At 36.8% G+C, this 143,365-nt stretch overlaps 10 protein-coding genes and 2 non-coding genes across 22 annotated transcripts; 7 read left to right on the forward strand and 5 right to left on the reverse strand.

Moving 5' to 3' along the window:
* Nucleotides 1-228: 228 nt before the first annotated feature.
* LOC113038915 (alpha-2,8-sialyltransferase 8E-like) lies at nt 229-17,259 on the reverse strand. 4 transcript variants are annotated; one of them, XM_026196717.1, is made up of 9 exons: nt 16,818-17,259; nt 12,728-12,835; nt 10,940-11,038; nt 5,545-5,637; nt 5,209-5,295; nt 4,915-5,059; nt 3,285-3,397; nt 3,102-3,194; nt 229-2,355 (listed from the first exon to the last, which is right to left on the reverse strand). In XM_026196717.1, the coding sequence occupies exons 1-9, from the start codon at nt 16,946-16,948 to the stop codon at nt 1,893-1,895; spliced, it is 1,332 nt and encodes a 443-aa protein (XP_026052502.1). In that variant the 5' UTR covers nt 16,949-17,259; the 3' UTR covers nt 229-1,892. The 4 variants fall into 4 exon arrangements, with proteins under 4 accessions (XP_026052502.1, XP_026052503.1, XP_026052506.1 ...); XM_026196718.1 differs by lacking the exon at nt 10,940-11,038 and having other exon boundaries at nt 16,818-17,258; XM_026196721.1 differs by lacking the exons at nt 10,940-11,038; nt 12,728-12,835 and having other exon boundaries at nt 16,818-17,258.
* A 1,139-nt stretch (nt 17,260-18,398) lies between these two features.
* Nucleotides 18,399-20,969, forward strand: LOC113038937 (60S ribosomal protein L37). The gene is made up of 4 exons (XM_026196754.1): nt 18,399-18,473; nt 19,223-19,358; nt 20,126-20,210; nt 20,866-20,969. Exons 1-4 carry the CDS (start codon nt 18,471-18,473, stop codon nt 20,933-20,935), a joined length of 294 nt encoding a protein of 97 aa, XP_026052539.1. The 5' UTR covers nt 18,399-18,470; the 3' UTR covers nt 20,936-20,969.
* Nucleotides 19,977-20,054, forward strand: LOC113039263 (small nucleolar RNA SNORD72). The gene has a single exon (XR_003274936.1). It is a non-coding gene; the product is annotated as a small nucleolar RNA SNORD72 (small nucleolar RNA).
* Nucleotides 20,582-20,659, forward strand: LOC113039266 (small nucleolar RNA SNORD72). The gene has a single exon (XR_003274939.1). It is a non-coding gene; the product is annotated as a small nucleolar RNA SNORD72 (small nucleolar RNA).
* Nucleotides 20,970-21,206: 237 nt separating the features above from the next.
* Nucleotides 21,207-24,480, reverse strand: LOC113038928 (uncharacterized). 3 transcript variants are annotated; one of them, XM_026196746.1, is made up of 4 exons: nt 24,246-24,480; nt 23,599-24,126; nt 22,057-22,243; nt 21,207-21,919 (listed from the first exon to the last, which is right to left on the reverse strand). In XM_026196746.1, exons 2-4 carry the CDS (start codon nt 23,983-23,985, stop codon nt 21,753-21,755), a joined length of 741 nt encoding a protein of 246 aa, XP_026052531.1. In that variant the 5' UTR covers nt 23,986-24,126; nt 24,246-24,480; the 3' UTR covers nt 21,207-21,752. The 3 variants fall into 3 exon arrangements, with proteins under 3 accessions (XP_026052531.1, XP_026052530.1, XP_026052529.1); XM_026196745.1 differs by lacking the exon at nt 24,246-24,480 and having other exon boundaries at nt 23,599-23,869; nt 23,957-24,239; XM_026196744.1 differs by lacking the exon at nt 24,246-24,480 and having other exon boundaries at nt 23,599-24,239.
* A 3,054-nt stretch (nt 24,481-27,534) lies between these two features.
* Nucleotides 27,535-31,508, reverse strand: LOC113038922 (dnaJ homolog subfamily B member 5). Its single transcript, XM_026196734.1, has 4 exons — nt 31,196-31,508; nt 30,171-30,417; nt 29,394-29,902; nt 27,535-28,200 (listed from the first exon to the last, which is right to left on the reverse strand). The coding sequence occupies exons 1-4, from the start codon at nt 31,286-31,288 to the stop codon at nt 27,967-27,969; spliced, it is 1,083 nt and encodes a 360-aa protein (XP_026052519.1). The 5' UTR covers nt 31,289-31,508; the 3' UTR covers nt 27,535-27,966.
* Nucleotides 31,509-34,808: 3,300 nt separating this feature from the next.
* LOC113038904 (thrombospondin-4-B-like) lies at nt 34,809-43,986 on the reverse strand. Its single transcript, XM_026196699.1, has 22 exons — nt 43,699-43,986; nt 41,816-42,013; nt 40,308-40,591; nt 40,084-40,186; nt 39,706-39,788; nt 39,556-39,607; nt 39,146-39,297; nt 38,765-38,902; nt 38,447-38,524; nt 38,182-38,334; nt 37,998-38,102; nt 37,790-37,897; nt 37,499-37,658; nt 37,281-37,399; nt 37,129-37,181; nt 36,797-36,990; nt 36,307-36,485; nt 36,160-36,208; nt 35,879-36,075; nt 35,622-35,794; nt 35,372-35,511; nt 34,809-35,298 (listed from the first exon to the last, which is right to left on the reverse strand). Exons 1-22 carry the CDS (start codon nt 43,772-43,774, stop codon nt 35,240-35,242), a joined length of 2,853 nt encoding a protein of 950 aa, XP_026052484.1. The 5' UTR covers nt 43,775-43,986; the 3' UTR covers nt 34,809-35,239.
* A 7,299-nt stretch (nt 43,987-51,285) lies between these two features.
* On the reverse strand, nt 51,286-56,625 carry LOC113038909 (ATP synthase subunit alpha, mitochondrial). The gene is made up of 11 exons (XM_026196707.1): nt 56,437-56,625; nt 55,699-55,774; nt 55,381-55,550; nt 54,759-54,932; nt 54,480-54,646; nt 54,100-54,400; nt 52,241-52,465; nt 52,051-52,158; nt 51,823-51,967; nt 51,579-51,729; nt 51,286-51,503 (listed from the first exon to the last, which is right to left on the reverse strand). Exons 1-11 carry the CDS (start codon nt 56,494-56,496, stop codon nt 51,425-51,427), a joined length of 1,656 nt encoding a protein of 551 aa, XP_026052492.1. The 5' UTR covers nt 56,497-56,625; the 3' UTR covers nt 51,286-51,424.
* A 4,941-nt stretch (nt 56,626-61,566) lies between these two features.
* LOC113038923 (uncharacterized protein C18orf25-like) lies at nt 61,567-77,587 on the forward strand. 3 transcript variants are annotated; one of them, XM_026196736.1, is made up of 5 exons: nt 61,568-61,765; nt 63,792-64,547; nt 74,228-74,305; nt 75,504-75,597; nt 76,667-77,587. In XM_026196736.1, the coding sequence occupies exons 2-5, from the start codon at nt 63,863-63,865 to the stop codon at nt 76,830-76,832; spliced, it is 1,023 nt and encodes a 340-aa protein (XP_026052521.1). In that variant the 5' UTR covers nt 61,568-61,765; nt 63,792-63,862; the 3' UTR covers nt 76,833-77,587. The 3 variants fall into 3 exon arrangements, with proteins under 3 accessions (XP_026052520.1, XP_026052521.1, XP_026052522.1); XM_026196737.1 differs by lacking the exon at nt 74,228-74,305; XM_026196735.1 differs by lacking the exons at nt 74,228-74,305; nt 75,504-75,597; nt 76,667-77,587 and adding an exon at nt 69,394-70,172 and having other exon boundaries at nt 61,567-61,765.
* A 5,848-nt stretch (nt 77,588-83,435) lies between these two features.
* Nucleotides 83,436-100,819, forward strand: LOC113038927 (E3 ubiquitin-protein ligase RNF165-like). The gene is made up of 8 exons (XM_026196743.1): nt 83,436-83,614; nt 93,586-93,784; nt 93,923-94,048; nt 95,152-95,278; nt 95,451-95,555; nt 95,641-95,736; nt 95,816-95,919; nt 96,792-100,819. Exons 1-8 carry the CDS (start codon nt 83,554-83,556, stop codon nt 96,907-96,909), a joined length of 936 nt encoding a protein of 311 aa, XP_026052528.1. The 5' UTR covers nt 83,436-83,553; the 3' UTR covers nt 96,910-100,819.
* Nucleotides 100,820-106,049: 5,230 nt separating this feature from the next.
* LOC113038921 (kelch-like protein diablo) lies at nt 106,050-117,524 on the forward strand. Of its 3 annotated transcripts, none has more exons than XM_026196731.1 (8): nt 106,050-106,237; nt 112,389-112,531; nt 112,728-112,911; nt 113,097-113,240; nt 113,330-113,463; nt 113,540-113,751; nt 113,902-114,008; nt 117,384-117,524. In XM_026196731.1, the coding sequence occupies exons 1-8, from the start codon at nt 106,224-106,226 to the stop codon at nt 117,445-117,447; spliced, it is 1,002 nt and encodes a 333-aa protein (XP_026052516.1). In that variant the 5' UTR covers nt 106,050-106,223; the 3' UTR covers nt 117,448-117,524. The 3 variants fall into 3 exon arrangements, with proteins under 3 accessions (XP_026052516.1, XP_026052517.1, XP_026052515.1); XM_026196732.1 differs by having other exon boundaries at nt 112,392-112,531; XM_026196730.1 differs by lacking the exon at nt 106,050-106,237 and having other exon boundaries at nt 112,262-112,531.
* A 789-nt stretch (nt 117,525-118,313) lies between these two features.
* On the forward strand, nt 118,314-142,062 carry LOC113038899 (potassium channel subfamily T member 1-like). Of its 2 annotated transcripts, XM_026196689.1 has the most exons (31): nt 118,314-118,397; nt 118,709-118,849; nt 122,525-122,604; nt 122,715-122,817; nt 125,631-125,672; nt 125,785-125,833; nt 127,304-127,363; nt 127,512-127,586; nt 127,670-127,753; nt 127,831-127,925; nt 129,047-129,230; nt 130,035-130,199; nt 130,294-130,430; nt 130,629-130,692; nt 131,314-131,422; nt 131,582-131,690; nt 132,434-132,583; nt 132,666-132,901; nt 133,034-133,244; nt 133,701-133,806; nt 133,920-134,092; nt 134,168-134,239; nt 134,916-135,050; nt 136,002-136,113; nt 136,195-136,296; nt 136,938-137,021; nt 137,113-137,235; nt 139,086-139,377; nt 139,784-139,846; nt 140,216-140,300; nt 141,338-142,062. In XM_026196689.1, exons 1-31 carry the CDS (start codon nt 118,327-118,329, stop codon nt 141,441-141,443), a joined length of 3,618 nt encoding a protein of 1,205 aa, XP_026052474.1. In that variant the 5' UTR covers nt 118,314-118,326; the 3' UTR covers nt 141,444-142,062. The 2 variants fall into 2 exon arrangements, with proteins under 2 accessions (XP_026052474.1, XP_026052475.1); XM_026196690.1 differs by lacking the exon at nt 139,784-139,846.
* The last annotated feature ends 1,303 nt before the right edge of the window (nt 142,063-143,365 follow it).

Raw genomic sequence — 143,365 nt, forward strand, 5'->3', positions numbered from 1 at the left:
TGTTGTTTTTATTGCATCCACTGTCCTCATTTGCAAGTCGCTTTGGATAAAAGCATCTGCTAAATGACTAAATGGAATGTAATTTAAATGTTTGTGTGTCCAATAACTCCAAACTGTGTTTGTCTGAGTAACACTAATTAACCTCTGAAACTGATTAGTTATTTACTGCTGGCTCAACACCCCACACTCTGGACACCATAAAACTCACTTTAAAGAGCACCACAAAGCTTAGAAGCAGATCTGTGTGCTTTATTGGTGCTTGACAAATAACTGTACATTTGTGTTAACAATGATGGGACCAAAAAAATAAAAAATAATTGCAAAATATGAATATTAAATTAAGAAATATTAAAAAGTCAAAAATGGAATAACCGATCTACTCTGTGCCAGATATTTTTGTGCAACTTAAGAAATAAATGGTAATGATAGATAGATAGATAGATAGATAGATAGATAGATAGATAGATAGATAGATAGATAGATAGATAGATAGATAGATAGATCTTGATGAATCTTAAAAAGTCAATTTCTTGGTAAAGTGATAGTCACATTGTTATCACAATATCATAAGCAACCTGAAAACAGAGTATATAAAGTTCAGCTTTATAAACATGATCAGTCGATTTAAAAGACACTAGAACCTCAATCACAGATTGTGTGTGAGAGAAAGACATAAACAACTGTGTTCGATTCGATTACATAAAGTTATACTTCCTTGTACATTATCATACATAACTTCAGAACCAGTGTATGTTTAACGTGTATTTACCATTATACATAAACGTTTCAACTGAATTGTCAAATTCAGTCTACTTTTATGCAAAGATTGGTTGTTAATGAACAGTAAGCTTGCTCTTAAACCATGTTTGGAGTGGATTAATCTGTCTTAACCAGATGCAACGAGACACAATAACAGCCTGTGATGTAGATTTGATGTTTAATATACAACTGATAGGATTTGGACCAATGATATTCCACTGTGGGTGGGGCTACTGTGCAGAAATAGAAATTGTAGAAATAGAACATCTCATCTGTTGCATATGAGCCCGCCCACTTTTTCAATGGTGTTAGTTGCAGAATTATTTTTCGCATTCATTTTTTCTATAGGGATTTTTTTAATGTCTTCTTTAAAGCCGGTATAAGCAATGAACCAAACCAACAAGCTACAAGGTGAATCACAACATCACAAACTTTGAAGATGTTAAAGATGCTGACAGTCAGTGGTTGAAATGGGTATTGCAGTCCAAATTCAAAATACTGGAGAGAGTAGTTTCTCCCGCCCCCTCCTCTCCGAACTATATTTAATATATTTAACTTTTAATATGCCTGGTCAGAGATTTTAGATGGATGCAAAGGCTTTTTAGGTCGGGTAGATTCTGTTATCTCTGACAAAGTTTGTTTGCTGGCTTCCATGGCCATTACATTCTGACAAAGAAGCACAGTTGGCTGTAGCATTGTTTTTCAGAGAAACACGTGAATTTAGCATGTTTATTAAAAAAAAAAAAAAGCATTACAATCGATTAATAACCTCAGCGCTCACAACAGGTCTGTCTTAAGAGTTTTTATCAATTTCCCTATGGAAAAAATGAATGAGTTTTTACTTCACGAACCCAACTGTTGCGTGTTATTGCGTCGCACCTGGTTTGGCGCCTCCTCACAAAGATTAAATCGTGATATCTGCCCTGATACACAAATACGACACCGTCACAGAAAATCAGGAAACACGTACTATTTTGCAACTGTCCAGACTCGATATTGTAAAAACACGTAGAAATAAAACGCCTGGCCTTCAAGGCATCGATTGGCGTACGTAAATCTGAATTCCGTAGCGCCAGTGAGTGGGAGGAGCTCTACAAAACGGACCAATCAGATTGCAGAGACGCGTAGCGATTTCACCTGCAGGGGCCCGTGTGCACGTGCACGATGCCGCGAGCGTGCATATGCATGAAGTTGAAGATCTCATAGGGCATGGCGTGGAAACCGGGACGGGGCTTGACGTTGTCATAGTAGTGGTGTGTTATGAAAATTCCGGAGGGGTTCATGGGAAACGCCCAGAAGCCGTAGAGATGCACTTCTTCGCATAACTCCATGGCTGCGGTGACCAGCATCAGGCCGCTGCTGAGGCGTTTGGCGCGGACGCCCTGCACGGCCCAGAAGCGCTGCACGTTCAGCAGGTACTGCGGGTGGAAGAAGAACACGCCACGGGCCGACTCGAAGTCGTCCAGCATGTACTTCACACGGAACGACACGTCGGTATTCCGCGTGTTATAGAACGCCGGCAAAACCACCGAGGAGTTCACGTAATTCCGCAGAACGTCGTAAAACGGCTTTCTCCATTTCTCCAACTTTTGAAACCTGGTCCAAATAGAGAGAAAAAAATTTGTGTTACAGGAACAAAAACTGTATGCATGCAAAATTTTCTCATTAGCATTCATTGCCATTTTTGCATAAAAATGCTAATTCTGTAATAATAATATGAATAAAAAAATTTATTTAAATAATAAATTATTATTAATATATGAATATAACATTTAATATAATTATTATATTAATAATAAATTAATCTTTTTTATTTTGTTTAAATAAATGAAGCTTCTAAGAATATCATTTAATAGTTTTTATTATTATTATTATTATTATTTATTTTAACACATTTTCACAGCAAACTCTCAAGATACTTATGTATTAATTCAATCATGAAGTATTAATATTCATCATGGTTGTATTTGCTGTGTTACCTGTTAGTTATGAGCACTGTTTTGCTACCTGATTTCGTTTTAAAAAAAAAAAAATAAAATACTACAGTACGATTATTATATAAGAATAACAAGGATCATCAGGATATAATGAGAATTTGTAAAATAAATTAAAAGGGTAAATATTGTCAATAAATAAATAAATAAGAATGAAGAGTCTTTTCTATATATATATATATATATATATATATATATATATATATATATATATATAGAAAACCTGGACATGTTTTTGTGATATTCACCCAGACACTGGTATTTACAACAAGAGCAAATCCTATATTAAGTATTTGTAACATTTGTGTGTATGTGTGTGTGTGTGTGTGTGTGTGTGTGTGTGTGTACCTCTCAGTTATAATGCTGGGATTTACTGTAACAAGGTTAGTCTTTGATCCCACATCTTCACTGTATATATCTGAGATGGGAGGAATATTACATCTGAAAGAGAGATTTGACATGTCGTTTAGCAGATGCCTCTTTATATTCCCATGATGTCTAAACAAACCAACACAAACAACAGTATTTTACCGGAAGACAAAGTCGGCTGCGTCGATCTCTCGTCCACACTTGCTGTTTTTGATGATGCCGCCGTTCCCGATGACGGCACATTTCTTAAACTGGGATTTGGAATAGGGCATGTCCTGCAGTCAGAGCACAGAAATCATTCAGGAGCGACCCAAATGGGATTACAGGGATGATTGCTTGGAGATGGTTGCTTGGCAACTGTTGCAGGCATAGGGTTTCTAGGGTGTGATCACTGCAGAGGTTGCTAGGTAACGGCTGTCTTGATACTTAAGGATAAGGATGCTTGATTGGTAATGTTCGTCAGGGTGTGTCTGTGTCCGGTGAGAGTTTCAGCTGTGTGTGTGTGTGTGTGTGTGTGTGTAGAGAGAGACAGATCTCAGCATATATGCAGATGTCAATTCACCCATTTTGATTTACATTCTATTGCACTGCAGTCAAACCACTCGTGTGGAATTTACTTAGGATTCTTACTGGATTTGGAATAAATTCTAACTGAATCATTTAATAAGAATATATTGTGAATCATATGAGCTCGCTAATGTTACTCTTTGATCAAGGTTATTATGTAGTTTTTAATTATAGCTTGGTAACACTTTGCTTAAAGCCTTTGTATATTATAAACCTTTTGGCCTGGAGAATATAATACAATAGAATAGAATAGAATAGTTTGGCCTTAACCTAGAGAATAGAATGGAATAGAATAGAGGATATTTTTTATTGGAATAATTCTGAAATCTACTTCTATTATATTGGAATAATTCATTTATACAACAAAAGGATATGTAATATAATACAATTTAACATATAATATAAATAATATAATTTGGCAACAAAACTAAAAAAAAAAATAATATAATATAATATGTATTATACATTTATAATAATCATAATATTATTACAATTCTTCAGAAATCTGTTATATTGGATTAACGTATTTCTAGTAAAAAAGGAAATATAATACAATTTAATATAAAATATAAATCATATAATTGGGTGTCAAATTAATTAAATAATATTTCTACAGGTCTAGAATATTATGAATTCTGTCTAGATAAAATATTGTTGTCATTTTTAATTAGAATTCATACAGAAATCTACATCTACATTGAAATAATGTATTTCTACACAAGTTAATATATAATATAAATAATATAATTTGTCAACAAGCCTAAATATTATTAATTTCAATATAATATAATTAATTTAATGTAATTTAATATAATATAATTCAATTCAATATAATATAATATAATATAATATAATATAATTCACTTTAATATGGCATCAAACTTAAAGAATCAAATACGAATCTTATGTAAATAAAATGGATGAACTAACATTTCTAGAGGTCTAGAATATTTTTAATTCAGAAAAGAAATTCTATTACATTGGAATAATGTATTGTTACTAAAAAAAGGAAATATTTTAAAGGCGATGATGTTTAATCTTAAAGATTTTCATTTTGATCTCCTAAACTGATCTCATTTTATCCTCTCAAAATGATGTGATCCTATAACAAGGAATCTATTTAGAACATTCCAATTCGAATCGGTTCTAAATGATGATGAGATTCCAATAGTTTGGTCAGCTCATGCAGTCAAAGCCAGCGCTTTAAGTGTGATTTCACACTCACATCAGGGAACATTTTAAAGATCTCCGGGCTGATGTGCAAGATTCCACTCGTATCCACCTCATAACGCAGTTTGGTGCCCGAGGGAGTGTTTCTCTTCGTGGTAAACAGGAAGGAGGGGGCATTGCAGCAACGGGACAGAGACATTCTATTGGACAGCGGAGAGATGACATCATCGCATTGATATCACAAAAGAATCCTATTGGAGATGACATCACTCCTTTGTTTCTACGAAGAAATCCCATTAAGATTGTGCTGAAGTTGGGAGATAAGGGAGAACAGTCGTAATGTACTTACTTGAAGTTATCTGTCTCCTCCTTGTTTTGCTCCCACTTACACACCTGCAGGTTCCTCCATCGCTCAAACAGCTCTGAAGTCTTCACCCTAAAACACACGCACACATATAAAGTCAATTAAATCAGAGAAAGACAGCAGAAAGCAAGTAGCTTTCCTTATTAAACGAGGATGGAGTGGCAAGGAGAGAGTGCTCTTTCTCAGATATTGTATTTCTTTAAATAGATGCTCTTTTCACAGGGTTTGTCCGTCGAGACGAGACATTCATCAGGAAATGTGACTCCCGCTGGAACGCTCGCTCTGTACGGACACGGACGGATATCTGAGAGAGAAACTTACATGGTCAGTACTTTCACATCTGTGATTTCTTGCCGTAGCTCCTTGCAGGAAGTGGAGTTGAACTCTAAAGAGCCTTCGGAGCGTTCCAGATACCTGCCAGAACACAGAGTCAGACACGTGTCCTCTGAACACACTGCAGGAACAACCTGAGATCAGCTGAAGATCCTGAACGCTCTCGTCTCTGCAGTCTGGTCAAACAATCCTGAAGAAACGCCGGTGGATTTCTGTCACAACTTGGAACCAAACCTAACTGAATCAAACTTTACTTCTTGTCTCCACCTATCGTAATATCGGGAAAATATATTTTCTTTATTTATATTGCATGTATATTCTATATTAGAGTCCCCTCATTGTCAGTGTTTATGATATTTCTGGTACTTCTGCTGTAATGACAAAGCTGCTTAATAAAAACTTTTGTTGCTGTTGTTGTTTTGGCGATTTAAAATATTTTAAGATTTATCCAATATAAAATGTAACAATTATATTTTTATAATACTGAATGTAAATAATTAAATTTTGTAGCTCCAGACATAATTCTCAGTTTCAATAACTGAATGTTTTTTAGGGTCAAATGATTTTTGTAGTAATTTTAGTTAATTCTGATGACAGATTTTATTATATTTTATGTTTTTATTTATTTATTGTAATTGCATTTAATTATATTTATATGTATAAAATATTTTGGCGCTTAAATGATATAATCTGTAAAAATATATATACATTTTTCTATTAAAACTGATACATTTTTTTAGTTTTGTGTTTGAGATGGGTTTTTAAATATTTTATATTATAACATATAATATTATATTTTAAGAATTGTTTAAATACTAACAAATTGCTATTGCAACCTAAAAAAAACATTTTTTGATCTTAACATAACTAAAAAACAAACAAAAACATAGGCCTAGTTGTTGTTTTTAAAAAAGTATCTATTTGATTTTTAACATTTATGAATTTGTAACATCCATGACTTTTGCAGGTCTAAAAATCACACTTTTAATTCTCGCTCATATATTCAGGTTTTCCAAGATTGTGCATGGGGTTCTTGCATAAAATTTGGTTCCAAATTATAATAGGAATTCCACTTGAGGATTGTTGACAAGCCGCTCTGAAGACTCACTCCTTCTGTTACGCAAGACACAATCAGCTTAAAATTGTCTTTTCTGATGCTCTGAGGAGAAATATAAAATAAATAACAGTTTCACCACAGAGAAGAGAGGCAGCAGGTTTGGAATGGATGGAATGTGAATCCTCACCTTGGTTGTGAAACAGAAATACAGAAAATAGGCATTAAAAACATGGATTAAATGAATGAACTGTAAACTATGAGCAAGCAGACTGCATCCGGAAGAGTTTTTCTCATTACGTCTCTGTTTGCCATTTTCAGTCTAGCCTCAGGCACGGCATTTGTGAAAAGACTCACTGATTCATGTTTCCAGTTTAATGGGCTTTAAATGGACTTTAAAGGGATAGTTCACCCAAAAATGAAAATGATGTCATTAATGACTCACCCTCATGTCATTCCAAACCCGTAAGACCTCCGTTTATCTTCAGAACACAGTTTAAGATATTTTAGATTTAGTCTGAGAGCTCTCAGTCCTTCCATTGAAGCTGTGTGTACGGTATACTGTCCATTAGGGCTGGGACAACACGTCGAGGTCATCGATGACGTCGACGCAAAAAATATGTCGACGCAAAATATGCGGATGTATTCGTCGACCTGTTTTTATTTCTCTAAAAAACGTTTGCAAAACGTTTACCTTATGTGCGCTGAATATACGCGATGGCCGGATCAACAGTCTGTCCAACGTTATATAACCAATCCAGGGGTTTTTCTGCATTGATCTTTTTTTTTTTTGGCGGCTGTCAAAGCCTTATTTGATTGGTGAGTGATGTAGAATGACAGGGTGCGTACGAGAGAGAGAGCCCCGGCTGCGTGCGCACTCACAGTCTTCAAACAACACGAGTACTTCTTTGCTCTCTCTCTCTCTCCCTTGTGCATATTAATCAAAATCATTCAACACGATAGAAAAAGGGCGAAACACCAAAATTTCACGCGCGCTCGCGCACTCACAGTCTTCAAACTACACGAGCGCTGTCTTGCTCTCTCTCTCTCTCCCTCGTGCATATTAACCAAAATCATTAGACACGATAGAAAAGGGGCGGAACGCCAACGTTTCACGTGGAGCATTCTGAGATTTTTTTTCTTCTCCATGACAGGCTGCTGGCTCCCACTGTTAATTTTTTTGAAAAGCACTCTCTGTATTAGCTTAAAGCCCTCAAGTTTACATTGGTTACTGTATTCTTTCAATTGCTCTAAACAAGTATTTTGGGTGACCTTTTTTATTGAATGCTAGACATCAAGTTGTTGTTATTTTAATCTGAAAGAAGAACTTTTTTTTCAGTAAGCTAGGCCCTATGTGTTCAGTAAGCTTGTTTGAGTAAGCTATGTGTTTTCAAGGCTTCAAGGTTTTATTGAATGCTATCTCTATACAAGTGCAAAGTAATGCATTCTTAGTCAGTCTTTTATTCTGTAATTTTAAGAGCAATAAACATATATTGCAATGTTAAGGAATTCATGTTTTTTTCATTCAGATATGTAAATCAACATGTATAAATTGTTAGTAGTCAATTAATGGGGAGATTATCGAAATCGAATCGGTCCGGAAAAATTAATCATTAGATTAATCGATGCATCGAAAAAAAATCACTAGATTAATCGTTTAAAAAATAATCGTTTATCCCAGCCCTACTGTCCGTGTCCAGAAAGGTAAGAAAAACATCATCAAAGTAGTCCATGTTACATCAGAGGGTCAGAATTTGTTGAAGCATCGAAAATAAATTTTTATCCAAAAATAGCAAAAATTACGACTTTATTCAGCATTGTCTTCTCTTCCGTGTCTGTTGTGTGAGAGAGTTCAAAACAAAGCAGTTTGTGATATTGGGTTCGCGAACGAATCATTCGATGTAACCGAATCTTCTTGAACCAGTTCACCAAATCGAACTGAATCGTTTTAAACGGTTCGCGTCTCCAATATGCATTAATCCACAAATGACTTAAGCTGTTGAATTTTTTTAATGTAGCTTACACTCCCTCTGAGTTCAAACAAACCAATATCCCAGAGTAATTCATTTACTCAAACAGTACACTGACTGAACTGCTGTGAAGAGAGAACTGAAGATGAACACCGAGCCGAACCAGATAATGACTTGTTCACGAGTCGAGAACTGGTTGCATCAGTTTTCGGAAAACCAGTAGTGTAATTAAGTCGTAGTTTTTGCTATTTTTGGACCAAAATGTATTTTCGATGCTTCAAAAATTCTAACTGACCCTCTGATGTCACATGGACTACTTTTTATGATGTTTTTATTACCTTTCTGAACATGGACAGTAGACCGAACACACAGTTTCAATTGAGGGACTGAGAGCTCTCGGACTAAATCTAAAATATCTTAAACTGTGTTCCAAAGATAAAAGGAGGCCTTACTGGTTTGGAACGACATGAGGGTGAGTTATTAATGACATTTTTTTTTCTCTGTGAACTAACCCTTTAATGGTGGATGGCTTGCTACTGTAAATGAAATCAGAGCCAAAATGGCTACTAACTGCCTCCACAGAGCAAAAGACCTGCCATCTATCCATCTACTATAATGGATTATTTTATGTAAAAGGATACAAACATTACACATTTTTTAAATGTTCTTCTTTGTTATATAATAACATGATTTAAATTATGATTTTGTACAGTAACAAAATCTTTCTTAACTGTTTACTGTCTTAAGATAATGTCTTAGCTGTTGTATCTTGGCATTAGCCAAGAACAAAAAAGAAATAACTCACATTCAATACGAAAATGTATTATTATTATTATTATTATTTAAAAATATTTTAATTGTTTAAATGTATTAGTATTTTAATATATTACTATTTCAATAATACCATTGGACTGTAAAATAAAAAAAAATTATGATGTAATAATTAAAAAATATGAAATATTTAAAATCATAATATCCTCATTCTTAACAATATAACATTTGTTAGTTTTCTTGTTATTCATGATTTTTTTTGTTATTTAAATGTATTATTATTTAAATGCTTATATTATTATTTTATAATATAAATATACATTTTATGATTTTTATTATTATTAAGAATATTTTATTTTATTATGTTATTATTTATTATTATTTTACTAGCTAATATTTATTATTATTGATCATCAATATTTTTATTCAAAACATTATTATTATTATTGTATTATTATTATTATTATTATAATTAAATCTTATTATGATGTTATTAATTAATGCTATTTCATACTATTGATACTATTGCAATAATACTGCATGTACCGTAAAATAAAGGGAAAAGTATTTAATTATAATAATAATAACAACAATAATAATATAATAACAAATTAATTATAATAATATTGTTATAATAAAGTATTATTGTTGTTAAAATGTATTTGCATTATTATTTATATTTTATTGTTCTTATTATTTAGTAATATTAATAATAATCAAAATATTTGTATTTGTAGTATTAAAATTATTACAATAATTTATAAAAAAAACATAAATAAAAGAGTATTTAATAATAATAATAATGATAATAAATAAGATGCTGTTTCGTGGTTTAGGAGCAAAGCTATTCATGTCACCAAACTTATGAAAGATAAATGTAAGCTAATTAATTAAAATAATGGTTTGTAATGAAGAGCAATGACAAAAAAAAAAAAAAAAAAAAAAGTAAAGGAGCATGAAAAACTAGGCAGAAGAAACAAAGTGAAACACATTTAGCGATTCCATACATCTCTGACTGAAGTGACGTCATGACGTGACTGTGCTGTAGCCTGAAGAGGTGCACACTGGGTAATCATGAACGCTCTTTATGTGTGATCAGTCAAACACCCCCAATGACACATTACAATCTTCTGTGATCATTTAGATGAAAAGAAAACCGAAAAGACAAAAACTAAAAATCTTTCAGGTCAAAGAGAGGCAGTGCAGTGTGCAAGCGGGAAAACAGTCACATGACACACACACATATTACAGAAACTGTTTGCGTGCACACACACACACTCAAGTGTGCTCACCATGACACACACAGGTGAGGTGTGGAGGGGTTTCAGAAATGCATGATGAGACACATGACATCCAGAGAAACACAAGGGAGGCCTCCCAACCTCAGGAAGCGGGGAAGGGGGTGATGGGGTCAAAGGTCGAGGGCGGATGGAAGGTTGCAGACAACATGCACAAACGGAGCGGCGGTGCACCGAGCACTGAGCACTCGGACCCTCTCAGACCAGATGGAAAAGACGAAGAGACATCCTCAAGGGGGGACGTAAGGTTGGCAAGGAGGTGAACTGGAGATGCCATCAGTGTGGCCTACCTTTTCTTTTCTTTTTTTTTCTTCTTAATATCAGCTAGGCAGGGCGTGATAACTACGGAGATCTGAGCTTCAGAATGCTGAAAATTCTGACGGACACATCTGTCAAGATGCATACAAGTGGATTAGGTTTAGAGCTCAATGACCCTTCAGTTCCTGTCCCAGTACTGACAACCACAAAAGAGCACAAGAGCAGGGCTCCCCAATGTAAAAATCCCATTCGTTTCCTCCATAGAAAAAAACGAACGCATTTAAATAGCAATGATATAGATAATATATTATTATTTAATAGCATATTAATATATCATATATGAATGTTTAATTATTTAATAAATAAAAAGTTTAGTAAATATAACGTCTTGTGTGCATATCGTCATTACATATTATATAAACAATATTATTATTTAGCAGGAATAATTTAATAAATAATGCAATAAACTTTGAAATTCAGATGTATAGTCGTTTCTATCTTAAATCAATAGTTTATCAATTGGTTTACATTTTACTATAATCAAATTCAACTCTTGCTTCATGAGATAAACTCATTCTCATTTGTGACACTTACCCTAATCATACTATTTTGGCATACATATATTGTAAAATTTAATTGCAGATTACATCAATAATATTATATTATTATTTGCTTATTATTATTTAATGTTTAATCATTTTTTTACATTGGTATAATTTTTACATATTGAACATTTTCCACCTAAAATCAATTATTAGTAGTTAATTCCCATTTTAGTACAGTGGATTTGTTCAGTAAAGGACAGCGATGTGCATTTAAACAATGCCATTAAGATGTAAATTACATCAATATTTAATCATAATGTAGTAAATATAATGTTTATGTATTTTAATGTTGCAATAAACTTGCAACATTAACTTGCAATAAAAATATACTGTACTTAATTATACTTATATCCTTATAATGTACCAAAATATGATTTATTTGTAATGTGCGATGCTTTATGGACAAAGTAGTCCATTTCCAATTAGGTTCAGCGGCTGTGCTCAGAAAAGCATACTAATCTTATTATGCATATTACATACCATATACAATAAAGCAAACAGCAAAATGTCATCAAAAAGCTTAATAACCACAATATTTTCCTACACGACTGAATGCCGCTTTCTAAATTGAACATGCAGAAATAGCTAATTTAGTGGCAAAATGTAGAAACGAAAATATATCCGCCAGTGGGGTTAGAAAATTAAACTGAACTCAAGGGGAGAACTATATTATCATATATATTTCAATATCATTTGTTATTGTTTTAAGCATAAACTCACTTAATTGTGACAGATTTTTCAGAAAGCAAGGCTTCATATCTTAACTCATCGTACATCTCAAGTAAATTTATCTTGATTTAAGAAATTTGTATTGGAAAACAAAACAAAAATATTATATAGCATATACTGTATTGTACAGTATGCAGTAAGCTAGTATTCCATTTTTGAACAAAACCACACATTTATAGCTTTTTTTCTCGTAACATGTTTCAAAACTTTTTGTTTCAACTCGGGTGTTTTGGAGAAAACGAATGGGAAAAGTACGTCCTGAAGCGATCATTGCTGTGCTTAATTTGTCCTTTAGTGAAACTCTAATCAGTCCTGGTCCTCTGATTGGCTCTGATAAATGTTCTGCTCGTCTGATTGGCTGATGGGATTGGATGTGTCTCCAGTCCAGACATGCAAGGGCCTGATCATTGTCTATGTGGCATTCTCTCTCACTGTCTCTCTAGAGTGTTGGTGGTGTAATTGAGAGGTTTCTGTGCTGGTTTGTACCTTTTCCTCCCATTTCTGGCCGGCTTCATCCCTCCATCATCGGGGTAACTAATGAGCCCGCTCCAGTTGCCCACCTCCTCTCCTTTGAGGCGGGAAAACTGTTGCCCACTAGTGAGAAAATGAGGCAGGTCGTTTAAGCTTTCATGTATTCATATGTTCAAGGCAGCAGAAAATGTCAAACACACACAGATTTGTAAGAGTTTCTCATTGGTTTGGCTTAATCAAAGAATGTAAAACTTGGTGTATGATGTCAGGAGTGCCACTGATAATCTTCAGTGAAAAAGCGACATGATGAAGAAGCAATCCAGAACAGCAAATACCATCACATGTACAGTGAAGTGGTGCCAAAGTTTTTACATACTTCAAAATATCTCTGTATCATTGCATCAGATGACAAAACCAAGTGGAAACTGCACATCAATGCTGCACAAGCTTTTCTCAAAACATGGTTCCTGAGCCATATTTGCTGTAAATTAGTCACGTGTGCTTGCCCTTTCTTTCCTTTAAAATGAAGGTCACTTGGTTTCTTATTTTGTTATCTAATGCAAAGACATTCATACATTTGGAAGTGTAACAAACCTTTGAAAAAGCGAGAGTTGATACACATAATGGACACTTTTCTCTGTATAAATGTCCAAATAAATTATAATTTTATCTGTAGAGGTTTTAGAGAGTGATGATTTAAGATGTTCTCTCCTGCTGACCAAGAATGCATTTATTCAATCAAAAATGCATTAAAACAGTGACATCTGTGAAATATTATTATGGAATGAGACACTTTCAAAATAAAAAAGGGGGATTGCAATAATCCTGATTATTTACAGGCATTCTGGGAGATAAGACATTGACGTCTTAAAACATATTGTAAAATCATAATAAAAAGTCAATATGTTACTAGGATAAAAAAAAATGTAAAAAAAAAACTGACTGATTTTACCAGTTAGTTTCAGAACTATATTGGAAAAAAGCATGCAAAATTGTTTCTTGGACTAAACTGTGGTCCTAAACCAGTTCTAGTCGCTGTAGTACACACACAGCCATTTTCTACATGTCTTTAAAAGCATCAATTTAATGTGGACATCAGCTCTTCGACTTCCTGACCAGGACAAGAAACACAAACTCAGCTGCTAATGGTAAAAGGAGAGAGAAGGTGCATATGAAGGACAGACGCGGTCACAGCTGAAGAAACAGCTAAATGTCAATCCTTTTACTGCATGGCACAGCTATTAGCCAATCAATATCTCCAAGACAAAGAGGAAACTTCAAGCCTGGCACAAGACTGCAGAAGCGGATGCTAAATCTAGCACCAGTGTAATCAGAGCTAGGAGGAAAATGTAATAAAATAACCTTGCTGTGTTTGATTCATATGCACAAACGTCTATATGCAGCACTCACCTCTTGTCCTGGCCAGTTCGGTGCGATTTTATTTTTAGATGTAACTCTGTGCCAACCTGACAGCTTTAAGACTTATTGCAATGACATTAGAAGGCCAATTCCAGCATGAAGTGTTTTTAATAATTCTAAGTTGTAATTTCACCTGGCAGGAGCGTTTAAGAGGACGTTTTCATCAGTTCTGTGGATGCATTATTAATGCACACATTAGTCAGTGTCTCACAGCGGCAGTCAGTCTGGCGTGTACCTGAGCTGCAATAAAAATGTGTTTGTCACTGCTTTAATCTGAGGCGTGAATATCAGAATATCTTCTGACTGTCACATGCTCACACATATGCAAATTAATATAAGACTGTTTTTGCTAAATATAAACTTTATCGCGTAGATATTGCTCTTCATAGCACATAAGACTTAACTGTGTTCTCAATCAGGTTTAATGTGTTTCTCATAAAATGTTCTCAGAGGATTAAAAACAGACATCTAATAAGTGAACATAAGTTCCATAAAATTGGATAATTAGATATATAAAACTACATTTTTTATAGTTTTACAGTTTATGTGAAGATTGTTTTAAAACCGCTTAAATTAAAAAATGTTATATATTATGTTTGTTAAAAATAATGGCTTTTAATTATACTGTAATGTTGAATGGCTATAATTAATGGGTAAAATTGAGGGCAAATGCATTTAATAGATTCCAGTAACAGTATTAGTAGCAGTTCTTCATTAATGCTATAAAAGATGCCATTAAACAATTTCAAATAAACTACCTTTATGTTGTTTCTACATTAATTTAGAATTTCAGCATGAAATTATGACAATATAAATATTTGATTAATCATGATAAATGACTGTTTCATGAATTATTTTTAGAATTGATTGTCAGACAGCCCTCTGCTAACCTTTTATAGATCTTGGTGTTGGTAATATTAGTTCATTTTACTGCTGAATATGCATTTCAATTTCATTTCTAGTTTTATAGGCCCCACCTTCTTGGCCCCCTTCAGATTTTCAGTTTGATAACCCAGCCCTCAAATGAAGCTATAGCCCTATGTTGTAAATTAAGTACATTTTTGATCTGTAAAGAATGGTGGCAAGAATCACTGGATGTTGTGGTTCCCTGCTGAAGAAGTTCTAATGGTTTCCAGAAAAAATAGCATTGAAAACAGAACTAACCACTAACCTCTAACCATTAAACCATTGGCCATCCCATTAGGATTAATGGTTTTAATATGCCATCAATAGGCAATTACCAGTAGAAACCCACAGGGACCATCCTAGTTTCCATTAAAACCTATACAATTACCATTATAGACATTATAACCATTACAAATTCTATGAGGGTTGCTATTGTTTTTTGTTTTTTCTTCAGTAGGGTTATGATATAGCTTAAATATAGTTTAGAAGTTAAAAGTTAGCGGGATTTGGGAGTGTTTTTGTTATTTGCCAAGGTTTGAGATTTTGTTAAAATCCTTAACCAGAAATGTAACTCTTCTGGCCATTTAGCAATAGTAAATAGCATTTGTCTTGGCAAACAAAATATATATATATATGGCATAACCCACATAACATGGTCTTGGGAGATAAATGTTTCATAATGAGACTTTTGCTGGGTTTTGAGTTAAATTGATTGGATTTGAGTTCATTTCCATAATGGTTTCTTAGTTTTCATTCGCTGTTTTGAAACATTAAGCTGACATACATGAGATGTAGGGTTTTTTGACAGAAGAAAATCTGAGAAGCAGAAGACTCAAACGTCTCCGTTTGGTTTCCATTCACTCTCATTGCTGGGTTTGAAGCTGCAGTTAAAGCAGTTAAAGCATTCACCCACCCCTACACTTCAGCAGAATAGATACAGGGGACAGAACAGCATTCATGCAATCCACAGCCGTCAGGCTCTGATGTCATGAATCCTGAGTGTGTGTGAGACGCAAGAGTGGGGTTCAGGGGGGAGTGTGAGAATGCTCTATGCTCTAATTCAGCATATGGGCATCTGCTGGGACGCAGGAACCATAATGCACTGGGGGCGCTCCTTACGAGAGACGCCATTTTACATAGACAAACACACACACGCACACTCAAACACCCTCGCATTGCTGAGCCATCTCACTCTGCTTACCTCCGTTCCCAAAAAAAAACCTAAAATGATTCACCTTCCGGGACTTATTCTCGGTAGGTATGATGTCATTTTGATGCAAGTGGCTCCAAAAAAGGCATGGAATCTGGGTCTTACGAAACACCACCATGATTTAAATGCATAATTAATTTCTAGTGCTTGAATCTAGGCTATGTGCTCATGCAAAAAAACAGAGGCTACATCACAGTCTTCCAGTTTATCATCAAAGCCTAAAGACGCAGTTGCTTATGATAAGGTTCTGCACTACATGGCTTTTTGCTGTCACACAGGTTTATACAAGATGTATGAGCTGTTTAAAGGGCTGAAGATAAAAATAAAAATAAAAATCAAGACGAGAAAAATAAACATAGAGGAAGAAGAAAAACAGACTTAAGCATCTCGCTGCATAGACAGTCATTCAGGGGACTGTGTATGGCATGATTGAATGAAGTTTAAAAGAGATTTTGGAGCAATATGGGTGCAGTAATTACTGACGGCTAATTTCCTTTATTATTCACATACCTTCATAGAACATGGATTGTTTTTTTCATTATGCATCATTTAATAACATAATCACCTTACCTTTTAATGTAGTTCTTGCCATAGAGGATTTGCTGCAATAAGGTGACCACTCCAAAAGCACATATGAAAATAAAACACAGGGATCTGTTTCCCAACAGATCTCTATTAGATGTCGGATCTGAGTAGCCCATCCTTCAGAAGAGAAACCCACGGTCGCGTTTGTCCTACAGAAGACACGTTGAGTCACACCCGCGCGTGTTTACCGTCTCCACCGATGCGCGCTCAGTCTCCATAGCAGTTGCTTTTCGTCTCAGTATCGCGTTTGAGCAAGCTGTCAGATATAGCGAAGGTATAACTGCCCTTTGAGCCTATCTGTAGACGTGTAGTAAATCTCGCATAACCTGCATCACGCGACGCTCCTGCGGAATGTGCGTCTCAGATGCGTCGACGCGCTCCACTCCCTCTCATCAGCACCAATGATGCAGCGAGACACTGCAGACTCTGCTTGTCATCAAACCATAGAAAATGTGATGATTGCAATTACACGATGACGAATTTTAATAAAATGCAATCAAAAAACTTCACCCTTTTCAACATTCATTGTAAAGTAGGCTCACCATTCTTCAACTTCCAAACCCATAATTTTACAATGTTTTTTTCCAAATAAAAAGGCACATATAATACTTTTTCCCAATAATAATACAGTACAGAAAACCCTAGAAAGTTTCTGCTGTGCATTTTTATTATTAAACTGTAGTATTATTTTCTGTTAAAATGATTTGCATGTTATAATATTGTCTTGTCTTAGTAAACGATGTAAACATATTATGTTTTCAACCCTGTTATGCTCTAACTCAAATCAAATTTAAGAGAATGACATCATATTAATGCTATAACAAGACTTGAAATGCATGGAGAGGAAAAAATGCTTCGCCATTCAGTAATATCAGATGCTTGTGGTATCTAATGAAATTCATTTCTATTTTTATTTATTTATTTATTTATTTTGTCTCAGGGATGATTTGAGTCCAGACGTTTTTGGCAGCTGTGTAATTTATGTTTATGGTTGCCTTTGGTGGCTGTGAGCCCTTGCAAAGCCCTTTAAATCCAAATCAATTAACCTTGCTGGTTTTTATCCCACAATAAACCCACACACAGAGAGAGAAAGAGAGAGAGAGAGAGAGAGAGAGAGAGAGAGAGAGAGAGAGAGAGAGAGAGAGAGAGAGACTGTTATCAAATATTACAGGGCTTTCCATTGATTTCTGTTTTTATACAGGCTAAGGCTAATTAGCCTACTACACCAAATCCTCCTTCTAAACCTAACCTATAAAAAATCCAATGTTCAGTTGTTTAGGATAACCTAGCCCATGTAAAAACACATTTCCTTAAGAAGAAATGTATATAATGTTTTCACTGTGTAAATATAGGGTATATACGTCTTATTATCACAGAATTACAGATATTATTTCTGTAATTAATTTAAAAATTATGTGACCACAAAATTTATTTTTTAGGTTGAACATAAACTCCACGAGTAGGTTGAACATAAGTTTTAAAATAACTGGTGTATTTTCATTTGTTGCCGTTGTGAATGAAGTCCGCAGTGTAACAGTAGGGGGACGTATTTAGTTGTTGCACCGAAAGCGCACTGGTGGTTTTTTAATGGTACACTAACGTCTCTTCCGGTCTCTTTCGAATCAGCTCTGAGGAAAGATGGTGAGTTTCGCAGCACCTTGCTTCAAAATCCTCTAACATCTGATTCATGGCTTGTTGTAATCACCGTCCCATTAATAATTTCACAAGCATATATATCCAAGGCTCAATATCATCCATTATATTGGTGATTCCTCGATAGTGAGAGGTTATAAATGACTTTTATTTTTTTCGGTTAGCATGTCGCTTAGCCTTCCATACAGCTCGAGAAATAAACCGGTTAGCTTTTAACTACCTCCAGTGTTCATTTAGATTAATAATAAATACGTAGTTTTGGGTGGTAACGTTAATATGTCTGAGACCGTGTAAATGAAACCGTCAGATCAAGTGTTTCTGCAAAATTCTAGATTAAGCTTCCTTTCTAGACCGTATTTTTGTGCATTAAAATCTCCTCCAAGTTAGTTTTCCTTCCTAAACAGGTTTGTTTTGGAAGTCATCGTCATACGTTACATTTTATCCTAATTATTTCTAAACATACTTATTGACCATCATAGTATAAACTCATTTATCTACTTTCATCTAACCTAACTAGCTGCCTAGTTAGACAGCATATTGAGGGCCATCTCAGAATCTAGTGAGCTGTCAGCATAATGAGCTGTCATCATAAACATTACATGATGTTGTCCCAACCAAGCTTGCTGCACATGAAAGAATATCTAGGTGGGCAGCTTGATATGTTTTGAGATTGCTGTCATGAAAAGGAACATTTAAGATCTAAGCAGTTATGTGAATGAATTTCTTGTGTTTTTCAGACGAAGGGTACGTCATCTTTCGGTAAGCGTCATAATAAGACGCACACTCTGTGCCGCCGCTGTGGATCCAAGGCGTATCACCTGCAGAAGTCCACCTGCGGAAAGTGTGGCTACCCTGCCAAGCGCAAGAGAAAGTGTAAGTGTCTTGATTTGAATGTCAGCCATCAGTTCAATATTTGGTTATGCATTAATTTTAATTCAAAGAGCTTTATTGGCACCGCTACACGCGGAAACGTAGGTAATATGAAAGAATAAGTTCACCCAGAAATGGAAACTTTTTAAAAAAACTCAGGCAATTCAAGATGTAGAGGAGTTTTTTCATGGGAATACATTTGGAGGAATATAGCATTCCATCACTTGCTCACCAGTGGATCTTCTGGAGTGAATGGGTGCCGTCAGAATGAGAGTCCAAACAGCTGATAAAAACATCATTTAACGTCTTGTCAAGAAAAAAGCTGCATGTTTTTAAGAAACAAATTCATCATTAAGACTTCAAGTCCTCTATCAATAATATTGCTTTCTCCAGTGAAGATTCATCTCTTCTGATTCGGGAGAGAAATATGCCCAGATCAAGCTCTGCTTATTAGCGAAAACAGTTCAAAACATTTTTATTCAAAGCGTTATTGTGGGTTATGGACTTGACCAGTCAACCAATTTTTTTATTTTATTTTTTTTTTATACAAATTTTCATTTTGGGTGAACTATTCCTTAAGATAGAACGGCAAAAACGTATGTGTTCTGTCTGGCGTATCAAAGCTTACCAGTGATGTCCAAAAATAAATGTCTGAACAAATGACTGTCCAGTGATTACAGGTTTTAACTGAGGTAAGCCAGAGATGTTTATGGACTGCCGGAGGAATGCATTTTATTTTTGTTTATAAATATAATTGTTTTTGTTTGTAGACAACTGGAGCGTTAAGGCCAAGAGGCGCAGCACCACAGGAACTGGCCGCATGAGACACATGAAGGTTGTTTTCCGCAGGTTCAGGTGAGTAAAAGTGTATGCAGTGCTCAGATTTTCATGCTTTTAATTTGATCTTTTTTCATACTTTAATCTTTTGGTTTAATGTTTTCTTGAAGCATTTATGAACTTTTGTGTGTTTTGAATGGCATCTTTTTTTTCCCTCAATTATATATATATATATATATATATATCCATATGTGTGTGTGTGTGTGTGTGTGTATATATATATATATATATATATATATATATATATATATATAATGCATGCATATTATTTGATATTTATACAGTGAAATTTATACAGTTGACTGACAGTGATCGAAACTTTCATGTTGATCCTGATATTTGATGTTTGCTTTACCTGGGTGGCTTTTTAAATTTAGCATTTGTTCAATGGCTTACCAATGATGTCCAAAAATAAATGTCTGAACAAATGACTGTCCAGTGATAATGATTTTGTACTGAGGTAAGCCTGACCCATACATTTAGATGGGTGTCTTTTAGGATCCATTTTCTGTTCAGTTTTTGTACAAACCAGTTGGGTTCTTACACTGCTGGGACTTGATCAATAGATTTGAGACTCATGCAGTCATGGTCGGGGCTTGTGAATTATCTTTAGGGTCATCTCTGACATCCTGTGGTGTTATGATGACTGAACTGTTTTATGTGTGCGTTTCAGAAATGGATTCCGTGAGGGAACCGTGCCCAAACCCCGTCGGGCAGCAGTGGCTGCGTCCAGCTCCTCATAACCTCTTTCCAATAAAAAGTGGTGTTTGAAATCTGTCTGACTGCATCTTTTTTTGTCTCGCAAACACACTCCGAACCTCTCAAACAATTTGAAAACAAGTTACTGTTTAACATCGATGCAGACTGAATACTTGATTGAAAAGGGTTGTTTTATATAAAGAGTAACTACTAGTAAAACTAGTAGGTCTTTATCAGCTTCCCTGATTTTAGAGTTGAGACTTTAATCTCAAGATCAATTGTTCTGCTATGTTAACTCCTTATGCATACATAAACTATCTTATTTAGATTTTTTTTATAATTTTGTTGACTCTTAATAATTGCTTTAGATGTCCACAGCAATAAAATGAGACCCTGTAGTTTAAAACTTTATTCAATTCCGGCACAATCTAAATACTACTATATTTACAAATGCAAGAACGTGTATCGTGTCAAAAATGTGAAGTACTCAAAAACAGCCTCTTCTGAAGACTAACTCCATGCTGAGAATCATGTGCAAACATAATTTCAATGGTGAGAAACTCGACGTGTAAAACAAACTCCGTGTCAAAGTAAAAGAAATAGTGGGGTGATTGTATAAACACCAATTTTGTAAACTGAACAAACTTGTTTGGAGTTGCTGCAGAAGTAAGCAGTGATCGTGAAGATTTTTTTAAAATCGTGTGTGTGATTTGACATGTGATGTGTTGCAGTTAAAACAGCAAGTGAACATTAAGTCCATTAAACCCAGACAGAAATCTAGACTCAGCTCAATTGAACCTCTAGAATGAGAATGGCTAAATTAAGTCTTGTTCTGGATCTCTCTCTCTATGGAGTTCGGGCTCAGACCCAGTACTGTTTGGTGGTGATGGGGGGTACGTGGTGTCTGTGCTTTGGGATGTGGTTCTGAGTGACATAACTTGGGTCGTAGTAATCCCATTCCAGAACAGACGCCCAGGCAGAGCCCGGGAAACCGTCACTGTCCACTGAAAGGATGCGCAGAGATACACCTAAAAGTACAGGAGAATTCAAAGAATGGACAGACTCCAAATATACACTACCAGTAAGAAGTTTCTAATTTATAGTGTATATGTAGTTAAAGCATTTGAAGTCTACTCAATTCAATGAATGAGATCATGGAACTAACCTGCACTGGCTCCGAAGTCACTGTCCAGTCCTGAACCCCCAGCCGAGGGGCTTGGTGACGCCACATAACAGGAGTTCTCCGGCTGGATGATGCTGGCGGACTCGCATTCCACATGGAGCTTATCCAGAGGAGCGCTCTCCAGCTCCATGGTGCTGCTCCTACGCATGGAAGTCATCCGCATTGAGAACTGTAACCAGAGCAGTTAAAACGGTTAAATTACTCAAGGCTAAGTTTGACGTCATATTTCACTTGGAGCCAAAACTGAACAGAAAGCAATTGTTTTCATCATCAGAAACTAGACTACAACTAATAAACCGGGCTGTTTTACAAAAGCTTTAAAAGATACCAGTTCTGGATAGTAACTGATCACACACAATCTGGATTATGTAATCAGATTCCAAAGGGTGTGTAATTAGATTACAGCATATTACATTTCAAAATACTTGCAATCAGACTAAAGTTTATTTTTTTATTGATTACATATTATTCACAAAAGTATTTTTCTTTGGAAGGCTTTTATCTTTCAAACACATTAAAAGGCTTCATGAACCCCAGTTTAAGAAACCTGGAAATAAATGTTTCATGTTGTTAATAAATAACAAATTAAATATATTTTTATTCTCTTGGCATTTGTATATCAGTATGGTGCAATATTATCCTATTTACATCAGTGTGATAAACGAGTTGGATCACAAGCAATGTAAAAGTTACCAAAAAGTAGTCTTGATTATATTACCTAAAATGTGCACTGTAATGAATAACGTTACTGACTACAATTATTGTCATGTAATTTGGAATCAGTAATGGACTGGTGAGGAATATACTCAGCACTGACCATTGCCACCAATGTTTTACTCCATACACAATGCATGTAGTCATTTTCCATAAATCTATGTTATTTTGGATCTGGTACTACGGTAATATCATGCTTTTTGGACATCACAGTGCTATGTAAAATTCCATTATATAAAAAGGGGCAAAGTACCAGAATTTAAAATAACCATTTCAAAGAACCATGGTATTAAAACTACATTTTCCCTCAATATATAATAAAACAAATTTACGGCACTTTTGAATATGGTGCTAAAGAAAAATTTTTTTTTTTTTTTTACAGCACCTTACTAAATGAAAATGGTGGATTTTTAAATTACAATTTTACAGAACCATGGTATAGGTATTTTCCTAATATATATCAATCAAAACATTATTGGATATGGTATTAATACCATGCTTTTTAGACATTACATATAAATACCATATGAAAATGTCAATCATAGTTATGCATTTAAATTCCACAGATCCATGGTATTAAGATAAAATGTTCCCATAATATATCAATCAAAACAAATGACACTTTTACCATGTTTTTTTCTGTATAAAATGCTATGTAAGCACAATATGAAAATGGCATATTAGTCAGTTTTTAAATAAGCCTGTCATTGGAATTATATACAAGACCATTAGGTCCTGACATCTCCCATTAATATTCAAATTAGTAGAATGTTATTAAATATTTAATTGCTTTAGTGTTTTTGACCCTACCCCATTGGGAGTCAGATGCTGTGCTGGTGAGTTCGGGGGCACCGTGTTGACCCGCTCTGTGTCCGAATCACTGGACTGCAGCAGAACCGGGGCGCTCGTCCTCCAGATCGGCACGCGCGCACGCAATGACTCGGGCCCGGCGTAAGTGGACCCATCCGGGCGTACAAACCTGGCGCGCTGCCCGGTGGCCCTTCTCTCCGCTGAGGAGGTCAGGGACGAGCTGATGGGAGGCGCCAGCATCGGCTCCGAGACCGAGACGTAGTTGGTCTTTCTGTTTGGAGCGAGCAGAGGCTCATCAGAAAAACGGGTGACTCTCTGGCGGGTGGAAAACGAAGAGTGCATGAGAGAGATTTCCGACCCGAAGCGGTCTCTCTTCCTCTGGGTCATCCGGAACAGTTTGTATCCCACGAACAGGCAGTTGAGCAGCAGGAGCAGAAGCACGCAGGGAATGAGCACCAGGATCAGCAGGGCCAAACTGGACACCGGGAGGCCCTCAGGTAAGTTTGATGAGGGCACAGCCGATCCCAGCTGCGACATTTCATCACAAATAAGGACAAAACAATATGATTTTGATGTTTGCTTAATTGCACCTCTGATTATTTATGTTTTTTATGTAAAATAATATCAATAAAATGACTAAAACTGACAGCCGACAGTTGAACCGCAGGTGCGCCCCATTGACATCAATCAATTCCGCCGGAGTGCGTCAAGAGCTTCGGCTTTTCACCGACAACTTTGCAATCTTACCTCAGAGATGAGAATTTTTTTAATGTAGGCCTATTAAAATCGTCTATTTGTTCGTAAGCCCTCAAAATAGCACAGTAATGAAGTTAAATATGTATTCAGCACTTTTTATTTTGGAGAGTTTTAGCTGAGGTGAAATCAAGCGCTTGTGTGATCTGACTGGAAACGAAACACAATCATCAGGAAAGTTCAGAGAACAGGAAATAAGAAATTGGTGACTATATAAAATAAAATGTTATGTTACCAATTTATATTAATATTTATTGACTAAACGTCACTCGCATTCTTGTAAACCGGTTTATTGTGAACACGTCAAAGTTAATTTCTAATGCATCAAAATATAAACTTTTGCTCCACAAATTATTCTGAATAAAAAAGAACACTATTCCTAAAATTCATACATAATTGCCTTGATGTAGGTTCATTCTTAACTAGTTTTTCTGAGGGGAACGTTAGTTAAAATAGCCAAATCTGCTAATGTTTTTACTGTTAGTAAAATCTATTAAAATAAAATTTAAATGTAATATTAGGTAGCCTATTATTAGACGAAAACGTACATTGTAACTTTAGAAAAATTTACGTTTGTTGAATTGCCTACTAACTTAACTACATTTACGACGAGAATGGAATGAAAGCTAAATTTAACTGTTTAAAAAAAACTAATAAAATAGTCAGAAGCTATTTAATTAAATTGAAAACTGAAAATATTAAGTGAATCCAAAATATTTTAAGTAATATAATAAATAAATAACACCAAAAGTTGTTATCGCAAAATGTTTTAGTAATTATAGAAGGTACATAATAGTGTAAAAACCATGCAATTCATGACTATGGCCGAGAGAGGCCAGTATAGTCTAGTTTAACAATTGTAGTTTCATGAGTCTTAAAAAATGTTGTTCATGTAATGGCAATCACAAACCCTGCACATCTTATTACTTTAAAGCCATCAAAGACATATTTAATATGCTAACCTAACCTTGATTCCCGTAGGCTTGATGCCCTTTAGATGGTCCCTTAAGTAGCCTACTTATAATTGCGTCCATTCATTTTGTGGGAGGCTTTCTGTGAAGCAGTTTAGACGTGAGTAATGCTTCCACAGGGAATATTCCACTTATGCTGGAAGGACAAACACACTGTCGCTGTATGTGTTGTGAAATGTCATCAATGGCCTCGTTTAACATTGGAAAATGGAACAATTGCAATAATGTTTTTTGCGTATATGTAACTAATTAAAAAAATACAAATACACAACAGTGGATTTCCCACGTGAAATAGATGCAGTGGTGAGCAAACATTACACTTCTGTTATAGAATTGGCTTTTTTAGTTTTTCCAAGAAGTATCTAGGATCACACCCTGCTAAAAACAGCCACTGTGACCCTGAGTAAGTGTGAGTGTCATTTTAAACTGTGAGTATGATTCATGGCCCACAAACATGGCAAAGACTGACACAAGACAATGTTCTTCTCACTCAGAGAGTTTATATATTTGCACATTTCCTGTGAATACCAGTCTGTTGAGCTTGAGAGAATCACTGCCAAATGTGTCCTATCAAGTACCTCTAGAAAAAAAAGTACCATTAGGGGAAAATCAGCTTGAGGCAGTACCCTCATATAATTTGTCAATCTTTGTACCCTATTTACATAAAAAGGTCCACAGCTTCACAAAAAGGATACATATTACTACTTTAAGGTACTAATACACCCCTTTTAGGGGTGTTTTGCACCTCTTAAGGTATATTTTCTCTGACTGTATTTCAACTTCGGAGGTCCTTCCTGGGGAAAAGATAACTTGTACACAAACTGGAAGATATATTTGAGAAGAAAATTATACAAATCATGCCTGTTCTTTTTTCTTTTACTTTATTTTATTTGCTTTGCTTTGTAGCTTTTTTCTTCACAAGATGGTATCTGATGGACTGAAGTGGTGTGGATTACTTATGGATTATTGTGATGTTTTTATCAGCTGTTTGGACTCTCATTCTGACGGCACCCATTCACTGCAGAGCATCCATTGATGAGCAAGTGTCGTGAAAGCTACATTTCTCCAAATCTGATCCCATGAAGAAAAGCGTATTTACATCTTTGATGACCTGAGGGTGAGTATATTTTCATCAAATTTGAAATGTTTGGGTGAACTATTACTTTAATACTATTTATACTAATACTATTTCAGACACAAATATCACTGATGTCAGGTACTGATGTTTTTGTGATAGAGTCTGGCTTACTGTTTCAGTGTTGTTTGACCTGTGCACAAGTCCTTCCATTTTTCCGTAGGCAACATTTTGTGCACTGTATGGGGCATTTCCAGCAGATTTAGTCTTTTTTTGCATATTAACAACTCTTGGATGTATTCTTGATTAGTTTTTTCCCATGGAGCACTTTGTGCTATACAAGTAAAGTTACTATTTTCATCTTCAAAAAGCAGTAGGGAATATACAGCAGGCTTTGAAACTATTAAAAACATACAGATTAAATATTTAAAGGCTAAAACTTCAGCTACTGAGTTTTAATCAACCACACCATGGCCTCATATAGCTTTTGTGTTTATTAGTATTCAAATCTACAAGGCAAAAATGCCATCCTTTCTGGTGTGGAATATGAATATCACAGATGATTAATACATGAAGTTCTACTTTATTAATCTTTATTAGATGTATTAATTTATCTCTTTGAAAGTTAATTTTGAGGCAGGACATGACAGGTAACTAGAGTTAATAATGTAATGTAAAGACATTAAATGTTGTATTACATGTTTTCTGAAACTTATATTTTAAATATGCAATATGTAAATGCGTTTTATATATATATATATATATATATATATATATATATATATATATATATATATATAAATAAAGTTTATTGTTTTATAAGTTAGTTTAGTAAAGATTTTGGTCTCAGTGCATGAAATGATTTTAAGAAAATGGATTTTAAAGATATTTTTTGTGATTTAAATCTACATATGCAAAAACTTGTGCAATAAAAAAAAAAAAAAAGGATGTTTTCTTTTCACTATTCTGAAAGAAGACAAGCTATGGAAACAAAACAGCTCAAAAACTTAAAATTGACCGTAATCACTAAACAGCCTCTCTTATGTAATTTAATGCATTCATCATTCATGGTTTAAATTCATGCATTTTTCTTCATTCTTGAGTGTGCAACACATTAAAGATGGCAACAACAAATTCCAGTTATTTCATTAATAAAACTTTATTTCTGCTTACAAAACATGCGTTCATCATACATGCCAGGTCATATCTGAAATTCACATTTTCTCTATATAATCTTTACAAATAATTCATTGGAACATGACACAGGGATCTCTCATAGAGACTAAATCACTGACAGTTCTGTACATGAGTACAAGGTCGTCATGGTTAAAGAAGTATGCTAACACTTCAGAGTAGCACCATCAGTGCATGTGTGTGTTTAGTGCGTGAGCTGTTCGTGTGTTTCCTCAAACACTTCATCTCTGTACGAATCACACTTAACACAGGTATTACATACCTATGTTTTAATATGTCTGTGTGAGCATCCCATCTCACACTTGAGTGCATGTGCCTCACAGAGACAAACAGCTGACGTTAAGTCAGTCACCAAAATTAGCATGTTTTCTTTAGCTAACACTGTCCCAAGCTGTGTTTAATGATTTCTTTGCTGCTTGGGGGAATGCGATCAGGGAAAACGACTTGAAATTCGACCAGCAGGTCTCCACGCTGGGCGGGGTTCTTCGCTCGGGGAAGCCCCTCCCCTATAAGCCGCCTCAATGAGCCGGGCTTGATGACATCACTGCATGGGAGGGGCTTCATCTGTCCGTCAAGCGTAGGGACATTAACCGTACACCCACACAGAGCCTGGAAAAAACACAAAGAAAGAAAAGCGTTGAATGTTGTGTCAAAGGATCATCTTTGATTTGTATAGCTATAAAGGTCTGTATCGATCCTCGGCAGCTCTCTTTGTCTTGAGATACAATCTGTTATATCACAAGCTGCAGTGTTTTGGCAGCATAAGAGCTATAATGCTCCTCCGGCATATGTTATGAGGTCTAATCCACTTGTCTATATATGATGCTTTTATATAATGTAAGTATGAGCGCGGGCGGAATATAGGCCAGACAGATTGAACATTACCGTTACGCAACAGCAGGAAAGAGCAGCTAATCGCTCTCATTTCTCAATGATGCTCCAGTCTGCGGGGGACGGGAGGGTAAGCGTGGGAAGAGAAAGATGAAGTGGATGTGGAAAACGAGAGAGGGAGAGAGCGAACGAGGGCGGAAATGAGCTGGAAAGAATGAAGAGTTGTTTGTAAGAGCCGATGCCAAATCTGGTGTCTAAAGAACAGGATGGGCAATTTGATGATCACTTTTGTTATATTTTTGATTAAATAGTGCATAAAATAATGAATTTTAGCTTGCTGTCTTATGAATATTTCTGCAATATATTGTCCAATCAGGCAAAGTCATCAATACCAATAATCTTAAAATGGCCATATATGGACTGAATGTTTACTGATATTTCAGCCAGGCTAAATAATGGACCATGAATTGGCCGTTTTAAGATTGCTGGTATCAAATGATCAATGAACCCTTGGCTACTAAGGAGAAGTGTTGCCCAACAGTGTCACTTCCCAAAATCTGTCCAAAATGATTAACCACTTCTGTTGTTTTTGAGTAAATTTGGTGTAAAATAAGTGCTGATTTGAAATCATAGTTTACTGTCTTATGTATATATCACTATTGTATTTGTCATCCTGCTCTCTAGATATTATTATGGGTCTATTCATAGAAAATAGATGCATGAGGGCGTATAGGCAAAATAAGATCCACTGCTGGAGAGGAGTGAATGACAGAATGTATGTGAGACGATGCTGAGAGCTGAGGAGGTGGTGTGCGAGATGGGAGGAGGAATGTGTGAGAGTGTGTGTGCTGAGGTTGCGGGGGAGAGATGCTAAATTTAGATGCAGCTCTCTGCAGAGGCTTATTGAGTACCGGCAACTGCGAGGGAACATTTCGTACCGCCATGCACACATAAACACATACACATCTCACCTCTCGCAGCGTGATGGTGGTGGTGTACACAATATGCGAGCCGTCTCGTCTGAAATGGGCGTGCTTTTTCTCCTTGATAACGAAGGCCAGGTCGTTAGGGGCGTGGCCAAGCATCTGATGGCCTTCCTTGGGGAAGGTGATCCTGGTGCCCTCCTTCCACCCTTTCTTCACCTCCACGTCGAACACGCTCTCTTCCGGTCTCAACGTGTGTTTGTCCGTCTGCCGGAGGCGTGTAACTTTCACACGCTTTGTCACGCCCATCAAAATGTCCTCCAGCGATACGAGGAGCTCGTGAACTTCGGCCACACCCGATGGCTTGGGCCCGCCCCTGTTTCCATGATGCCGGCTGAGGTGGGGAAGGGGGGTTCGCAGGAAAGGGTTAAACAGGTCGTCGTCGGAGTCGAGTTCGAAGTTGAAGAACATGCGCCAGGAATGGGCGTCGGCTTTTGAGGAGCTGTGGGAGGGGTCACTTTTGTTCCCAGCTGGAACCACACCACCTTTGGTCAAACCTTGAAGATTAAAGATATTTTATTAGTGTGCATGCTTTCGGTTTTGCAAAAGCTAAAAGGGTTAATTCGCTGGTTAAAGTTTGGATAAATAATTGATCATGATTGCAGATATTTTCGCCCAGTTCAGCTCTGGTTGTGAGAACCCATTGAACTCAGTGTGCATTTGAAATTAGCATTTGTGGGATACTTGAAATGGTGATTTATCTTGCATTTTTGACCTGCAGGTGCATGCATATTAAATCTGCTTTTAGTTGCACTTTAATCTCACCTTGTTGATCATAGACGCTGCGTTTCTCTGGGTCTGTCAGAACATCGTGGGCTTGTGCAATCTGTTTAAATTTGTCCTCGGCATCTGCGTCTGGGTTCTTGTCTGGGTGGTAACGGAGTGCCAGACGCTTGTACGCCCTTCTGATCTCCTCCTCGTTAGAGTCACTTGACACACCGAGCACAGAGTAGTAATCGACACACTCTGGTGAGGACGGTGGGGTTGACACCTCAGGTTCTTCATGCACCTCCTACACACATACACAAACAGACAGCAGGAGTTTAGAATATGATCATTTCTAGATCTCCTTGGTTCACCTACATAAGGTGATCCAAAATAAAAAGATGAAGTTTCTTGGTTCAGGCAGGGAAGCAAGCACCATAAAGGGAGTCCCCATAATATTACTATTTTTAGTGACCAATTTTTTACAATAACAATTATATTGTATTTTCACTCAAAATACTTAATAAATAAATAGTTTCTATATTCTCCACTCTGTAAAGTTTGTGAGTGGGGTTTGTGTGTATATATATATATATATATATATATATATATATATATATATATACTGTACACTCAAAGTAATGTATAAAAAAGTAATGTATTAAAATCTACACATCTATATATAAGTCTATATTCTGCACTATATAACAAACTCAAAACCTTTGTGTTTATTAAATAGTGAAGCATATAGAGGTATATATAAAAATCATATTTTCTCTAATATATAAATCAATATGCATTGTATTTAGTGGGTAATAAAGAGTTGTAAACACCTTTATATTCTCCATTATATAACAGACCTCAAGTATTTGGGAAAATGTAAAAAGACATATATAACAATTTAGGAATCTATATATACCTCTTTACCTCACATTGGGGAATATAGAGGTATGTATGGATTTAATATATACCTATATATTGTCCAATTTGAATAAACACTCAAAGTATTTGAGTGAATATTATGTCGTGGAGAATATAGATGCATATATATTTTTGCATTAAATTTAAATGTGCAAGCATCTCACCTCTGAAGTCCATCCCTCCTCTCCGTGGATCACTCGCACTTTGCACTTGACATTCTTGTGTTTGACGCCGAACTGAGTCCAGATGAGAACCATGATGCTGCTGCTGCTGCCTGTGAGTGTGAGCCGAGCGCTTGAGCTGCTTGAGCTGCTGTCTGGTGCATCTCTCTCTGCTCTGCTCGAGCTTTTATACCCGCGCTCTACACACGGCGCCCACGCTGCGTGACCGAGCTTCCCCGAGCACGCCTATTCTCCGCGTACACGAGAGGGAATACCGCGTGCCCACCAATCCACGCTCGATGCCGCTGCGGAATAAGATGAGCATCACGCGGATGTGGCAGCCCACCTCTCCATGTGGAGGAACGTTTCCGGAATTCACAATGAGTCTCACTCATCCCTCCCTCCCTCCATCCATCCTAAATTGGTCTCCCGTTACAGACTGTTCTTTTGGCTTATCGGCCAGATTTTTGGATTGTAAGTTGTCAATGACAGTGACGATGGATTTTCGCAAAGAATGGTAGTAAATGAGCGCGAAAAAAAATCATGCATATAAAGGGCGAGAATGATAGCAGATGAACACAGGGACATATCCACACACACACATTACACTAGCATTGATAGAAATACTAAGAAACTCAAACAAAAATTGCCATTTGGGATAAAGCGCGTTCAACTGATTAAATAAAATCACTGCGTGACTTCGAGCTTTTTCGTCTATAACCTCAAATTAGCAGTTTCAAAATTATAATATCTAAATTGATTATTATTTGGAAAGTTATAAATGATGAATGGTGAATGGGTTGCCCTTAAATTTCTAAGACTAATACTACAACATCTGAAGTGGATCAAAAAAGTTAATCAAAGTCCTAAGACAAGAACGCAATTTGGTTTTAAGTATTAGGACAACCTTGATGAAAGGTTTTGACCTTTCAAATGTTGACTAATGTATATTGTCCATTGACCCCTGGTTGAAAATCTTGGCACATGTGGGAAGATCTATGCTTGAATGTGTTTTATTATTAAATGTCAAATCATGTTCGATGCTCTGGGCAAGCAATAAAGTCTTATTAGAATTTAGCTACACACACACACGCACTTTAGGCTAATGTCCCTTTGTGTCAAAGTGTAATTAAAACAGATGAAAAATGCAGCCAGCACTGCTTCACCCACACATGCAATTACAGGCAATTAACGTGTCAAGTCTGGTGGCTTGTGTACCAATAGTTCTTTATGCTCGTCAGGGTGATAGTTCAATGTTCCCATTTCCACGGGAATAACAAGTCTTTGCGCATTCACAGACATGTCCTAGACGTTAAGTGACCGCTAGTACATTAAAGCGAAGCCTTGGGAATGTCGCATTACGTAACGTACGTACATGCAAGTGAATTGGCGCGCATTCCTCAGTACATAAATGGCCATATTTCCTCAGACGTTCCGCTTACAGCCAATCACAGACGAAAGATGCTTCTGGATTCCCGCTGGTACCGGAAAATTGGACAAATTTGGTGTATATGTCCCTGTCAGAAACGTCAGAGAATCTCTAAGCCAGATTTCGTCCATTTTTACTAAAGAGAGGGAGCGAGGAACGAGTCGAGTGGTGTGAAAGACACATCGAAATCTGTCATTATCGACCGGCCGGACATTTCCGTTGTGTCTGGAGAGATGAACGTGAGATCAGGTGTCTCGCCGTTAAAATGTTTATGAGGAAACCGAGGGAACATTGTGCTAGCGCAGTGTCGAGGGCATTGTGGGAACATTGTGCTACTGCAGAGTGAAGCTCAGCAGGGGCTCGTAAGAAGTCGTGATCTCGTGCTTTTAATAATAACTCTCGGCTCGTGACCAACGGATGCCCAACTGTGCCGCGTAATTTTCGCGCCCTCATTGTGCCGAGGTCTGTTATTCGCGCTCATTGTGAGTGACCGTTATTAGCGTCGACTAAAGGGCTCCTAAATTAGTTCCTGTTTAAATTAGAAACCATCTATCATACAAGGTCAGAGCGAATGAAAGATGCCCAGTGAGTTAAACGTTTTCATTGTTTTAGCCGATAAAGCGGTCTTCAGCGACCCTCCGAATAAATAATAATAATTAAATAGCTTAACAAAAAGTACGTTACAAATTTCTATAGAAAATGTGTCCGTTTGTGACATGTTGCTAGGCAGTTGTTCGGTTGTCTATTGTCTCAAATCCCTGTCCTCACAGTTTTCATCATGTTTTGGTCTAATCTATGGTATTTTACATGTTTTATCATACTGTAGGTGAAAATGATAGCTACACCTGATATTAACGAAATAGCACATATCACTTTTCAAATAGACACAAAAATTTGAAGTATCATTTATGTTTGCGGGAAAAAAACGAAACATAACCCTAGTATGAACACTTGTAAAACCAAGTTAAAAATACAAAATCCATTTTATTTAAATATGGTAACTTACCATATTTCTGGACACACAGCTATGATAATACCTTTGCCTTAGAGTGACAGGTATTGCCTATACAATGGTAAATGTATATGTTAATAGCTTACAGTCAGCTTATGATACTACTACATTACCTTTTTACTAGTAAAACAGTAAAATAAATCATATTGGTTATGAAAAATATTTACCATCCTACACTGTTTCTAACCTTTCCCCCATTTTATCATATGTTTATGTGTTGTAGGATAAACTATGTGTTGCAGGGGAGTGATATTCACAGGTTTGGCTCTTCCTACACCACCTTCTCCTTCTGTGCTCACTCTTTCTCTCTCAGTAAAGGTTATGGGGGGTGATTCATAATGAGTAAAGTGGCATTTGACAGCACTTCTCGCTTCATCTCTCAAGTCAGACTCATTCGGTTGTGTAACTATTTTCATAATCGAATGCTTTGTAAAAGAATTCGACTAAGATTTGTGGTTGTCTCAAAAACATTAATATTCAGATGGTAAAACAAAGACATAAGGTAGGGTGGAGAAGGAAGAACACAAGCTAAAGAGAAAGGACTGTTCTAATAATAGCTCACAGCAATAGTCAGAGAATGTTATGGACATACTGCCATCTGCTGAGCATGTTGTGCAAATTTCCTTAACTGTCATGATGCATCTAAAAGCTTTCCCCTCTTTTAAACACTCTAATAAAACAGCTTCCACATACAGGAGGAATGTGAACAGAGGAAAGAACTGCTGAGGTTAGCATGAGCTAAGAGCAAAAACAGCAGGAGAGACTCTTTACTCTTGCTATTTTAACTAACCCTGGCAGTAATGCTGCAGAGCAAACAGCCTTTAATGTGAACAAACTAACTTAGATGCCCATCCAACATGAGCCCTGGCCCAAACCCTACTGAACTGCCTGCCAAAACAACATTTTAGGCATCTTAAGCTCATTCATTATGTTCCAAAGAGTAGCTGGCATAATTAAGAAACATTTGAACCAAATTCTAAGGTAGCATCACATGTATTTCAGATTTACAGTACCATAATATAAGAAATGCATTACTATTCTAATCAAATACGGCTAAACTAATGGGAAGTTTAGATATGTAAACTTTAAATACACCACCAACAATATGTAATTTATTTGTCTCTGGTGAATCAAGTCTCCCAATTTCAGGTATCATTTCTTTTGGTATGCACATGTCTTGAAATATATATTTTTATTAGTGTGAAACAGAAATGATAGACCAGGTTTAGGTTTTGTAATCTTTTATCATAATACTGTATGTGTCATTCTTTCTTGTAAATGTTCTCTTTACAATGACTTGATGCAAATCTACCTGCATTTTAGGCAGGTAGCTAATAACTGTAACTTCTAACTGACTGTAAACAGGAAATACTGTCCATCTATTATCTATATGTTATATGATGTAACTAAATTGCTGAAGTTTTTTTGACCAGAGTAAACGAAGAACAAAAAAAAGTCAATTTAAAAAAAATGGCATACACATTGTGTATACACGTATCCCAATTCTACACACACATTGTGTACAAATGTGTTTCACACGTTCAGAGACACACATAAGACTGTGTGAAATGGTGTGCTGGTACAAACATAGCATTATAGGAATTATTTACAGGGGATCCATGTCATTTTTTGTACTGAACTCCTGGAAGTCCTCTGGAATGGTGTCTGGAAAAGAGATTTAAGTATATGAAACAGAAATATTTTGTAACATTATAAATGTCTTTGTTTGTGTTCTCACCATTGCAGCGATACTTCAAGTTTGACCAGATGATGTTCTCTTGAGAGAAGCAGAACACTCCCAGTCTTCCTCCTCTCATTGTGGTATCAATTGTCACTCCAGAATCTGCCACCAGCTCTGATCCCTCATAGAAACGAACCCTAAATACAAACACAGACGTCTGTACTGAATCATTTTTATTTCTAACATAATCTTCTTCTCAAGTAACAGCTTCCTTGGCTTCAAGTCACCTGAATTTTGATTGGCTCACCTGATGTATCCGACTTGTGGGCGGTGCTGCAGATACCAACGGTATGATACCCGATCTTTCCAGCCAACATTTCTTGGATCCTTCCACAGGAGACGCACCTGATCATTAGTGTCCCCTGTGTGCCAGAGAGAGTTTCTCAAATGCTCTCCTGGACCAGTGTTGGACTTCACTGCCTAAGAGCGAGAGACAAATACAGATTCATTTTATATCCCTGCAAGACTTTTTCACAAGCTTTTCACAAAATTCAGCTTATCAACCTTCAGCTGAATGCCAGGTTCAGCTACAGCTCTGAAAGGTGTGGCCTGCCAGTATGTCTGCTCCGTTTGTTTCCACATCACCACATAGAAACTGGAAGAATCTTGGTAGCCAAAGATGAAGCCGGCATAGTCGTCATCAGTGACTGTATTCACATGGAAGGTTCCCTCGAAATCAACACCGCTGAATGCAGTGTAACCTGGTCATCGGAGAGGGAATTGCATCATCCATAGAAATAATTTTACATATCATTAACTGATGGACAAACATGCATCCAACTCACCAACAGCAAGGCCAGGGTCACTATTCATAGTCTGGACAATCTCCATTCCCTTTGAAGCAAGGCAAAGTATTTGTCAGCTTTGCATGCCTCAAACACAGTTTTCTGTATGATATACTAAATTCTATGCATCTCTTCCTGATCTGTCACCTGGTTAAGAACCACCCAGTTGGGGTCAATCTGAGCATCACCCTCTGGGTCCAGTACAACCGTCTGATAGGCTCTGAAGTCTGTCAGTGTGATCTCTGCATTTTCTGGGCAGTTATCGATCCTGTCGATCACCTTGTCTTGGTCAAAGTCTGATTCGCATATGTCTCCCACTCCATCATCTGTGGAGAAATGAACAGGTGAGTGAGGAATGATTGAAAAATTATTCCTATAATGAAAAATACGAGACTTTCTGAGAATAATGGGATATTTCTGTTTCTTACACCAAGGTATCGTGTGGCTTTAGAAGACTTGGAAGAGCGTGCAAAGTCATTTGTCAGCTATTTAAATGGAGTTTGACAATTACTGTTCATTTCAGTTTTCATTCTACTGCTGTTCTACTTTCTGTGTATTGTTCCAGTGAAGAAAAACATATACATAGAATAACATCCAGTGCATACTGTTTCTGTTTCCAGATTAATGGTGTACTCACTGTTGTCATCAATTTGGTCAGGGTTGGGCACCAACCGGCAGTTATCTGGCCCAGGAGGCAGTATGTCGGGAATACCGTCATTATCATCATCATCGTCACATTCATCTCCCAGTCCGTCTTTATCGGTGTCCAGCTGGGAGCTGTTTATTACCAGTGGGCAGTTGTCTTTGCTATCTTGGTGACCATCACCATCGCTGTGGGATGCAAGTAATGATATCAAAGGAGTGCTTGGAAAAATTTGACAGTATTGTCTGATAATTCATCATTTGGTGTAAAACAGAAGAAACAAGGAAGCTGTATCTCTATTGCACAAGTGATGGACCATTTCATACCTATCTTGATTTGTGTCGCAAGAATCTCCGACAAGATCATTGTCTATGTCAGACTTGGAAGAGGAGGAATGAATGTAAATATTTATTATTTATTTATTATAGTAGACAAGTACAGCATTTGAGGAATATAGGGTTGTCTGCCAATCATGTACCTGATTTGGATTTGGGATGTCAGGACAGCTATCACATGCATCTCCCACCCCATCCCCATCACGATCCAGCTGGTCACGATTTTTCACACGCTGGCAGTTATCCAGGAAGTTTTTCAACCCTGACAATCAATAAAAGCAGACACCAAAAATCAGAATGACACAGTACCAGAAAGACAAAACTTTTGTTCAAACACGACATTCAAGGCTTTTGATTTTACCATCTCCATCCATGTCGTCATCACATGCATCTCCGAGGCCATCAGAATCTGTGTCTCTCTGGTCTGGGTTATCCACTCGGATACAGTTGTCACATGCATTGCCATGGCTGTCCTTATCAGTGTTCAGTTGGTTTATATTTGGCGTCAGCCAGCAGTTATCCTAAAATCCATACACATATAGAGGAAAAATTTTAACTTCATAATCAGAGATAGGTTATTATCTCTAGAGATTTTTAAAGAAATTCGTGTGAGATTCTGCATTGCAACCATGACACAAATGGGTGCATTTACCTGCTCATTCGGTATTCCATCTCCATCTGCATCTGGGTCACATGCATCGCCTTTCCCGTCGCCATCTGCGTCCTCTTGTCCCGAGTTTGGGACTGTTACACAGTTATCCTGGTTTTGAGCAAAATAATATGAATCAGCTCTCCTGGAGACAGGCAACTGATGTCACCGGAGCCCTAAGCAAGTTCGATTGCATTGTTGCCATAGTTACCTTTCTGCAGGTTGGGTCTCTGCAGCGCAGCTTCTCATCAGGGTACCCGTCGATGTCAGTGTCTTTACCGCAGAGATAACCATTTCCTGCCCATCCAATGCCACACTGGTACACAAACACACCCTTAGAACTTGCCCTTGAGCATAATGCCTTTTTCATACATATGTGTGTCTCGAAAGGGTACCTGGCATGTGATAGTGCCATCTTTTTCCTCTATGCACTGCGCATTGGGGTCGCAAGGGTTCTGTAGGCGGTTTCCGCAGCTTTTTTCTGGCTTACAACCTCTAATCTGGTCACCTGTGAATCCGTTCTTACATCGGCCACATTGATATGATCCCTACACAAGATAACATACATTTTGAGGCACTATTCTTTTACTTTGCATTTCTGAGTGACACATAATGGCACATCACATCATAGAGACGCATTGTGAACAAGTCGGTTCTCACCACAGAATTCACACAGATGGAGTTAGGGGTGCATCCTCCATTATCTGGTCCTTTACACTCATCAATATCATCACACACCTAAAGAAAATATAAGGATTAGGAGATAAATTACTTTTCGGTCTTTCAATCATTGGCTGCGTTTCAATTTCAGTGGTCATTTTTTGGACTGCCTAAACTTTGCTTTACAACATATGACCTGCACACAGCGGTGCTGGGGATAATGCTGCAGCTTGATGCTTCGCTTTGTTAAATGTCTAATGCATTAAGGAACTCTGACACAAATCAAGCAAAAGGGTCCCCAAGTTATCAGTGATGTACCTGCTTGTGTGTCTGTGCATACGCCACTCCAACACCCTCCAGTGGTTTGCCAGTGAATCCAAGAGGACATGCCTCACAGCGGAAACCTGGAGCCATGTTCACACACCTCACGCCAGGGAAGCAGGGATTAAACTGGCACTGCAATAGAATGACATTTATTCAACCCTGAGCTTGAATTCTGGCTCGTGGTCCTTTCCTCTCCAATGATTTCCATACTGTCCTATCAAATTAAGGAACTACAGGTTTCATCTTGTTTCCTAGTAAATGTTTTATTTCAGAAGATCAGCTTGAAAAAATGCACCAAAACTCACATCGTTACAAAATTTACCAACGGTAAGAAAAAGCATTTGTCTTGATATGACCCCTTGAACAGATATGTACCTCATCAACGTCATCACAGCTGTATCCATCTCCAGTGTATCCATCAGGGCATGGACCGCACTCCACTCCCTCAGCTGTTTCTATACACATGTCATCACGGAAACACACTCCAGGAGTGCACTTTGGTTTCACCACCTCCGTTCCACCCAGCCCTAGAAATAACCAATCATATTTAGTATTTATGGGGTGGTTGGAAGCATTCATGATACGTCTGTAATTGAACACTCCATGATTGCAATCCTGCTTCAAATCTGCTTCAGCTTTGGTGACTTTGAAGTCATGACTGAAGTATTTGTTTGAGATGTTGCCGTGGATATTTGTGGAGACTAAAAAATGTCTTGTTTGGGTTTCTTAGCTGGATATCTGCCTCAACAAACATGCATGTCTTGCTCGTCATAATAATGTCTTACCACAAGCCTGGCATTCAGAGATGGTGTTTCTGAGAAAAGATGTTTCCTTCACCTGTAAACATGCATGCAAACACAAGAAAATATTTGCAAATAAGGGATGGTGGAAATTAAGAACATTATACAAAAGAGTTATTGTCAGGAAGGCTTTACCTGCTGAATAAGCACATCTTTAAGCTCATTAATGACCTTTGTCAGCTCCAGCATCTGATTTGTAAGCTGTTTCGTATTAAGCCCTTTATAAACAACAAAAACGGTGATCTTATCATTTTAGCAGATAAACAAAAAATCTCAAATTTCTCTCTTCCTTTAGAATCTGTTCCTTAAAGGTGCACTCAGTAATTAAGCAGATTTTCTGATTGTCAACGTTTGATGATGCCACTGAAAAAATGCTTTATTTGTTTACAAACCCCTAGCAACCAATCAGAACACCCTAGCAACACCCTGGCAACCATCAATAACTTTCTAGCATTGCAGTGGAAGATTTGCACACGCACCACTCAGGTTTTCTTCAGAAAATGTACAAATTACCTAAAGTCTGTACCGAGTCGCTCTGATGAGTGTGGCAGTCCTGGAGAGATGCAACATTTTCCATTGAATCACCATATGCCAGTTTGAGTTCCTCCAACCCCTCCTGCCAATCAGAACAGAAAGAGCTCAGTGGGAAGTTTATGGTAGTGTATTAGTGCATGCATTGGAAATCTCCAAATATATCTCTCAGCATGTGAGTGTATAGCTGTTAAATATGTTGTTACTTGTGCTTTCCCCTGCATAGTTTTGAGCTCCACTCCCTGTTGATTGTTTAGGCCATTAAACACAGCTGGTAAATCTCTCAGCGTCTCCACCAGCCTGCAGTCCAGGTGGAGCTCCACCCCGGGCACCGGTAACACCCCCTGGTTGTGCGGGAAGCCCCCTGGTTTGTCCACCTCCAGCCCCTTCAGATGGAAGAGCAGCCGATGCTTCTCACCATCAGCCAGTTTCAGGTTACTGAAGGTGACGGTACTCATCCTACCATCTCTGCGCTGGTATCGTAAAGTAGCTACAGAGAGAGAAAGCAATAGATAAAGTGAGTTTCCTATATTTTGTCTGATAGCACTTCTGTTTTTATCCATTACCTGAACATTTCTGTCATTTTTTAATTGTTTTTAGGTCAAAGTGGGTTGCAAATTTTATAGTAAATGACAAAATCAAGCAAAGCCCATATTAAATGTTTAATCATAGCAACTACTCACAACACTCCTGAAACTTTCAACAATAGCAGTGCCCTAGCAACCTCCCACAACACCTCAGAAACCACCTTACATTGCCCAACAACCACTTAGCAACCTCTCACAACTCACCAGCAAGACCCCATTTCAACTAACCAAAACACCCAGCAGCCCCATAGCTTCTAACCCTTACCTCCAAGCAACCACCTTGGCACCATGGCAATCTTTGCCGAAAATATAAAGGTTTCAGAACTCAAAACTTCCTTGTTAGTCTAAAAGCAGTTTATATTAAAGCCAATCTGCCTAAACAACATGTGGAATGTGCCACTTTATGACGTAATAGTGTGGTTACATGCGCCTCCGTAGAAGACCATTAACGCCTGCTTCTACATAGCTGCCTGTTTAGCCACGCCCACTGATTCATGCACAAAGTAGTTGATAGACAAGGGCAACAAAAGCAGGTCTACACAGAAACCAAACGATAAACTGTATTTGATGAACTTTATTTTTAATTAAGTGCCAGACTGCGTCAGCAAGAACTCGTCCTTTGTTAAATTTATTTTACTGCAAATTCGCTTACAAACGAGGCACAATTCGACACAGGATTTTCTGAAAGATGATGCAATGCTGACTATATTATATCCGATGTAGCACAACACAAGAGTGAGTATCTCTTTTTATTACGTGATAACTATTGCTCTGTCTGTTATCACAGATCTTTTGGAATGTACTGAGTATTTATGCGTTTTCAGCCTAATCACAGCAGAGTCCATCTGCGAATGACTATAGGCTCTCAAACGTAAACATATATTAGCCATTCATTTCAAGGGGTGTTTACTTCTGAGTCTACAATCCACCATGCCTATTCAAACAGACATTCTGATGAGGGGGGTTAAAACGGGACAGAAAATAGCCTATTACTTCTAAATTATGACGTAAAAAATCTTGATAACATTGTAAGTGGACTTAAGAAAACAGTAAAAAAAAAAAAAAAAAAAAAGGTGACTCACAATCACTTTTATGGCAAAAGTATGGTATAGTCAAAGTTTACCCACCTTTATTGAGTTTCCCAAGCACAGAAAACTCAAAGTACTTTCTGTTGTCTTGCGGATTGAACAGGCTGAATATGGTGTTTCCGGTTTGAGGCTGGAGACGGAACGTTGTGAGAATAAAGAGTTCTGTTACTCCCTGCTCTGCCAAGCCTCCGTGCAGTAGATCCGGTAGACAGTCCGGTGACGTTAAGAGGTTATACACTGCAGGAAAATGTTAGGTTAGTCAAACACAAAGCATACTGCTCACAAACATGTAGTGGTTTCTCAGGCTAATACATGCTGGGAGTGATGCCCAGGTTGATGTCATTTCTGTTAGACTGTAAATAGTGTTCCTGTTTATTTAGCCAGTTGTATGTGGCCAAATAAATGTTTAGGGATTTGTAGTTCTTTGAAGTTTGCACATGGCAAGAATTAGATTTTTTTTTTTTAAGCAAAACACAGCTTGACTGTAACCAAAAGTCTATTGGCTTTCAAACGCATTCAAATTTTGAATGTTTTGGCATTGCCAATGGGATAATAAATGTGTCTGAATTTTGAAACCCAGACCGTATCTAACGTGCTTGATGACTGATGAGTGGCATACAATTTGTTGAGCAACATTTGTCAAAAATATAAACATTTCTTATGTTCCAGAATTAGCAGAAAAAGCTTGAATTTCAGATTAATATCTTGAGTTTTTAAAACAGAAACTCCTGTAATTGAAGCAACTAGTATAAGTTTGTATAAAGTTTGGTCGATCTGGATCTTATCCATCGAACACTTTCACTGGAATATTTCATGGAAACCAGGTGAACGGAAAGCCATTGGGGTGTCACTGCCGGATGTCATATACGTACAGATGTTGATTGTTATGGCAATGGAAGCGTGCCATTGGCTGAACAGGCGAACATAATGTTGAATAAAAAAAGTTAATGACTCAAGGATGACGTCTTTCCCAATATTTTAACCGAGAGAGATGGTCTGACTCATTTTCATGCCTTAGCAATCAGCACATCAGTACAACTAAGCAATATTCCCACAAAAACCAAGGTTTTTGCTGTGCTCCTTGTTTATATTCACTTTCTTGTGAAGTAAGCATATAGTTTGCTCATTTCAGAGAGCTGTTTGTTGCTCAAAAGCATAATTTCTGTTCACAGATGGTGTGCTGAAATATTTACATGCTGGCCGTGATTGCCAACATGTGTGATCTGACTTTATGTATTATTTGTCATTTTAATGTTCAAACAGTCACATGTCTTGAAGTAAATATTACATTGACATTAAAAAGGGGAATGTTTATGGTCTGGTAGGTGGTAGAACTCGGTGTGTGTTTTCTTTAAGTATTATGTGTCCGCTTTTCAGATTCAATAAAATAATGCAATCTCATCCTTGCTGCAAAAGACATTATGACTCCTATATCCTAGAATGAACTACCGTTCTCACACACTGTCTCTCTCTCTCTCTCTCTCTTTCTGTCTCTCTCTCTCTGTCTTTCACACACACACACACACTTTTACTTTCTCTCTCTCTCTCATACAAACAGGCAATTACCAAAAATCTCAATTGTAGCCTGACGCTTTGTGATAAACATCCACATTGTGGAGATGGATAAATTGAGAAATTAAAAAGGAAATGGTAAGGAAATGTGCGATACAGAGAAAGAGAGAAAATGAAAGTAAAGAGAAAAATAAAAAAATGTGAGAAAACAAAGAAACCAGCCATTACAAAAGAAACCAGACACTTTTAGACTGAGATATACAGGTCAGTCTGAGATTTTAAGAGACAGACATTAAAACGGTGAGAAAAGGTGAAAGAGAGTACATAAAACTAGTGTCAAATAAACTTAAATACAGGCGGTTAAACTTAAAGAAACATTTTAACCTATTAAGGACACTTTGTGTACTCACCGGTTGTTTCTGTGCTTGCTGAGCTGAAAGTCAAGATTAGAGAAACGGCCGCAAGGAGATGCATCATGCCGGTCATCTTTATCACAACCTTCTTCCACCCCACAGAAGGAGTGTGTGAGAGAAAAGTCTTATGAGAGCTGATCTTAAGATTCCTTTATGCTCTGTCTTGAATGTGAGAGTTTTATAGAGAACGTCTGTGTGATTGAGCAGGACTCAGGAGTGAGGGACAGAAGAAAAGAGTGAGGTCTGTGTGCCTTCGGGTTTTAATGATGTGTGTGTGTGTGTTGGGGTTGAGGTAACAGGCTGTATGTCAACTCACAGCAGCTGTGCTGGGCGGAGCTATGAGTTTAACAGACGCCCCCATGCCGAGGGGGGCGGAGCAAAGAGCGGTGCCGTATAATTGGCGGGCCTGGAATTATTGGTACCTTTTATGAGGTTCCATTTGTTCCACATCCTTCACTCCGTCCTCCTTTCCCCTTCATCCGTTCTTGCTTTCTCTGGTTTTCACATACTTTCCTGTCATTTTGACTGGCAGGTGCCGTAAAATATGTCTGCTTTGGGTGGATCTCTGGGGAATTGTTTAAAGATAACTGGATGGAGGGTTGCTAATGTTCCGTGAAGGTCTGATTCTTGCGCAAAGGATTCTGTAATAAAAAATAAATTAAAAAGTCAGATACACATGTGAGGCAGGCGAATGGTAACGGCGGTTTAATGATACAGCAGCAACTGGGACCAATTATCTCATCTTTCAACTCAATGGAAGTTTAATAACATTCAAAGTAGAACTGTACAAAAGACAAATAAATATCTGTGAGACTATAGGTCATTGCACACTGAGTATGAAATTTTCACACATTAAAAATAAATGAATTCACGTTGTGTCAAGCATGTTTACACACTGCCTTAAACACTGAGTTTCTGCATTTATGTATGCGTAAACATGCATTTTGATAAGAAAGGATGACGAATATATAAAAAGGATGAAAAATATAAAACAACACATACAAAAAGCGTGCAAGGACCTTATGTTTTACGTATGTTGTTATGTATATCTATTCAATTCAGTTGGTCATGCATCACTATTGTCATACTCATACTTTTATACACAGGGTCAGTGATCTGAATAAATAAAGTATTAAACTCCACAATTCACACTTCAGCAACCACTTTTATTACCCACAATGCTCAAGAAACATCCTAGCAGTGGCGAAATCCTTTGTTCGCAGTAATGGCTAGACTATGATGACAGAGAGAAGAAATCTACATATCACTAGTCTGGTGGCGGATCTCCAGACTGTTACTCATGTGGTCAGTATCCCTAATAACAGACTTGTCTGATACTGATGTAGCACATAATACTCATATTCACAGCACCAATTGGCCGATCACACTGACCACTGACCAATCACGTGACGTTGTGGTGAGTGACATAATCCCACATCCTAATCAGAGCGGCGAATGCTGCCCTGTGTGTGTATGTGTGTGTTTAGACCTGCATTACAGTCTTTATCCGAAGCTGCTCTGTCATTAAAGCTTTCTGAAGCTTTATGAGTATGTTAAGACCCAGGTGGGCAAAGTTCTGGAATGTTCTGATTCAAGCCGCCTTCCGTTGGCGCGAGCCTGTGTTACAACAGGATCTGGCCTTAAGTCCTTCTCTGAATGTCTGGTTATGTTGGACCAGTCACTAGAACAGCAGGAAACAGACAGACACACTCACTCACACTGTGTCCTTTTGTTTTCGCCGTAGGTTGAGATGGCCTGTTAGTTTGTGGTAAGACGACCCCGCTAATGATCTTAGCATGTGTGTTAGCTCTAGGGTTAGGTTGCACACGTATCCCCGTCAATGTTTGTGTAAGAATAGCCGCAATCATGTGTTTTTGTGTCAAGAATCTCTTTAAACAGACACTGCTGACTCCTGACGGCGTTCGTACCTGAGCTACAGCTCTCTCGCACCACTCGTGTTCAGTGTGTTTATTGAGGCTGGTTATGGCGGTGCTTTTAACAGCCTGCGTAACAGGGCTTTAGGAGCATGTAATTGTTCAAACGGGGTGAACTGGGGCAGGAGAATGTTCTTTTGAACTCTGGAGGAGTATAATTTTCCCCTGACCTTCCCTCGGGGGAAGCACAGTGTTCTTCTGACCTCATCCAGGATGGTGGAATGTTCTTGTATCGTGTGTGGGACAATAGATATATATATTACAAAATAAACAGTATAAATATATAATTATGGAAATAAAAATAATTCCAACGTATCATTAATTTTGCATTTACCGTAATGCACTTATGGAAGGCATTATGGAGTATTTTAAAAGTGTAAATATTTTGTATTTTTGTTTCTCTTATTTATTAAATTAAATTAAATGTATGCATTTAGCAGACGCTTTTATCCAAAGCGACTTACATGTATATTTGTTTTGTTCAGACGTATAAATAAGAGTTGTCAATGTAATTTCTGTGGGTGAATTTTCCTATGTAAACAGTACTTCACCTGTTGAATTATTCAATATCTGGATTATGCCAAATTAACTGAAACTTGGTAATGACAAGAATATTCAAATAATTGATATAACTTTATATATAAACAAGATTAATAACCAGTTTCATATCCCTACTCACTGCTGTGTGTATGTGCATTGCATGGGTTAAATGCTGAGTATGGGTTACCAAATGTCACCACTTTCACTTTCATATATAATTTTTTTAATGACACAAGATAATTTGATTGATTAAATATTTTATCAGTATTTTATCATGTATTTTTAAAACGGCATGTATTTAACATTTATCCCTGTGCAATGTCTTCCATTGTAAGTGCATTCCTGTAAACACGATTCTTAGTTGTTTTTACAAACTGATGGACGAGCTGAATTTCTGTCCTGAGGTAATCAACAGCATGCCAACACACTTCAAACCCAGAACATTCCTTGCACAAAAGGTTGCGGAAATGTAAGGAATTTTCAACAATTGAGCAATTTCCTTAGCTCATAAACATTATTCTTGTCGTTTTCTCAGAAATGAGGATACGGGGTAAAAGTACAACAACAGGAATCAATTATCAGCTTCTGTTGCGTGTTACGCTTGATGCTGGATGGACTGGCGGCGCTGCGATCAACAGGCAAATGTCGGGCTTTAGAAGACAAGCAGCTCAAATGCGTGGACACATGTTACAAACCTCAAAGGCACATCAGCGGAGATAAATGAGAGTGTGTGATGGATAACATTCAGGGACATTCGAGCGCTGTGTGTGTGTGTGTGTGTGTGTGTGTGTGTATGTGGAGATGCAGGTCGCACATGGAAGCTATTATTCAGGTACTTAGCCTCCTTACGCACAAACACACAGAGAGAGTGTGCATGTGTTTGGGAAAAACAAAATCAGGGCAAGTTTAAGGCAAATGGAACAGCAAAAAATATTGATCAAATATGCAACTACCAGGACTTTGAAATCTGGTTTTGCAATTAACCGTAAAACACCTTTATCTCCATCAACAAGTTTCAGTGTTGAAACCCCAGAAGCTTTGAACAGGTCTCACATCTCGTAACCCAAACAGACTGACATTCGTTCCACTCCCAGTTCCAACTTAAATCCGAGCTAGACGTCTGGATCGGTGTTTGTAACATTGGCATCGGGAGAGAAGACGTGTAACTACTAACAATAGTTTCTCGGAATGTTAGAAAGCCAGTCAAACAAATAAACACAGCAATAAACGGTTTACCTGGAATGAACAAGAGGGGGAAAAGTTCTGGAGGTCTTCTCTCATAAACAACACAAAGTGTTATAAGCATGACTTTCTGTCAGACGGTGTCTGGGGACCAGGTGGACCGGCTCTAATGATTTAGAGAGCTTTAGTCAAAGAAAACCTCTATGGAGACTGAAAAGGTCAAACGGCGCAGGTAAATCAGATAAGTGGAACCAGCCCCAAAACACTGACTTCATCGCTTTAATGAGATAATGGTCGCATGATGTCCGATAGAAAAAATAATCCTCTGTGTGTGTTTAGACCAAAAACACTCTACTGGATCATCTTGCTTTATCGTGTGTGTGTGTGTGTGTGTGTGTGTGTGCGTGTATTTTATATTATATAGTGTATGTGTGTGTATAGTGGCAGATAGATAATGGCTTTCACAGAAAGTGAAGCAAAAACACAGGAAATGGAGCAGTTTTCCAGACGGTTGCTCCATTCTGGCTGATTCCAGTGTTTAAAGCTTTCATCTTGCCGATAAACAGCAATAGAATAAAAAGTATGGCCTCTATGAAAATATTTGTAGCGTTCAGATGATCTTCGCCCTCTGGAGAGCACATTTAAAAGTAGCTTAACCTATTTTTAGACCACAAAGGGCATTTCAAAGAGAATTTTGCATACAAAAACTGAAAATTATTTACTCACTCTTATGCCATTTCAAACCTAAATGACTTTCTGTGGGAGAATGTTTAAGAGAAATGTTCATGCTTCTCTTTTCTATACTATTAAAACATACTGTACAGGTGCTGGTCATATAATTAGAATATCATCAAAAAGTTGATTTATTTCACTAATTCCATTTAAAAGTGAAACTGGAATATTATATTCATTCAATACATACAGACTGATATATTTCACATTTTTATTTCTTTTAATTTGGATGTTTATAACTGACAAATAAAAAGGAAATCCCAAATTCAGTATCTCTGAAAATTTGAATGTAACTTAAGACCAATACAAAGAAAGGATTTTTAAAAATCTTGGCCAATTAGAAAGTATAAAAATGAGAAGTATGAGCATCTTCGTATCTTCCTCTTCACAGTACCCCATAGATTTTCTATGGGGTTAAGTTCAGGCGAGTTTGCTGGCCAATTAAGAACAGGGATACCATGGTCCTTAAACCAGGAACTGGAAGCTTTGGCACTGTGTGCATGGTGCCAACTGTTGGGAAGTGAAATCTGCATCCCCATAAAGTTGGTCAGCAGCAGGAAGCATGAAGTGCTCTAAAACTTGGAGTGGTTCTTGAAGCACTGACTCCAGCTGCAGTCCAATCTTTGTGAACCTCCCCCACATTTTTGAATGGGTTTGTTTCACAATCCTATCCAGGGTGCGGTTATCCCTATTGCTTGTACACTTTTTTCTACCACATCTTTTCCTTCCCTTCGCCTCTCTATTAATGTGCTTGCACACAGAGCTCTGTGAACAGCCAGCCTCTTTTGCAATGACCTTTTGTGCCTTACCCTCCTTGTGCAAGGTGTCAATGGTTGTCTTTTGGACAACTGTCAAGTCAGCAGTGTTCCCCATGATTGTGTAGCCTACAGAACTAGACTGAGAGACCATTTAAAGGCCATTGCAGGTGTTTTGAGTTAATTAGCTGATTAGAGTGTGGCACAACGTGTCTTAAATATTGAACCTTTTCACAATATTCTAATTTTCTGAGATCCTGAACTTGGGATCATCAAAATTAAAAGAAATAAACATTTGGTATATATCAGTCTGTGTGTAATGAATTAATATAATACACAAGTGTTATCAAAATGCATGGATGAGTTGTTCACAAAATAATATTTTAGAAAATATATAGAGTGAATTTTACTGTAGTTTTATGCCATCTTTTTGTTAAGATCCATGTGCAAAATGTCAAAGATAATACATTTAGAAAATCCTGGAGTTGGACATGGTCTATAAAAAGGAAGTGGTCTATAAAAACTAAAGGAAAATGGCACCAAGACTCAAGTGAAACCAATGTCTGATGACAAATTACAGGATTACAGATGTGGATGTGACAATTTTATTAAGAGGAAAGTAAAGGAAACAAATAAAGCCTATAATTAGAGTAATAAGTCACTCTAGGTCATATGACAACGTCAATACAATAAAAGACACAAATATTATATTAAAACTTATGTAATTTATACATAATGTAGCATAATGTAATTTAACACATAAGCCAAACTATAGAGTGTTTACAACACATTAATATGAAATACAACTGATGTGTGGCCACAGGTGTGTTTATTTCAGCATATAATATTGCTCTTGTAATCAGAATCTAGAGTCAATGCACGCTTTCTGTTTAATAAATGGATATATTCAATATCTGCGTCTCTTTGTTCCTCCTCGCTAAACCTGACCTCTCTATCCACGTGTGCTGATGTCTAGATTCTCAGACGTGGATTCACCGCTAAACCTCATCTCAAATGACGCACGCTCAAACAGCAGGCCTGGAGCATCCGGTCTGGTTTATAGATGCGCACACACACACACTCCAACATCAGACCTTCCCAGTCCTTGTGCCAAGAGTGTGTTTGTCATATTAAAAACTTCTGCCATGGGAGATAATAATACCAGAGCCTTTACACATGTGTGTAAATATAGCAGAAGATAATTTTTCACATGGGAGATCAGTGTGGGAGTTTGTATGATCGTTAGCTTTCAGTAGAGATGTGTGTACTGTATCCCCCGCTGGTATATAACATCTCCTCCAGCCCATTAAAGCAGCACAACATGCAGAGAACAAGATGTAATGGTACTTTCTCAACTGATGCTTGAGGGGGTGTGTGTGTTTCCGAGGTACATTATGCAAGCCGCTATAGGACGACACACAAACTAGAGTTTACAGAAATTATGTAAGTGTGTGCTCTCAGAAATAATGGTTCTTTGCAGAAGAATCATATCTTGTGTGTATGTATATATATATATATATATATAGATATAGAGAGAGAGAGAGAGTTCGGACACCAGAATTTAAAACCTATTTGGTTCTACTTCCAATTTTTAAGTTTGTGTATCAAAAGCAGTCTCTGACGTTCATGTAGGTGGACATTCACATTTGATGACCATGCACAAAGGAGAATAATGTTACTCGCTCACTAAACATTCCCTTCAGTTCTGTATAGTGTCACTTACCCATGTGAGTATTTCTCAGCCAGTAGAGGGCATTTTAGAAATACCATCAGTGGGTTACTGCCAAGGGGTCAGGTTTTAGTAGGTTAACGTGAGAGATATCATTCAGGAATATACCATACCAGATGTACATTTAAACAAACCTTGATCAGCTACTATAGGACTTCAGTAGCAAAAGCAAATTGCCATCATATGTGCTGAAGTGCACGGTTTCCATCTGGTGTTATAAAGTCATGAAAACGAACACTAGAAGTTTTACTTTACTGTCTCTAGTGGACGAGTGTGTGTTACTGCCCTGAAATGACACTGAACTGAAATGACCCGAACCATATTACAACTAGTGGCAGACGATCAAAAATTAGGTTGAGGTTTGAAAAACCTTCACTTCCACTTTTTCCAGGCAATGCAACCATCAGACTTAAATCCCTGATTTCAGCTTTCATGCAAACCTCAGAGTCCCAAATCTCTAAAAGGGACAAAAAAAAAAAAAAAATGTCTGCCAACCTTGCTATTTAGGAAATAATCAAGTTCTCTCACCTTCACCTGCATAAGCAATATGCTCCATTACCTGTCAGCAAGTACAGAACCTCAACTCAAATTACAGTCAAACAAGGGCACAGCAAATCAGAATTCCCATTACACAACTATTTTTCATATTTTAAGTCCCAAATTCATAACTTAAATGATTAGTCACAACACAATAAGTGTAAAGAAACAAAAATGGAGTTGGGAACACTTTATTCTCTGTTAGGAGACTTCTGTACATTGAGGATCAAGTGCCACTGGAACTTTTCTTTAGGATTTGTATAAATTTATGCAGAAGCACTATGCAAACATTGACAAAACATCAGCGAAAGAGTCTACTCGAAGCTTGAGAGGAAGTTAAGCACAACCTCCTTGAGTTTTGCGTCAGAGGCCTCTGAAATCTTACCGTCGACCCTGAAACACAACAAACATTTAGACATGAACCTGTTCACTGGCTTCTCTTACACAGAAATGCTCAAGAAAACTTGCCTGATGGCTGTGAGCAGATCCTGTTGCTGGCTGATGACGTGTTGAAGGAAGGTTTTCTCGAATCTGGTGATCTTGCTAGGCTCCATCTTGTCCAAGTATCCTCTCACGCCAGCGTAAATGACGGCCACCTGCTCCTCAATGGCCATGGGAGCTTAACGAGACAAAACCGCACAGGATCATTACAAACCTGTAGTTTATGGGTGAACCTATCCTCCTATGCAGCAGGGGGCAGCAGTGCACTTACCGTACTGGCCCTGCTTGAGCAGCTCTGTGAGTCGCACGCCTCGGTTCAGCAGCTGCTGTGTGGCGGCATCCAGATCAGAACCGAACTGGGCAAAGGCGGCCACCTCACGGTACTGGGCCAACTCCAGCTTCATGGTACCAGCCACCTGGAGAACGAACGGATGGTTGTTTTAGAACCATTTTCACATTGAAAGGAGCTCAAAAACATCAACTGGGTTACAAAACAAACCTGCTTCATGGCCTTGGTCTGGGCAGCAGAGCCGACACGGGACACAGACAGACCCACGTTAATAGCGGGACGGATACCCTTGTAGAACAACTCTGTCTCCAAGAAAATCTGCAGGTATAGGAGATTGAGAAGATCAGCTTGGGAATCCAATCGTTGATCGTGCAGAAGATCTGCTTGTGCGGTTTCTCACCTGTCCATCAGTGATGGAGATGACATTGGTGGGAATGTAAGCGGACACGTCTCCGGCCTGGGTCTCGATAACGGGCAGGGCGGTGAGGGATCCACCACCGAAGTTGTCGTTCATCTTGGCTGCTCTCTCCAGCAGACGGGAGTGCAGGTAGAAGACGTCACCGGGGTAGGCCTCACGACCGGGGGGACGACGCAGCAGCAGGGACATTTGACGGTAGGCAACAGCCTGAAGAGTGCAAGGTTTACCGTTATTCTCTTCATTCAAACTCCTTTATTACAATTTGAAAAGCATCCTAGGACACAATGTTGGGAGAGAGTCTAACGCATGCATGTGGCAGTGAACACTTTAAGATGTAGCTTTTTTTGGTGACTACATAATGTGCATTACGGCTGCATATATAAAAAACAAAAACTTTTTGGCCGTTTATACTGCTGCACAATTTGGCAAAAATTCTGTATTTTAAATACGGCTAAAAAAAAAAAAAGCAAAAATACATGTCAGAGCATTTAAATGCACTTAATACAAACATGCATTTAAGGAATAGATTTAAAAAAAAAAAAAAAAAAAGCATTGAAATTAAAGTGATCCTTAAATGCATATTAAAAGCACTCCAAACTCTGATGTAGTTTGCTTGAGACAGCATTTATGGTGAAGTCAGTGCAAACACCAGCTGATAATGAGCTCCTCGTATCAAAGAGAAAATTGCTGCACTTTGTGCTGAAAAATGCAGGCACTTAAAAAAGGTTGTTTAGCACTACAAAATGCCTCTGATATTTGGACCAGTGTATTAAGGTTGCACTAGCTGTTTTGTAGGCAAAAAAACTCTGTAGTGATTACTAGGGCTGGGCAATATATTGAATATTAGCGATAATGTCGCAATTTTTGACCATGTAAAATATGTAGTTATCGTGAATGTCATATTTTAAATTAAAGCATACTTTCCCAAAAGACCGTGCCGAACATCTAAAAACAGAACATGTTATTGTGGACTGCTCTACACTCCTCTACTACGCAAGCTTTCAGAAGTGCGGTTGCCAGATGTCAGGAGTTCAAATCCCATCATCAGCTTTTGCTGTTACATAGATATTTTGTTCCTGGTGTTTCGCTTATTTTAAGCAATCTAGCAACCACGCACATGCAAACACGCTCTTCATTTTGGAAGTGCCGCCGCAGATGATCTGAAAAACAAACAAGCTGTAGTTTAGCAATCTAAATGAAAGCATCATTCAGCCGGTCAGTGTTCAGTCATGAGATCTTGACTGTATTGTGGTCTCTGTATAAATGCACCAACTCAATCACCGCTGTGTGAATAGAAACATAGGCTATGGCAATGTGGAATTACTAAGATATTATAATAGGAATTTCAATTTTTATTCGTTTTACCAGTTTTCATAATATAGACAGTGTATAAGTAGCGCTTCATCTGAGAGGGTTTTTAGTGGCAGTGGGAACCGTTTTATGCCAGAGCATCTCTTAAACCAGAGACAGATTTGTGGATTGCATGCATTAATAAACCATGCACTTTCTGTACTAGTTTTGCACTACTTCCATTACATATACATGTTAAAAGCAGTTTTTTTTTTATTACTTAAAAGAAAACAGACACATTGAATATCATACAAAGTTTGACAAAAATCGATTGAAAAAAAAATTGCCCAGCCCTAGTGATGACTAATGCACTGCTCACATAGAAGTCACTTTGCACGAACCAAGCCTCGTTCTACTGGTCCGTATGGCAAACCAACAGCCAGTTTAAATTAGCTCTAGAATCTTTCACCCTCACATGACGTTCCCCATTCAGGGAGTTCCTGCAAAAGTCCACCAAATAGTAGACCGCAGCTTTATTACAAAGTTCTCACCTGTTTGGAAAGATCGTCGTAGATGATGAGGGCGTGTTTGCCGTTGTCTCTGAAGTACTCTCCCATGGAGCAGCCGGAGTAAGGAGCCAGGTACTGCAGGGGAGCGGCGTCAGACGCGGTGGCCGACACCACGATGGTGTACTTCATGGCACCGCTGTCTGTCAGCCTCTTCACCAGCTGGGCCACGGTGGATCTCTTCTGACCGATGGCCACGTAGATGCAGTACAGCTTCTTTTTCTCTTCAGTGCCTTCGTTGAAGCGCTTCTGGTTGATGATGGTGTCGATGGCAATGGCGGTTTTGCTGGAGGAAACAAACTGAAATGGATGACCAAGTGCAAATGAAGCAAGCATTTAAATTGATCATCAAGTCACTATCTTACCCAGTCTGACGGTCTCCAATGATCAGCTCTCTCTGGCCACGGCCAATAGGCACCAGACTGTCCACGGCTTTGATGCCGGTCTGCATGGGCTCCCTCACAGAGATACGGGGGATGATGCCAGGGGCCTTCAGTCCCACACGCCTACGCTGCTTAGAGCCCAGGGGTCCCTTTGCAGGACAAACAGAGACTGATTGGTCAACTCAAGTATGATGACCATTAGATAAAATAAAAAATTTAATCCGAACTAAAACAATGAAAGTATCCAGTTTGTGGTCAGACCTTGCCATCGATGGCGTTTCCCAGAGCATCCACAACACGGCCGAGCAGCTCCTCTCCAACAGGAACGTCAACAATAGCCCCGGTTCTCTTGACAATGTCACCTTCTTTGATCAGTTTGTCATTACCAAACACCACGACACCAACATTATCAGGCTCCAAGTTCAGAGACATGCCCTACGGAGAGAAATTAAAGTCTTAATGTAACAGCCACCAGTGAACTAAACCGGATTCCATACTCAAATCCTAATTCATTTATAGTAATTTTTAGTAGTATTTTAGAAAAACAGGCTGTTCACGCTTTATTTCTTTGTGACAAACTTTCCAATCCTGAAAAATTAAGATAAATTTATCAATTGTTGTGAAACATTGATGCTTTTGGATTTGAATATTTAACAGCATGCAAAAACAAACAGTCACTTTTATTATGTTCGTTTGGATCTCATAGACTCATTTCTTATTCGTTTGAAAACTTCTTTGTTGGTGAAATGGAGTTGTCTGACATTGTTCCTGAGAGGCGTGTGAAGGGTGGGTTTTAGTGAAGCGCAGTGGAGTTTCTGACCCGATGGTGGAAACATGGCTCTTGATGGCTCCGTCACGACCTTCTGACCCCTTGCTAGCTCACCTTTAGACCAGAGGAGAACTCCACCATCTCCTCGGCCTGCACGTTCCTCAGCCCGTACACACGAGCGATACCATCACCGATTGACAGCACACGGCCCGTCTCCTCCAGAGAAGCACTAGTATCAGCTCCAAGAATCTTCTCCTCCAGAATACTGGACACTTCTGCTGTGCCTGAGGAGTGATGCAAAGCGTTTTGAGTGTGAATGACTGCATGCAAACCAAAAATTAAAAAAAAAAAAAAAAAAAATGCAATAATCCAAGAAATTCACAAAAAAAAACAAAAAAAAAAAACTAATGCAAAAAGTAAGGGATTAATAACCTGTCTTCTGCAGCCATGGTCTGGCAGTGTGCAGGTTCTTTGCGCCAATGCATGCAGCAGCAACATTCTTGGAAACCTGCAATTGCAAATATATTGGTTACAACGATAGTGTTTGTGATTGACATACACCTTAAGATCCGGCCATAATAATCCAAGCTAGGTGCATGTGAGCCTTTGACCTTCACGTGCGAACAACAACGTCACTGGAGCTGAACCCATTATTTCCTTCAAATAAGATTGTAAAAAGCAGACCAACTACAAATACAAAGAGTGCTCGTTTAACTTCTCATTTCGAATAAATTGTCTGATCGCCTTTAGTTATCATCATGCGGCACAAAGCACCAGGTCATGAAGAATAAACTAAAGTGCAACAAAAAAAAGTGATAGATTATGGACGTATTCAAACATTAAACATAAAGAGACACCAAGCTTGAAGAGTAAAGTTAATGACAGCTGACATGACATACACCCAAAGCAGCGTTTCCTGACCTTCAATTGAGAAAGTCATTCATTCGTCACTTGCCAAACATGCAACAGTACGCTTTTCTAATTTAAACAGAAGTAAAAAACACGAAGATTCCCTTCCCTTAAACAACACATAGCTATAGCTGAAACGAGAATCAAATAAAGTTAAATTGAACCGCAGGATACGCAGGCCCTTCATAAAGCAAGATGGCGCCGCTGACTTTCAGCGCTCCGTGCCGCGCGCTCATCAAAACAACACAGAATCAGACTTACGAATCCGGCCCGTCTGGGCAGGGAGCGGGCTACAGCCGCCGCAACGCGAACTGAGAGCATGTTTACTGTTTGGTTTGTGTAGCGGGAGCTCGAGCTTGTGTCCTCCTACAACGGCCGGCTGGAGCGCGAGTAGCCGAGTGAAGGAAATGGAGGTCGCGAGCGCAGCTCATATAGGAAAGGTCAGCCACTCACCCGGATGTAGTTCGGCGACACGAAGACGAGATTATTTTGTTCATGTAAATTCTATAAAGTCAAGGTTATGTCCATTTTATATATATATATATATATATATATATATATATATATATATATATGTACATTTTAAGAGACTTCATTAACAGAGTGAGTTTGTTAAAGGAGGAGATTTTGACAACCTACATTTATGAATGAAAAATTTGCCATTCAGGATGATAAAATTTACAAAATTGTGAATTTTTTATCATCATTCTCAAAGTAGCAAATAATTTCTTTCATGTTCAGTGTTATCATTAGACAAATTTTAACTGAAAAAGTGAAGAAGAAAAAAACTTTACACTCTGGCAATCAACAAACAGATGATTTAAAGACTCTTCACCGTTGTTACAAAAGGAACATTCTTTCCCAATATCCATAAAATTAGAAAGCCACATATTAGTTGGATATATTTTGTGTAAGATCTTCAGGTGAATTACTTTGTTAGAAATACAAAATTTGTAAGGGAGCAGCATTGCTTTTCTCCAATTAACATCTCTTAAAATGGATTTCAATTAAAATGTCCCTCTTGGAGTAACTTGCTTTTGTTCATTAAATACTTGTCATATCTTTGTTAATACTTTTTTTCAATTAAAAATATATTTACCATTTATAAGGAGATCATAATCTTTATTTTCAACTTCATAAGCCGTCAGGTGGCTGCACATTAAATTAATAAGCCCAGAGAGAATAGCTTTGGTTACAACATCATTTTTTTGTAATTTTATAGGAAAGTTGAATTTGGACAAAAAAGAATCGTAAGAGTGAATTTTTAAAGATGAATCAAATAAATTGTTTAAATACATTAACACATGATCCAAACATTTCTCAAAAAATAAACTCTTGCCTTTAACTGTAATCAATTCTTGTTCCATATTTTCATTCTGCGAGGAGAAAAATTATGCACAAAGCACAGGTACAGGCCAAGAGTGCTTGCTCATGGAATTTATCCAAAAGAGGAAGAAAAGCTCATATTTTATGACTGATTACGTCACTTCTTTTCAGAAAATAAAATAATTCTGACCAACATTAATTCTTTTAGAAATATTTGGTAAGGAGGCATTTCATTACCTTTTTTTTAGTATTTATACAGTTTATTATTATTATTATTATTATTATGATATTTTTAAGCATTTATATATTCTATGTCCTTCAATTTAAAGCTATAAAAGGAAAATGTTTTCATTTAATTTATTCATATAAATATATATATATATATATATATATATATATATATATATATATATATATATATATATATATATATATAGGCAGCACAACTATTTCCAGCACTGATAATAAATCAGCATATTAGATTGATTTCTGAAGGATCATGTGACACTGAAAACTGGAGTAATAATGCTGAAAATTCTGTTTTGCATCACAGGAATAAATTAAATTGTACTAATTGTATTAAAACAGAAAACCAATATTAAAAAATGAAATAATAATTCACAATATTTAAAAAATAAATATTTATTTTGATCAAATAAATACAGCCTTGTTGAGCGTTAAGAGACTCCATTAAAAAATATAAAAATTCTTACTGATCCCAAACTTTTGAGCTGTAGTATATATATATATATATATATATATATATATATATATATATATATATATATAAGAATAATTATGTATAAAATAATTATTAATAATTCTATTTTATATATATATATATATATATATATATATATATATATATATATATATATATATATATATAACAGTTCACTGAATTATATTCCCATAGTGGTAATGTTTTTGTATTTATTGAAAAAATCTAAATGTACACCTAAGCTCTCAGAACTACATTGAGTAAACAAAAGTGTATTTATGCACCTGCTGCCTTTTAATGGTGGTGATAAGTATAGACTAAACAAAAGCAAAGTACATGGATTTAAACACTTGCATGCCATCGTGCTTGTCATACATATCAATGTACCATGATGTTCTGACACAAACAACCTGGTTTCATTCCAGTAAATATTGATTCTTGAATCTCCAAACACCTCCATGTGGCATTTACAGCTCATCTGTATGTACTGTGTAACTCCAGCTCATCTGTATGTACTGTGTAACTGCAGTCGAGTCAGTGGCTCAAGAAGGTGTTTGGGCAGCAGCCGGTGCCGGAGTTGAAGTGAACACATTCACAGTGGAGATCCTGTACGAGCTGACTCTGAGACGGTCGCAATGGAAGAAGCAGGCTGACAAATGCATTACGATTCTGTAAGTGTACAAGTTTTTGTTGTGGAATAGATCAGTTTGGGCTTACTGACTTTCATTTTGGTCCTTGACAGAAGCTCATCTCCAAGAAGTGCTTCTCCAGGCATCGGGACTTCAGGCTGGAGGACTTTCCAAACCCACAGTGGACCTGCTGTCGGCGCTGGAGGAAATGGCTGAAGTGCTCAAACTCTTGGGAGGTACAATAATACTCTGACACAAACACATTTCATCACATGCATGAGATAATGTAGGCATGTTCCTTAGTGGAGATGCAATGTGGTTCTGGAACCTAATCTTAAAGGGGAACTCCACCCTAAAATGAAAATGTTGTCATTAATCACTTACCCTCATGTCGTTCCAAACCTGTAAAAGCTTTGTTCAGAGATGTATAGTAACGAAGTAGAACTACTTCACTACTGTACTTAAGTACTAAAAGGCGGTATCTGTACTTTACTAGAGTATTATTTCTTCCCCCTACTTCCACTTTTACTTCAGTACATATTTTCGATGAGTTTAATACTTTTACTACGTTATTTTTTTTATGTGCTGCATCGTTACTCGTTACCACATTACCACTGCCAGAACTGTAGATGGCAGGTTTGATGAAGCTGGCACATCATTGAGCGAATCAAGCGATTAAGAATACTGTGCGTGCTGACTGAACTGCTGTGAAGAGAGATGAACACCGAGCTGAGCCAGATAATGAATCGTTCACGATTCAAGAACCGGTTGCATCGGTTTCCGGATCACCAGTAGTTCTTTCTGACAGTTTGATTCAATAAACCGGTTGAAGAAAACAGTTCACCAGTTCTTTAGCGCTCGACGCAATGATGTCATTGGCGATGAATGCAAGCCTTCGGTTTACCCGCGCTCATAACATTAGCACAGAATCAGTTCAGAATCAATCACCAAAAGAATCAGTTCGGTCCAGCGCTCTGTGTGTCGGTTTGCTTCACGCTGAATCACACATGCGCAGTATCATCAGCTCCTCGGTTCTCGAATCGGACATGAATTCGTAAACGGTTCTTGACTCGTGAACGAGTCAGTCTTTTGTTCATTATCTGGCTCAGCTCGGTGTTCATCTTCAGTTCTCTCTTCACATCAGTTCAGTCAGTCTACTGTTTGAGTAAATGAATTACTCCACGATATTGGTTTGTTTGAACTCAGAGGGAGTGTCAGCCACATTAAAAAAAGTAAACAGCTTAAGTCATTTGTGGATTAATGCGCATTGGAGACGCGAACCGTTTAAAACGATTTAGTTTGATTTGGTGAACTGTTTCAAAAAGATCCGGTTACATCTAATGATTCTTTCGCGAACCGGATATCACAAACTGCTTTGTTTTGAACTCTCTCTAACAACAGACACAGATGAGAAGACAATGCTGAATAAAGTCGTAGTTTTTGCTATTTTTTATATTTAACGGACCCTCTGATGTCACATGGACTACTTTGAAGATGTTTTTCTTACCTTTCTGGACACGGACAGTAGACCGTACACACAGCTTCAATGGAGGGACTGAGAGCACTCAGACTAAATCTAAAATATCTTAAACTGTGTCCCGAAGATAAACGGAGGTCTTACATGTTTGAAACATCATGAGGGTAAGTTATTAATGACATAATTTTGCAAATTGGGCGAAATAACCCTTTAATCTGTTTTTTTTGTTTACAAAAAGTTACAGTCAAAGGAATTGTGTTTGTCCTTTAGGTTAATCATTTGAAATAGTAAAAACAATATGTTCAAACTTTTGACTACTTTCTTTAATAACTACATAACACAATACTTGTACTTTTACTTTCAGTACTTGAGTAGTAAATTTTAAAATATACTACTTGCAATACTTAAGTACAAAAAATGTTGAATACTTTAGTACTTCTACTTAAGTGTGGTGCTTAAAGAGCACTTCAACTTCTACTCAAGTCACTTTTTTGATAGAGCACTTGTACTTTTACTCAAGTATGGGTCTCTAGTACTTTATACATCTCTGGCTTTGTTCGTCTTCGGAACACAATTTAAGATATTTTGGATGAAAACCTGGACTGGCTTGAGACTGTCCCATAGACTGCCAAGTAAATAACTGTGTCAAGGTCCAGAAAAGTTATGAAAAGTTGTCGTCAGAATACTCCATCTGCCATAACTACATGGACATAAGAAATTAATAATAAAAAATAAACACCTAACAGAATTACTAAAGCTTTAAGTAAAATTAAAATGGGAAATATAAAAACTATAATAGTATGTCAATAATACTAAAATAACACTTCATAATAATTTCATTACGGTTGAACTTAAAAAAAAAAAATTTCACAAAGTCCAGCCCTCGCATGGGTGAAAATCGAGGAAGCCAAACGAGAGCTGGTTATTTTATTAATTAATTTAGTTTTATTTTGCCATTTGTTATTATTCTGTTGAATATAGGGATTTTCATGAAACATTTTATTTTTCTCCAAGGCTGCCCTGGATGCCCAGCTGGAGCAGAAAGTAGACTTCATGAACACTTTATCTCGATAATTAACAAAAAAAATTAAGGAAAATTTTAGAAAGTAAACCATAAAACTAAAGCGTGTAAATAATGTAATAAAGCGTGTAATAAACTTGACTTTTAATCTACGATGTTCTGTTCCTCTCCGATTCTCACGGTGGCGCTTTTTGTTTTTCCCGGCTCCGCCGCAGCGGATATGACGAACACATTTGTTCCAGGGACGGCTAGTGGGGACATTTTAAATTAGCAAACTGCGCTAAAGCGGTCGGAAAGTCGACAACACAACAGTTATTCCATAAATATTTAGTTAACTCCATATTTTCCTGATGAATATGGCGCTGCGAGCCTGAGATGTTTCGGAGAACCCACACATGAGGACAGATTTGAACCAGGTAACGTGAAGCAGCTGTCGACGGCTATCGAGCGCGCTCTTGTCACTGCGCCTCTCCATTTTGAGCCTCTGCAGTTTAGTCCCAAACCTACTTTCACTTTAATTAATGCACGCGTTTATACATGCACAAATGCGGGTTATATCCACGCGACGTGCAGGTGTACCGGTTAAAGTGCAGCTTCCAGACTGAAAGTATTACAGCAACAGTGTGTCGCAGGATGAGTGTCTGTGGTAACATAATGCAACATTTATTTTCGCTCGTTTTACCATTCCCCCAACTCTGTTATTATTTAAGAGACGTTTTCCGTTCATTTAATTGATGCATTGAGTTGCGTTGAATTGCATCCATGCACAATGATTTATACATTGATTCTGGGATTTTGAGGAAGTATGCATTGATGTTTATTCATTGCAAATAAGAGCTGTTGCATGCGTCATAAACAGATCTTCATACATGAGGGTTGAGGGATGCATTATGACCATGGTAACCACAGTTTTTGCCAAAATACCATCCCTGATGCTGGTTTTGTTGCTGTAATTGCTATCGCCATGAATGTGGGATCTCCTTTATTACGCTTTCTGAATCTATATTTAACTTCTCGAATTCAAAGTTGACATTGTATCTAAAATCCTTATGTTACAGTTTGTTAACATAGTCCTATGCAGAAATCTGACCTGTGGCAGTCAAGTCTGTGCGTGTTTGCATTGTAATAATACATGTTATTATATTGTTAATACAAATTATGTTAGTTTTTTGGTTATAAGACATGTAAAATTAATTGGGGAAAGGACATTTAAAAAATGTTCTTGCCCAAAATATTATAAGCTCCTTCTTATTTGTGTGTTTTTGTTTTATGGGATATTTTTGTTGGAAGAATACATCAGTGTGAATGGCTTGGTTTCGGTTTTAACCTTTATCAGGATCTTCTCCGCATTAAGCTTCTATACTTTTCTAATATTTTGAATGAATAACGCAGCAGCAGCGCGTCTCGTGGGCTGGAGTAGACTAACAAAACATTAAAATACAACGATGTCACTTACATGATCACCGCATCTCGCACGCCATTGATGACGCTCCCTGATGCACACTTAATATTCAAATGCTATTTTAAATTAAAAAATCTCCTCATCACAGGCAGGAGCAGGATTCATTTCAGCATGTGTTTGGTTTGTGTGTGCTATGAGTGACATGCCTATATCGTCTGCTATATTGAATTTTTTTTATATCGATATCGAAGAAGGTGTACCATTGATAAATATCGATACCGTTTTATCGGCCAGGCCTAGAACCAAATATGCAAACAGCCTTTGAACAGAAGAAGAAACGATTTTTCTTAGCGTCTTTTTCCATAGACTCTCCGATTCGTCGATCTGTTGAGATGGTCTTGCATGTTAACCAGGAACATACTCAGTTTCTCCAGGACGCGTTTTTGGAACCAACAAACCTCAAGTAAGCAGGTTTTGGGTTAATCAACCGAAAGTTCAGGGTTTAACTGATGAGAAGTTAACCGTGCTTTCTGGAATACACACCAGTCGAGTATTTTTTACTATAAATGTTCTGTAAAAACAATGAACAGCAGCTTTCAGCCTGTCACCATGATGCAAACATGAAATATCAGACATACAGTAATAGTTCACAGGATTTTCATTAGATTGCGCTGCTTTTCCATTCAACTTTTTTCTATTATAAACATGGACACGTTTGACGGATCCACTTCCATTTCTTAAAAGAAGTTCAACTTCCATCTTCTTGAATTTTTTATTTATTTTTTATTCCACTGCAAGCGCATTGTTTGACATGAGCGCTTAATCACGCGTGACGACATGCTGTTGAGTCGTTCTTTTCTCTTTACTGCCATCATTGACTTATTGTCAGAGTGTCAAATTCAAATATTTGGTCATTTATATTCAAAATCATGATTCTTTAATTAAAAAAATTAATTGAATTGTGGCAAAACATGAAATTCAAATGAATCAATAAAATCAGAACAATCGGCTTGGAATTGACACTGATTCCTGTTTTCTAGGTCAACTGCCCCCGTTTATCACCAATCAACTGCCACTTCAGAGACTCCGCCCCTGGCCCCGCCCTCCAGAGATGACTGATGCCCAGAAGGCCAATGAGCTCCCTGAATGCACCACAGAGGGTGGTGCCACAACAGAAGAGCAGGACATGCCCCTGAGACAAGAGACCACGCCCACCAGCTCGCCGACGTGCGAGGAACCAATCAGCTCTCAGAGTCCTGACAAACAGCCCACCCCCAGCCTGCTCTCCATGCCGTGCTTACTAGACGAGCTTCATAGAGACTCCGCCGCCGGGCAGCCGCATGAAACAGACCCACCTCTGGCCGCCAACCAGTCCTGCGCACGGGAAGACAGCGACTCCTCCGTCTGCCAGCGGTCGCCTTCCTCCTCCGGTCACCTGGGAGACTCCGACTCGTCGGCAGACGAAGCTCCGGCGCCCGTTCAAACGGCCGGCAGGAAGTCACGGCGCTCGCATTCTGAGAGTGACACGCCCTCCGTGACAATGGCGGCCAAGAAGAATCGCTGCCATCAGAAGCAGGTAAACGGGCGCGTGCGCGTCAGAGCCCCGCGCAGCCAGCAGCAGAAGCAGCGCATGCGACAGCTGCGGCAGAAACGTGAGGCTGCGGCGAGACGCAAACCTGACGTGCTTCAGGACAGCAGCACCAGCGACAGCGACATCACAGCTCACTCATCCTCATCCTCGCCACTAACGGCCTCGTCCGACAACGATGGAGAGAGAGTCAACTCTCATGCACCAGGTAACTGAACACACACACACACAGCATTTTGTCTAGGCTACCTTGTGTGGACACGCATATATCACAAACAGATCCTGAACAAATCGATTCGCTGATGCATCACTGTCCTTTCTCAGACCCCGTTTACACCAGTGCATTTTCGTTTTAAGACTTTACACCAGAGGTGTAGAAAGTACTCAAATATTTTACTCAAGTGAAAGTACAAGTGTACTTTTAATTGAGTAAACTCTTCACTGAATAAAAGTACAACTAAAAGTAATAAAAGTACAAAAAAACATACTTGAGTAAAAGTACAACTTTAAATTATACTCAAGTATTAAAGTGGAAGTACTTATTTTCTTACAGACATACAGAAGAATCGTTAAAGTGAGAGAACGAAAAAATGCAATGGCACAGGTCAAACATGTATATTTAGTTCAACAACAACAATTCAAATGAAACCTAGCATTACACCAAAAAAAGAAGTAAAATATTGGAAAAGGGATTAAAAGGAAACTCCATCATTTCCACCCTCTTGCCATCCTATATGACTTACATTTATCAGATGAACACAAACACAAACAACGAGTTTTAGAAGAAAAAAAAAATTCTCCTTATATAATGCAAGTGTATGGGACATCCCAAAATGACACTTCAGAAACTATACACAAAGAGAATATGACTAACTCATGCAACCCCTGTTATTGAATCACTGTGAAACGATACCAATATTTGAATCTTGACCGTCTAGTTCACTTTGTGTGGTTTCTGAAGTAGTCCTGTCCCTTTGCATTATATGGACTAAAAATCTTTGCTTGTGTTCATGTGAAGAAAGAAAGTCATGAACATCTGGGATGACAGAGGTCCAGTAAATGGTGAGAGAATTTTCATTTTTGGGAAGAACTATCCCTTTGAAGAGCAAGATGTGATGGAGAGGCTAGAAATATATTCCAGACAGAATACAAGAACGTGTTGAATTAATGAGGAGAGTCAATAGAGTTAAAACCTACACCGTTAACGTTTTTAAAGGACACTTTATTTGTGTTGTCTATTCAACGTCACTGTCTATTTGGGGCATTTAGAGTGTTTTTCTTAGCCAATATTACTAAAAAATTATTTGTGACTAATTAGATTAATGAGATAAGCATGTAATTATAAAGATTTTAAAAAAAATAACTGACACCTAATTCCTATTTAATGATTCATATAATGATATACTGTTAATACAACAAGAACATCACTAAATATGAATTACAATTAATTTAGCATATAATGTTTATTTAAACACTGTTTTGGAGATTTGTAATATTTAAAAAATCCCATAAAAATATTAACTATTTAAATTCTCATCACTGATTTCATTTGCACTCAATTTGGTGCATTCAGCTAATATATTACATAGCTAATGGCTCTTTTAAAACAGAACAAATATTGAACGTTTTTTTGGCGGGAAAACGGAACTTTGCTACCTCAATATGCTTCCTCAGATTTGATGGTGAACTTTTGAAGCCAGACATTTGAGTCATAATTGAAGTAGAAATGTGTTTGATGCATGAAAACAATGATCATTAGTTCTCATGTCAGGCACACGTTTGAGCTTCTGTTTACCATATTTAATGTGCATAAGATAAAATAAGAATACAATATACTTTTCAAGATCAAATAAAATTGTAAGGAGTAAGAAGAACTGTTTTTTTTTTTTTTTTTCAGAAATGTAATCAAATAAAAGTACAAGTAGTCATTTTAAATTGTAGTTGAGTACAAAAGTACAAAATCCCCCAAAATAATTCTTAAGTACATTAATCAAGTAAAATTACTCAAGTATTTTACACCTTTGGCCTAAACTGGCATTTCTGACTGTTGCAACCTAAAATGCATGTCACATGACCATTTATGCAGGTATAGCCATAGATATGGATCTGTACATTCCCTATCATTTAGATCACGGACACGTCTACGTGCTTGACAAGAGTGAGCATGATGTTATTGTGTACACACGCTGCTCAAGGATACGCAGAGCAGATATGGGAAGCCACGCCATCATTTTCAAAAGTCTTCGTTTTGGTCAGTTTACAGTGAAACGCAGAGTCAAAAACGCCGGAGTAGTGTAAACGATCGTCGACACCATAGCAAACGTTATGCGTTTTAGATCTAAAACACTCGAGTGTAAACGGGGCCTCAGATGATGAAGAATGTTTATTATGTAACAACCAATATGACTTAAGTGTCATATAATAATAACTAAATCGGTAGATTTTTCTATATTATTAGTAAATATGCTGTTGATAATAATAATATCGTTAATGACAATAAAACATTACTTATCTGACCATTTCACTTAAATATAACAGTGCCAATGAGCAAAACATTTATCTTTCTATTGACTTATATTGCTATTAATAATAATAATTATTATTATTATTGAAAATGCCATTTTAAATTTTTAACTTATGATCTTTTAAACAAATTTATCGTAAATATTTTTATTGATAATGTATTTTAATAATGCTGATTACGATAAAGAATTGCTCATCTGACTGAAAAAATATAACTTGTATGGTGCCAGTAAAATCACAACAATTAAATATATTTATTTTTATTATTTTTAAAGAATCATTGTGTTACTATTATTATTATTATTATTATTATTATTTCAATAAATAATTACTTTTCTGTATAATAAAAAAAAAATAACTATATGGTGCCAGTAATAGGTACTTATTGTTTTTAACTGGTTAAGAAAAGGTGTGGGAAAATTTTTATATAATATATCTATAATGATGCCAGTAAAATTATAGTAATTTTTTTTTAAGTATTTATTTTTAATTGATCATTGTGTAATCAATTTTATTAGTAGATTATTATTATTAATGTTAATTACGTTATTTGAGATTATACTGATTTATTTTTATTTCAGTTTTTTGATGAGGGCATATGTATTATATTATATAAGAGTATAAAATCTCACTAAAATCCACTGAGATGCATCGAGAATCGTTTTGGAATCAGATTGTGAGTAAATCGAAACTGAAGATTCCCATCTGTAGTCTCGAAACAAAGCAACACCTGCAGTAAAGCCATTTAGACGTTTCATTTCTCTCATGCATTGTTTGGTGCATGTTTCCTGAATGATGGAACGGTTGAATAAACACACACTCATAGATCGGGTCAATCACACACCAGTCTCCTGCAGTGGTCAGGTGTGTGTTTCTGTGAATGCATGTTGAATGACCTCATACTGCAAAGCAGCAGGTGAGGAATGTTTTAGAACAGCGTTCTGACCTTACTCTGAATATTCCTTACAAGCTTTCAAATCCAAGGTCAAGTATAACAAAATACACAGCATAAATACCCTTGCGTAACGTTTTTGTGCGTTTAATAGTCCAAAGATGTTGCTTTTCTACAGACAATAGTTCAAGCAATAGATATTCTCTAAAGTAGCAATTAAACACAATGACATTATTATCAAGTATATTTTTGATCTACAATGAATGCTGATGCACAAAATGAATTTCATTGTAATGAATGCAGAGTTAAGTCTGTTTGATTGGAGGAGGTCAATAATATCAGGTATTGGATGAAAGGTTTGCGTTAGAATATCACAAGATGTTCTTCATTCTGTCTTGTCTTTCATATGCATCAGTATCTGTTGTCTTTGTGTCCTTTATCTGTGGCTTGTGTGTAATGTGTCTGCAGTTTTCTGTTCATTTGTTCTTCTACATATGCTTGTTAGTTAGGAAATGCATTGTCATTGTTGGGCCACCAGGGGGCGGTTTCCTGTTTGGGGCCACATTGTTGGCATGGCATGAGTTGAATCTCAGTACATGTGATCGTTGGTGGAGCGTGTTATTATAAATATTATTATTATTTTTTAAAGCAGATGCTTTTGCAGCAGTGTTATTTTAGTATTATTACTATTATATCATTGTAGTATTTATTGGATTCACTTTTATTTTTAATATTTGCCAATTTATTTTAGTATTTGTTTTGTTTTCAAATTTTGAAATTGTATTTTTGTATATTTTTAATTTTAGTTTTAGTAATTTAATCTGCTTTTGTCATTATGCATTTTTATTTCTTTTATAGCTTTAATTTCAGTTTTGCGTTTAGTAATATTAGTCATTTATCTTCAATTTTTTTTTTCAGTTTATTGTCAAGGCAACATTTCCAACTTACTAACTTTCACCTAATATTTAAATTTTTTTTTTTTTTTTTTTTTTTTTTTTAGCTTTTAGTCAACAAAGTCAATTTATTAATGGTTTTAGATAGCAATTACAACACAAGCAATGTTTCTAAGGTATTTTCCTCTGAAGTTATGCCTCTAAATTCATTCTTTATATAACTTTTGTGCACATTCACCACTTTCAAAAAGCTTGTCAAATCATCTGATCTTAATAACATTCCTGTATTACGCATAATTTGTGAGGTCTTTAATAAGGTTTGCGTAATATCCTATTAATTTATCTTTTACTCATTGATTATCTCTCAGGATGGCATTTATTGTTCAGAAATTCATCTGCTCTCTGATAAGTCTCTGAACAACAGGATGCTGTAGTAGTAGAGTAGTTTTTCAGACCGGTTCATTTCAAACCTCTGTAGTTGTTACACCTCTGTCTTTATTTCTTCAGATGTAATATTCTGAGGATTGGTTGGTGTTACGGTGGTGAAAAAGCTGGTATCTTCCTCACTGTGTGATCTTTAAGCCGTCTTTAGTCATGTGACCATTGGTGAACTGTACCCAGAATGCACTGCGAGAGCTGCATGAATGTCCCCAGCATGCTCGCCGGTGTGCACGCAATAACGCCGCCGCTTTCTGCCTTCCTGTGTGTCTGACGTCTCTCTCTCGGCACTGCCGTCTGTCTTTAAGCTGGCCAACGCCGAGCGGACGCTTCTGGAGCTTCAGCACGTGGGCGGGGCCATCTTGACCTGGGCGTGGCCAGTGGAACCCTGGGCGGAGTCTTGGAGGAAGCTCTTACACGATTCGCCGCGATGCAGAGACAGACCGAGGAGCGCTTTCGTGTGTGGATGGACAGACTGACCCGCCTGCATTCAGACGATGACCTTTCGTCTGGTGAAAATCAAGAGGGGCGGAGCCATGTTAGCTCGTTTCTGCCGTCGTCGGAGTCCCAGGAAACGCTGGCGGCCTATCAGATGGCTCGACTCAGCGCCATCACGGTTCCACCGCCTCAGACTGCTGGTGTCAATGGAAGCGCAGAGCCATCTGAACCCAACGTTTAAAGAACATTGACACAACATCACTGTGCCGACTGCTGAAGTGGAGGCTTAGGACAGTGCACAAACTTTCTCTTTATTTCTTACTAAATTCATCTTCATTCTGGCTTCCACATCTATCTCCTTCTACCTATTAAAGGATCAGTTTTCCTGCAAATGAAACATTTACTCATCCTCATGCCTTTCTGAACCCATTTGGCTTTCTTGCATGCAATACAAAATGTGCATTTTTTTAAAGGGATATTGTGGTAATCTGATGAAAGCGAACAAGAAACTGAGTCTGTCAAGCTCCAGGCAGTGTTATTTTAGTATCATGCTAATATATGATACTATTATAGTTTTATGCATTTTTGAATGTTTAAATTTTTTTACTTTTTCATTGTAGTTTTTGTCATTTTTGGTAGTTTTGTTTTTATCTGTATATGTAACTTTATATATAAATATATATGTGTGTGTTTGCCTTATTTCATATTTTTGTTTATTTTAGTATATAATTTTAGTAAACAAAATTAAAATGAGAAATGTCTGTTTCAGTTAACTTTCTTTTTTTTTTTTTGGTTAATCAAAAATAAAATGAGATGAAATGGTTAATTATTAATTTGTTTTACATAACAGGAAAAATAGCTATAAAAACCCTGGCTCTAGGAAAAAATAAAATAAAAAAACAACATTGAATTTTAAAAACATGAAAAATAAAAATGAGATGAAATGGTTAATTATTAATTAGTTTTACATAACAGGACAAATAGCTATAAAAACCCTGGCTTTAGAAATGATTTGAATGAAAAAAAAAAATGAAACGAAAAAAACACACCATTGAATTATAAAAATATGAAAAATATTTAATAAAAATATTGAGTTATATGGAAGGCTTTTATGCTTTTTTGTATTTTTTTTGGAGGTTGACAGACCCAGTTGCCATTGTAAAAAAGATCCTGAATATTCTAAAACTCAGATTTGGCGTAATAATTTAATTTTTCTGGTTTGGAACAGCATGAGGATGAATAAAGACAGACAGACATTTCTTTAACTTCATGTGTCTTTCTTCCGTTGTTTGTTTTATATTGCCATCTCAGGGCCGCCCTCCACACTCAGTGCCTTTGCGATCTCATTTCTTTGGGAGAGCCAGTGTCTTCCACTTCACCTGGAGATGAATCGTTTAAAATATTCATTTGTCTGGTCTCTAGAACTGTTTCATGACGTTATTTCCACATGAGACTTCGCATCGACCCCCATGTGTCTCATTGTCTTCATCTGGGCCGGCATGTCTACCAAAGATCTCTTGTTTGCATTGTGGATTGGTTTAGGTTCTTATTTAATCGCTTCTCCCAAAGCAGAATATGCATGATATAAGCAGACAACAGAGAGCTGTAATGTGATGACAGCCTGTACATAGCTTTTTATGCTAAATACTAACTTGCGACACGCAAACGAACATCAAACACTGATAGAAACAGTCTGTGATGCACATGCAATAAACTGATTATACTACTTCTGGACACAATGTGTAAAGCAAGAGATGCTGTTCACTTTTTTAGCTATACATATCTATTTAAAGGCGATTTTACCCTAAAGTTAATGTTTACTTAAAAACAACAAAGCTGAAATTTTGAAGCATTAACTTTTGATGCATTTTGAAATAATTTTAGTGACAGTTACACATTAATTCATATCTGGTTGTTTTTACTTTGAGCTGGTGCTTCTCATTGCATTGTGGTTTCGAAAAAATCCTATAATAATTTTTTTATTAAAAACAAAATCTAATTAAATGCAGGAGAACAAATACTGATAAAAAGTTTTTTTTTTTTTTTTTTTTTTTGCATTTTAATGCAATAAGATAATTTTTTCTTAGTCGCTAATGTCACCATTTCAAAATTATTAATATGCATATAAATGGGCTTAATTATATTTCCAAATATAATTTCATGTAATTTCTTTTTGATTTTAGGGTGAAATATGTGCTGGCGAGAGTAACGAGATTGGCACGTCATGTGCTTCCTCCATACGAACACAAACTCATAGTTCGATGTTTACTCTAGTTATGGACTTACAGGAGGACTTGAAAGCTATTTGGTGTACTGCTTTAGTGTACAGAGTGTCTGATAGGAGATTGTTTAATTTTTTATGCCTTTTTGGTGTTATAATAACCTGGCTGCCTAAGTTTAATGTCATAATGTTTTAGATGGAGGACAGAATTTCCTTCCTTCCTTAGAAACCAAGAAATAAGTCAACCGAGATGGATGTCTTTTTTTATTTGTTCCAAATGTTTTCTTTATTTTTAATGTCCTATACTACTGCCTCACCGAACGTAAAAGTGTGCCTGGCGACGTTCAGTTGTGTTTTCATGTCTATGTAACACCTAGTTGATCTGTGATATCTGCTTTGTTGAGAGCTGGTAAATAAATATACAAGTATTTTACCAGCATTCATCTGTTTTTTTGCCTTACTTTTCATAGCCTCATTATCCAGCTAGTTTACGTTTAATGTCCATGTATGGGACATTATCACAGACTACAATTTTGTAGAACGTTTTTTGAAAACAAGAAAAAATTTACCATATTTACTGAATTTAATAACATCCTCCTGGTCTTATAAGGAACAGTTCATCAGTGCATGTTATTATATAAAGGAAAAAAGATAGTCTTTGTAGTCTTAAAGGGTTAGTTCACCCAAATAGCAAAATTATGTCATTAATGACTGACCCTCATGAAAAACAACATCAAAGTAGTCCATGTGACATCAGAGGGTCAGTTAGAATTTTTTGAAGCATCGAAAATACATTTTGGTCCAAAAATAGCAAAAACGACGACTTTATTCAGCATTGTCTTCTCTTCTGTGTCTGTTGTGAGAGAGAGTTCAAAACAAAGCAGTTTGTGATATCTTGTTCGCGAATGAATCATTCGATGTAACCGGATCTTCTTGAACCAGTTCACCAAATCGAACTGAATCGTTCAAAACGGTTTGCGTCTCTAATATGCATTGATCCACAAATTACTTAAGCTGTTAACTTTTTTAATGTGGCTGACACTCCCTCTGAGTTCAAACAAACCAATAACCCGGAGTAATTCATTTACTCAAACAGTACACTGACTGAACTGCTGTGAAGAGAGAACTGAAGATGAACACCGAGCCGAGCCAGATAACGAGCCGGGATATTGATTTGTTTGAACTCAGAGGGAATGTCAGCCATGTTAAAAAGTTAACAGCTTAAGTCATTTGTGGATTAATGCTTAGTGGAGACGAGAACCGTTTAAAACGATTCAGTTCGATTTGGTGAATTGGTCATGAAGATCCGGTTACATCGAGTGATTCGTTTGCGAACAAGATATCACAAACTGCTTTGTTTTGAACTCTCTCTCACAAGAGACACGGAAGAGAAGACAATGCTGAATGAAGTCGTAGTTTTTGCTATTTTTGGACCAAAATGTATTTTCAATGCATCAAAAATCTCTTAACTGCCCCTCTGATGTCACATGGACTACTTTGATGATGTTTTTCTTACCTTTCTGGACATGGACAGTATACCGTACACACAGCTTCAATGGAGGGACTGAGAGCTCTCGGACTAAATCTAAAATATCTTAAACTGTGTTCTGAAGATGAACGGAGGTCTCACGGGTTTGGAACGACATGAGGGTCAGTCATTAATGACATAATTTTGCTATTTGGGTGAACTAACCTTTTAAAACCTTTAATAATTTTTTACTGTTGAATATCCTTTTTTTCTTAGAAAATGTTGCATTGTGGGGGAAAAAGGGATCCTGAAAACTTTTTCCAGTGAAAAAAAGGTATTATTTATGGATAGTTTTGTCAGGATTTTCTCAAAAACTAAGCTTAGATCAATAATGTAGTTCAGAAAAAAAAAAAAAAAAAAAAAAAAGATGATAAGCTTGAATCCAATATGTGGTGATAATATCGCATAAAGAGAAACTTATGTACTATTTGTTGATAATTTTTGACTATGAACGCCGCAAGTGTAACACGTTCCAGCTCACCAAAACTGAAAATTCTGTAATTTACTCTCACTCAAGTTCTTTCCAAACCTTTACGAGTTTCTTTCTTCTGTTGAACACAAAAGAAGACACTTTGGTAACCAAACAGTTGGCGGTAGCTGTTGACTTCCATAGTATGTACAATAGTCAATGACTGCCATCAGCATTCTTCAAAATTTATCTCAGAATGAGGGTTAATGCTTTATTGCCTGTAAAATATCCATTGTGCATTTAATGTAAATGGGGTTTAAATTACATTTTTTATTTAGGGAATAATTTAATGATCTGTGGCAGTCGGCAGCATGATAGAAAAGCAGTGTAAACCTAAAAGCAAAACACTTAATGTTTCACTTTAATCTTTAATCCAGCATTTGGAAATATAGATAGATTTTCCAAAGGAACTAATGTGATTGCAGAGTTCTGCTTGTACAGATACGTTGGCGAATCTTCTGAACGGTGTGTGTGTGTGTGTTGCAGTGGGTCCTGCAGTGATTGGACACTATGATATTTCGGACACTCACTCCGAACAGGAACAGCAGTCGCAGTCGCTCTCAGGTTCGTTTCTAATGTAGTATGACTGTACATTCACATGCAATGGCTGCATCTCAATTGGCATACTAATATTAGATTAGCAAACTTGTTTTTTAATAAAATAAAAAAAAGTGCATCAATACAATGCTTTTAGATCACAATGCCTTGCACTACCAAAGAGACGTTTTTGAATTTTTTTACAATTTCACCCTTTTTCGTTCACAAAATTGGAAAGCACCTACAGTAACTTTGTTATTATGGGTGTGATTTAATAAACTTATTCAATTTAATTAATTTTGAACAAAATTACTTTTGCAGAACCACTGGGGCCACCACAATTTCCACTAAAATCAATCGTGTGTAAGTTAAACGTTGCGTTTAAAGTCCCCCTATTATGGGTAATAAAACATTCATATTTTGGTTTTGGGTGTCCCCAACAACAGGTTGACATGCACGCAAGATCAAAAAACACTTTCATCGTCTTATAATATGCATTCATTTTTATCTTACTTGCTCAACGACTCTCCAAACGATTCGCTCCACGATACATTTTTCCAAACCCTTCCTTTGCGTGATGCAAATCTGCAGTAATTGGTCTTATTTTCATCTCATCTCACCTGTAATGCCTAATAAAGCAGTGTTTGTGAGTGCAGTGCTGCTTTGTTTACAGCATTAACGGGGAAACCGTTATTTTACTGCTCCAAAAGCGGCATCTAGTGGCAAAGAATGAATTTGCGTTTTTATTCAGACCAATAGGAAAAGACCAACAAGTGGGCTTGAGATTTGTTTAAAAAACGACTTGTTTCAATGATTCAGAGTTGACTCTTTCTTTCAAAAGACAGTAACTTTATACACGGTGCACTTTCAGATTTAACACTTTGCAGGATGTTTTTATTCACTTGGAGCTGTGTTACACGCTGCATGAAAGGTCATTTTCAAAAATCCATAAGAGGGGCACTTTAATAGTTTTAGTGTTCATATTGTGACGCAGCCATTACCTCACATTTACTGAGATGAATATGTTCTGACCTCAACTACAGGACATTTTGTATGTAGAAGTGAAATCCAGACAGTTTGATTTCTGTTTGCGCATTCGTGTTTTTGTGCATGCGTGTTGTGTTCCTGGCGTGTTACGTCAGTTTCTCTCACATTTCATTCTGAGGATGGCAGTGAATGTTGAAGCTGTAGGTTTTTTGCTGAATGAAGTGTGTTGTTTGTGTAGGTGCAGTTCCTGCAGTAGAAGTCCAGCCGTCTCAGGTGAGTCTGGCGTCCACAGACAGTGAAGTGGAGATCGTTGGAGTTCAAGAGAACGCCGGGTGAGCCCATCCTCGCCATTCAGCAGTCATTTAGTAGTATTCATATGTTAACTAGGTAATCAATAACATGCACATCATATTTTGGTTCTAAACAATAATTTTCAGAATTGTAAATTGGTAGTTCAAGTGAATTTAAACAACAATTCTTGTAGATTTGTATCATAACCTGTTGTTTGTATCATAACCTGAATATTACCACCAACTACACTGAATATTAAGACTATTATAAATTATTTTTTAGAAGCAAAAACCATAAAAAGTGATTGATTTGATAAATAAATGACTAGTTGCAGCTCCTATACATAATGCTTTATATTACACCCAATGCAACAAACCTGATCTTGATTCTAGCCATTTGTATATGCAACCAGGAAATAGGATTTGACTTAATTTTAGTACTTTATAAAAGGGACCAAATCATTAGCATTTATTAAATGCGTTGGGTATCATGAACAAGGTTTTCTTAAAAAGTCTTAATTCATTAATGAAGGCATTAAATTGGAGCAGAAAGTCTTAATTTCATAAAGTCATGGCCTCAAATGTTACATGCATCATTCTCAGTATTTGTTTTCTGATACAAATATCTAAACATTATTAAATCAAGATACAACCACCTGAGATCTAAAATCTAGTTTTCTGAGAAATTAAGTTTGTGCTTAAATCCAGAGCAAATATTTGCCAGTTAGAAAGATATTAGAACAAGAAAAAAATATCTCCCCATGGGCTCAGAAAAATCAACTTTTTCATTCCCCTTTGATACACATGTTGTTCTTTTAAGCATAGTCACTTTTTCTTCAGACTTTTTGTAACTCAAGTAGGCCTAAATCTTTCTTGATCTGAGAATGTTTACATATTTGAATGAAACAAGGCATAAATACCAAATAAGGTATTAATTTTTTGCACTATATGCAACATTTGTTGCCAACTTTGAGCTCATATTTAAGTGTTTTTAAGACCTTCATATGTTGAAGGGTGGATTAAGAGCAGCAGAAACCCTTTTTATTTCATTTTTCAAGCTACTATGTATTCTGACGAGTTTATTTTGTGACTGTTGTGATGTTATTTTCAGCGTGGTCTCCAGGTTTCCTCGTGGTGGAGTCATCCAGTCGCTTTCTTCCTGGAAGCAGAGAGCCCCGGCTCAGTGGACGTCCGTCTCGGCGCAGTCCGTCTGGGTTCCTCCTCCTGAGGTGGTGGATCTGACACTGGATGAAGACCGCCACAGATACCTGCTGTGATCAAACACACTCACACGCTTAGATACACACTCATATACATGTGTCTGGTGGGCCGAGTGACTCAAACCAGAACACAGAACGATGCTTTCATTAAATGAAAAACACTTCAAACTGCTCAATGTTTGCTTCTGATACACTTTGATATTGCCTGATGAATTACTTGCTACTGTGAGACAGCAATGTGAATAAATGACAGCAGATTTTATCGGGTGGTAATGGTTAATGAGCAAATACCCATGATAAACGTCATACTGGTCTGAGATAAAAACCAAATATGGGGCTTCCTTATAGAAATTAATACTCAATGTCAATGGGTGAATCTCACAAAAAATGGTCATATTTCACTCCAAAATCAAGACGAGCCATAAACAATCAAGACTATTAAGATTTTTTAATTGACATTTATTGATAGTCATTTTTTAAAAAGACCATCATTTGAAATAGTTAAAATGTAATGATTTGATTTTAAAAAAAAGTAATTGTGTTATATTATTAAAATAATTTTCTCCTTGTCAATGTTTTCTGTATTGCTGTAATCCATGGATGCTCTACGTTAGACTGTTTATGAACATGTCAAATTTAGAAAATACCCTGTTTATTTCTTTATTTCTTTCTATTGATTTTGGGGCATTTTTGTGAGATTCAGCCAAAGAAAGTTTAATCGCTCATTTCATAATGGCAAATGGGGGATGTTTTACTTTATCACAACCTGAGATTTCAACGTCTTCTCTTCTTTTGAGTCACTTCGCCCCCCCCAAAAAAACAGCCACACTTACATGATCCTGCTGTCGTCCTCAGGAGTCACTTGCTGAACCACCCCAACCCGTTTTTGTGATGTAACTTCCTGTTTAGCTGCTGAAGAGCTGTTAGCCGAGACCTGCTGGTCTTACTTAGCGAGCGCCCCACTGCTCTGTGTGTGTGTGTGTGTGTGTGTGTGAGAGAGAGAGATTGTGTGTGTGTGTGTGTGTGTTCACTATCAATCGTTTGAAGCTGCTCTGCTGTGTGGGGAGAATCCTTGGAGTGTGTGTTCCTCACCCAATACTGCTTTCACAGTACATTTGTGTGTGTGCGAGCGAGTGTGTGTGTCCTGAGCATTAGAGGTTTTCAGAGCATCTTCATACATCTTGCATTGTCATGAAATGGGCCCTTGCTTTTATTATGCCAGTGGAACGTCTTATTCAAATACACCCGCAGTCAAACGTTTGGAATTTTTTATGTTTTTGAAAGAAGTGTGCTATGCTCATCAAGGCTGCTTTTATTTGATAAAAAAAATATAGAAACATTTTAATATTTGTGATATATCATTATAATTTAGAATAAGCATCTATGTAAATATGTTTTGATCATTGCTGTGATCCGTAGCTGTATTTTCAGCATCATTACTCCAGTCTTCTTATTATACAAATATTCTTATTCTTAATAAACCATTTTTGCTGTGTAATCATTTGTTGCAACAGTGATAAACTACCATTCAAACGTTTGGGCTAAGGATTTTTTTAAGGAAGAAATCAATACATTTATTCAGCATTAAATTAATTACAGGTGACCGTAAAGACATTTAAAAATAAAAATAATAAGCAGCACAAATTTCTTCAAAACTGATGATGATAAATGTTTCTTAAGCATTAAATCAGTATATCAGAATGATTTCTGAAGGATCATGTGACACTGAAGACTGGAGGAATGATGCTGAAAATACAGCTGCACATCACAGAAATAAATTACATTTTAAAATATATTCAAGTAGAACACAGCTATTTGAAATGATAATATTTTCTCAATATTAGTTACTGTGTTTTAATCAAATAAATAGAGTCTTGGTGGGGAGAATAGACGTCTTTAAAAAGAAATATGAATAATTCCAAACTTTCGACCTGTAGTGTATCTTATTGTGAATACAATCAATATGTGATGAGAAAAAGCAGTGATTTTTGTTCTAAATGGTGTCTAATTTGCGTTTTTAAGCAGTTTAACCACAACTTTTGTTTTATATTCATGTTTCTATGGTTGCATCATGCTATCCCATACACAACTGAAGCTATTTATTGATACTTGCTGTGTTTTACTTGATGTTACATATATAAATCATTTGTTCAAAGAGCAATATGAATATGCATTTTGAAAACTGCGTATTAAAGGGATGGTTCACCCAATAAATGAAACCTGTCATCATTTGTTCACCCTCATGTCTTTTAAAACCCATTTGGCTAACTTTCTGCTTGAAGATGATTTAAAGAGTATTCATGCTGATTTTTTTTCCATTCAAATTTGATATGGACTAGTGTTATGGTGCTTTACTCTCATTTATGGAGATTGAAAGTCACTATGCGTTCATCATATGGAAAAGAGCAACATGAAAATTCTTCAAAACATCTCCTTTGGTGTTTCTCAGAAGAAAACGTCCCACAGGTTTTTATTTGGATTAAGGGGACTAAATAATGACAAGATGTTCATTTCTGGGCACACCGTCCCTTTAACTTTGAGTCTTGGCAATATATTCAGTCTGTCTACCGTCAGATATAGAGAAAGGTTGGTTTTCTTTAGTTTTTTTCCCTCATGATTGTCTCTTGTCAGACCACTGTGTGTGAGGAGCACTCACTACCTGAATGTGAATTATTCTGCTTTTTTTTTAGCTTGTGTATCACCATCAAACCCTGCAGGTTTTGAAACTGTGCCGGTGGCTATTTTGGCTCACTTAGCCCCGCCTTTAACTGTGCCCCGCCCCTCTAAGAGTTTGATTGGACCTTTGCCTCTGTCAATCACAGGAAATGAATAACAGCTTACTGAAAAAGGGAAATTGAAGTTGCAAAGCAGGAAAACAGAGAGTAGCAGCGAAATGTACTTTCTTTATTTTCATTTTCTTCCTTAACTAGCTCTCCTGTCATCTGAAAACAAGATTTTTTTACACTTTTAAACGCATCCCTCTGTCAAGCGCAAGCAATTTCCATTCTCAAACTCTCAGACTATTTTATCTTCTCTGTCCTCAATAGTGAAGCCAGCTGCTGCCTCATGTTCAGGCTGCTTTTGTGACGGAAAGGAAGTCCTTTCAGAGTTAAAATTGGGCACATCTGTCACTAGTGCCTGTGGACACTAGCATTCCCAGAATGTGTGCTATCTGCTCTTCCTGTGTTAGCAAAGAGCACAGAGACAGTCCTGCACTCTCTGGGATGAAAGAGATGCTTTCGGAGCTGATGCTTTATAGGGATAGTTCACATATAAAACTAAAATCATCATCATTGAATCGCTCTCGTGTTGTTCTAAACCTGTACAACACAAAAGATGGCGACAGATGCTGTAAATCTCCAAAAGTGACATTAAACCACTACTAAACTAGTTCATGCAAATTTAAGGAATTGTTTAATGAAAATGTTCTAAGACGGAGCTCTCAAATCTCATTTTCACTTATGCATATTCATACGTATGGTCTCTATACAGTAATGTTCCAAAAGGGTCAGTGCTTTTTAAGGTAATTGATTGTTTTATTCTGCAAGGCTGCATTAAATTGATTGAAAGTTACTGTAAAGATATTTATAAAGTTACAAAAAAATTACAATTCAAATAAATTGCTCTTTTCAACTTTCTATTCAACAAAGAATCTTGAAAAAAAAATTATTATCCGCATTGTTTACAACACTGATAAGTGTGAAGACTGGAGGAATGATGCTGAATAGTCAGCTTTCCATCACAGGAATACATTACATTTTACCCTATTCACATAGAAAACAGTTATTTTAAATTGTACAAATATTTCATAATAATACAAATTTTTAAGCAAATAAATGCAGCCTTGATAAGAAGGAGAGACATCTATCTAACATATTAATCTTAAGTTCCAGAAGTGCATTTAATTATATTTTTGTGCACTGAAATGCTTTAGAAGTTATGACATTTTTGGAGCTCCACAGCATTAGTTCCCATAAAACTTTCATTGTAAGGAAGAGAACATGATTCTACAAAATTCTCTCTTTTGGTTTTCCATGTATGGCATTGTACGGGTTTGGAACCACATAGAACTGAGTTAAAGATGACATCTGAACTATTCCAGATGTTGTCAAATGTTCTCGCTGACGTACCTGGCTTCTTATTTCTTAGCATTTCTAAATGTTATGTTTCAGATTTCATAGCATTGTGCTGGTGCAACTGAACATCATTCTGATGACATCCTCCTCCTCCTCCTCGCCTGTGTTTGGTCTCCAATAATGTGTCTAGTGTTTCCTGTTGGAATGTTTAGTAATTTGAGACGCATTAAAGAATCCTAAAACACCAACAACAGAGGGACAGACCTGTGCGACCGAACGTCATAGAAGTCATGTGACACGAGGGGTTTGGGTTTTTACTTGGTTTTCCACTGCATTTGAAAAACACTTTCTCTTTAATTTAATCATGTTACTCTCTTTTTGTTCGTTTCATTTTGACAGTATTTTAAATTAACAGCAAAAGAGTGTTCATATTTTTTGCTTACGCAAGTCTTTCTTCCTTATTACATTTATGTAGAAGAAATAAAACTATTTTAAGATAAATAAATAGAGATATTTAAAGAGTACAATTGTGATTTCTTGTGTTTTTTATTAAAATGAGTTAACAACTTGTGAATGCTTGAGTGCCACAGAGAACAGACAAACTTTGTGTAATACAGACTCCAGTGTGGGAAAGCAGCCGGTGACCTCTGACCCCCGGAGGTCACAGCTAGGCACCTGCCACAAGAGGCTCTGTTCATCCCTAATGACAAAGCAATAGGAGTTTTCCCTCATCCAGACACCGCAGCTGTATGCTAATGTGAGTTTTACTTCAGGCTTTACTTCACAAAAAGTTTGATGGTATGAATTCTGCTATTTTTATCCAAGATATTATAAGAGACTTAATTCAGTTTGAATAGAGTTTAAGGCCAAAAACCTAAAACATGTTTTAATGTTTAAAAAGAAAAAAACAAGTCTCCTGCTCACCAAGGCTGCATTTATTTGAACAACAATACAGTAAAAATTGTGAAATATTATTACAATTTAAAATAGCTATTTTCTATTTGAATTTATTTTCAAATGTAATTTATTCCAGTGATGCAATGCTGAATTTTTAGTGTCACATGATCCTTCTGAAATCATTCTAATACACTGATTTGCTGCTTTTAAATAACATTTCTGATTATCAGTGTTGAAAACATTAAGGTTTTTGTGGATATTGAAACATAGTTATGGGTTCTTTGATAAATCAACAATTCAAAAGACTTCCAAAAGAAGTTCAAATGTCTTTTCAGTCACTTTTGATCAATTTAATGCAACCACGCTGATCAAAACTATTAATTCTCTGGTCTGTTCACTTTTACAAGCTGTCAGTATATGATCACAGTAAATGAATTGATAAGGTCATGGATTTGCACATTGTTCAATGATATGTTAAGTTATTTTAATTAAACAATAGACTGTTTTTGATACTGTTTATATCGTGCGGAAGTCAAGTAACACTTTTAAGTTCAGGAAATGTAAGAGAAAGGTTTCTTCATAACAAGCAGCGTAATTGAGGTCCAGTAAGACGTGTTACTTTATAATTGGAGGAGCAGAGAGAGAGGGTCTTCACAGGGGTTGTGGTGAGAAGTATGAACAGAAGGAGCAGAGATAATCACTGTGTGTGTGTGTGTGTTTGGGGGAAGGGGTTCAGGACGGGTAAGGGCTGACATATGGAGTGTATAGTCTTTCAAAGCAACCAGGCCCCTTTATGGCCAGCAGGCCCTGTCCTTCTGTCTGTGATTTACTTGTGCTTTCTATCAAAAAAAAGTTTTTTTTAAACACAAAACAACAGGTTGATCATGTTTCTGACGGCCTAAACATATACAAACATCAAATCTGGAATATGTCATATGTGTTGACAGAAGCTACCTCACACTTCACGTTACAGTCTGAAAAATAAAGGTTCTTTACTTGTATTTATGGTTCAGCGAGGAAACATCTTTGGAATCTTTCCATTTCCACAAAGGTTATTCATTATAGTGAGAAAAGATTCTTTAGATTATTAAAATGTTCTTACTAGGAAAATTGTCCTTTTAAGAACACGAAAGGTTCTTTAGAGATCCAAAAATGGTTTCTGTCACATCACTGTAGAAAAACAGCTTTGGAACCTTACTTTTTAAAAGTGTATGAGTAAAATAAAAAATAAATAAAAACATCTTTAAAAAAATTTTGCCAGAAATATCTAAAATCTGTCGGATTTTCGGTATTTTTATTGTCTGCCAGGTACAATAAAAAGCGGGTACCCTACTATGGATAATATTTAGGGTTAGCGTGTTTATTCTAATCCTTAAATAAACTTTTATGTATTTATTTATGGTAAGGATGAACATGTAACACATGACCTTGGAACAAAAAAATAGATTGATTGCACAACCTAAACTAACTTCGTAATGCGTTTTTATTTATATTTTTTTATTATATGTATCAAAATGTATTTGCACGCTTACGTCATGGTTTACTAATCTTGACGCGTTTTGGTAACTGCGCGTTTCCGTCGCGTCCAGTAAGTCAAACCCCCCTACAGCTAATTCACAAAAGACTCGCCGCCGTGCCGAGCGCTCTGATTGGCTGAGACCGGAGCCACAGGAAGCGGCGCAGGGCTCGCTGATTGGCTGCCGATCTCTTTGTGTGCGTGCAGCTGGCGTCTGGGCTGCATTTTGAATGGTCTCGTATTGGAAGGCGAAGGTGTCCATGGGCAGCACAGCAACAAAGGAGCCAGGATGGTGTTAGTGCACGTCGGATATCTGGTCCTTCCCGTCTTCGGTTCGGTCAGAAGTAGAGGTAATAACGCCTTATTTACTGTCGCACGCGCTCGCGTCTTTTTTCACGCGTGTTTTGTGATCAAAGGCTGCTGGCCTGGCGGAGCGTCGCGTATTTTCTAACACAAATACGGAGCGATTCGCTCAGTGGCGTAACATTAGAGAACATATCAATCATATGGATAAACCAGAAAGGCAAGTGAGATTTAATAATTCACTGGGTAAATCGTTATCTGGTCACAATTTGGAAAACGCATAGCACGTTCCTTACCGTTATCCTTCGTGTCAAATATGTAGGCTTTAATTTAGAAATATCTCCGCGCGTTTATGCGTATTCGTGTGTTTGTCTTGCGCACAGCTCCTCAATGGGGCGCGTCAAACTAAAACGCAGTTGTTATGAGCTTTCAGCGCGATGCGACGAACGCGAACCTTTGTGTTATAAATCCACAAAGTCGCGCGTTTGCAGCGTCGACAGCTTTGACGGGGTTTGAGCTCGTTGCAGTGTAGATAACGCGTTACGATCCGTTAAATTCCCTCACATGCGTTCCGTCGTGTGCGGTTTTGTTTATGAATAATTAAACATGGCTTCAGCAGTCAGTGTGCTGATGGACAGCTGCAGTGCTACTGAAATATCCTCAGCTGAACCTGCCAGTAGCCCCTCACACACGAATGCATGGAACATTTGGATCGTTTTAATGTCTAAATATCGATCGCAGCATGAAGTGTGTTAAATTCTGCTATAATGGAGATTAGAAAACGAAAAAACACCTGGATCTTAAATCCCACCTTAACCAGCCATGTCTGGACAGGGAAAAAAAGGTGCATCCATGTACAGTATCTGTGCGCGTCAATAATAATAAGCAGAAATGCCGTTTTGCACCGGTATTCATATTTAATATGCAGTAAAATCATAAACTTACTATGGTTTGCATTTTATAGCCATGCTTAACCAAGATGCATTCATTTGTATAAATTGTGCAGTTAAATAATTAGTGGTTAGTTATGCATTTTGTTGACACTAACGGAATATCAGATGCATCCATGCTATAAATTGTAAAATAATAATATTCGATTCAATAGATGCAATGAGATGCATTTTTGTACCCGAATCTGTATATAAAATGTGGCATTAAATAATCATGGTATATGCATTTTACTGTCACCAGCAGAAAAACAACATATAATGCATTTATATTTATATATATATGTGTGTGTGTGTGTGTGCATTTGTGCAATAAATAATAATAGTAATATGAGGTGCATTCACTTATAGATCAGTAGGTGCATTTTGTATTTCAAACGTGTGCAATTGAATAATTTACTAGTATACAAATGTTCCTGTCGCCCATTAGCACCATTAGATAAACAAATGCATCAATACGAGAAATGTGTAAAAAATGTGTGCAATTTTAGAGTAAGCAGCAGAAGAGCAATGCATCAATATATTTGTGCAACAATAATAATTCTAGTAATTTGAGATGCATTTTGTAGCCCTACTGTACTAGCATCTATATTAAAATCTATAATATTAAATAATATGTTAGTGTATGATTTTTACCGTCACCAGCAGGAAAACAAATGCATTGATGTTTGTGTGCAATTGTGCAATTATAATAATAGTAATAATTTGAGGTGCATTTTGTAGCCATGCTCTAGCACCGATGGTTTCATTGATTGTGCTTGTATTTGTTTCTATTTTTTTTCTTGTTCCATAGTCTGGGGGCTGATTCTACATACCGCATTTTTTTTCAGAGCTCTGTTCCCTTCCATTGTGTATCTAACGATCACCCGCCGCTGCTGTGCTATAGCCTCTGCCTGCCCTGCATCTAGCTGTGTTGTGACTCCCTCTTCTCATTCCCTCTCTTTCCATCTGAAGACGACATTACAAACAAACTCTCACTCATCCAGTATCTCCTCCTGTGTAACCGACTGCAGAATAACACTCTCTCTTCTCTAGAAGAATTCTCTTGTCTTCTTATTTTTAAATGGTCATTGTTGCTTTGACGAAAATAACAACTCATTGTAGCATTTAGCTTTTTTTACGACTGTCATTGTGATTTGTCCCATACTCAGTGTGAATAGACCAACATTTTTGCTGTAAATTTCTGTCAAGTGGATGCGTTTGCCTCTCACTCGATCATAGCCGGGCTTGATCGACCCCTAAACACTGTCTCTGTCTTGTCTTCTGGAAAGGTGTGCTGTGCCAGTGGGATTTGCCACAGATTTGGACTCAGAAACTTACTAGAGAAGCTTGACATACACTTTTCTTTTCTAATTATGCATGTACAGTTGGGATCGATAATATCTCAGTCGATGGCCCTTCGTTCTTTGGGTTTCGACTCATTAATCATTTAATATATATATATATATATATTCCTTAAATGAATTATTAGCAGAAAAAGAAATTCTGTTAGTATTTGTTTACCTTTGTTGTTCGACACCCATATGCTGTGATTTGTTTTGGTTAAAAAATATTTTTGATGGATTGACAGGGCTCTAGAATGGAAAAAAATAAAATTAATAAATATTTGTAGTATTTTTAAATATTGCTATTTGTATTTTATTTCAGTTTTTATTTGCTTCTAGTTAGCAATTTTAGCGCTTTCGCTTAAACTAAACACAAATATAAATAAACTAACTGAAATGTAATGTTTTTCATCCAATATAATTATTATTATTCTGCATGATTTAGCTTTCTTACGTAACAAAAATGGTTTTAGTAATTTTAGTGGACGTTAATAACCCTGGATTAAATGGCTCGTACACTATATTTCAAGTCTTCTGACATCTTCCAAAGGAAATTTAAGTTATTATTCACTAATTATCTTCTCCACTGAAACTCTGAAATCTCATTTGCGTTCGGTGGTTTTGAAGGCCAAAAATGCAAGTGGCTCTTGTATGTGACTGAATGCAAGTTCTTCACAAGCTTTTGGAGTTTTTGGTTACTATTTATGATATGAAAAGCCTTTTGACAGCATATGGGCTGCGTAACCATTGTGGTATTATCTTCAGAGGTTGAATACATTCAGCTTTATTAATCCTCAAAGAGTAACATATGGAAACCATATTAAAGCTACTATTTCAAGACTTAAGGTTGACACAAAGCACATTTAAGATGAGCATAGTGCTCACCTGTGAAATATTTTGCTATTTGATGTGACGATGTCAAGGATAAGTTCACCCAAAAATGACTGAAACATCAGTTGAAAATATTCTCACCCTCAGGACATCCCATAGATGAGTTTGCTGCCTCATCAGATTTGGAGAAATGTGCCTTGCATCACTTGTTCACCAATAGATCCACTGCAGTGAATGGGTGCCGTCAGAGTGAGTCTAAACAGCTGATAAAAACATCAGAATAAGTCATGCACTCCAGTCTATTGAGAAACCTCTTGAGAAACAGAAAGCTGCATGTTCATAAGAAACATCAATTATTAAAGCATTTTATCTTTAAACAGGTCTCGTATCCATAATATTTCTTTCTCCAGAGAAGTTGTCTTGTCTGATTCAGGAGAGAAATATGCACAGATTAAAAGGTTTGTTCACCCCAAAAAGAAAATGCTGTTATTAATAACTCACCCTCATGTTGTTCCAAGATTAAAGATATTTTTGATGAACTTTGAAAGCTATATGACCCTCCATGGCCCGCAAAACAACTGAAGTGTTCCCAGGTCCCATCGGTAAAACTGTCCATGTGACATCAGGGGTTTAACTTCAGTTTTGCTATGCTACGAGAATACTTTTTTTTTTGGGGGCAAAGAAAACAAAAAATGATCATTTACTCAACCAACCGTTCTTCTCCCCCAAGTTACGCCTTCCGTCATTTTAGAGAGTATTACAATGCATATGCACGCTTTCCCTAAGCATAAACAACACTTATTACCCAAATTACCTTCATTCATTCCCCCCCCCCCCCCAACATAAACAGCGATGGTTATGTCCAGTACATTCTTGGGTACTCTCCAAAATGGCGGAAGACATAACTCTGGGTAGAAGAATGGTTAAGTAAATAGTTATTTTTGTTGAAGTTGAGCCACTGATGCCACATGGACTGTTTTACTGATGTATTAAGTTTCTGGACCTGGGAACATCTCCGTTGTGTTGCTGTCTAAAAATATCTAAATTTGTGTTCCGAAGATGAATGAAGCTCTTACGGGTTTGGAGCAACATGAAGGTAAGTAATTACATAACTTGAATTTTGGGGTTAACTAACCCTTTAAGCACTGTTTAAAAGCGTACACCGTTCTAAACAAATGTGAGTGCATTTTTGATATGAGAAGAGAACAAGTGATGGACTTTTTCATTGGAGGAAGCAGCATTATGGATTATGGCTATAAGCAGGGTTTTAAAGCAAACATGTCTTGATGGTGTTTTTCTTACAAATATGGAGCTTTGGGCTTCACAAGATGTTAATGAAAGATGTTGATGGACTAGATTATTATTTAATTTTTAATAATAATCAGCTGTTTGGACATTCACTCTAACGGCACCCGTTCACTGCTGAGAAATGCAATGCTACATTTCTATAAATCTGTTCTGATGAAGAAACAAACTCCTCTAGATCTTGGATGACCTGGGGGTGGGTAAACTGTCAGTGATTCTAATATTCCTTTAAAGATGACCTAAATGGTGTATGTTATTTAAGAAAAAAAGCCGCATTTGGCTTGGAAGTATTCAAATGACTCTGAAGAAACCGAAACGAGTATCAAAGTGGTAGTTTCTGGATCTTGCCTGGCACACTGCACCCGACCGCCACTCAAACCGACCCTCATTCATTTGATTTCCCCATGCTGCAAAGCCAGCATTAGCCTAGCTGTGCTGTGCGAGCGTGAATGTCATCCACTTTACAGGGATCACTAGAACTGCACTGTAGAAGTCCTCCTAGTATGGAAATGTCTCTATTTCTTTGGTTGTGGTTCTCTGCCTTCTGTTCCTGTACTAGGCTGTAATGCATGACCATGTTTGTTATTTTCCTCTTGATTTTGATTGTTTCTTTGTTTTGGAACATTGAACAGCAAACTCCAATGTATCTTTGTGTAGACATGTCCTGCTGTACTGACGTGTTGTAGCATACACATCTACCCATTGGATGCTGCTTCTGTTATGTTAACTTTATGGAGCATGGTTGGGCCTTGCCTTCGCTCTTTATTTGCATGGAATTATTATTATTATTACTATTATTATGATTACACAATTCCACTCTTACTAATATTTTCCAATAAAGACTGTAGATTTTCCCCTAATCCTCAGTGTGCTCTCTGCTGATTTCCATGTGTCGTTCCCTCAAACCCCTCCCACTCCACTCTTTGGCCCCACCCCCGAGCCATCTCTGCTCCTCCCACTCGTCAGAGTGAATCATGGGAATGTGCACTCACAAATATGGAGGCAAAGTAGTCACTTCAAGTCTCACACATCCCATCTGCATCTCACTATCTGACCTCCTGCATTAGTGTATCTCCCCTTCGTCTTCATTGTTTCTTCTGGAGAAACGGATTTCAAAGGAAAAATCGATACTTAAAGTCAACATGAAGTCAGAAATGACTGAATTTACATGCTTAATGTGCATCTGCTTTCCAATCATTTTTATTTTTTATTTTTTTGACAGTAAATCTTATTGCATTTGGAAGTACACTGGCCGTTCAAAAGTAAAGGGTAAGATATTGTTTTAAAGAAATTAATACTTTTATTCAGCAAGGATGCATTAAATTGATCAAAAGTGACTTTTTTGTTGCAGAAGATTTTTTCCAAATAAATGCTGTTCTTTTAAAACTACTTATCCACAAAAATCATTTTGATTACAGAAAATTATAAAGCAGCACAAGGGTTTTCAACCTTGATCATAATGTTTCTTGAACAGCAAATCTGCATATTAGAATTTCACTGAAGACCAGAGGAATGATGCTGAAAATTCAGCATTGCATCACAGAAATAAATTGCATTTTAAAGTGATATTAAAATAAGAAATGGTTATTTGAAACTGTAATAATATTTCACAATTTTTATAGATTTTTTTTTGTTGTTGTTTTATTTTTTGCCCAAGATAAATAGAACGTTTGGTGAGCAGAAGAGACTTCTTTCAAAAACATAGAAAACTTACCACCCCAAGCATTTGAACGGTTGAATACATCAGATTATGAAATGAAAATGATCAATTGGCTTTCATGTTGATTTTAGGGTACCTCAGGTTTAATATGATTAGCTCAGTCTAATGATGTTTATTCATAGACACCATTTTTTGATGGTTTAAATGGACGACCAATCATAAACTTGTATAGAATCTGTCAACACAGAGAATCGATCTGTTCAGATACATTATGCAAAAAGCTTATGATTACACAAACTGCAGGGAAAAATGATCTGAATAAAATCAGATGAGTTATTAGTTAAAAGGATCATGGGATAAGGGTCAGGTCATAAGAGTAGGATAAAACGCATATGAATGAGGTTTAATCTCAGCAGAACTCATTCTTAAGCTCTGCTGCTTGACCTTCAGGTGATGACCTTTATTTCTAATGATGGAGGTCAGATCATTTCTAGTCCATAAATGTCATAATCTCATACAGAAGAGTTCATGGTTTACTAGAGACTCACAATGTGCTATATACTGGATGGCGAGTGCATCGCACTATTATTCACTGATCAATATTTTTGCCCGGGTTTGTGAGGGATGCAGAGGAACAAGATCATTAGAATTCAGAGCGCGTGAACTGCACGCTCCATACGTTTCTGCTGATCTAAGAGTTTCCTTGAATTTCTGGAGCCCTGGGGAATATTTCCCACTGAGAAAATCACCGGTTTCTCCTCTGTTCTGTTCTCTGAAGGCGCTGTGAAATGAGACCATAACGATTCCATATCAACACTTTCTGCACCCTTGCACTCAAAAAATCCCATCTTGTCCTCCATGCGTGAGTGGGTTTCGTTTTCCCCCGAGGCCAAAGTCTTCGGAGCATTTTGAAATGTTTCCCGTGACCCGTTACAACACGATTTTGTCCTCATATTCACCTCAGGAAAAAAAAAAATGCAATTCAAAACCAACGGTTTCACGCAAAATACTGCTAGAAATGAGCGATGCTGAAAAACCAAGAGTTCAGAATGTAGTAAAGTTAAAATTCTAGCAATTAGTATAGAAAGCCAAAAGTGCTATTTTGAAAAAATGTCTTGTTCTTTTGTCTGTACAATGAAAGTCAGTGGTGTCCAATGTTGTTTGGACTCAACGTTCTTCAAAATCTCTTTTGCGTGTGTGTTCATTAGAAGAAACACAGTCATGGAGGTTTAGAACAACACGATATCACAGTATTCATTTGTGTGAACTCTTTTTTTTAACGCAGAGGTCAGATTCATGCTTTTATGCCATCACAACCTTACAAATAGTGGTAAACTCTTCATTCTGCATTACTCAAACACAGATCTGAAAGACCAGACACTGTTTATACTGTACATGCATTATTGCATAAAGAGGGATGATTGAGGTAGTCATTTTCTGCATATTTAGCTGTGTATATATTAACTGTTCAAATGTTATTTATATATTTCACCCCAAATCCCTTATAAATGTCTTTAACAATACGCATCAATTCAGTGCATCTTCGCTGGAAAAATGTAATTCTTAAAAAAAAATATATATATATATATATATAACATATAACATTTTTTTTAAATAACAATTTTTCCCAGCGAAGATAATATATATAAATAATATAAATAAAATTAAATAATATAGCAATCTTTTTTTTCCATAGCTATTTTGAATAGTAATATTATTTCTGATTTAGCTTTATTTTGATCAAATAAATGAGCAAAAGAGACTCCCTTGAGAAACTAAAAATCTTACAGCCCTTAACCTTTTGGACAGTCATGTGTATATATAGCGGTGTTAGTTTCATCTCTTTTTATGTACATATTGCAATTATAGTTTGAAAAGCTTCTGACTTGTTGTGAATTACACAAACCACAATAAAGTATTCCAAAGATCTGTTTAATATTAAAATTCTTAAAAGGTTTTAAGGCATCACCAAAGCAGGATTATGTTAGAAAATAGCAACCTTTTCACTTACTCTGTGTTATTTTTCCCCCTATGTTGTGGGGATAAAGATAGTATAGTAGAGTATCTAAGTAAGGTAAACAAAACAACTTTTGTTTAACAGAATTTTTTTGCATTGGTTAGTAGAACTTTTCGAAAGTTGGATTTTTTTTTACAGTGTATGTAAATGGGAAGGCCCATAGACCATGATAACCCTGTGTGGGTGTGTGTGTGTGTGTGTGTGTGTGAGCTGGACAGCTGAACAGCTGAAATAGAACTTTGAGGAGCAGCTGTCAAACCCCGCCCCTCCCCCTCCTCAATCCCATCATTCCCTCCCCCTCCGTGTGTCTCTCCATCTGTCTGTGTTATGTCCGTCACTCAATCCGTGTGACTGCTGAATCAGCCGGGTCCACTCTCACAAACACCTGTCATCAGGGCTGATCCACCTTCTTTTGCAACACAGGAACCAAGTGATTTACAGTGAATGTGTGAGACGTCCGCTTCATTAGCCACTGTAGGCAAATAACTAGACAAATAATGCTAGGAAACGGTATATCGCTTTTCATAACACTATCTTAAAATCAATTTTGACCTTTAAAGACACCATTTTGTCATAATTTTGACTTCTAATTATGACTTTCTAGGTCATAACTTTGACTTTTTTTATCTCATAACAATGTTTTGATTTTTATCATAAATTGATTTATTGTCGAAATTTAAACTTTTTTTATCACATAGTTAGGATTTATGTAATTTTCTTCTTTGTATACATGGTGGAAATAGGCTTCCAAATTTATATAAAAATAAGATGGATAGTTTCCATCTTAAACAAGCTCTCCAGCCTGACACCATTAGGTCTAGTATATTTCCCCTGAAAAACACACACAACTAATCCTGAGGGAATGGGATCAGTTGGATCTGTGGTAATCCAGATAAAGAACGAGTCCTACCTGCCGTAACGCGGGACGTTAGATCCAGCAAGGTGTCGAAGCGTAAGATTCGTCAGCTGGCTTCAGTTATATAAAGAACAGGTAATATTCTCTGAAGCTGGACATCAATCAGAACGGCTGGCTCTGGTTCTGCTTCATGTTCTGCTAATAAGATAATACACCACACCACTAACACTTACAAACATTTACCATGGTAAACATAGTTTCTTTTAAATTGCCATTTACTCCAGATATTATTTCTACTATATAAAAAACTACATTGAAATCGCAAATAGTTCATTTGATTTTGATTTTGATTTTTTATTATTAGATTTTAGAATTTTTATTAAGCTACTGTTATTTTATTTATTTTGTCTTTGCTTTATTTTGTCAGTGGCTAATGCCAAATTATACCTTTTTTTTAGACCATATTTTTTATTTTTTTCATTAATTTAATTTGAATTTATTTTTATTTTTTTTTTATTGTAATTTCGTTTGCTATTCTGTTTATTTTAATGTTTTACTTTTGACAAACATAAAATTTTAGTTGGTTGTTTTCATTTATTTATTTTGTTTTAGATATTTCTGTAATAATAATAACTGCAGTACATGTGGTATTTTCGCAGAAACCAATGTTACTATAGTAAATAAAAAATGTAAGTGAAATTTTGCAAACTGCATTTAGAATGGAATATGATTGTACTCTTTAACGAATGCTGTGCATTTTATGCTGTATACTGCATACTATTTAAAAAAAATTATATATATATAATGTGTGTATATGATTTTTTTTATTTACTTATATAACGATTTATAAATGATTTAATACCATTTCCTGGATCAGTCTGAATATCTGAAACCTTTTTACATTTAAAAAGCCGTACAGTTAATGTCACATGTCATCATTTTATGTAAATGGAATCTAGTTATTATCTTAGAAATAAATGTTTATTTTGCATATTGAGCACAGCATTCTGGACTATAGCCTTGTCATCTTCACCTGTTGTCTCTGATCTCTGATGGGATATTGCTTGTCCCGTACAGGAGCACATTTTAGCAGGCACCAGCATAGTCATGCTACCTCCTGCCGGCATTTCCACCTGGCTGCTACAGCAACGCCGCTGCCTGCTGAGTTCCCGCCCCCTCCCCTCGCCCCGCCTCAGTACCAGGAAGTCCCGCCCCCTTTCTTACCTCAGGCCTTACAGCAGCAATACCTCATCCAGCAACAGCTACTGCAGCGCAGGTACAAAACACACACCTGTACATGTTCAGTTATATAAAAGTTATATTTATTTAAGGTAAAAGACAAAATAAGAAGAAAATAAAAAAAATTGATAAATAAAACGTCCATTCTATTCCTCATACTTCCGCATCTCATCAGACGCACACAGGAGCGAGTCCCGCTGAACACACATCGGTTACGCCCAGGATATGAATATGCTCCGCCCCTCCATGTCCCTCAGCCAATCCCACAGCAGCCCAGATACCTGGCCGAAGGCACTGATTGGTGAGTTGTTCAAAACCACACGCATACAAAACAGCAGTAAAATATTGCAATTAATTTCCACCATAGAATGGGTAAATGTGACGAATTCAGGCTTTTCTTTGTGTGTATATATATATATATATATATATATATATATATTATATATATATATATATATATATATATATATATATATATTATATATATATATATATATATATATATATATATATTGCAGTTTCTAACTCAGTTCAAACTTTGTATTTTTTATTAATATAAACTTTGCAATTGCAAGTTAGAAACTTGTTATTGTGAGTTTACATCTCACAGTTTTGATGTTAGTTGTACTTGTTTAGAATTCTGAGTTTGAATCTCAATTTACATCTTAATTTAGAATTTTTTTTCAGAATTCTAAATTAGGAATTCTTCCTCTGGGAATTCTCAGTTGACATCTTGGAATTTTTTCATCCTTGAGTATGCATTTTGCAATTTTGACTGTATTCTCTCTGAATTCTGAGTTTATTCTTTTAATTGCGAGTTTACAGCTCGCAATTGACGTTTTTTGTTTAGAATTCGGAGTTTATATTTTTACTTTTTTCTTCTCAATTCAGACTTTTTTTCAGAATTCTAAGTTTACATTTTGCAATTGAGACCGCTTTCTGTGGGAATTTTCAGTTGGCATCTTGGAATTCTGACTTTATCTTTTAATTCTGAGTTTACATCTCAATTCAGTCAGTTCTGTTTTTGGTTTGTTTGTTTTTTGCAAAAAAACATTGTAGTGTAACATTGCAACTTTTTAACTCTGATTTTTTTCTCGCAACTGTGAGTTATCGTCTTGCAATCCTGAGCTACATATCCCAAAAGCATCATAAGCCTAAATGCATCGTAGACCCATTGAAACCATGCAGTCCTGACTTTTTTCTCAGAATTGTGATCAAAGTCACAATTATATCTATATTTTTTTCTTTTTTATTCTATGGCAGAGGTAAGCTTCCATAGCAAATAAACTTCCTTAATATTTAGGAATGATCTTCATAGTCACAAAAAACATACAGTACATAAATTCCCTGCTGCTGATGTTGTTTTGAAATTGCTTTTATTAAGTTGTAAATGTGTGCTTTTAGGGACCTAAGCGTGGACGCAGGAGTGCCATATCAGTATCCTCTGCAGCAGATCCCTCAACCCTACCAGCATTACCTGGCCTCTCCCAGAATGCACCACCTCCCCAGGAACACCTCCTCCACCCAAGTGGTGAGTGTTTATATATATAAATATATCACATTATATGCAAATATTCTCTATATGAAAAAGGTATTACTTTTTACTTTTTTTCTTTATTTAGAAGTGTTTTATAGTAAGTGCAAGTGTTGAATGTGGTCCAATGTTTGTAGCAGACATGTACAGTATGTTGTGTTTCCTATAGGTTGTCCATGAGATCAGGAATTATCCGTATCCACAGCTCCACCTGCTGGCACTGCAGAGCTTGAGTCCCAGCAGACACTCATCAGCTGTTCGAGAGAGCTATGAGGTAAAACACACACAGACAGGTGAACAGTAACTCACATACATAGCTTTTTTGCTCTGTTTAACACCGAGTCTGTGATCGTGTGCAGGAGCTGCTACAGCTGGAGGATCGACTGGGAAGCGTCAACCGAGGGGCCATACAGACCACCATAGAGAGATTCACCTTCCCACACAAATACAAGAAGGTACATGCACACACTGTTCATATTCAAACCTTCATTTTCATGTCCTTACACACTTGTGTCTGTGTTTGTGTGTGTGTAGCGGAAGCCGCTGGAGCTGAAGTTATATGAGAGTGAGGAAGAGTCAGATGTGGATGAGAAATGCACCATTTGCCTCTCCATGCTGGAGGATGGAGAAGATGTCAGGTAGTATATAATAAAGACAGATGAAACTATACACTGTCGTTCAAAAACATTGGTCAGTAAGATTATATTTTAATGTTTTTGGAAAAAAGAATATTCTGCCCACCATTTATTTGATCAAATATCAAGTAAAATCCGTTATACTGTGACATATCATTACAGTTTAATACAATTGTATTCCATTTGAATATATTGTAAAATGTAATTTATTCCTGTGATGCAAAGCTGTATTTTCAGCATCATTCCTCCAGTCTTCAGAGTCACATGATCCTTCAGAAATCATTATAATATACTGATTTTCTGAATAGATAACATTGCTGTTCTAAAAAAAAAAATTAATAATTTATTAGATTTTTTTTTTTTTTGTGGCATTATAAATGTCTTTTCTGTCACATTTAATCAATTTATTGCATCCTCCCTGCATAAAAATAATACTAATTATAATAATAATAAAAAAAGTTTTTGTTCAAACTTTTGAACAAAAGTATAACACCAGGAGTTGATGAGCAGATAATTAATTGCATGAAAATGTGTTTTTAAATTATTTATATGTGAACTTAAAACCACTGGAGGTACAAATGTTTGCATCCTTAAATGTTACTATAAATGCTACGGTTAAAGTATTTTTTTTTTTAATATTTTGAATTGACTTTTATTTTTGTATTTTTAGTGTTTCCTTTTCATTTCAGTAATTTTTGCATCTACATTTGTAATTATTTTCATATTTCCTTTTAACCTTAATTCATTTGTATTTCAGTTTTTAACAGAGCATGTCTAAATACAAAATGCAGTATGGTAATGCAGTTCAACTCATCCTAATAAACGATCTCTCTCTCTCTCTCTCTCTCTCTCTCTCTCTCTCTCTCTGTTTTCAGGCGGTTACCCTGTATGCATTTGTTCCATCAGGTGTGTGTGGATCAGTGGCTGGCCACCAGTAGGAAGTGTCCCATCTGCAGAGTGGACATCCAAACACAGCTCACCCCTGAGAGCTGAAACGCACCCGGCGAAACAACACGCATTAAAAAATAACTCTCATTCACACACATGCTCTATTTCACTCTTATACATCCACACACAAACACACACACACACACACTTTATATTATCTACACACGTGTATGATGAGCCATCCAACACACACTAAACACACACTCACACGCTTTACTGAGCCAATGACAATAACTGACACTACACACACACACACACACACACACACACACACACACACACGTGCTGGTAGAAACTAAAAAGGGTCTGTTGCGAGGATTGATTCTGTCTGTAGGGAAATGGTGTGTGTCCGTAGCATATGTGTGTGTATTTGTGCAATTCCTTAAGCCATGAACTTTACTAAAGACCCTCAGCTTGCATACAATACACACACACTCACACACTTACATGTTACATTTAATCTATACATGGCGGATAAGACACTGTCAAATCTAGCTGCTGGAGTGTGTGTGTGTGTGTGTGTCCACTGTATTTCTGATCTGCAATACTGCTTTAGTCTTACACACTGGAGCTACTTCGGCTTGAGTGTGTGCATTTGTGCGCTTGTTCACCATTTTGGTGCGTGTATGTGTGTTAATATTTTCATGGTTAATCAGCGCACGATGGTGCATGTAGAGAAGCCAAAAAAGAACACGCAACAACAAGAAAAAACACAAAAGCAACTCATTTCCGAGACAGCAGGAGGACGGCTGTTGTCTTACAAAAAAAATAAAAAATACGCGGAAAATGTCGTGATTGGTGGACTCGTGTAGATAGGCGCAGTAGTAGTTGCATGCATCTGTGCTTGGGTTGTTGTTTCAAGGTACACCTGGAAGAGTGCGTAGGCGTGTGCGCGCGAATGCATGGATGTGTATTAGCTCCTTTAAGCTGTGACGATCCGTAACATTATCAGACTCATGTAGCGCGTGTGTGTGCGTGTTTGTGTGCGCGAAAGAGACCCTGCCATGACCTTTGACCCTAAATGCCTACTGAAAAAAAGCACATGTGAGCATAGCTAAAGTGCCCGGCCTCACTCTGGTGCTGCGCTGCCATGATTACTGTATTTATTATTGGTATTTAAAACATGCAGTATTTGGAGGGGGCGGGGCTTGTGTGTGTCCAACGGTGTTCTTGTGTGACAGGTCTCCCCTCGTGGTTGCTATGCTGGTTGCTATGCTGTATTGCTAGAACTACAATGTAGAATGTGGTGTGATAGAGGACCATCCGCCAACAGCACAAAAGCAGGTCGAGACGGATGAGCGCCACGCAGGAATTATTCGTATTTGGCCCGAAACATACGCAGGTAGTTTTCTGTTTCAGCTCAAATTTCATGAATCTTGCTGAACAAGTTAATGTTGACATGTTTACAGCTAGCTACACAAACAATAGCACATCCGGTTTAATGGTGCACAAGTTTGAACACTGGCGCCCTCTTGAGCACTGAAGTTTGCAAAAATGCACATTATGCAATGCGTATGTTTCTGGCCTTCGTTGTTTATAGTTTTAAACACTTCCAGTTTAATTTGAACAACTTGCAACAAGGATATTCCTTTTATATGGATTGTGTTTCCACAAAAATGTCTGGTTCAATTTTGCTTTATGTAAATTTGGCAAATTTCAGGGTGTGTTCAAAATCTAACAATCTACCCTGTATAAGCATTCAGCTATGGAAGCTTGTTTACACTATTGGATAACCAAATATATATATATAAAAAATTCATTTTTAGTCTGTAATTCGGATATTTTTTGCACAACTCTGAGAAAAAAACTTCAAAGACAAAATTGTGAAATAAGAAACTGCTCCTTGTTTTATTATTTATTCCTTGCTGAAGCAAAAAAAAAAAAATGTAAACACAGAATTCAGAGATAGAATTGCAATATGTAAACTCAGAATTGGCAGAGAAAATCATAAATCATATGATTTTGCCCGCATTCACCAATTTTCGATAACAAAATACATTCTGAGATTGCTTTAATAAAGCATAAATTTTATTTTTTGTTACATTTTGCTTCATTGTGACCCAAAGGTAAATAAAAAAACATTTAAGTTCATAACGAAGCTGTATTCGTTTCAGCCAATGAGCTTCATTTTTGCCTGTGTTGGCTCCTCCCCCCGGTGTTCTGTGTGTTGATTGGCGGATGATGGCTTGTGTTGATCGTTACACAGGGTTATGTCCGTTGAAATGCCTTAAGTATTTAACAATCATAATTTATTACTAACTGTAGATATCGTGGGTACGTATTTAATTTTGTATAGTTTCATTTTTTTTGCAATGGAATCATATTTTATTTATTTAGAAATAACACAAAATGATTAAACTCTTACCTCATGTTTGAGTTGGTTTGCGGGAATGCTTCGCATGCGGTTGGTCGTGTTCGTGTGTGTTTCTCCCTTTGGTGCTGTGACCTTACTGACATTCCGCTTGCTGATTGGTCAGACATGGCAGCGGAGTGGGAGTATTATGGGTTTTGATTCGCTGTCCTGTTTGCACTCTTAGTTTTCCAAGGCCACCCTCTCACTGGCATCATTTTACCACTCTGGCGACCTTTGCAACACAATCTTCCTCTCTTTCTCTTTCTCTACTCTTCTCTCTGGAAGTCTTTCTTAATGTTTACATGATCTATACCTCTCTCGTCTCATGTCTGTCTACAGTCTCTCTTTCTCTGTTTAACATTTTCATTCTTGTTAATGTTTACATCCTCTACTTGCTTGCTTTCTCTTTCCTCGTGCTTTTTTTCTTTAACAGTCTTAAATTCTTAATTTTTACATTCTCTCTCTTTCTAAGGGTGTGTTCGAAATCTAGCAAGCTGCACTACATAGGAAGTTACCTTATAAGGCAGCATACTAACTAAAAAGAAACCTTTTAAGTGACTGATTTCAAACAAAGTACAGAGACAGCGACACTTATACAAAGTGCACAAGAGATCTGATCTCAGATATACAGGGGGAAATATTGGTGTAGAAATTACTTTCAAAATGCAAAGAAACCGCAATTGCCACATTGAATTAAACATGAAATATTTAAGGAAAAATAAATTATTTTGTTGTAATGCATACTTAATATATATAATAATATTTATAATTTTGCCCGCATTCTCCACCAGCTTTTGTGACAGTAACTGCATAGGGCACTGCATATGCTACTGTCTAGTCTAAGTAGGATACTCACTAGATTTTGAAACGAGCTCATTTTTTCTCAATCTTTCATTTCTATTTCTGTTTCATCTCTGTTATTGGTTATTGGGCATGTGAATCGTCTTTCCTCTGTCCTAGTTCATTTTGCCAGTCTCTCTCTCTCTCTCTCTCTTTCTCCCTGTCTCATGGCAGGGTCAGGACTAACAGAGTATGATAAAGCACAACAGATTTAAAATGCATGTTTTTCTCAGGTTTGAATATATACATGACTAAACAGAAATATACAGCTACATAGAGAAAATAAAAACTAGTGCAGATGTTCTACTAATGATATTAGAAGATAGATTTTTTTTTTTTTTTTGCTGCTGCTGCTTGCATTTGAAAAACAAACAAAACAAAACACAAAAAAAAGACATTAATAATAATAATGTTGTCCTAAAAGTGCCAGTGACAGGGGTGCCGCGTGCTGTGGGTGTTTTTTCACTAGCGGATTTTCTAGCAGAATATAGACTATTTATCATTCATATTAAAGCAATAGCGCCTCCTGCTGGTGTGACTGCTAGTACGTAACTGGTCGAGTAAATAAAGTCTGTGTAAAATGTTAGAATTCTCTTTTGGTGGAATTTTTGTACCTTATTTATTACTACTACTAATGATGAATTTAAAAGTGGCATCGCTAAAATGTTTTTGGTTTCGTTTTCATTTTGTTTAATTTCAAAGCTTGTACATTATCCTTTTTGTATGTGCTCATTTTGTAATAAAAATGTTGAAATGCTTAAACACCTGTCTTTCTGTATCAAACATCATATCACTTGAAAAAATTCAGCATAAACATGGTGGCATCTGGTTTTATGTGGTTTCTGGCTGGTCCAAGCTAATATAGATTTTATGCACAAACAGGACGCTTTGCACAAGCTAATTTGTAACATGCATATTGTTTTATTTAGTAGAATTGTAAATTAATCAATATGTTGAGAGAGCAGTATATCCATTATAACACTAGAGGGCCAAACAGACTGTTTTAAATGCCTAATGAGACCATATATGCTAAAACCAAATGCAAACAACATTTTATATTATATTATCATCTTTGCCATTTATTTGTGAATATACGGAGTAAGAGAGACAAGAGTATATCTGTTGCCTGTTATATTCTTATTTATTTTTTATAATTTATTAAATGCATTACATTCTGTGTTAACAAAGCACATTATTCACTCTCACACTAAAAAAGAAAATGCTTAAAGGGACAATAAGTAACTTTTTAGGTATTTTATTATCTAAAATCAATATTTTTATTCATAAATATGCCCTCAGTGGTGTACAAATACCTATGCCAATGTTTAAACTAATCCTCGTAAATGAAGAATTTATTATCTTTATATACATGGGACGGGTAGGTCGACGGAGGCTTCCATGTAGTTCCGCCATCTTGCAAAACTATAATAGCAGAGAGGGACAAAAAGTACTAAGCCAACGCGTTTCCACAGCGCGTTTTCGGTCAGAGCCAGAAACGCAGGTGCAGAGCAGTGAGAGGCGCTTGAAACTGCACCAGCAAGTTTAAAAGTCTGGATTGCATTCTTATTATGGACCATACATATGCCGCGCCACAGGAGAAGAAAACATCGTCGCCAAAACAGTCAAAAATAGAACGTAAAAGGAAACGTGACCGTAGATTACAGAAAACAAGAGTTAATGTCGGGGAAGCTTTTTCTAGGTGGAAAGAGCTAATGCTGGATAAAGATTTCAAAAGAGACGCTGAAGTGGCCAGTTTTCTTCTCGACAGATAAGTCAGTGTTACAATCTATATTATAATATTTTTTTCATATCTAACAATGCATATAATTCAGAAAATATAACGAATAAAGAAGACATAACTACTAATTACAATATTTCATGTTTTCCACAGTCAGTAATTCATACTGTAACATTTGTTTGTTTATGGTCATGTTGCAGTTTGTTTGAAATAACACACCTGTTCACCTGAAGGAAAACTCGACGAAGTGCTATTAGAAGACATCCTGTCAAAGCCTTTTGGTACATATCGCCTACCGTAGATGCAACGCGCATTTGAAAAAGCGAGGCGCTGGAGAGCAAAATTAGTTTGAATGCAAAATACCTTTTCACCACTAGATGGGAGTAATTCCTACTTAGTGTCCCTTTAATGCTCACCAATCAATTTATTTGCTTAAAATACAGTAAAAAACAGTTAAATTATGAGATATTACAATGTAAAATAACTTTATTTTCTGTTTAAATATATGTAAGAATGTAATTTATTACTTTAATGCAAAGCTGTATTTTCAGCATCATTCCTCCAGTCTTCAGTGTCACATGATCTTCAAGAAATCATTCTAATATATTGATTTGCTGCTCAAGAATGTACAAAAGAACAGCGATTCATTTGTAAAATAATTAATTTGTAACATGTCTTTACGGTCACTTTCAATCCGTTTAATGCATCCTTACTAAAATACATTTTAATGTCTTACCAAAACTTTTTTAAGTTTGATATGTTGACTTTAAGGCCTTTTAGAGGAAAAGAAACACTGTGCTCTAGATCAGTGGTTTTCAACCTGTGTTCCGCGGGCTCCTAGTGGGTCGCGGTGGTATTGCAGATGGGCCGCCAATTACTATTAAAATAAATAATATTGTTAACATATGTAAAAATGTCTAAATCATAACATAATAACATCATTTCATATATCTAATTAAATGACAAAAAACAAATATTAAACTTACTATGCTTCCACTATTCGAGCTCGCTGATTGGTTTAAGAATAAACCACCGATTTATCTTAGATATTTTTGCTGCATATACAATCGTCATAAATTCCCGATTCGTGCGTGCGCGATTTCTAAATCGCTTTATAGCACAAATTTCCGTAGCCCTGACCTCCCGCAGTATGCTATCCGATTCAATCAGAAAGCAGTGCGCCTAGCGAGAGAACAGAACAGACTGAGCATGTGCCAAACAAAAACTCTAATTTATATCTGAAAATTAAGGCTAGTCAAACTAGTTCTTAAGACAAAGCCTTAGCATGGTGACTATAAGCCCTTTCACACATACAGACGTTTCCGGAAAATTACTGGTAAATTTCCATAAAGAGTTCATGTGTGAACAGGATCTTTTAAAAAATACCGGTAAATTCGTTCAGGAAATTTAACGGTATGAGAAGTTGTAACATTACCAGTAAATTCGGAATTCTGCTGTGTGTGAACGCAGAATGAAAATTACCGGTAGGAGCACGTAAGAGTTCAGAACGCGGTGACGTAAGACGTCTTCCAATCATCAAGCATTCACCCAATGTTTAAGAAAATAAAATAAATGTCATCCATCCAACTGAAGCGACAGTGAAATTAAGGCGCTTCCTATTATCCGGTAGGATGAAGTAGCCTAATTTGTCGTCATCTGAGAGAAACTGTTAGTGATGCAGTAACATATGATAAAATAACTGTTAACTGTCGCCAACAAAGTCAGGTCATCAATAAACTGAAAACATTGTGTCTTAATATCTAAAAAATAAACGACCATCACAAACGAAGTAGTATTGGGAGTATTTCTTGTTCCCATTATGACTTTTGTCCGTCTATTTGGGGGTTCTGCTACTCCACAAATCTTGTAGGCCTAGCTCTACGTGGATCTCAACCCGCGGCACGGCATGAAATCACACGCTGCCCACCATGCCGAACACAATAAATAATAAAAACAATAACTTTAAGTTTTACAACTTAATTTTACAACTTAATTTTAATTTTAGTTTTTACATAGGGAAAAACAGATAGGGCACAAACGAGAAGTCGGAGCAGTGAAGAAGAGTGCTTGACATTCCTACTTAACGAAATAATAAAAACAAACAACAAAAAATCTAAATACAATCATAATCCGTTTAGGAGGCGCATCTAATGAGGAGTCAGGCAACTTCATCCTTGGGGCACAGACTCAGAAAACACTAGTCTATTAGTAAATAATTCAAATATATTTTTACTATTTCCCTCTGTCACATTCATGGTAATTTTTCCGGTGCTTTGGGACATATTTTGAACTCAATTTATACGCACAACATGTTTATCTGCGCTGATAGACTATTTGATATGAATTTGGATCAGGCTACATTTGTGAATGCACCTTTTCTGCAAAGTGCGTCTTACAGACTGCAATTTACAATCGCAACTTCATTGTGCTATTAATCCTTTCAATCCGATTTTCACTAAATTGGTCAGCTCCAGACAGCATCGGGTGTTTTATTAATGGGGAGTATACTAATTATTCAAAACAGTCATCTATTACGATGTCTCTGTAACAAAAGCAGTTACATGAATAATAAATTTAAAAAAAAAATTAAACCATAAACAGAAATACTGAACACGTATTACCCTCCGTGTTTAAAAATACAAGCGCAGCTGTTTAGAGATTAATTACGTCACAGAATTTACCGGTATTTTGGAATGGATGTGTGAATGGTGCTTTTCTGGAAAAAAGACGGAATGTCGTTGACTGTGTGAACAGCGCATTTTTGAATTTACCTGTAAAGTCGTTCTGGTAATTTTACGGAACTTTACTGGTATTACTGTGTGAAAGAGGCTATAATGCTATAATATATGTTAATGCAACTGGCCCCAGAATATTCTAAAACAGTGTAAATAGGACAGTAACACTAATGGAGAGGAATAACGATAGAAACTGAGGACAAATATTCACTTACCATCATGATGTCTTTCTTTCTTTCATTCTTTCTAAATCAGTTTGAATTCCTCTTCAGTTTTCTGGCGGATGAACTAGTGCGTTCTGCTCATCTTGACGTTGTTTCTGCAGTAAGCTGACACCGGGCAGGTAATGCTAACCTAACACAGCTCTGTCTCCACTGGCCAAAGATGTCCAGCTTCACCTACAGTAATACATTTACATTTAGCAGATGCTTTTATCCAGAGCGACTTACAAATGAGGACAGTGGAAGCAATCAGAAACAACAAAAAGAGCAATGATATAGAAGTGCTATAACAAGTCCCAGTTAGCTTAACACAGTACAATTAAACATGGGCTTTTAAATCATATAATAAATAATACTGTAAATAATATTAAATGATGTCAGGATATAAGAGCAGCTCACACACAGGCTTTGCTCATCTGCTTGTATTTCCCTCGGCCCAAATCATTACTACCGCTATGTTCTGATCTAACAGAGCATTTTAAGGTAACCGAGTCGTAGACGTTTCAGATGTGCAAAATAAATGCCACCTTACAAACTATTTGGACTATATATTAGATTTGTTTGTATTTATTACCAGTGGATTTTCTGAAAAGTGTGCTTTCATGCTTACACTTTACAATAAGGTTTCATTATAAAAATGATTTACCTAAATCAGTTTACATGCATGAACTTCCAAAAACAATGCTTCAGCTGCGTTTATTAATCTTTGTTAATGTTAATAAGTACATTCAGTAATACATTTCAAATCAATATTTGAAAATTTTTTATATTTGCATTTACAAATACATTTTCAAATCAAAAGTCATATCCGCAAACAGACGTAACATTAGTTAAAGCAACCGTATGCAGTTTTGTCTATTTTTGCTTGCGGTAAGTGAGAAGCCTATCATTTACACTAAACAATTCTTTTGGATTTAACTATTTTTAGAGTTTACTAAAGTACTCGAAGTGCTAAAATAACTAAAACTAATAACTCAAAATTAATGATAATAATAATAATAATAACAACACAAAATAACTACAACTAAACTAAAATGAACATTCATTCAAATATTAGCAAAAACTATAGTAGTATATCATTTACTAAAATAAGACTGTTCCAGAGCACCATGTAAAAATAAAGACTAGGCCTGTCATTAAAAGCGTGTGATGTAATGTCTGTGTTTTTGTGTGACAGTTTGTTCCTAGTGTGAACATTTGTCTTCTGTAAGAATGAAAGTCGTGTGATGATTCACATGCCAGAAGAAGAGCTATTTTCCCACATTGGCATGTTGTGCATCATTCACTGTCAGCACTAACCTGCATACCTACATTTCACACCAACAATCCCCCTCCACCTCTCGCTGTCAGTCACACACACAAATAAACCTCAAGATGAGTGAAGCTCTGTCTCGTACATGATGTACTGCACAGAACAAGAGAATAAAGACAATCAGTGGAGCACAGTTTGACAGCAGGAAAAGAGCAACATAATGACATCAGAGAAGTGAGTACATTCATAAACATGTTCATGACAGATATGAAAATGATTCTAATGACAAACATAAATATATTGCATTGGAAACCGTCCCAAACAGTCATTTTATGTTCTATGGATTCAAGTGAGAAAGTGTGACTCTGCAGGGCTCTCATTTTATAAGGTTTGTCTGGTTTAGATGTATCAGGAGGATTGTTAACAGTAATTGTGACTGATATTAATAATTTCATAAAGGCAGATTGCCATTACCAGAGGAAGCAGAACCATTTGCATGCCAAGTGTGTTCTTATGACTTGCCACTGATAGAAATATATATTTAATTTACTGAACTTAGTCACATTATACTATACTAGATTAACTCTCATTAGTGTGCAATGGAATTAAAATAATTTGAGTTTAAAATCATTACATTTAATTAGGTTATATTGAATTAAAAAAATATTATTTATACATTTAGCTGATATTTAAAAATAGTGCGCTTTCAAAATCCATGCAGTTTTTAAAAGTGTCTTTGTCTCTGCACTTTGTTACACTGTGACCTTTTCTCAGAGTACAAAAATATTGGTTTGCACTTTCTAACATCATATTTCTTGACCACATGCAGGGGCGGATCTACCGGGGTGGCATAGGGCAAATGCCACCCTGAAAGAAAGCCTTGCAACCCCTGCTGCCACCCCAGTTGGCATCAATTTGAAAATTTACGAGCGCGAATCTTTCGTGATTCGTGATCACGCTCCGAACTCCCGAACTGACTCAAATGATTCGCGATCCCGCTCCGAACTCTCAAATTGACTCAAATGATTCGCGATCCCGCTCCGAACTCACGAACTGTTTCAACTGATTTGCGATCCCCAAACTGACTCAAACGATTCGCGAAACCCGCTTTGAACTCCCGAACTGACTCAAATGATTCGCGAACCCGGTACGAACTCTCGAATTGATTCAAATGATCCGCGAAGCCGCTCCTAACTCCCGAACTGATTCAAATGATTTGCGATCCCCAAACTGACTCAAATGATTCGCGATCCCGCTACGAACTCCCGAACTGATTCAAATGATTTGCGATCCCCAAACTGACTCAAATGATTCGCGAAGCCGCTCCTAACTCCCGAACTGATTCAAATGATTTGCGATCCCCAAACTGACTCAAATGATTCGCGATCCCGCTCCGAACTCCCGAACTGACTCAATCTGCCTAGGGCACCAACTCCCAGAGGGGGCACCATCCCACTGCAGTTGCTAAAAAAAAAAAAGAAAAAAAAAAGAAAACTTCCTCAATTCCTCCCCTTCCTCCATTCCTCTCATCCCGCTCGCGACCGCTCGCACCTCATGTTTGCGGCTGAATGTTCATAATTGATGGATGAATCCAATCCTGCGAAGAGAAAAGAAAACTAAAAGTAAAAAAAAAAGACATAAAGTTGGCTTGACGTTGGACGTTGGACGAGGCTCAAATTTAGGGACCGTCTCTAAAGTTACATGCGATATTGGTATACACTTTCCTAACGTCAGTAGCATTTAAGGAGAATGACTTATAGTCATAAAAACAACTGTAATTGTTCATGTGGGTGTCAGCTATAAAGCACAATTGGATTAAATGTTTGATATTTATTAAACTAATCTGTAAATCATATGTAAATTATGCTACTCTTTCACATGGGCTCAAAAGCAAATGTAAAGCTCAATAGCATTTGAGGAGAAAGACTTGCAGTGATAAAACAATTGTAAATGAAAATGAGGCCCGTTTATCACTTTCAGGCACATTTCTGTGAATGTTTTTTTTTTAGGTTCCCTTACGAAAATTTTTTAACAATTTTTTTAACCATGGTTTTAACAATAACACCACAAATCATTGTTTTTGTAGCCATGGTAACTGCAAATTAACCATGATTTTGTTACTTCAAATAATAATTTACAAAGACCACATGGTAGTTTCTTTTGCAGTTTTAACTTTTTTCTTACAATTTTGAATATATTATATATATATCTGGCAATTCATACTTTGTTGCGTAATTTTCACTTTTATATTTCACAATTCAGAATTTGTTTTTCCTCAATTATGAGCTTATATCTCACAGTTGTGAGATATCTCAGTTTTTCAGTTTTGACTTTAACTTTCAATTTTATTAACTTTTATCTAAAAAAATAATAAAATAACAATTCTGAGTTTATGTCTCACAATTCTGTAACTTGTAGTTGTGAGACTACTCTGAGAGAAAAACTTAAATTATGAGATAAGAAGTTGCCTTTAGCTTCTTTGTTTGTTTGTTTACTGCAGTTTTACTCTGCTTTAAAATTACATCTTTCAAGTGTATGTTCTTAATCAGAGTATTTGTTTCAGAAAACTTTCCAAAGCATAATATTGTACTTTTTACTGCACAATGTTTCAAAATAAATATTATTTAATGCTTAATTACATTACAAATCTAATACTTTCTTATTTTTTTCTCAAGTAAAAGTTTTACTAGAGAACAAGAAAGTACTGCATTTTTAATGTTCTTAAGTATTAGCAGTAAAAAATCAACCTTTTTAGTTTACTTGAGTAAAGTAAAAATACTTCACTACTGTCCACCTCTGGGGAAACAAGCTTCTATATTCATAAAGATATGATATGTTCGATATGAAAGACTTAAAGTCAGTAGACTGTAGTTAAATAAATTATACAGTTGTACTGTTTTTTCTCATGAAGAGAGATTTAGTGATCAGGATATTCCAGAACAAGTGTCTCAACTCACTTCCAGGCAAAAGGTTTGTGGGATTTTATGGCTAGTTACAGCAGCCTTTCAGTTCTGTCAGCCTTTGTCTCTGATAATTATGAGTTTTAAAAGTCATCGGTTGAGTGTGATATCTGCCAGAAACCTGTGATGACTGGTTGTGAAACTGCTTTGGCTCGGGGTTGTCATGGTAACAGCACTGGTTGCCAGGGTGATGATTTCATTATTGGCATAGGGAAACAGTATGGTGAACTGGTGACCAGTTTTGCACTCAGGATTTCACGGTATTAAGTTATATGACAGTGCAGTCTCTTCTCAGGGTGACAGGAGTGTCTTAGTTGACGCAGCTTGATTGTGCTTTGATTGTCAGAGCAATTATTTCCTCCTGTCAGTTTCTGTGCACACTGCAGATGTGTGGGATGTGGTGAAATGTTTGTTGACAACATGTGATGTATTTCATTGAGGCGACCCCTGACCCTTGACACACACAACCCCCATCCTCTCAGCTGTTGTCAAGCTGAAACACTGCACTTACCTAACACAGCACTGTAAACGGCACAGAAACCTTTCTGAAGAAAGAGCGAGAGCAGAACACAAGAAAAGAATGAGCAGTGAATGCAGACAGAGTCAAGGGCATTCGACTTACACCCACATGTGTGACTCACAACTGTGCCGGTGTATATCAGAAAAGATTGATCGGTAAAGGTCTACTCTCATTGAGAAATATAGTTTGGACCAGACATGGTTGTGTAAGACTGAAAAAAACATACTGGCCAAAATGTGTAAATGCAACAAAAATTAAGCCCAGAAGTTCATAAACATCTTTTACAAACCAATTGCAAATGCTTTATTGAAAGTGAAATTATGTAAATCACCAAATAATGAGAATACAATGAATAATGAAGTGACTATGTATTCTTTTATAAATTAAGCGCTATTTCGTGTGTTGTATGGAGGTCTTTCAGAGAGGTAACCAATAGCAATCTAGCTTTAAAGAGCATAAGATCCCACCCTCGCTGCAAATCATTCTCCGAAGCCATGCCTTCTCCAAAAGACATGAACATGTGCATGCAGAGTCAGACCAGAGGCTAACCAGCACACAAACAGATGGCAGAAGGTTGAATACAATGCTGTAAGAATACCTTGTGTCTCATCCACCAGTGCGAAAACATTACAGTACAAAGAGCATAATATTACAATAATAACGCCTTCCATTCTTGCTCGCTCTGCAATAACATAATGTAAAACACTGATGACATATCATGTCTGCATGAACAGGGCGCACAAAGATATGCAACTCGTTCCTCACCTTCCACAGACAATGTAAATAAATATGAATAAATTTAGAACACTTTACTTGGTGATTGGTATTTTGGATGTGAAGAGAGTTTTAACTAGCATAACAAAAAATGTTACTGAACCAAAACTCTTTCCCTGCCTTTGAGTGACCAAAAACCACACATTTGTAGCCTAAAAGTAAATTGTAAGCATATTAAGCACTCAAATGCAGGATTGACAATGGTATTCTGCTACTGTGTGAATGTAGCCTCACTGGCCAAATTCAACAGTCCTCAAGTCTCTCTGATACTCTGGTTCCTAGATTTGGTTTCAGTCCCTGGATCCCATGTAAGTCTGTGGAATTGTCTGCTTTTTCATATAAAACCAACTTCTGTCAACATACAGCTTCTCAACAAACTGCACAATTTGATTCAGTTATGTGCTGAAGTTTACTCAGAGATTTGATTAGGGGTTTGTTCAAGTCCCTGTGAAAGCAATAGTAGATGCTTCAATCTTCTGCTACATCAGGGGTTCCCAAACTTTTTAGCCCGCGACCCCATGATAAATGCGCTGCTGCCCCGCGACCCCCCCCCCCCCCCAAAAAAAAACACCTCTCGTCGCGTGAAATGTACAGCAAATCGATTTTATGCCCAGTCTCAAAGCACACGAAGTTATATTTTATTGTTCTGCGTGCAAAATCAGTGTTACAATTCTGCATGAGCTGCTCGATATCCACCTGTTCTCTCTCGGAAAGTAACTGTGCAGCTATGTTGGGTTGAACTCGTTCATTCCCTTACGAAAAAGGACCATGGTTTTATTATAGTAAAACTGTAGTAACCCATGGTTTTTTGGCGTATTGACTGCCATTTGTAAAACCACAGATTTACTACAAATACCATGGTTAAACTATGGTTAATATAGCAAAACCATGGTTAATTTGTGGTAACCATGGTTTAACTACAGTAACCATGGTTTTTTGGTTTTATTTGTAGTAAAACCATGGTTAATTTTCGTAAGGGTTATTCTGCCATCAGGAACCAGTCGAGTAAGTCTGAGCTGCTCACACGCGTGCTCACACTGCGCGCGCGCACACACACACACACACACACACACACACACACACACACACACACACGCTCATGCTAATCCGCTAGATGTGTCAATTTATGCTTTCCATGGTGACGCGTCTTTGCTTGTCACGTGACATACCGCAGCAACAACAGAGCTGAATGAATGATCTGCTTTTGTCATTTTTCCTTTTTTATTCAAAATATTAACAAATTTGTTAGATATGGCATGAAATAGCTGATATTCCGATTGTCAAATATATGCAAGTGGAAGTGTTTTGTTGTTTAAACACCTTTATAACGATCGCGTTAGTTGAGCTGTATGCGCGATGGGCGCCGCCATCTTAGTTTGTGCCGCAGACGCAGTTCAGAGAATCAGATCTGTTGGATTTACAACACGTGAATTCATCCACTTCTCCCGAAATACATAAAAGTAAGTGGCTGGTGAAATGGGAGAATAATGGAGTAAACGTTAAAGTTACTTACACAATGTGTATCTGATATGAATAAAATGTGTCTAATTATAATGAAAAAGATTATTATTGCCTCTTCCTTTGACATCAGTGTGTATTTTACAAACTCTAAATGTATTGTTTTTTCTAGTACTTATATGTCTGAAACCTAAAATAAACATTATGTGGTTGAAAACACTGAAAAGTTGTGATGACAGCTCTGAGCGCACTTGTCTCTGGCTCAGTGCCAGCCAACTCGCGAGAGCACATTTGAATTTCACGTCATGCACTGACCGGTGTGGTCGTAACAGTTACACTCCAGGGACTAGCCTAGACTGATCACAACGGTGTGATCGTACGTGCGATGCGAAAGAGTTAAATTAATCGAAACAAAAATATATAAAGCCTATATCGAAATCATCTCGCGACCCCTGCGCCGGGGTCCCGCGACCCACCGTGGGGTCGCGACCCCTACTTTGGGAACCACTGTGCTACATCATCAGTGTTGTTATCTACTGTACAGCTTGTTCACAGCAGAACAGATGGGTGTTTTGTTGTTTGCCCACTATGTTTTATGTGTGATGAGCTTGCGTATGTCCTGTCTGGACATGATTTTTCAGAATTTTCTTTTTTTATGTGTGTGTATGTTCAGCAGACCCTTTAAAGATGAGGACCTCATGGTCATCAAAAATAGTACCAACCTGCACAGCACCAAGGGTCACTGCCAAAGCAAAAGCCACTCCACGAGGAATAAAGTCTTGTCCAAAGGAAAACCCTTTGACATGATATATGTAGGTCAGTATTTATATCAATCACTTTGTCAATCACTTTCAAACTTTTCTACACCTGTTTGAACATTTAAGTTGGTTAGCTTCCACTAGCAACTATAAATCTAAATGGAATATATAGTATAGTACGAAGTCACAATAGAGATCTCAGTAGTATTTCTTTGTATACAGTATGCTGTATGTTTTTAATAAATTGTGTGTAGTTGGAGGCTGGAGTAAAGATGACCCATCCTGTCCAGTTGAGCAGTTCTGCCCCCAGGATAATGAGTGGAAAATGACTGCTCCCATGCTCCATCCCCGCAGTGACCCAGGGGTGTGTGCTCTGGGCGGAGCCATCTATGCTGTGGGCGGGTCTGATGATGTCACCTGTCTAAGCAGCGTGGAGAGGTGACTATTTACGTCAACTTCTGTCATCATTCAAATAGTGTTATAGGGCATTTTCCTTAAAGGAGACATGAAGCACTACCCTAGTATTTGGCCGATAGCTTAATCCTAGAATGCGTAATAATAGTTATTGTTTAAAACATTGTATATGCCTTAAAATGCTAAATGAATGTGTTTGTGTGTGTTAGGTACGATCCAGAGTGTAACACTTGGTCTGTGGACGTGCCCTCACTTTCTTCGCCACGGTCAAGGGTGTGTGTGTTAGAAATGGACGGATGTCTAATTACACTGGGAGGTTTTGACGGCATGACCTGCATTAACGCAGTAGAAAGGTCTAAACACACTTGTACATTACAGAAAATCGGATGGAAATGTGAAATGTGAAGCTCAAACAGATACACACTTGTTTTCTGTGGAGTAGGTATGACCCATTGAAGAACTCCTGGTCTAAGTTGACACCAATGCTGAGGAACAGGGCATCTGCATCAGCCGCTGTCCTGAACGATCAGATTTACGTTATGGGAGGAACAGATGGAGACATGACTCTGGATTCAGGTACACAAACACAGATTCCTGTGTAGATCTAAAATAAAAAAATAAAAAACACTCGATACTTATTCTTCTGCACTAGTGGAGCGTTTTGACCCATTTGAGGGATGCTGGTCTCTCTGCCCAACCATGTCCACCGCTAGGGAAGCTTCAGGATGCACCGTGTTTCTTGGCTGTCTGTATGTTGCTGGAGGACGAGATGAACTTGGTCTGTCATTGAGCACCGTGGAGAAATACGACCCAGACACGGTCCGTTGGAGCCCCGTAAGGGCTATGAACAACAAGAGATTTCAGGTTTGAAGGAATAAGCAATAGTAGTCTTTCTGACATCGATAACTCACCCTCGTCATTTCAAACCTGTACAGAGAATATGATTCTGGAATGATTCTGAAGTGATGTAATTATGGTCTTTGTTGTATTAATTTTTTTGTGTAATATGCACAGGTCTCTTTAGTGCTGTTAAATGGCCTTCTGTTGGCTATTGGAGGATTTGATGGTGTAAGTGACCTTAAAACCATGGAGGCGTATGACCATGAGACAAACTCTTGGAGGTGTGTATTTTTTTAAGTGACTCATTCATGCAGAGCATACAAAGTCTACCAATGTGCAATCTGCCAGTACTGACTGTAGGGGAAATCCACAGAATGGATTTAAATGTTTATTTCACCCCCAAAATTTTGTCATCATTTACTCAACCTCAAGTTGTTCCAAACCTGTATAAATGTATTTCTTTTGCTGTACAAAAAACATATTTTGAAGAATGTTGATGGTCCCCGTTGACATCCATAGTAATCCCCCATTCTCTAGAAGTCAATGGGGAGCATCAACTGTTTAGTTGCCAGCATTCTTCAAAATATTTAATTTTATGTTCCTCAGAAGAAAGAAACTCACAACGTTTTTGGAACAACTTGAGAGTGAGTACTGATGACAGAATTAAAAATTTTAGGTTAACTTTCCCCAGGGGCGGATCTAGAAAAATATTGATGGGGTGGCGAGAAGGGGGCAGGAATTTTTGAGGGGTGACAACATATGGCAGACGTATATATATTGAATTTAGTCACAGTTATCACAGTTTGATGATAAATAGTAAAATAGTATGTGTGCACACTACAAAAGAGCACAGGCTGCCATTTACAAACTTAATCTCATGCAATCAATGTCTTGCATTTGAAACAGTTCATGTAAGGAATAAGTGACCATACCCCATCAGCACCCCCACACTCACTAATGCAAACAGTATGCATCGACATGTAATCAACTGACTCAAATGATTTTCTACTGTTTAGTGTTAATCACCATCTAACTCAACCAGTCAAGAGCTACATTTAGCCTTAGATGTTATATGAATATGGTCCCTGAAGCATAGGTTTTATTAGCTGACAATAATCATAAATAAATAAACATTATAGGCACCAATACATTTCTTCTTTTAGAAATTTTTCTTTTGAAAAATATGGTGTTATTGTTTTGGCAAATTTAAATTAAAACTTCTATGAAAACCTGTGTGATATTCCTTTAAAATAATGTTTTAGTATATATTTTTTTAAAGTATATTTTACTGTGCAATCTGTGTATACGATACGAATAAATGACGATAGTTTTATCAAATGAAATGGTGAAATCCTCTCATAGCTTGCTGACGTGCACATGTGTAGAATACATCATGCATCAATATAGTGAAGAGCTGAAAACACCACGCGTGCTTCAGTGTGTGTGTTTGTGTGTGTGTGTGTTTGTGTGTACCAGAGATGTGTATAACAACACCTTCAGGGTCGCTGCTGGCCAAATGTGTGCCCTAAGCAGGACTGTATTGTTGTGCCCCCCTTTCTCAAATATGATGATGAAAAAAAACACCTACTATAGGGGTGAAAAAAGAACTTTAATCAAATAAAAAACTAAATGAATAAATTGTATTATTTACAAATCATAATTGTAGCTCTCGACATTAGGGCTGCACGATGTGTTGTTTAAGCATCAATATCGCGATGTACAAATCCACGATAGTCACATCGCAGGATGTGCGATGTAGGCTGTCGTAGTTGATCCGTTATTCATTAACTGTATGGGCCCAAGAGCGCGCGCGAGAGAGAGAGAGCGCGAGCGCGCGGCCGGCGACACACTAGATGCGTGGCGCAAGCATCTCAGCTGCGTGGTGTGTCCGTTTTTAATTCGGCTCTCATGTTAACAGGTTAGAGCTTGCAGACTGCCTGCGTGAGATGCGAGTCTGCGCGGAAAACACGTGCATGCTAGACATAGAGCCGACGCCTATTTATATTGCACCTGTCACCGGCCTGAGAGAGAGAGCACGCGCGCAAAGCGAGCCCCGGCCGCACTCTCAATGTCTTCAAACAACACGAGCGCTGTCTTGCTCTCTCTCCCTCGCTTATATTAATCAATTGACACGATGTTGTCGATGTTTAAATCATTTAAAATTAGAATGTAAGTGCTCACCCCATTTTTGTTTGTAAGATTTTTTTTTTATTTCATATCGCAATATATATCGCAGAAAAATAAAATATCGCAATGTAAATTTTTCCCAATATCGTGCAGCCCTACTCGACATTTACCTATGGCTATAACTTTATTATGACTCTAATTTATTTTACAGTCTCGAGGATTCAGAAATCATGCAAAAGGAAATTAAGCAGCTTTACTATGATAAAACCATGGTTTATTTTTGTAAGGGTTGTGATATACACGTTTTTTTTGTTGAAGAAATTATAAAGGCTGTGTCATCTATAGCAAAAAAGTGGCCAAAACTGAAAGATTAAGTGAATATGAATTAAATGTTTGGTCAGTAGCCTAAACTAGGATTCGATTGTCCTCTAAGTGTAACAGCAGCAATCACATGGCATTTGTAATAACATGTACATAAATTGTTTATTTTGTATTTGCCTACATTATGTATTTTAACAACGGTACCGAACACCTTTAATATTGCAGACACTAGTCCATATCGAGATTTGATTAAATGCTCTACTTTTGACTTATTCATTAAAAAATGGCAAAATTCCGTGACATTCTGCTTTATACAGCAAGTTCCAGTTGCGATTCAATCCCTGTTGCTTTTCAAACACAAACTGGGTGAATTTATGAATGAAAGTGTGAAAGTTCTGACACAAAACGAAGTTGCTACATATCCTCATGCTTTTTAAAAGTGGTTAACTATGTTTGACAGGTGGAAAAATTCGATACATTTATATCTGAATATATGTCAGAGTTCGGAGCAGGTTCGCGAATCATTTGAATCAGTTCGGGAGTTCGTAGCGGGATCGCGAATCATTTGAGTCAGTTATGGGGATCACGAATCATTTGAGTCAGTTTGGGAGTTCGGAGCGGGATCGCGAATCATTTGAGTCAGTTCGGGAGTTCGGAGCTGGTTCGCGAATCATTTGAGTCAGTTTGGGGATCGCGAATCATTTGAATCAGTTCGGGAGTTCGTAGCGGGATCGCGAATCATTTGAGTCAGTTCGGGAGTTCGGAGCGGCTTCGCGGATCATTTGAATCAATTCGAGAGTTCGGAGCGGGTTCCCGAATCATTTGAATCAGTTCTGGAGTTTGTAGCGGGTTCACGAATCATTTGAGTCAGTTCGGGAGTTCAAACCGGGTTCGCAAATCATTTGAATCAGTTAAGGAGTTCGGAGCAGGATCACGAATTACGAAAGATTCGCGATTGTAAATTTTCAAATTGCCATAACCTTTAATTCGTTGTTGCCAACTGGGGTGGCAGCAGGGGTGGCAAGGCTTTCTTTTAGGGTGGCATTTGCGACCCTATGCCACCCCGGTAGATCCGCCCCTGACTTTCCCTTTAAATGTTATTAACACATTAAATGGAGGCATGCTCTTATTAACAGTTGAAAAGAAAAAAAAATAATTTCTCTTAATATCTGACATTTTCTTTTTCTTTATATTTTCTCATTTTGTAGACATTTTGGGAGTATGAAGTCCAAGCATCCTGGTGGACACGTGGCTTTGATTAAGGCTGTGTGAAATTAGGTGTATTGATTGAAGTATATTGATGATATATATGATAATAAATTAAGTGAAATTAAATTCTGTATTGTCTATTTCTTGACCCTCACAAAAATTTACTGCTGTTGTACTATGTTATTTAGTTTTATATATTGTTTCATTCCAACAGTGGTAAATTAATATGGTAACCATTCAGTACCATGGTGTCAAAGTAATTCAATAAATATGGTATTATGGTAAGCTACTGCTTGGACTTTTTGTGTTCAGAAATTAATTTGACCTATTTTTATATATTATTTTCCAGCAGGGGGAATCAAATTGTAAAAAATTTTTAACCCTTATATACCAGTAAACATCATTCAGTGCTGTAGTCTGCCTTTTCTAAGAAATTAAGTCTACAACACTGTTGCTATGCCACTGTGAATAGATGTAGCCTTGGCAACTAAAAAGATGTGTTTTTACAGAGTAATAGTTATTATTCATGAATAAGATGCTGTTCAAGGCTGTCCAGCACACGGCGCTGTGCCTGACACTTTAAAATGCCACGACGATCTTACCTCTCAATGTTATTTGATGTAGAAGTTGAGAGACTCCGGTACGCGCCACAGGTTTTATTTTAAAGATCATAAAGTTCAAGTGAAGATTGATTGAATTTCAGATCCTCTGATTTTTCATAGGCTTTGTTTGCTCAACATGTTTCTTTGGTAATATAATTTTACCTTAAAATCTTTTACCTCAAAAAGTTTGTATCCGTCTTCTTGATGTGGACAGATTGACCGTTGACTGGATAACGGTTTTATTTTTTAAATCACAAAGCGCGCGATGCCTGATGCTCTGGCTCATGAGGAAGAAAAAGTGTCAATTACGTTTTCCGCGCGCCGCTCGCCGGATGAAAAGATGTGCGGCGCGTGCTACACCAACCACACATTTGAATACGATGATGGGAGCACGCGCACCGCGCGCCCGAGGTAAAGTGCGCGCACAGATGCTTTCAGAACTAAGTTTGAAATGAGATAGATAGACAGATAAACCACCAAAACAGAATCTTTGTCATTTTAGTTTTCTATAAATTGTTTTAACTACTTTTAAACTACATACCAAATTCCCTGTTAGAACGCGCGTTCTGTTGTAGATTTATTAAGGTGAATTTTGGCTTGTTAATGCAGTTATTACCCTCAAAACGTCACAGGCTTTGCTTCAGAAGACACTTAGCTTGCTTTTGTAAATGTCAAATAGTCTCTTTACCACTATGTCTCTGTGTGTTTTCTCTCAATGCTAGTCCAAGGTGTGGGGGCAGAGGGGTGGTTTTAAATGTGCAGGACCTCGAGATGACCACTGGAGCATCTGTTGTTCCATCCCTTCAAACCTACTTCTGGTTCCGAGACCTGTTGCTAGGAGACCAGACATTTCATGATGATAGGTACATGCCTAGTGATGTTTACCAGCTCTGGGTAGTAATTGATTCATCTGGATTAAGTACTTGTAATATTTACATTATAAAATATAATCATAATCAGATTACAGTTACTTTTTATACACTACATGATTACATAGTATTCACACAATGGCAGTAATTTATTAATGATTTATTGATCCATCCTAATTCTTATGTTTCTACCTAAAATTTTCCTTTCTAAAAAAAAGTCGACCACTTAGAAACTTTTGTAAAGTCTTCTAGGTTTATGGAACTGAACACACCAGCCACTAGTTCATTTTGGGAAACCTTGGTGTAACATAATGTCATGATGTTGATAACAAATGGAATATGGATTTTCTTACAAGTTAGGTAAAAATAAATCTATAAGTAATCAAAAAGTATCAGAATGCATTACCTAATGTGTAGATTAATCTACCCAGCACTGTTTATTGCCCAGTTTTACCATTACTTCACCTGCAACATCATACCTGTCTTATTGAAAGCCAGCAGTCAGAATTACATCCAAAAGACCAGTAGATACAATGAAATAATGTTTGTTTAGCTTTAATCTGGTAGAGAATAAAATGAGCGAAATAATATGATAATGTCAGGTTCGTCATGGTAGGTTAGTATTTTTCTGACATCACAAAAAAACAACAATTAGAAGATACATGCAGATGTGCATTTCACCTAGACAGACACTGCATCGAAAATTGAATACTTCCTTAATATGTATAGTAGGCGAAAAACATGAGTAGTATGTCCTAATTTATCATATTTGAAAAAGAGTATGCAAAAAGTTTTCTGAAGTGTGCATTCAGTGGGCACTCACTATCCCACGAGACCACGGGAGAGGATTTGTGAATGGCATTGAAGTGAAGCAACTAAGTCACATGAACATATCATCATGGCAGATGTGGAATGTCTGAAGTTGATTCATATTACTCATATTCATACTATATAGCAAATACTTTTTTAATGGTAATGAAGTACATTCAAATTCAAATGTAGCATCTGATCAGACATCTGTGCAATTTTGGATGCACTGAGAGTGTTTGTATTGAATGTAAGGTAAGCAATTGCACTGCAACATGCTAAAAACACTTAGCAACCACATAGTCATACCTTTGAAACCAACTAGAACATTCAAGGATCTTGGTGTTGAGTTTGCACCAAAGAAAGTATCAAAGTCTAGTCATGTTTCCATTTGTTCTTTAAACCGCTGAACAAGAGAACAATAAAATATATCCTTGGCTATTTTATTCTGGCAAGCCTTGAATATTAAGAAAAAGTCTGATCGTGCATGTGTGTGTGGGCACACGGCCACATCTCTCCAGATCGACAGAAATAGCCTCTTGAGCAGGTTGTTATCTGTAATTTCCTGAGAACAGGAGGGAAAGAGAGGGTAGGCATTGCGGAAAGGTGGAAAGTGGGAATAAGCCAAAGAATTGCTCATTTGACTGAAATATTTCAGTTATCTTTTGGTGAGTTTGAGTTGCTCCTTCATTCAGAGTTCTCTTTGTAAGCACATTATTTGTACTTCCACCATCACGAAGACAAACACGCTTGAGGCATGTTGCTGTGATGACAAATCATTCACTATACAAAAATCATGTATGTTTAATAAGCTCTATGCATTAACAGAGTGCATATAACGGTAGGTTTGCCACAGCTGTTGTGCATGTCAAAAACGTCCAGCTTATGCCAATTTTCAACAAAGAGATGCTATGGTAAAACGAATAAACAATTAAAGTGCATTGAAATTCTAATGCAGAGACATACACGACAGAGAGAGACTCTGGCAGGAGAGCGCACGCTTGCGCCTGCAATCAAGAGCGTGTGGGCGGGTTATTTTGAACCATGCCGCTGTAGATGATGTACTTCCATAACAATCCTCTCAGCTCAGATCTCCACACATCCTCATCTAGAAAGCCTCTGGGTTTTCTCTGTTATGGAACAGAAGAATGCAGTGCCGTCCTGGGTTAACCCGGCTCTGGTCAACTGGAGGCTGGACTCTTTTGGTAGCGATGCTGGGCAGAGGTAGGATAAGATCTCTAGAGTCACTGCAGTCTTGTGCATGATTGAATATCTTAAAATGTTCTCTGAGTCTGGCTTATTTGCTGTTTTCCTCAAGCTGGAAAACTGTAGTGGATTTCAGGTGATGATGAGTGCTGCACTTTTCAGTTGTTGTCAAAGTTATTTTAGAATTCTTATCAGTTTCACTGTGTTTATATGTAAACCATGCTAAATACAATCACCCATGAATGTTCTAGCTGAAACATATGTAATATTTTGGAGACGGCTCGTAATGTTGATGGCTTCATCTCACTTTATGAGGGCAATTAAAACCACCGCTCCTGTGGTCTCCATGGGAACTAGCAGACATATCGCATCTCCAGTGAAGATGTCTGGGATTGTAATGTAGAGAATTGCTCTTAGTGCAGAACTATGTAAACAGAGTAAAACATGATGCTGGAAAGAATAAAAAAAAAGTCTTTATGCGTCAAAATATAACTGACTGGTTTTACACCCACATGCACAGGAAAACTTACACATCATGTCACATATAGGGATGACAGCATTTCCATTGAAATTATATAACATGATGTATGCATTGTTATCACTTACATCAATATCTACATGAGTATTTGATGCATGATGTGTTTGCTTTTTAACAACAAGATTTTAGGTGATAATTTAGCATATTGCATAATTTTTTATCAAATTTGGCTTTTACTAATTACTTTTACATAGTAATAATATATATAGCACTGCTGGCAGACATTTTTTTATGATAAAGCAAACATTTATTTTCCCTCTTTTATTTTCTCATCATTTGTCTGCCTATATATTGCAAGTACAATTGCTTGAAACTATGTTTTTCACCTCATGATTTGTTGTGCTTTGTAAATACATTTATTACGGTGCCCCCTAAATGTATTTGGTCAGTTAAGTCACACTTTAAAATTATGTATCATTAGTTGTTTCCTTACCATATTTTTATGCAAGTTTTGGGTTGTCACATAATAGAACACATAATAGAAATGGCATGATGCAAATAAAATCTAAAAATACACGTTAAAAAAACGTAATTTGATGGATTTTTCTTTAAGGAAACATATAATTGAACTTTAATAGAAACAAATTTATTGGATACATTCCTGGAAGTGCAACCAAATCTAACTTTGCCTCAACAGATCATGTGTCTGGATAACTGGAATGGTGCCTTTCCATTGCATATCTTCTCAAATGTTAAGTCATTCTGAAATGCTTGAGCCAAAATCTGCCATCAAAATAATTTTATATAATTTTCTCACATCAGTGCATTCCCAAACATCATGCATTCATCTCTAAAAGCAAGATAGCACTGTTTGTCATTCGTTTCGCCAGCAGCATTTATTGCAGTATTCATCTGCATGCTCTGAGGCACAAGTAATTATTATGTGGGGGAAAAGAGGCATCCCCAGTGCAACAGCTTTTTATTCTTTTATTACTGATACTTTGTTCTCTTTAACAAATTGGATGGAAACTATGAAAGGTGCTTTATTAGCAAAATTGTTTTATGCCATATTCCGATTTTACCAAGTTTAATCCACAACTGACCTGATGTCACAATCATTCAGTTGTGATTTTAGTCAGTGATTTGGAGGTTATAGGACATATGTTTTTTTCCTGCAGGGTCCATGTGGAGTTTTATGTTGATGAGAACACATTTAAAGAGAGACTCAAACTTTTCTTCATCAAAAACCAAAGATCCAGTAAGTCTGCCTGAACTGTACATATTTACCCCAGAACCTTTATTCTTAACTTTTAACCTATTCACTTTGTCTATTTATGGCCTGTTAATGCACTGACCTTTCACCTCCAGGTTTAAGGATCCGAATATTTAACTTCTGCCTGAAGCTTTTGACATGTGTTCTTTACATAATTCGAGTCATGACGGACAATCCAGCCCAGCTCCGCCACACATGGTCAGAACTGTCTTAAAGGAATAGTGCACCCAAAAATAACAATTCACTGTTAATTTACTCACCCTCAAGCCATCTAAAATGTAGGTGTCTTTTTCTTCAGTGGAATGGTGATTCATGAAATACATGTCTGTAACTAGCATCACTTGAGTGTCAAAAAGGAAAATACAGGCAAGACAAAATGAATACCCATTGCTCCTGGCAATATATTGAGGTCTTGTTGAATGGAAAGTTTTGTCTGTGCAAGAAAGTTTAGTTTGAAACTTTAAAGCATATCCATCCACCCTTAAGGTTAAGGTTTCTGCTTTGGCCAGCTGGTGAGGTGAAACAATAAGCATAATTTCAGTCTTGTTACTGATTAGACAGAGAACATTTTCAGATGTCCATTTTTTAATCTCAGTAAAACGTTGAGAAAGAAAAGAGACAGCCATACTGACATCAGGTTTTGAATGTATATAGATCTGAGTGTCATCTGCATAAAAGTGAAGTGTTCTTAAAAGTTGGCCAAGTGGAAAAATGTAAATACTAAAAAGCAAAGGGCCTAATACAGATCCCTGGGGAACACCAGGTCGCACCACACCGACCTTAGACCTGCAACCACAAATCACAATAAACTACTCGTGATCGAAGAGGTAGGACTTAAACCACTTCTATGCAGAATCAGAAACTTCAAAGACAGACTCTAAATGGGTGAAGAAAAAGTATAGTGATCTACATTGTCAAAAGCTGCACTAAGACCAAGAAGAATCAGTGTAAATAGACAGCATCTGATTCGTTTCCATCAACTTGTTCTTTCAAAAAAATGGTTCAAGTTCAGGTAACCACCTGTTCAAATTTTAAATGTAAGCATTTTAATTTAAAATTCACCAATTAATTTACATAATAGTGCAATAATGTAACATATACTCATATATTATTAAAGCACTCAACAAATGATGTGAAACATGGATGTTTAAAGATAAACTAGTCTTCATCAGATCACCTTTTTAACATAAACAATGAGAAACCATAACAAATTTTATTTTGCCATTTCATTCAGGTGCTAGGTTCACATATACACATATCAGCAGCTTATCGGTCTTCGGTCTGGGTTGAACTGATTATTCAGTTCAGTGACTGCTGGAGGAACTGGAGCACTGAATCAGTTCATTCTTCAAAGGATCAAAAACACAGCTATTTTGGTTCATTTCCAGTCAGAGTGACTGTCACGCATCTAATAATGAATTTTGATTGAGTAACTTGTAGATCTGTGCTGCTTAAGCCACAAACTCTTTCAGACGGTTCAGTCCGATTTGTTGAACTGATTTATCCAGTTCGCAAAAAGAATCTGTTCAAGAGTCGCGAACCAGACATCTGGACCATTTGTTTGTGGCTCACAGGATTACAGGTAATAATATTGTAAACAATGCTTAGTTTCTTGCACAGACTGATCGTTTTGCTTCATAAGACCTCAGTAAATTGTCAGTATCCACGTATATCAATTTTGTCTTGCTTGTATACAGTATGTCTTTTTGACTCCCAAAGGGACAGTAACCATTGACTTGCATTTTATGACTTAGTAAGGACCAGCTAAAAATCTTCTTTACTGTTTTTCTGAAGAAAAAAAAGTCACCTACATCTTGGATGGCCTGAGTAAATTAACAGCACTTTTTTTTTTTTTTTTTTTTGGTGAACAGTTCTTTTAAAGGGATACTCCATCCCAAAATAAAACTTTTGTCATTATTTACTTACCACCATGTCATTCCAAACCCGTAAAAGCTTCATTCATCTTTTGAACACAATTTAAGATATTTTGGATAAAAACAGGGAGGCTCTCCCAAGGTGTTTTTTTCTCCATTCTGTCACCGATGGAGTTTCGGTTCCTTGCCGCTGTCGCCTCTGACTTGCTTAGTTGGGGTCACTTCATCTACAGCGATATCATTGACTTGATTGCAAATAAATGCACAGACACTATTTAAACTGAACAGAGATGACATCAATGAATTCAATGATGAACTGTCTTTAACTTTCATTTTGCATTATTGACACACTGTTTTCCAAATGAATGTTGTTCAGTGCTTTGACGCAATGTATTTTGTTTAAAGCGCTATATAAATAAAGGTGACTTGACTTGACTTGAGACTGTCCCATAGACTGCCAAATAAATATCAGTGTTCAAGGTCCGGGAAAGTATGAAAAGCATCGTAAGAGTAGTCCATCTGCCATCAGTGCTTTAACCGTAATGTTATGAAGCGACGACATTATTTTTTGTACACAAAGAAAACTAAAATAACAACTTTATTCAACAATTCCTCACTTCTGTGTCTCTCCAAGTCAGCGTAGTGCCATTTTGGTAATTCTGAGCAGCACACAGACGGGGTACACTCTTCTGTGTCAGCCGCGCCACAAGAATACGTTTTTTACATGTATTTACATTTTGGTTTGAAAGCAAACAACGCATCGGCGCAGCATGAAGCGTACGCCATCAGATGGATTTAGATGGACTCTGACCTTGACACTGTTATTTATTTGTTAGTCTATGGGACAGTCTCAAGCCTACCTGTTTTAATCCAAAAAAATCTTAAATTGTGTTCCGAAGACGAACTGAGCTTTTACGGGTTTGGAACGACATGGGGGTAAGTGATTAATGACAACATTTTCATTTTGGGATGGAGTAACCCTTTAATGTTTATGAGTGTAAATGGCTTATAGAGCATGATTACCATGACTAATTTTTTTAGAGGATATTTATTAATATTTAAAGAAAGTTAGTGAATCATTTCTTATGCTGCAGTAAAATACCGCTATAGACTGATGTGTCGGTCCTCTCTCTACAGCATCAACTGCAACAGCACCACGCAGACCAACGAGATCAACTGGTGAGACAAACCATTAGCATCAAACTGAGCCTTATTTTCAGTTATGCAGATGTGTTTGGAGGTTGATTTCATGCTTCTAATTTATTCTCACTAATCTGCCTCTTTCTCCCAGGGAACTGATATTCTGGGTAGACAGAAAAGTACCAGTTTGGGCCATTCAGGTGAGTCAAACATTTATATGGTAACACTTTACAATAAGGTTTCATTTGTTAAGTAAGGTATAATGTACAGTACATCCAGTCAGTTGATAGCACAGTATAATGCCCGACAGGTTCATCAGTATATTGTATAAGACTGAAGGGCTTTATTATGCGATAACTATCAGCTGGATGTACATTATCCCACTTATTACACGGCTGCTTGCCATAAAAGTAGATAATAAAACACAAAACATTGATCAGCAACAACGGCCATGATGATTTGTAGTTCCCGGATGATCCTCTGTTATTATTGGAAATAACAGACCTCGGAATGTCGTGATTGACCAATTAGAATCTAGTATTCCAGAGAGCCGTGTAATAACAGTTGATTACTATATTAGTTAACATGAACAGCATCTATTAGTCGTAGTTAATGTTAAGTTTAACAATTTCTAAGACATTATTAAAATCAAAAGTTGTATCTGTTAATTAGTTAAAGCGCTGTGAGCTAACATGAACATTTTAATCTAGCATTAACAAAGGTTAATAAATGCTGGGAAAATATGTTGTAGGTTCATTTTAGTTAATGAATTAACTAGTGTTAAAAAATTAGACCATTTGTGTTACCATTTATATTTAAATGTATTTCTTGAGCCTTTAAACACTGTTTTACCAATCTTTAGTTTTAATCTGTGTGGTTCAGAATCAAACTACCAGCACGCAAGCCTTTGCTTCGAACGTTGTTTTCAAAATATTTCAAAATTATAATTGTTTGCCACTGCGCTGAAAATAAATTGGTGTGTAAACAGTTTTCATTTAGAAATTGCAAGTCAATTTTACAAATAATTTCAAAGAAATAGCAAGTGACACACTGAATAAAGCATGAAGTTTTGAAGTAGAAAGACTAAAAAAGTATTATTTTTATTTGTTTATTTATGTAAAACATACTCCAATAAATAAAAAAATCTGGTGAATCATAAATGAGTGTCTGATGGTTTTAAATTGATCTGGGAATCAATTTTAACAATCTACATTCATTTTTAAAGACGGTAATTACTTTTAAAATGTACGCATTTATAATACAATGATATGTAAATGCTTTTAATGAACCTAGCTTAACAAGTCTAATAATACACAAAACATGAATAAATCACATATTTTACAGAACCTTCACATTTAATGCTTTTTAAATATTAGTAGATTACATTTTATTGATTAAATGTTGATCACAACATTGTTAAAAGTGTAATAATAGAAGTTTTTGTTGCGTGTACACGATTTTGACCAGTAGGTGGCGCCAGTCTGTAGTGTTTCTCATTATAAAGCACTTGTGATACTCAGGTCTGCTCTTTAAATTCAGCACTGCTCGTACTTTGGGCCTCTGTATAATAAACTGTGCTTGAGTTTTCCCTATACATTAAAAAATGTTTAATGTCCTGTGTTCTGAAATTTCACTCTTAGCTGTTTTTGTTTGCACATTTTTTTCATCAGGTTATTGTAGCATCCATTAGTTTCATGGAGGCCATGTTGCTAATGTACCTCAGCTACAAGGTGAGTTTGTATGCATATGTGCAAAGCGTAAAAGTATTTACAGATTTTTCACACCAAGTTTGCTCTGAATCTGAGACCTGAAGTGTCTAGTTACTGCATTTTGCTTTGGCACAATCACAACTGTTGGTTCCTGATATTATTTTTTCAGGGTAATTTATGGGAGCAGATATTCCAGGTGTCTTTCCTGTTGGAGATGTTAAATACTGTCCCTTTCATCATAACGGTAAAAAGCATATTCCGAATAATAATATCCCAAACGACATCTGATAATAACATCTGACCTCTGTGATTCTCTCTCTGTGTCAGATCTTCTGGCCTCCTCTCAGAAATCTGTTTATCCCAGTGTTTCTCAACTGCTGGCTGGCCAAGTGTGCTCTGGAGAGCATGATAGTGAGTGTTCACCATTCCCCAATATGCAATGTCTGTGCAATGCTATACAGAAACCAGATGATGTGTGTGTGTTACAGAATGATCTGCACCGGGCCATTCAGAGAACACACTCGGCCATGTTCAACCAGGTCCTCATTCTTATCTGCACTCTTTTATGTCTCGTATTCACTGGGTAAGAATCATTTTCCTTTGGTGTGGGGCCGGGCGATATATCCAGATATTTTTGGTCAATCAATATGCACACTTTTAAATGTAAAATATGGTATTAAGCATGTTTAAATCTCATTGCCTTATTTTAAAAATCCAAACAAGAATAAGAGCTTCTTTTGTTTTACAAAACTGGCTTTTGCAAACTTCTCCATTCACCATTTCATGTTATTGGAGGCTTTTTGATCAAGATTTATTTCATTTTAAATTATTTTTTATTATATAATGTATTTTTTGTATATACATTTTCAGCACATTCAGTTTTATTTATTTGTTATTGTTTTTAATGTAATTTTATTTTTTATTAATATTAATTATATATATATTTTTTTCAATTTAGTTTTATATTTACTCTTTCTTTCAGCACACATTATTTTATTGTCAAGATTTTTTTTATCTTTTGTTAAATTGTTTAATTTTATTAATAACTGAATTTATTTATTTATTAAAAATTTCATTTACTGAAATTTTATTGACTCTTTCAGCACATAATTTTATTGTCAAGATTATCTTCATTTTAAATCAATTTAATGTAATTTATTTTATTTTGCATATTAATATTTTACATTTTGTTTTTATTGAAATTTAGTTTTTTATTAACTGTATCATTCAGCACATTATTTTATTGTCAAGATATTATTTTTTATTTTAATTAGTTTTTATTTAAACTATATATATATATTTAAAATTATTTTTATTAAAAATTTAGTTTTTCTCTTTGAGCACACGCAATTTCATTTTCAAGCTTGTTTGATTATTTTTTCGTTGTTAAAATCAATTGTGTTTTATTTACATAACATATTTATTTTGAGAATTGAAATACATTATCTATTTATTTTAATTTATTTTAAGTTTTATAGCTTCTCTCCATATTTGACAGCAGCAGTACAAGCACTAGCAGAAAAGCTATCTAAGGAGGGCGGGGCTTAACAAAGACCATCCAATCCTATCATGCATCTTGCACAACCACAATATGTGCTGTATTTTTGTCGATTGTATTACTTCAACAGGTGTATCGCCCACCTCTACTCTTTATCGAAAGCCGTTCTTTCTTTAGCTACACTGAAGTCTCTCTGTCTCTTTCAGCGCATGTGGCATCCAGCATTTAGAGCGTGCTGGTAAGAAGAGTCTGTCTCTCTTCAACGCTTTGTATTTTTGCATCGTGACCTTCTCTACGGTGGGCTTCGGCGATGTGACGCCGCAGATCTGGCCGTCTCAGCTGCTGGTGGTGGTGATGATCTGCGTGGCGCTGGTGGTGCTCCCTCTACAGGTCAGAGGAGTCAAGCACTTTTTAAATTTACCAAACAATGGTACTGCTTCAATTCACTTGCCTTCACTGATGAAGCAAGAGATAAAGCTTAACATAAAAGTCAAGATTGTAATTTTATTGTTTGTTTTTATATTTCTATTTGTTTCACTTAATTTCACTTCATTTTTTCTATTTATTATATTTTTTATTTACAGTCTGTCTATCATTACTGACTTGACTATGAGCACAGCGAATTATCAAAATATTTTTTTTACTCATGTTTTCATATTTTAAAATAATTTAAAGATTATTTTTGTATTTTTAAATGTTTATTATTATGCTTAAGTAATTTTTTTATTACAAGTTAATTTATTTATTAGATTTTTTTCAGAACATGCCATTCGTATTAATTTAATTGCATTTTATTAATATTAGATTTTTTTTTTTTCTTATTCATGTATTATTTTTTATTTACTCTCTGTCTGCTACAGACTTGATTAAAAACAGTCAATGGTCTTTAATAGTGTTTGTTCCTTTATTTTTTGAAAACCAAAAGAGAAATAAAGCTTCGGTAGTTTCAGAAAAACACGTTTTTTTTATTGTATTTGTTTAATTTAAGTTACATTAATAATTTAATAAAAAAAAAATTTATTCTCTTTTTTTAGCACATGCCGTTTTATCTCTGAATTAAGTCAAAACTTGTTTTATTTACTGTGTTTATTTATTTATTTTATTGTCTGTCTACTCAAATACTGACTTGACTATGCCGATGATCTTGAAGTATTTCTTGTTTTTACCATGTGTCTCTTTATCCTCTGGCTGCAGTTTGAGGAGCTGATCTATCTGTGGATGGAAAGGCAGAAATCTGGAGGAAACTACAGCAGACATCGAGCTCAGACAGAGAGACACGTGGTCTTATGTGTCAGTACTCTCAAAATCGACCTACTCATGGACTTCCTCAATGAATTCTACGCTCATCCTCACACACAGGTGTCTATTCCGTCTGTCTTTGTGTGTTTAATCTTGTCTGATGTTTACAGTATTTGTCCTAGTTTGATCACATGTTGTGTTTGTGCATGTTCAGGATTATTACGTGGTCATCTTGTGTCCATGTGAGGTGGACGTTCAGGTGAGGAGGATTTTGCAGATCCCTCTCTGGTCACAGAGGGTCATCTATCTTCAAGGCTCCGCCCTCAAAAACCAGGATTTACTGAGAGCCAAGTGAGTGACAGCCTCACTGACCAATCACAGTATTGTTTTTATAGGGCTGCACAACTAACTTGTATTTAAGCCTGTCCCCAACAATACAGTTTACTCATTGTTTGAAGGAGAGCAAAATGTGGAATAGCATACATTTTTGGCTTCTGTGATTGGTCTGCTTCGTTAATCGCCCTGTGATTGGTCGATTTTGTTCTGTAGGATGGACGATGCCGAAGCTTGTTTTATTCTCAGCAGCAGGAATGAAGCTGATCGCATGGCGGCAGTGAGTGTTCACACAAATCGATCATCTTTTATTTATCGTTCATGTGTATTGAGTAGGGGTGTAATGATTCACTCGTTTTCTCCATGCATCGATTACAAAACCTGACGATTCATATGCATCGATCTTAAAAACATGATTTTTTAATTGTGTATCGCCGATCTTGGACAGTTATCGATTTAAAACGCTAAGAATCGAATGAATCACGAGTTCTATAGGGATTCAGTGCTTTCAATATATCATCCACAATCCTTTTTTTTCCTCCAAATTGCGTGATACAAACTTGCAGTTCTGGCTTTTTTTTCATAACTGCATGATATAAACCCACAGTTGCAAAGTTTAAAAGGTCATAATTGTGAGATATAAACTTTAATTATTATTATTCAGTGGCGGAAACGGGCTTCCATACATTTTTTTTTATCAAAAAAACAGAAAAAGGAAAGAATTAAAAATAAAGTGCACACAACATTATTCTACAATAAAAAAAATAATTAAAAAAATGATTTAACTACATTATATTACAGTCACATGGTATCATTTGTTTTACACATTCAATCCAGTCGGATTATCAAATGTATATATTAGTTAATAAACAGATATTGATTAGTATTGCTGTACTGACAGGATCACCAGACCATTCTGAGGGCCTGGGCTGTGAAAGACTTCGCTCCCAACTGCCCTCTTTACGTCCAGATTCTCAAACCTGAAAACAAGTTCCATGTTAAATTTGCAGGTACTAACTTGCCTTTATTTCACATTCATTTTCTGAATATTGCTCACTCTTTCTGCATTATTTCTTTTCTTCTCTCTTTCGTTTGAAGCCCTTGAATGACTCATTTTAGTAAGCGTCAGCCATCTTGACTCTGAGCAGAATGTCTGTTTCTTACCGCAGATCACGTAGTGTGTGAAGAAGAGTTTAAATATGCCATGTTGGCTCTGAACTGTCTGTGTCCGGCCACCTCTACACTGATCACCCTACTGGTCCACACATCTCGAGGACAGTGAGTCACAACTATGAAGTTAGTTAGTAAAGTTAGTGCTCTTAAAAGTGAAGTGTGTTATTTCAGTGCTACTAGCGCAACCACATGGAAAAATAATGACTGTTTTCAGACAGGTTTCCCAAACACACCTTTAGTCATTACCATGTTTTTCAGAACATGGCGTTTTATTGTCAAGTTTTTTTTTCGTTTTATTAATATACTTTTTATGAAAGTTGAGTTTTATTTTATTATATATATATATATATATATATATATATATACATATATATATATATATATACATATGTTTAAGAAATTTTTTAATTCATTCTTTTTTTTTTTTTTTTGCAAAGATGCATTAATTTGATCAAAAGTGACAGTAAAGACATTAATAGTGTTTGCAAAGATACCTGAAAAAAAGAATTCACGGTTTCCACAAAATTGTAAAGCTTGACATTTAAAAGAAATGTTTTTTGGACCAGAAAATCAGCATATTAGAATGATTTCTCAAGTATCATGTGACACTGAAAATTCAGCCTTGCATCACAGGAATAAATTAAATTTTATAATGTATTCAATTAAACAACAGTTATTTAAAATTGTAATAATATTTCACAATTTTACTATAATTTTTAATCAAATAAAAAAATCATTGGTGAGCAGAAGAAACTTTTAAGAAACTTTTAAGCCCCTTTCACGTTCGGCCCGGAAAATTGCAGGAACATTCCCAGGATTGATTCAATAACATGTTAACTCTCTTTCAGAGAGGGCCAGCAGTCTCCAGAGCAGTGGCAGAGGATGTACGGCAGATGTTCGGGTAATGAGGTCTATCATATACGTCTGGGTGACAGTATGTTCTTCAGAGACTACAACAGCAAGAGCTTCACCTACGCAGCCTTCCACGCCCACAAGAAGTACGTCTATCCGTGCTTTGCCACATATTAAATGTGTTTGAACTAAGGCTGTGAGGGTGTTTTGGTCTGTTTGTGTGTAAAGGTATGGCGTGTGTCTGATCGGCGTGAAGAGAGAAGACATCAAAAGCATCTTGTTGAACCCCGGACCGCGCCACATCATGTCTGCCAGCGACACCTGTTACTACATCAACATCACGAAGGAGGAAAACTCCGCCTTCATCTTTAGACAGGCAGAAGATCAGGGAAAGGGGCGGGGCCACTGTGACATCTTAAACAGCCCGTCTGGCCTGCCTGTTCATAGCATCATCGCTAGCATGGGTGAGAGAGACAGGAAGTTGTTTATTCAGCGTAGTGAAGCCCTTCCTGACATCCATTCAAATAAACTAAAGGACTAAACCCTGCTAAAGGTTGCAGGTTTGCCTTCTAGTGGCTTTGTTCTAATTTTTTCAGGAACCGTTGCCATGGATTTTCAGAACACCAGTCCCACTGAGAGCGGTGTCAAATTGGCTCCGCCCCCGGAGAACGAACAAGGAAGCCGCCGCCCAAGCATTGCACCCGTTCTAGAGCTCGCTGACTCCGCCTCCTTACTGCCATGTGATCTGCTCAGCGACCAATCAGAGGATGAGGCCGGACAGTCAGATGAAGATGTTACAGCTAATGAGTGAGTTCGTTTTTAGCTCCTAATACAAATTTAAACATTTCAAATTCAAAGGGTCATTTTTGTGATGCTTTTATGTCCATTGTTGAGTTTGACAGCCACTGATAAAAATAAAATAAAAGCGAAACTGTTTAATGTTTTAAAATGAAGAAATTATGACAGCCATAAGTATTATATATTAAATCTTACAGTGGTATTGTAAAAGAAAATGTTATTTTAAATAAATTAAATAATTTTATTTTACAGTAAAAAATGATAATAGTAATATTTCTATTTTTGTTTAATATTTGCATTTTATATAATATTAATCATAAAATAAAATAAAAATTGAATGAACTTTTTTAATTTGCAAAATTGTATTTTACAGTACGGTAAAAGTGATAATAATAATAGTTATATTTCTTGTTATTATATAGTTTCTTCATAGTAATCTTGTAATTTTAATGTTAATTTCCTCAGATTTGTGAAAGGATACCCCCCAAACTCTCCATACATTGGGAGCTCCCCGACTCTTTGCCATCTCCTGCCCCAGAAGGCCCATTTCTGCTGTTTACGGCTTGACCAGGTGAGCACCAGTCCCCATGTGCTACAAATGCCATCCGCATGTTGTATTTGCACAATATGCATTGCACTGGACCACATCAGCATGTCATATTTATCTCACATTTGCTTCTCTAGAGCTGTGAGCATGTTTCCTTTGAGGACGCAAAAGCATATGGCTTCAAAAACAAGCTGATCATTGTTTCTGCTGAGACGGCTGGAAACGGCCTTTACAACTTCATAGTGCCTTTAAGAGCCTATTACAGACCCAGACGAGAGCTCAACCCTATAGTCCTGCTGTTAGACAACCTGTAAGTACACACACACACACACATTCATCCTCATGTGTTTCAATAGTGTTATTAATCTTTTTCTACTTCCTGCAGACCTGATGACCACTTCCTTGAGGCCATATCCTGCTTTCCAATGGTGTATTACATGGGTGGCACCATTGACAAGTACAGTTAGACAAAAAACGTTTTCTTTGTCTAGGGTAGAATTTGTAGAATTTTCTTATATTAAAAAAATATACTTTATGTATAGGAAAGAGATGCACAATTTGGCCAAAATGTTTGTGTTTATATATCAATATGACTTTATAATAATAATATTTATTATAATAATTTATTATAATATATCGATGATAATAATAATAATTATTATTAATAAAAATATTAATAAAAATAAATAATAAATATTACTATTGTAGTATTTCCCTGTAAAATCAAAAAATGTGTTACAATTTAAGTGAAATTGCGATTTAAAATGTTTTATATTTTAAATAGGGCTGCACAAGTTGGCCAGTTTTTTGTGATTGTTTATCAGTGTCACTGTTATATATACCATTATTATTAAATATATACAAAAATAATAAATGTTACTTTTGTAATATTTCACTGTAAAACAACGACAAAAAGTATTCATGGAAAAAATTATATAATAAATATTTTCAGTGCATATATTTAAATCACAGCCTTTGTGATTCCATAATTGCATTGTGCCGTATCATTATTATTGTTATTATTTTCAATTCATTTTATTTTGATTAATCGTGCAGCCGTATGTTTGACATTCAATTCAAATATTTCCCTCTAGATGTGAATTTATCTGATTGGATGTTTGTGTGATTGACAGTTTGGACAGCCTATTGCAGTGTGGTGTTCTGTATGCTGATAATCTAGTGGTGGTGGATAAAGAAAGCACTATGAGTGCAGAAGAAGACTATATGGCTGATGCTAAAACCATCGTCAATGTGCAGACCATGTTCAGGTGAGACGAACCAAAGCCCTGCAATCTGCCAATAGAAATTGACACAATTTGCAAGGGATGTAACGATTCACTCAAGTCAAAATTCGATTCAATTCATGATTCGATTAACAATTTCTTGAACAAAATTAGATTTAATTATAAATTAAATGTGTCCTTTTATTATTTCTTGAACAAAATGCTGCACGTTTCTTTATGAAATTGAAATATAACACTATAATAATAGCACTTGCATATTATTGCTCTGTTGTTGGTTTTGATTGCTTCTATTGTCCTCATTTGTAAGTCGCTTTGGATAAGTGTCTGCTAAATAACAAAATTTAAATATGTTAATTTAAATAACAAAACTAAATGGAAAATTTAAAACAAGCCCCAAATCAAATAAATTACACAAATAAAAGAAATCTCTTTATATAAACAAAATAAGGCTTCGTCTGTGCTCTTTCCATTTAATATTAGAGGCAACCACTGCATTTTCATCATGATCCAAATAAAGATGGGCTTCAGTTATGTGAAACTATGCATAAAAATATCTGCATGAAACAGAAACAGAGATTCACTCTCTGCCAGCAGGTGGAGCTTAAAATGTTTCCTTGGTTTCCGCTGTAAACAAAGCAGCTGAATTTATGAACTTTAATATGCATTTTACATATTATGCTTTATCTGTGCACACAAATACAGTAAGTTTCTCTCAGACATACATTCATATAAACTCTTACCCCTAATTTAAATCAATTTTCAACCAGCTCGCGGTTAATCGTTACATCACTATCATTTGCATAATTTATCATTTCAGTATGAAGGTCATGGGTCTGATTCCCTGGAAATGCATGAACTAAAATCAAATGTTTACACTGAATGCACTGTAAGTCATTTTGGATCGCGTCTGCCAAGTGTATCAATGTAAATATAAATCTCATAACAGTTTTATTTTCTCTTTCTGTGTCTCTTCAGGTTGTTTCCAAGTCTCAGTATAATCACAGAACTGACTCACCCGTCAAACATGAGATTCATGCAGTTCAGAGCCAAGGACTGTTACTCCCTCGCTCTGTCCAAACTCGAGAAGGTAAGACATGGAGAGATTTAAGTACTGAGTACTGTAGTTTTGTAGTTATATTATTTTAAAATGTGTGTGTTCGATCGGCAGAAGGAACGTGACAAAGGCTCGAATCTTGCCTTCATGTTTCGACTTCCTTTTGCTGCTGGTCGAGTCTTCAGCATTAGCATGCTGGACACACTCCTGTACCAGGTAGATATAGTGTGTGTGTGTGTGTGTGTGTGCACGCCTTTTTAAAGAGGAATAATTTGCATCATCCCTAATAAACTCTTGTACTCAGGAATTAAATATTACAGTTACAGATAGTAACATTTTATGCATTTTGGTGACTTGCATTGCATTCAAAGTATAATACCATTTAAAGGTTTGGGGTCATTGTTTTTAAATAGCTTTGAAGGAAGTTTCTTTTGCTCACCAGGGCTGCATTTATTTGATAAAGAATACAGTAAAAGCAGTAATATTTTGAAATATTATTAAAATTTAAAACAAGATTTCTATATGAATATAATGTAAGATGTAATTTATTCCTGTGATGTAAAGCTGAATTTTCAGCATCATTACCCCAGTCTTCAGTGTCACATGATCCTTCAGAAATAATTCTGATTCTAAAAAAATAATTCTGAAAGAAACATTTCTGATTATTATCCATGTTAAAAACATTTTTTTAACATGGATGTTCTTTGATGAATGCAAAGTTCTAAGGAACAGCATTTATTCGAAATAAAAATATTTTGAAATATCTTTTTGTTTGTCTAACCAACATATCTCACTGTTTGTGTGAAGAGAGATACGTTAGTAATATTGATGATTGATTGGTTTGTTTTGTACATGAGTGTTTTGTGAAGGACTACATGATCCCGATAGCCAGGCTGCTGCTGGGACTGGACACCACGCCGGGATCAGGATACCTGTGTTCTGTGAGTTCAACACACGGCCTGTATGTGTTTAGATGCGCGTTGTGTTGTGATCTGTCAGTGTTTGTTTATGAACATGTTCCTGTGTGTGTAGATGCACGTGTGTGAGGCTGATCTCTGGATCCGCACGTACGGGAGACTCTTCCAGAAGTTCTGCTCGTCTAGTTCAGAGATTCCCATCGGAATCTACCGCACAGAATCACACGCATCACCTGAGGTATCTATCTATCTATCTATCTATTTATCTATCTATCTATCTATCTATCTATCTATCTATCTATCTATCTATCTATCCCTGTCTGTCCATCCGTCTCTGTCTATCCATCCATCCATCCGACCGTCTCTGTCTGTCTATCTATCCATCCATCCATCCATCCATCCATCCATCCGTCCGTCCGTCCGTCTCTGTCTATCCATCCATCTATCCGTCCATCTCTGTCTATCCATCTATCCGTCCATCCGTCCATCTCTGTCTATCCATCCATTCATCCATCTGTCCGGTTGTCTCTGTCTATCCATCCATCCATCCGTCCATCTCTGTCTATCCATCCATCCATCTGTCCATCTCTGTCTATCCATCCATTCATCCATCTGTCCGTCTGTCTCTGTCTATCCATCAATCCATCCGTCCGTCTCTGTCTATCCATCCATCCATTCGTCCATCTCTGTCTATCCACCCATTCATCCATCTGTCCGGTTGTCTCTGTCTATCCATCCATCCATCCGTCCATCTCTGTCTATCCATCCATCCATCTGTCCATCTCTGTCTATCCATCCATTCATCCATCTGTCCAGTTGTCTCTGTCTATCCATCCATCCATCCGTCCATCTCTGTCTATCCATCCATCCATCTGTCCATCTCTGTCTATCCATCCATTCATCCATCTGTCCGTCTGTCTCTGTCTATCCATCAATCCATCCGTCCATCTCTGTCTATCCATCCATCCATTCGTCCATCTCTGTCTATCCATCCATTCATCCATCTGTCCGGTTGTCTCTGTCTGTCCATCCATCCATCTGTCCATCTCTGTCTATCCATCCATTCATCCATCTGTCCGTCTGTCTCTGTCTATCCATCAATCCATCCGTCCGTCTCTGTCTATCCATCCATTCATCCGTCCGTCTGTCTCTGTCTATCCATCCATCCATCCGTCCATCTCTGTCTATCCATCCATCCGTCCATCCGTCTCTGTCTATCCATCCATCTATCCGTCCATCTCTGTCTATCCATCTATCCATCCATCCATCTGTCCATCTCTGTCTATCCATCCATTCATCCATCTGTCCGTCTGTCTCTGTCTATCCATCCATCCATCTATTCGTCCATCTCTGTCTATCCATCCATCCATCTGTCCATCCGTCTCTGTCTATCAATCCATCCATCCGACCATCTCTGTCTATCCATCCATCCATTCATTCGTCCATCTCTGTCTATCCATCTATCCATCCATCCATCCATCTGTCCATCCGTCTCTGTCTATCCATCCATCTATCCGTCCATCTCTGTCTATCCATCCATTTATCCGTCCATCTCTGTCTATCCATCTATCCATCCATCCATCTATCCGTCCGTCTCTGTCTATCCATCCATCCATCTGTCCGTCTCTGTCTATCCATCCATCCATGTGTCCGTCTCTGTCTATCCATCCATCCATCTATCTATCCGTCCGTCTCTGTCTATCCATCTATCTATTCCTCCATCTCTGTCTATCCATCTATCCATCCATCCATCTGTCCATCCGTCTCTGCCTATCCATCCATCTATCCGTCCGTCTCTGTCTATCCATCCATCCATCCATCTATCTGTCTGTCCATCTCTGTCTATCCATCCATCTATCCATCCATCTGTCCGTCCGTCTCTGTCTATCCATCCATCCATGTGTCCGTCTCTGTCTATCCATCCATCCATCCATCGTGTTTTTCGAGATCAAATTTCTCACCTCCAGCTGATCAATACTTGTGTGTTCAGTCTCTGCTGACCTTATATTCTTTTCTCTAGTTTCCATGACAGCGCTATTAATATTTTCCATTGTATTTTTTTGTTTCCATGGTTACGGTCGCCTCCAGTTTCAAGGTTCCGTCAGCATCGAGGGGTTAAACGACACCAGAGAGAAGGGGGAGGAGTCAAAGATCCTCACCCACAGCTCCTCCAGCAGTGACCAATCAGAGCACCCGCTCCTGAGGAAGAAGAGCATGTACTGGACGAGACGTCTCAGTAGGCGGAGCGTGAAGAGGAGTGACTCCTCCCTCAGCTCCATCCAGCAGCGTCTGGGCGTGTTACGCCGCTCGGAAAGGGAGGAGCTTACAGAACTGGTCAGGAACCGCATGCAGCACTTGGGTCTGCACACGGCGGGATACAGTAAACACACCCCTTACCTCATATATCATAATAATATTCATATGTATAATATGTTTATGCTTAAGTAATTCGTTTTGTGGAACAAAACTTGAAGATCTGCCCAGATCATGTTTGTTTTAATGTGGTTAGGAGGCTGTAACCACCATAACCCCCCTCTTTTCACAAATTCCTGATGGATAAAATCAACTCCTGTCCTACATTTCTCTCATATCACATTTCACTTGAAAATGTATATCAGATTATGGAATTAAAAAGGGTGGTGAACACTGATTATATTGAATCCTGAATGTTACTACATTCTTGGTCAGAAGAACCTTTGTTTTATCAGCCATTATACTTCCAAATAGTAATTTTGATTTGAAATATTTCTCTCTTCCTCTTTTTTTCTAACTTTCATCTCATATAGAGGATGTCACAAATCTAACAGCCAGTGATGTAATGAACCGAGTTAATTTGGGGTATTTGCAAGGTAAACACCCTCTACTATAGTGTTGCCATGAATAGTTTGCTCCGTGGGTTCATTTATTCTTTTTATTATATTCCATCCACATGTTTTGAGAGATTATAGGGAGAATATGATGCAAGCCAGATTCAAACATATGTGCTGAATGCCTGAGTCATGATTTGATTTTGTGGCATATTTAGATTTTAATGAACTATTTTAATCCATTATAACTCTCAGTCAGTGTTTCTGAATTGTATTTCAGGCTACATTGCATGTAACAAATTGTAGCATAAAGTTTTTATCTATATGTTAATTTGCTTCATCTTTCCTTGTGGAACTTCAACCACGCCCATATTTTTGAGTGACAGATGTATCCACCAATCTCTGTTGCAGATGAGTTGAATGACCAGCAGAACTCCATCTCATACGTGCTGATAAACCCCGCCCCCGACACGCTGCTCCAGCTCAATGATGTTGTGTATGTAGCACATCCTGACAGATACACATATACACACATTTATTTCTTTAACTGCTGTTATTCTTTAAGTAATTGTAGGCACTAACTGAATAAAATCCTAGATATCTTAAAATGAAAACAGTATTTAGAAATATTCAAATATATATTTTGGTCTACTTTATCATGGTAACAGTATCATTTTTGGTTGCTAAAACTATAATAAAGTCATTTTCTGTAATTGAAATAATGCGGAATAAAAATATTTCACACATAAACCAGAGTTATTATAGTTAACTAAAACTAACTGTCAGTATTAACAAAGTAAAAAATAAAATTGCTCTAAATAAATTAACATTAGCTGAAATAAAATATAAAAGAATATATAAAATAAACAAAAATTCAGCGAGTTGCCATATTAATATTTCTCATTTTATTAAATTTTAACTTGTACTACAATAACTAAAACTGAAACTGGAATAAAAATTTTAAAAAAAACTATATTGACATATAGTTACTATATAAAAACAAATACTGTATACATATATGAAAACTACTGAAGATTACAAAAACACAAAATAACATTACAAAAATTTTCCAATTTAAATATTAAATAGTAAAACTAGAATTTAGTAATAATAAAAACTCTAATATCTCAATAGTAAAACAACACTGTCATAAACATAAATATTTAAATGTAAACATTTTAAATAAGTTTTAGTACTAAACTTTATCTACAAGTGAAATAAAACATAAATTAACTAATACAAATTGTTTTTAAATTTAAGTCATGCATTTTTTGCATTTTTCTCAGGAAGACCACCCAAAAAATCCCCCAAATGTTAAACAGTCCGGTTTTTACTTTTTGTAGGGACATTTGGTGACATTTATATGTGTTTTTTGGGGTATGCATCAGGTTTCAGAAACTTTGCGGTGACATTTGTCCCTCATAAAGTCAGCGAAACCTGATGCACACTGACACAAACATTTGTGTCAAAAATCACATTGTTAGAGTAAACTCTCAAACATGAATCACTCAAAGTGCTCTTTGTGTCCTGCAGGTTCCTGATCCGTCCGGATCCACTGGCTCATGTACCAGAAGCAGCGCCTGTACAAAACCGCCGGTGCCGGTCCACGACTGACACACCAGAACTCAACAAGATTTAACCGCTCAGATCTACATCATACGCCAAAAGCCAGGATGTAACTGGACTATAAAGAGCTGTCGGCACTTTAACCTTTTCCCTCATATAAGCTCTTGCTCTTAGATTCATCAGTGATATTATGGTCTGATCACTGCATATAATACAGTGAGCTTTGTGAAATATTGTGCAGTGAAGTCAAAGTTCATGTTCCATCATTGAAGAGCGTTATTTATCCAGTGCTGTAACAAACGCACAGATTGTCCTGTTGTAGGTCAGACACTAGAGGGTGATGATGTCAGAATAAAAACTGATTGCTGTCATGCAGTCAACTTTGTTATTTTGTAATCGGGTTTTTGCTGTTGTAATGCAGGCATGCATTTCCTGTTCTTTCGTTTTCATGTTTGTTTACCGCTTTGCAGTGTTTTGCATTAAGGAAGATCCCAACAAGACTTAATTCTGTACAGCGGCCACAAAAATGATTTAAGAAAGTCTGAATGTATTTGCATTAGGGAAAATTTCAAAGCAAGTAGCATTTATTTTTACGAAAGATTGCACCAGCTGATTCAAAAACAGAATTACTTAAAGGAGTAGTTCACCTAAAAATTACAATTTGCTGATCATCTGAGACCATACAAGATGTAGATGAGTTCGTGTTTCAGATTTGGAGAAATGTAGCATCACTTGCTCACCAGTGGATCCTCTGCAGTGAATGGGTGCCGTCAGAATGAGAGACCAAAGAGCTGATAAAAACATCACAGTAAGCCACAAGTAACACTGTGAAGTGAAAAGCTACACGTTTGTGAGAAACAAATCCATCTGTAAGATGTTTTTAACCTTAGACCATTAATACCAGCTATAATATGAGTCCTCTATCTATAAGAATGTTTTTTTCACGTTAAAAAGTTTTCTTGTCTGAATCGGGAGATAAATCTGCATCAATCAAGCACCACTTACAAATGAAACCAGTCCAAAACAATTCTAAGCAAATGTGTGGGTGGATTTTGATGTAAGAGGACAAAAGAGGATGAACCTTTCCCTGGGGGAAGCATTATTATGGATTATGGCCTCACACTTTGGTCACAAGCAGAGTTTTGAAGATAAAATACATTAATGAAACATTTGTTTCTTACAAACATGCAGCTTTTGGCTTTTCAAGACATTAACTGGTGGGCTGGAGTGGTGTGGATTATTTGTGGATCATTGTGATGTTTTTATCAGCTGTTTAGACTCTCATTCTGACGGCACCCATTCACTGCAGAGCATCCATTGCTGAACAGGTGATGCAATGCTACTTTTCTCCAAATCTGATGAAGAAACAAGCTCATCTACATCTTGCATGACCTGAGGGTAGGTACATTTTCAGCCAAGCTTCATTTCTGGGTGAACTGTTCCTTTAAGTGTACCTTTGTTAAGATCTCTGTATTGCGTATGACCTCTGTTCTAGGCATTATTATCATTGCTGTGCACATTCGGTTAGCTTTCAATTAGACTTAGAAGCTGTCCAGTAATAATTAAATGTGCAGTGTGCTGATATTGTAATTATAATGTACAATGTATTTACATAGAGCGTAATTTGTACGTCAGATATTTTTGTGATTTTGGTGCCTTTTGAAATTAAAGTGTTTAATGCGTATGTTATTTAAGGTCATGTGTGCGTGGGAGAACATTTAATAGTGCAGTGAGGTGTGTCCATTTAGAAGTACAACTCATGATCATGTGAGAATGGGAATAAGAGCGAGTGCCAGGAGTGTGGGGTACACACACACACACACACACACTGCTGAAAGAGGCAGTTTCGACTGACAGGTCTGAGCAAGAGGGCGAGACTGGGAGGCGTGTGAACGGCAAGGTGAATGTGAGGAAAAATTCATGGAAAAGTGTGTGTGCTTGTTTTTTTAAGAGTGATGGATTGTTGGATTTAAGAGGGAATTTTATCAACCTAAT

Source organism: Carassius auratus, chromosome 21, assembly GCF_003368295.1.
Source record: "Carassius auratus strain Wakin chromosome 21, ASM336829v1, whole genome shotgun sequence".
Classification (NCBI taxonomy): domain Eukaryota; kingdom Metazoa; phylum Chordata; class Actinopteri; order Cypriniformes; family Cyprinidae; genus Carassius; species Carassius auratus.

Excerpts from the sequence above, each read along its gene's own strand:
- LOC113038915 (XM_026196717.1), bottom strand. The coding sequence starts at position 16,948 with ATGGGCTACTCAGATCCGACATCTAATAGAGATCTGTTGGGAAACAGA. Across the intron at positions 12,836-16,817 it reads GGCAAGAACTACATTAAAAG|TGGGCAACAGTTTTCCCGCC; the intron begins GTAAGGTGATTA and ends TTTTCTCACTAG. Across the intron at positions 5,296-5,544 it reads GATGTGAAAGTACTGACCAT|GGTGAAGACTTCAGAGCTGT; the intron begins GTAAGTTTCTCT and ends CGTGTGTTTTAG.
- LOC113038937 (XM_026196754.1), top strand. Across the intron at positions 19,359-20,125 it reads TGCCAAGCGCAAGAGAAAGT|ACAACTGGAGCGTTAAGGCC; the intron begins GTAAGTGTCTTG and ends TTTTGTTTGTAG. Across the intron at positions 20,211-20,865 it reads GTTGTTTTCCGCAGGTTCAG|AAATGGATTCCGTGAGGGAA; the intron begins GTGAGTAAAAGT and ends TGTGCGTTTCAG.
- LOC113038928 (XM_026196744.1), bottom strand. The coding sequence starts at position 24,135 with ATGTCGCAGCTGGGATCGGCTGTGCCCTCATCAAACTTACCTGAGGGC. Across the intron at positions 22,244-23,598 it reads AGCATCTGACTCCCAATGGG|TTCTCAATGCGGATGACTTC; the intron begins GTAGGGTCAAAA and ends CTCTGGTTACAG. Across the intron at positions 21,920-22,056 it reads TGACTTCGGAGCCAGTGCAG|GTGTATCTCTGCGCATCCTT; the intron begins GTTAGTTCCATG and ends CTGTACTTTTAG.
- LOC113038922 (XM_026196734.1), bottom strand. The coding sequence starts at position 31,288 with ATGGTTCTCATCTGGACTCAGTTCGGCGTCAAACACAAGAATGTCAAG. Across the intron at positions 30,418-31,195 it reads AGGAGGGATGGACTTCAGAG|GAGGTGCATGAAGAACCTGA; the intron begins GTGAGATGCTTG and ends GTATGTGTGTAG. Across the intron at positions 29,903-30,170 it reads CAGCGTCTATGATCAACAAG|GTTTGACCAAAGGTGGTGTG; the intron begins GTGAGATTAAAG and ends TTAATCTTCAAG.
- LOC113038904 (XM_026196699.1), bottom strand. The coding sequence starts at position 43,774 with ATGACCGGCATGATGCATCTCCTTGCGGCCGTTTCTCTAATCTTGACT. Across the intron at positions 36,076-36,159 it reads TGACCCTGGCCTTGCTGTTG|GTTACACTGCATTCAGCGGT; the intron begins GTGAGTTGGATG and ends TCCGATGACCAG. Across the intron at positions 35,795-35,878 it reads AACCTGGCATTCAGCTGAAG|GCAGTGAAGTCCAACACTGG; the intron begins GTTGATAAGCTG and ends TCTCGCTCTTAG.
- LOC113038909 (XM_026196707.1), bottom strand. The coding sequence starts at position 56,496 with ATGCTCTCAGTTCGCGTTGCGGCGGCTGTAGCCCGCTCCCTGCCCAGA. Across the intron at positions 55,775-56,436 it reads TGCCCAGACGGGCCGGATTC|GTTTCCAAGAATGTTGCTGC; the intron begins GTAAGTCTGATT and ends TTGCAATTGCAG. Across the intron at positions 51,504-51,578 it reads GATCTGCTCACAGCCATCAG|GGTCGACGGTAAGATTTCAG; the intron begins GCAAGTTTTCTT and ends GTTGTGTTTCAG.
- LOC113038923 (XM_026196735.1), top strand. The coding sequence starts at position 63,863 with ATGACTGATGCCCAGAAGGCCAATGAGCTCCCTGAATGCACCACAGAG. Across the intron at positions 64,548-69,393 it reads AGTCAACTCTCATGCACCAG|CTGGCCAACGCCGAGCGGAC; the intron begins GTAACTGAACAC and ends TCTGTCTTTAAG.
- LOC113038927 (XM_026196743.1), top strand. The coding sequence starts at position 83,554 with ATGGTGTTAGTGCACGTCGGATATCTGGTCCTTCCCGTCTTCGGTTCG. Across the intron at positions 95,279-95,450 it reads ACACCTCCTCCACCCAAGTG|GTTGTCCATGAGATCAGGAA; the intron begins GTGAGTGTTTAT and ends TGTTTCCTATAG. Across the intron at positions 95,920-96,791 it reads GAGGATGGAGAAGATGTCAG|GCGGTTACCCTGTATGCATT; the intron begins GTAGTATATAAT and ends CTCTGTTTTCAG.
- LOC113038921 (XM_026196730.1), top strand. The coding sequence starts at position 112,279 with ATGGGTGTTTTGTTGTTTGCCCACTATGTTTTATGTGTGATGAGCTTG. Across the intron at positions 113,241-113,329 it reads TGCATTAACGCAGTAGAAAG|GTATGACCCATTGAAGAACT; the intron begins GTCTAAACACAC and ends TCTGTGGAGTAG. Across the intron at positions 113,752-113,901 it reads TGAACAACAAGAGATTTCAG|GTCTCTTTAGTGCTGTTAAA; the intron begins GTTTGAAGGAAT and ends TAATATGCACAG.
- LOC113038899 (XM_026196689.1), top strand. The coding sequence starts at position 118,327 with ATGTGCGGCGCGTGCTACACCAACCACACATTTGAATACGATGATGGG. Across the intron at positions 127,754-127,830 it reads GTGCTCTGGAGAGCATGATA|AATGATCTGCACCGGGCCAT; the intron begins GTGAGTGTTCAC and ends TGTGTGTTACAG. Across the intron at positions 131,423-131,581 it reads GTTCCATGTTAAATTTGCAG|ATCACGTAGTGTGTGAAGAA; the intron begins GTACTAACTTGC and ends TTCTTACCGCAG.